General features: G+C 40.1%; 2 protein-coding genes and 1 non-coding gene across 4 annotated transcripts; all 3 read right to left on the reverse strand.

Annotated features, from left to right (window-relative positions):
• Nucleotides 1-10,019: 10,019 nt before the first annotated feature.
• trnaf-gaa (transfer RNA phenylalanine (anticodon GAA)) lies at nt 10,020-10,092 on the reverse strand. Its single transcript has one exon. It is a non-coding gene; the product is annotated as a tRNA-Phe (tRNA).
• Nucleotides 10,093-12,729: 2,637 nt separating this feature from the next.
• LOC115779734 (G-protein coupled receptor 22) lies at nt 12,730-30,497 on the reverse strand. Of its 2 annotated transcripts, none has more exons than XM_030728509.1 (2): nt 30,054-30,497; nt 12,730-16,583 (listed from the first exon to the last, which is right to left on the reverse strand). In XM_030728509.1, exon 2 carries the CDS (start codon nt 16,467-16,469, stop codon nt 14,781-14,783), a length of 1,689 nt encoding a protein of 562 aa, XP_030584369.1. In that variant the 5' UTR covers nt 16,470-16,583; nt 30,054-30,497; the 3' UTR covers nt 12,730-14,780. The 2 variants fall into 2 exon arrangements, 1 of the variants encoding a protein (XP_030584369.1); XR_004019931.1 differs by lacking the exon at nt 12,730-16,583 and adding an exon at nt 29,536-29,597.
• A 13,055-nt stretch (nt 30,498-43,552) lies between these two features.
• On the reverse strand, nt 43,553-104,383 carry col7a1 (collagen, type VII, alpha 1). The gene is made up of 119 exons (XM_030729181.1): nt 104,095-104,383; nt 97,438-97,510; nt 97,133-97,313; nt 96,877-97,033; nt 96,676-96,769; nt 96,407-96,565; nt 96,151-96,308; nt 94,721-94,850; nt 94,508-94,627; nt 93,435-93,590; nt 93,122-93,241; nt 92,858-93,007; nt 90,877-90,993; nt 90,342-90,488; nt 90,071-90,196; nt 89,798-89,944; nt 89,429-89,551; nt 88,978-89,244; nt 88,723-88,866; nt 88,460-88,597; nt 88,173-88,319; nt 87,777-87,908; nt 87,509-87,658; nt 87,275-87,411; nt 87,071-87,197; nt 86,832-86,975; nt 86,114-86,280; nt 85,800-85,832; nt 85,568-85,594; nt 85,438-85,482; nt 84,938-85,057; nt 84,787-84,858; nt 84,641-84,676; nt 84,505-84,558; nt 84,327-84,404; nt 83,827-83,940; nt 82,449-82,475; nt 82,305-82,358; nt 82,132-82,203; nt 81,995-82,054; nt 81,605-81,640; nt 81,476-81,520; nt 80,845-80,880; nt 80,697-80,741; nt 80,543-80,578; nt 80,366-80,401; nt 80,202-80,234; nt 80,037-80,108; nt 79,879-79,938; nt 79,676-79,711; nt 79,508-79,588; nt 78,770-78,805; nt 78,543-78,587; nt 78,360-78,431; nt 78,178-78,222; nt 78,057-78,092; nt 77,878-77,919; nt 77,602-77,682; nt 77,422-77,457; nt 77,272-77,307; nt 76,879-76,959; nt 76,744-76,779; nt 75,826-75,897; nt 75,610-75,654; nt 75,320-75,355; nt 75,022-75,057; nt 74,410-74,514; nt 74,270-74,335; nt 74,050-74,085; nt 73,610-73,645; nt 73,455-73,502; nt 73,321-73,356; nt 72,661-72,786; nt 72,292-72,501; nt 72,170-72,205; nt 72,030-72,074; nt 71,820-71,936; nt 71,655-71,726; nt 71,065-71,109; nt 69,939-69,974; nt 67,778-67,813; nt 67,646-67,690; nt 67,497-67,529; nt 67,307-67,369; nt 67,108-67,143; nt 66,506-66,586; nt 66,352-66,420; nt 62,744-62,779; nt 62,561-62,620; nt 62,400-62,444; nt 62,277-62,312; nt 61,011-61,046; nt 60,867-60,926; nt 60,633-60,758; nt 60,470-60,541; nt 60,215-60,250; nt 60,057-60,116; nt 59,897-59,941; nt 59,448-59,483; nt 59,292-59,327; nt 58,914-58,970; nt 58,726-58,797; nt 57,592-57,663; nt 57,443-57,478; nt 57,255-57,335; nt 54,924-54,977; nt 54,581-54,634; nt 54,412-54,474; nt 52,852-52,914; nt 52,606-52,722; nt 51,826-51,903; nt 51,047-51,100; nt 50,853-50,901; nt 50,619-50,627; nt 47,863-47,943; nt 47,420-47,548; nt 45,640-45,807; nt 45,131-45,313; nt 43,553-45,052 (listed from the first exon to the last, which is right to left on the reverse strand). Exons 2-119 carry the CDS (start codon nt 97,499-97,501, stop codon nt 45,024-45,026), a joined length of 9,255 nt encoding a protein of 3,084 aa, XP_030585041.1. The 5' UTR covers nt 97,502-97,510; nt 104,095-104,383; the 3' UTR covers nt 43,553-45,023.
• Nucleotides 104,384-144,179: the final 39,796 nt, after the last annotated feature.

Genomic DNA, 144,179 nt, shown 5'->3' on the forward strand with positions numbered 1-144,179 from the left:
ATATACACAGTATTTGCCATCATCATCATCTCTAAGCTTTTACCATAAAAAAAGTGCATTCTTTTCTCTAACCAGCTCTACAGCAATGTTATCTTAAACCCTGGCCTATGTACTGTCCCTTCAGCCTGTCTGACTCAATTTGTCCCATGTAATAATCGCAGGGTTGCATAACACTAACCCGCAAGCTCATCATCACAACTACCAGCGGTAAATCCCAGAGATCAAGAAAGGGTCCAGACAAAAGGAGGACAAAAAGAACAATGAAGAGATGGGATGAAACAGAAGAAGTCATGGATGTAAAGCTGTTTGACTGGCAGGCCACAAAGGGCATTTGGCTCTATTCTCTGAGCGCACAGACAGCTGAGAACATTGCGCTCAGACGAAGGGCACTGCCAGAAAAGATAGTGGCTTACACTGTGAAAACGAATGTCAACACAGACGCCCAATGAACAGCGTGCCCATTTACCATTTGCTGTCAGGAACACTAAAGTGACGAGGCTTAAGGAAACAAGTCAAGTGGTAATTATGCCGACAGGTAAAGCACTGCTGGGATAATGGAATGAGCCGCTTGAGGAGTCAAGAGATTTTTCTAAGCTAATCCGTATTTCCCACCTATTTTCCCTGATTGGGTTCATAGTCTTCATAAGAAACTCTGCCAAAAAAAGCGCTGGGAACTGGGACAGGCCTCCCTAGGTGTAAGGAAAAGTATGTGAGAAAAGTTAGAAATAGGGTGGGAAGTTTTATTAAGGCCTGACATGGAGCAGGGGGGACTGTAGAAGCAACCTTCAAAGATGACACTGAAAGCAGAGTGGCATGTTAGCAGGAATGAAAGACTGGTAAATTAGTGACTGTGCAAGAGAACATTTTCTCTTAATGAGAACAGCTTAAATATAGCTGCAGAGGAAGGGAAGTTGAGACAGAATTCCCAAGAGTTTCCATTTGGTATATTTTTCATCTGTGGTCCTGAATATGAACTTAACATATACACCCACAGCATGCTGTGTTAGAGACACTTGGAGCAGGACATAGATATCTTGGAGTGACTCACGCTAAAATGATCCTCGTTGAATAATATTCAGCAGACCACAGCATGTCCACAAGGGTATTGTGCCTCTATTCGCTAAAGAAATGAAGGAAGTTGCAGATTTTTGGCACAAATAAAGATTTAAAACTGTCAAGATCATTCTATTGACAAAGATGCCATTATATTACAATATAAGTGCTTTTTAGATAACTAAATAATGTCTAAAGCCCTTGCAAACCACACCTTCCTGATGTGAGAAAGCAATCATTTCTACAGCTTTGCTCTGCACGCAGAGATTTATCATGTGTGGAGGTGAGAAAGTGAGCTGGCTTTGGCTTTATATCGACATCTTCATTCTCTCCATGCCACTCCTTCCTCCCATAGAGCACACTCAGACCCACATAAGCCTAGTGAACGCTGCCCAGACCTCTTACATTAAAAAAAAAAAGTAAGATGTCAGGTTTTCTGTTACCAACCCTACTCAGCACCCAGCTTTGTCTAGCTTCAGTCATGACAGGAACCTAAAGCCAAGCTTGTTTCATTTATTTATTTTATCCAAATAGATGTCTTTTTAGTGTTGATGTCTTTTTCCGTGTGTGCGTGATTAACCTGTCTCAGCAGAGCTTAGGTGACGAGGAACTCTTGGAAGTATCACCACAAGGAACAAACGTAAGCACAATCTAAGGGTCAGGGATACTGCTAACATGCACTGCACAGAGATCTGTTTGCCTTACATAACATTCAGTGAATGTTAGAGCTGCACAGTCCCTGACAGACGCACCGAGAAAGATCATTGATTTCTTTTTTTTTTTTCTTCTTCACAGCCTTGGCTCAACAAAGGAGAATGGAAAAAGCGCTCTGGCAGTGGCTCAGTAATTTTCTGTTCTTTCTATAATGGAGCAATGGAGGATGAGAGATTGTGTGAATAGGATAATTATGTGTGAGACATGTAAGACTGTCTAATTCTGAAATACCTGAAGATGATTCTTAAACTGAACTGGGCTTAGCTCTAATGGTAACCATACTGTAAAATGCATGCGAAGACAAAAGCATGTTACAGTAATAGTCCATCACATTACATACCTGATGTTTAATCCAGACTGGGAGCTATTTCACGTGTCAGCTCCTCTCTCATTGTTCTTAAATAAAGGTCGTTGTTCTGGGAGATGCTCTCAAAAGAGGACTTTTTTTTTTCTTTTCTCTGTTATCTCCTGCATAATGTTAGCTTGCCTGCAAACACAGATGATGAGTTGTGATAGCATAAGACTGAGGATACTGATTTTGGATGCATGGGCCTACACAAATCAGGCTTTGGGATGCACCCTTCATATGTCTCTTTGGAACTGAAAAGTGGTGAGGACAGCCAGAAAGCATGAGCTCACTTGAAAATTGCAAAACAAATTGAAATGTGTTGAGGAGAGCGTGTGTTCGCAATCAGTGACCCCAACAGTCTAAGTGTGTGGTGAGTTTATTAATCCAGATCTGCACTTTGAGAAAATGTTTTGTACAGTCTTCCATCTAAGACACTCTTTTTTTTTTTTTGCACTTTTGGAACTGCAGCTATGTTTCTCTTGTGTACTATGTGTATGGATGTGATTACATACTGATTCATGATGGGATTTAAAGTTGATTGTTTATGCTTGAATTTGCTGTTTAGCCTGTAAATGTGGCTCAGTGTATAGGTTATAATCTTGTAGCAATGTTGGTTGCTGCACATTTTTTTCTTATAAATGTATAAATCATCTGTAGTGGTACAGATGTTATGTGATATTGTATGTCATTTTATGCCAGGACTCCTCAGGGCATATGTGTTTCATTTACTCATCCTGACCCCCTCATCTTGTGTCCTGAGATCTTGGGATGTGGAAATGCAACACCACGGAACCTGTGTGTAGATCCAGCTAGCTGCTTAACACGTTAGAGCACTTTACACAATTAATGAGCCTGTGTAGCACAATGTGCGTGAAAGACAAAATGAGTTCAGAGAGATAATTATACCAACCCAACGGGCTCTTTTGATGCTCTCAAGAGAAACTGTAAGAATAGAGTAAAATGATTTCATCACAAATTTGACCTCAGCCGTGTCCCATCACATGCGAAAGATGAGAGGCCCTCTAGGGTGTTACAATTGTCCCACTAATTGGGGCGCCTGTGCTGTCAAGTAGTGATCTTAGCAGCAATCTAGTTTCAAAGCAACCGGATCAACATGTAGTCCACAGCCATTATACAGTGTAAATATAATGAAAGATGAATTTCACTGGCTAGAAATAATATTCTCTTAATGATATTCTCTTAACTTAAAATAGAAGCACAAAATCTTATAATATTTACTGACGATAAAAGTAGAAATGAAACATTCGGACTTGTAAAGTTTTTTTTGTTTTTTTGTTTTGCATTTCTTGAGCCAAACTTAGCCAACTCCCAGCCAACTGTCTGCTCCTTTCCCTTCCTCTAGAAAATGTCTGATCTGTGTAAACAGCGGGAAGGGCAGGATTACACCTGACATTAGGTCTACATAAATGAATGTAGAGAGTGGGATGATTGGTAGGCTTGTGAAGATGCGGTTGCTTCACCTGGTGTTTAGAAAAGCTTGTTACTGCTGAGCTGACAGTCCTGCCACACTGTGACCCAGCAAAGACAATGCCAAATGATGGCACTGACTCCCTGATGTCCAGAGGTTTTAAAGAGATGACACCCCTGTCACTGTAAATACTGCAAACATCTCAGTTGGACCATCATTGGGGTGCGATTATACCAGATTCCCTATCATCAGAGGACTTATAGGAATAATCACCTGTTTGCTGTCGAGTGATATGTGAGGGTTTTGAATATAATTTTCTTTTTTGCTGGAGTCAGGGCTGAGTAAGGCTCGCTCTCTGACTGTCTGACAAAGACGTGCACATGTGCCAACGCCCTCAATGTGTTTCCTCCTGATCTGAGCAACAGGACACAGGTAGAAAAGAACACGTCGATCACGACAGCAGTCACCTCTGAAACATTGCAGCACGGATGGTGGCAGCACTCCTTTAATGTTCGTTCTCATGCTATAAATAAAGATTTTCCAATGCACTGGTCAATGGGAATTCTTACCCTGATATAGAAGAGTCACTACCACTGTGTGGTATGTGTCTCACAGGATTGCATTACACTGCGGTCCATCAACAGCTAAAAGAAAGATGAGAAAACGGGACTACCTGTTAATACTACTATCAAAGGACACCTCTGTACAGTTAAAACAAACAATCAATTACTTCCCATATTTGCTCTGTAAACATGCAAGATGTGCTTTTGGCCAAATCCTCTGCAGCTTTGCAGTTTTAGCTCATAGTTTGTACATTGCCTCCCTAAATAGGACGTAAGACAGAGCTCCTTCTTCTTTTTAATCTGATGGTTATTCTCTGTATTTTATTTTAAGAAGAGCACAGGCTACAGCTATACATCAAACATACCTATAGCTTTCACTTCACTGATCTTTGCTGGCAGAAGACATTCAGATTTGTCTGTTATGTAAATAGTGAATGATCTTTCTGTTTTTTTTCCACTTCAGTGATATGCTAAGAAATTTTGGGCATGCTTTCAAATCCACAGGTCTTCTGCTGATACAACAAAAACTATGGCAGTAAATTATCCTACTTTTTTATTGTCTTTTTTTATTGAGAAGGTATGGGTGAATTGAATGAATGTTACTTTCTAACACTGCTTCTTAGGAAAGGAAAAGGAAAGCAAAATGAAAGGGGAGGTTTACTACGTGCGTCCATGGTGTAGTTTTGTTTTTACTTTTCCCTTGTGTCTCCAGGTGTTTCCCTTTTCTCCATTCCTTCTCCGCCTTTCCGTCTCCCTGTGTTTGTGTGTGTGAAACACCCTTGATCAGGTAGCTTGGCCTGCATTTTCCCTCCTGTAAGTTTTATTAAAGTTTCTTTTGAAAACTGGTGTCTTTTAACAATGGAGGAAAAAAGCCATAGTGGGGGTTCAGGAGTGCAGAAAGTAGGCATTCCCAACTCTTTTGGGCTGACTTAGGACCACTGTGAGGCTTCAAGAAGACTCAATAGGAATTCCAGAAACCTGGAACCAGTTACTTACAAACTATTTCCAACAATACCACATAAAAATCTACATTACTATTACACTGAAAACACATGATATGGGCCACAGTGACTATTTAATACCATCAACAATTTTAAAGACAAGAAACCCAACCCTAGCTGATTTTAATATTTACTTGGCTTGTTTGTCACAATACGGAGGAAAAGTGGGGCGATCCAGAGGGGTGTTCCAGCCTCTACAGAGAATGAGCAATTAAATCTGTTAGGTTAATGCATATTACTGTGTGCTGCACTCTGGCTTTGCTTGCTCAGTAATAAGAAAAGTAATGACGTCCCATTTAATTTAATCTTACTGTGCTAATTCCTTTTAAAGTTTTCAAAGCAGATATCGGATCTATACATGATGTGACAAAGTTATGTTTTGGTGAAACGTCTTGCAAAATAAGTAGCCTATAGAAATTTGTAAGCGGTTTGGGACAGTTTAGTTTACAGTGTTTTACAATGCTGGACTGATGTTCATGGTCAAAATTAGGTTACATGGAGGGTAGCAGCCATCAGCTTGTATTTAAATCAGCCATACAGCTTGTGAAACATCTGCTTATATCTTGAAATCAGTTGGCTAACAAAGCACAGGTCAGCTGATCACAGCCTCACAAAACAAGTTATGTGACTTATTTTCTAAGTGATTCTTTTCCCCATGCTGCAACGTGACACCTTCCAAATCCCACTTTAACCCCAACAGTGCCACTCAACCGTGTTTAAGTGTTAGATAGTTAGGACACTGTGGGCCTAATGAAGGTTAGCTTTCAAGATTCAATACAAAAGAAACAGGCAAACATAAAAAAGGCAGAGAGTGATATGCAATAGCATATAGAGTGTCAGGCTGGATAGAAAACCCCATCAGCCAGCCTTTCACTTTTGCTTTTGTTGTGATATTGACAATTTTGCATTTGTGGTAATATGAAACAGCTGCTGACTGTCTGGGGTAGGTGAGCCCTGAACACGTAGAGACAGGAAGTCAGACTGGCCTTTGTGTATTTGGCTCCTGGTCTGTAACTATTAAACAGGCCACTGTCTGTGCTCAATTATAGTGTGTTGAAAGCAACAATATCAGTGTCGGGCTCTCTCTCAGTGCCCGTTTTTCACTTTCTCTGAGGGCAGTCTCTCGGTTACTGTGGGTTAGAAGTCTGCTTTCTTAGCCGGTGGTTTCGTGTCTTCTTTTTTTTTTCTCAGAGGGTCTGAGATCTGAAAAGAGGAAGCGCACTGTGGGAGTGTACTGGGTAAATACAGGAAGTTAGCCTATTCTAAGTATCTGCACAGTTAAAACAAAGCACTCATCCTGTCCTCTGCCTGCAGTTCTGACATTCAAATTCAACACAACTGCTGAGTATTCTCATCTCTTAATTACATTACTGGAAAAGCATTTAGACTTTCTGTAACAGATGGAAAAGCACGAGTGCAGCGAATAACTTGAATTACCAGCTGCTTTTGTACGAGCCACCCATGAGGCCAGGCTTTTTAAAAACTTGAACAATCTCCATGACTTCAAATGACAGTTTTAACTTTTCCACACAAGACAGTGGAAGCTATTAAATTCCAATTTAGCTGTTTAAGGTGTTGCAGTGGTTTAAGCTTGCCTGTCACTTCTTACTGGGTGAAAAAAAAACTGGCTCATAGTCCATGTAAAGAATTACCCTGCTGTGACATGTTCTTCTGTGGAAAGGAATAAAGCTGAGTCGGAAACTTCTACATAATACATTACATATAAAGAGTTTATGTTGTTGTTAATATATAATGACTAATCTGACGCACACGTGTATACGCACACACACATAAACTTCTTCTACCTGACTGTGCGGGGTGGAAAGGGGGGTGTGCTGCACAATTTCTGAGTCAGCAGTTCTTCCAGTTTGTTATTAAACTCACAAAGGATTTGCATCCTTGGTCAATACAACAGTGAACTAAATATAGGTTAGTATACCACTAAACATATTTATGTTTTTCCCCAGGGTTTTGTATAAATACCATATGTTTTTCCTGAGCATTGCCTTGTTATATAATGCTCCATTATGTAACAACATCAGAGTTCAACTTTAACATGTAAATAAACCTCTTCTTTGAACTATTTCCTTTTCAGTCTACATATCAGCAAAGCATTAAACATATACATTTCCATACTACATGAAGATTTTAATAACTGAAGTTCAGTTAACTTTTGGGGTTTTTTTTAATGAAAAACAAGCCTCTAAGTTGTGTTAAACTCATTACAAGACATTTTCTGCGAATCAGAGTCAAGCACAAACATGCTGTCTCCTTTGATTTCCTTATGAACACACCGACATGCACATTAAAAAAAGAAAAAAAAAATCATGTGTCATGTTTATAGAGCACTGGGTTCAATCTTTGTGGGAAAGGTGTGTCTAAATAAACTAGCAAGAGGTGTCACTGCTGTTGGACTGTCCTAAACAAATAAATAAGAGTGGCCAAAACTGAAAGGTATGTGAATGAGTTTAGACTTTGACAGGGCCATTTTTACTGTGTACAAAGGTCAAAACATGTGGTAGATGGAGAGGAGGCAGTGAGAGCAAAACTTTTAAATGTATCGGAAAATGAACTCTTCTTTGGGAAAATAAACAGAGTGGGGGGAGAGAGAGAGAGAGAGAGAGTGAGAGAGAGAGAGCGCGATACTAATTGTAGAGGGAGGGAAGGAGTAAAGTGTTCTGGGTGTAGGATTGCATGATAGTAAATATGAGAACATGTAAAGTGAGAGCTATAATGTTGGAGTGTGAGGGCTCGTCTTTTGCATCGCCTTAAATAATGCATACAGTTACACCAACATACCTTCATGCACACAGGTTAAAACCTTTTCATTTATATCCCTTTTGAAAACCCAGAATCAGACACTGTGCAAATGATAAATAATAGTCATGCAGAGCTGTATTCCTGTGTTGTAACATAGTAACAAAACATGCTCGAACAAATCTGAGGGGCCCAAGTGAACACACGTGGGTGGCGGGGACTTTCTAGCATTTAATGTTTAAAGTGATGTCATACATGATCCACTGAGGTCAGAAGGCAGTCATGTGAGTGGTTGTATTTGCATACAGCTGCTGATAACAGGGCACCTTTATACTATCAACAAGATAACGGGGCCACAGTGTAGGGAGCTGGGCTGGCATGGTCCAAGACCACACAGAACTTAGCTATTGATGAGGAAAGACTGAACACCTTTAAAAGATTGTTTTTTTTTTTTACAAAAGAAGTAGCAAGCAGATGTATACATTCGTGTGATGCAAAAAGAAAAAGGGGGAAATTTGGGTTCATGCACAAAATATAGATTAAATTTGTAATAATTTTGTTTGTTTGTTTACAAACTGCCTGCCATGCCAGTTAGTCTGTACAGTTTGTTTTTTGATACTTTTACACTGAGTTGTGCAGCAGAAAATGACCCACCACCACTAGTTACTTATGGCACAAATGATTCCCACCCCCTGTTCTTCAAAGGAATTATTCTCCATGCACTGAATGAGGTAAATAGGCATAAGTATAGACTAATAGATGCTCAAAACACAGTACCGTACCAAGTTTTGTGCTTTGCTGTTGAAGGGTTGCATACATAAATACTGCCTGACTGAGAAAACAATAAGCTGCATGTGTAAAATAAGAGATGCCAAACAGAGGTGCACTGTTTTCGTATGTGTATCTATTTGTGTACTGTGGCATGGATAATATGAACCAATAAAAGGGGGTATAAGTAGCCTATCAAAACTAAGTACACTTAAAGTTTAGCTATAAAAACTTGCTACAACTCTTATTTACTCCTTTTTTTGTCCTTGAAACTTGAAACTCGTCCTTGAAGCTAGTCTAACATGATTAATTTGAGTTTTTCAAATAAGCGCTCCTGTTCAGTGATTTGATGGCCAAGCTCGCCCCCTGGTGTAAATGTCTGGGAACTGCTGTGTAGCTGATTTGCATCAATTCTTAAATTCTAGACTTCATTGGTCCGTAGAACACAGGAAGCAGTAAACCGAATGAGGAAAGTGCTGAGGTACTTTTAGGTGAGTACTTTGCGGTATTTTTAAAAGCTTCTTTCATTACGTATTATTGGAAAGTCTTCGTTATTGTATTAGTCATGATTTGTAAGTATAAGGAAATGTTGTGTACTAATTATGAAACTTCAGAATACAGTTTAAGGCAAAATCCAACCATATGTGGGAATGAGTAAAACAAACAAAGAAACACAACAAACGGACATGATTTAATAAAGCAGTGTCGGAGTGAATATGGTACATTGTTGACATTATTTCCACAGCTGAAGTTAATCGAGGGCTTAGAGCCATAGAGGCGTAAGTGACATTTCACCAACGTTACAGGAAAGCCAAAACAAGAAATGACCATAGTTTGCTCTTAGTTTGTATACTCATTTTGTTTTTGTTTTTTTGTTTTTTTAAGCATTTCCTTTTTATAAATTTATGACACAATGCTTAAAGAAAAATAGTCTCGTCTTTGTCGTAAATGCACTTACGCCCTTTTGGCACCAACTTCTTGTGTGCATTTAGAGTTAAGTCTTTTTTTTTTTTTTTTTTGTTAAATAACTTTATTAATAATTTACTTCTGTAATTTTGACAGTAGATAGAGCACATCAAGAGCTTTCATTTTATATATATATATATATATATATATATATATATATATATATATATATATATATATATATATATATATATATATATATAAATTTTGACCAAGATGTGAGTTACGCCGCTATGGCTCCAAATCCGTTCTTCTTAGCAGTATCGATAGATTATATGATGTCTTATGTTACGAAAACATTTCGTGATCCCGTTACGTCGGCTGCTCTCTTTGCTTGCTTTCATCTTTCAAAACTGTGTATCGGTTTAAATTTTCACACTATACTATCTTGAGCTGCCACCAAAACGAACCCTTTCCTTTGCCGAAACCCGGGATCGAACCAGGGACCTTTAGATCTTCAGTCTAACGCTCTCCCAACTGAGCTATTTCGGCGATATAGCATAGTCCATATATTTTCCTGCCATATCGTTCAGAGGTATATGGAAGTGTCAAATGTGGATTGCGTGTGTATTTTATCCCGACAGCTGATAGATGAGACAGGCATGTGAAACTGTATACTATCTACTCTGGTAACGCTACAAGTCACCTGGGAACGAATGAGGAAACCGACCGATGCTTCCGAGCCATACGGAGCCATAGAGCAGCACGAAAAATAAAAAGCTCTATCAAAGGTTTAACAGAAACACAGTGAAAAGTTCACTAAAGAAAAAAATGACTAAAAAGTTTCAGCTAACGTTGCATTTCAACCATGTTCGATGGTCCAACGATTGGACACAAGATGGCGCCATTGTCGACCACAACATGCTGTTCACGTTAACAGGGTTTTTTTGTTGTTGTTTTGGGGTATATATTGGGTATGTATATATATATTTGTATTATTATTATAACTGCTGTGCTGTGGCTGTTCACTGTTGACGTCTGACCTGGAAAAAAGGGTCTCATAATGAGCTCTTCCCGCTCATTTTGTTGGTCTCATCACCATCGTTTGATGCAGCATCAATCTAGGCCTCTACTTCAATCAGTCCAAAGAGGTTTCTATTTACCTCACTTTGTTCAGCTGGGATGTGGTGGAATATGATATGAACTGAAGGCAAAAAAAAAAAAAAATGATGATGATGTTAAATTGCTACTTGTTGGTGTTAGCAGTTTTTACAGATGTGAAAAACACGCATGTTGATGAACTTTATGACTTTGAGTGCAGTGTATTTTAGAATATAATCCTGCCAGCATGCAGTTCAATAGCTGACATAGTACTGAATAACTTTCCTGTAATTTATGCTTCACAGACTTCTTTTCCCCATCGCTTCCAATGCTCCTTATACACATCTCAACAGCTGTTAATTACATTAACTCTTATTCACATTAAGGAAGACCTTTCAAAAAAACAATGTGATGCTTTGTCATAAAATTGTAGTCCAAAGCAATATTATAGGACCCCTTATGGCCAAAAGTGGTAGAAAACCATAAAACCTGCTAATCTTATCATTCTGCACTTCTCTTTTTTTCTAATGGTTTCTGCAGTGATGCAGTGCTGTCCCTTTATTAGTCATACAATGTCCCGATGCCAGTTTCTCTGCCTCCCGTCTCTTCTCTGTTTTCCCCCTAATCTCCCCTCAATTCTGCCTCTCATTCCCTCTCTCTCTCTCTCTCTAGATCTCTCTCTCCCATTTTTGTTCCTCTGTCATCCCTCAAGGTGACTTTCCTTCCTTCACAGACACTGCAGCTGTTCCTCGCTTTTGTTCTGGAAGGCCTGAGTGTGGATAAGAGATGAGAGAGATGCAGACCGGCGGAATAAAGGGAAGGAGAACCAAAGGAGAAAATGGGAGTGTGAAAGAGGAGGGGGGACTGATGAGATTATCAAGCAGGATGGAGGAATCTACAGTTTTGATTCACTGCTCAAATCAGTAAGGCAACAAGCACTGGCATACATGCAATGTGCGCGGACAAATTTGTTCTGGTAAAATGAAAAATGAAGTGTCAACATCAAGGGATTGAGCTGCCTTGACAGATGCTTACCTGAATAACAAGTTTCATCTTCATTAGCACTGGTGATTAGCACAGTTGTCACATCACAGTGATACATAGTGAGGGATCACTACAGTCAGCACTAAATGCTGCAAGTATCTGGGACGGAGTTTCTAAATTTAGGAATCAGAGAAACAGGGAGCGGAAACAGGAGCTGTCGAAAGGGAGGGACAACTGGAAAAAAAGAGAGATTTGTACAGTAGGGTCCAGAGAAAAAGGGATGGAGGAATTCCCAAGTTGTCCCGATGAATCCAAACAGTTCTCTGTTAAAACTGCAGATAATGGGCTGCAATTATGATAAAACCCGCTCACATTTTTCAACTTTTTTTTCTTTCATTTTTTTTTTAAAAAAAAGCTTTTGCTCATAATTAAAGTGATGGAATTGTCATATTTTAATCTTCCATTTACAGATCACATTCTTGTCAAATGTTAAATAGTCTTGGTATTTGAGGGAGATCACTTGAAATGAAGACCGTTTGACCTTCTCTGTAATAATTCTCAGTGATGATCAAGTCTGTTTGTAGTGAAAGTCTTCTTGGTTGCTCAGTTTGAAATCTGGTTAATTTCTGTGTGTTCTGTACTGCTTTGTGTTTACATTTTCTTCTATCCAGGTAGAAGGATTCCCTTTATCAAATATTATAAATGGACTATTACTTGGATGGTGCTTTTCTAAAATTTCTGAGCACTCAAAGCACTTTAGACTAAAAGCCGCATTTGCCCATTCTCACACATTCATTAAGCACTTTTTACCTATCATACTCACTCGTTGATGGAGGCATTAGGGACAGTTTAGGGTCATGCAAACTGCAGGAGAACCACTGACCTTCCGATTGGTAGACAACCTGCCCTACTTACTGAGCTATAACCCCTTTTAAAATGACTCCACACAGACATGTAGGAAATATCAATGTTATGGTTTTTCCTGTGTAACCAAATCGGCTGATTAGAAGAGTTCAGTATTTGAGTGCTGACAAAAATGAACACAGTGGACAGTGCGTATTGATTGACACAAATGGACTTAGATCACCTTTTTAATACAGATTCTCTTCTGCTCTATACAATAACACATATTATAAATCTTATACAATACTAATATTTCTCTATACACATCGTCATAAATGTACAGTACAGTGTACACACATACAGTATTAACACAAATTCACTTACATGTATCTTCTCTTTACAGTAACCTTCCTGCTCACCAAGAGTTTATCACAATGGCTGACTTTCTGTCCGGCAGATGATTGTGGCCAAAGTAAAAGATTTATTTATTTTGACTAAAACCTAACTCAGACTCTTTAGTATTTACATCCCTGAAAAATATACATGAATACACAAGAATTACCGCCTTCTGTCTGGCTCACAAATAGTGTAAAAGGGGTGAGAATGAAAGAGGAGATAGCCCAAAGCCCTCCGAAGGAGCACTCTAAGTCTTGAGTCCATACAAAGTTAAAAGTGTGGTCTATATACTTAGTAGACAGAAATTTTACCTACTGCAACACCCATAATACAACAGTTGATTGAGGGCTGGTTTATTGTTTTTCATTGTTTTTTTTATTTGTTTTTTTTTGTCCAGCAAGTCTGGGAATTCGACACGAAGCCCTGAGGAGAAAAAGAGACACCGATATTGTGTAACAAGTCCGGGACTCAATCCAGAGGCTGCCTGTCTCTGTGGTCATTCAAACTTTAGACCAAAAGCAGTGATTCTGCCATACAGAGCAACAAACAGCTAACACAAGGAGATGTCTCATGTCTGTGGTTGTTTCACCATTGTTTCACAGCAGGTTAACGAGCATGATGAACTTGAGAAACTACATTCATCATGCTCGTTAACCTGCTGTGACTTGAGAGCCTTTTAAATATTGAAGTTTTCACTAAAAATTGCCCTTTAATTACCACTTTAAAAGTGAAATGATCCTTTTTCAGCAGTATCTTCAGCAGTGGCCTACCATTTACACTTAGTGACAAATTCTCTGTATCATTTGCATTTATGTCCAGCAGCTTTTTTTTCTGTTAATCAGAGGATTAAATCCTTTTCTTTTCACATTTCCATTAAATATACATAGAAGGCCAAAAGGTCTATGTTCAAACTCTCTTTGTTCACATCCTGCGGGTCATTGCTTTGCTCATTTATTGCACATAATCACTGACACATGCACACATTTGTTCATTTACGCAACCACACATCTTTTGCAGTCACACGTGCATACTCGCAAACACTTATCATACAAATATTCTCCATAACCATGATCATTAAAGTTTATTTAAAATAAAAAAAAAACTCATGCCTTTTAATTTTTACTTGCACACATTATTCTAAAATAGGGTGCTTATTGAAAATCATATCTTTTTTTGCAGTTTCCTGGTTTAGTATGAGCCTGTAAACTTTGAATAATGCTTGCATTTATCTGCCTCTGATTCTCTATATGCAAACACTTTCACTCTAAGTTGAAACATTGTTGTAAACATACAGCAGGACAATCAGCACCATAAGAATACTAATAACTCAATTAAGGCATGAAAAAATAAAGGAAAGAAAGGGAAACAGAGACTTCCATTAATATTTTTTGTCACTGAGAATATCTGTGCAGGTAGATATTGGTGTGCTTTCACAGATAATGATTAAATATAGATAAGTGTGCAGGAAGTGTATGAGTGTGCGTGTATCTATCTGTGCATATGTACATGCACATGCAAGTTGAAAGTGCACGCAGGAGCAACATTGTACTGTATGTATTTGTGTTTATCTATCCTTTACCCTACATGTGGGGTGGACGCGAGTATTCATGGCTATGATGTCATAAAAATTTTTGACTAGTATTGCCACAGAGATACATTGGGCTAACGACGGCCTTTGAAAGGTGAGAAGAGAGCAGACTCTAATTAGAGCTCATGTGTCTCCTCATCTGCATGGACCAAGAGGCCGTGGAATTTCTCCTGACCTTTATAAGCTCGCTGGTTGTCAGTTTTCCTCATACCCCATGGATCATTACACTCCATCTATACAATCCATCTTGGTAAGATACATATAGTTCTTCAAATTCACACACTTACTCACACATCCACACTCTGAAGACCAGCCCTGAAGACCAGCCTCATTCCCGCACTGCCTCTGTGAGGCATCGATCAGTGCCATCACTGGCCTCCACGCGTGACTTGCGATTCTTTCTCTGGCCTCCTCCCTCCACCCAAGAGTTATGAATAACTGTCCCCCCACTTGGAGCCGGGTCCACTTGCAGAAGTGAAACGACCCTTTTCTTAACGCGTGTTTTGAGTGCACGGCGCAGTTTCTGCCTGGTGAAAGCGTAAAGCAGAGGATGAAAGATGGTGGTTCCATAAGCCATCGCCAAGAAGCACAGACGGAGCCGCACCAGGCTGTCGCTTGGACCCATACACAGGATTAAAACATTGACTGCAGACAGAGGAGCCCAGCAGCCAAGGAATGTGGATATGATGATTAGGGACATTTTTAGGACGCGACGTTGACGTTCCCGACGGTCCCTGTGCCTCCGCACTGCTCGCCGCAAAGCGATAATGGCAGAAACTGAGGCCTGTACACCCATGGAGGACGCAGGCAGAGGTGTGTTGGCGTGGGTCTGAGCTGAGGCTGAAGGTGGAGTTGGAGAAACAGGGGTAGCAGGTGTGGTTGCGATGGGGGTGGTCGCAGCAGTGCTGACAGTAGTGACTGTTGCTCCACTGTCAGACATTCCTTGGGGCATGGAGGAGAGTGGCGGGGGTGATGTCGGTGTAGGGGTGGGTGAGGGAACGAGGGAAGGATGGCTGAGGTTCTGGTTCTGGTTGGAGGACACTACCTCTGTAGGCAGGCTCAAGTCCTTCTTCCTCTGTCTCCTGCAGCGTATCCTGCAGGTGGAGTCCTTAGCACGTGTACTCCTCATCATGTGAGAGCCAATGCGGATATTGAGGGCCTGTAGGATCCGGGAGTATGTGAACAACATCACTGCCACTGCGATAAAGAAGCAGGGCACTTGGAGGAGCAAATGGTAATACATAGCCAAGCCTGTGTAATACCCCTGCCCTCCAACACAAAGCAATGTCCTGTTCTGCCATACTGGAGGCAGGTGTTGTGAAGGGGATGGTGGTGTAGTTGGGGGTAATAAGGAAGGTGACAGGGAGGAAAAAATGGTGGTCTGTCCAGTGACGAGCTGAGAGTCATTGCTCTGCCTATCCAGCTCCTCGTGTTCACCATCCTCAGCCCTTGATGAGAAGAAGTCCCCCTCAAGAAAAGGCAGGAAGAAAACAGCCAGCGACACAGCCCACACTGTTGCCAGGAGCAGCGCGGCACGTCTGGGGGTCAGCAGACGGCTGGCTGGACGCACTGAGATGTCGTATCGGTCCAAACTGATTACTAACACGTTGACTGCCGTAGCCACACTGGTGAACGTCACACAGGCCTCATGAAAGCAGCAAAGTGTGGCCAGGCTGCTAACTCCATTTTCATTCGGTGGTAGCAGGATCACAGCCACAGTGAGTGGCACACACAGCACGCAGACCAGTATGTCGAGCACATGGAGGTTGACTGTGACCAGGTTGCTGACTGAATCCACCAGATTGGACTGAGCACAGTAGAGCACAAGTACGGTCAGGTTGCTGCTAAAGCCTAACACAAGCTCCAGCATCAGCACAGTGGTCAGAGACACCTGGAATCCCAGAGGGTAGGGTGTGCTCCAGCCCTCCTCCACACCCACTTCACCCCCTCCATCCAGCAGGCCTACCCCCTGGCCATCACTGGTCTCCAGGAGGTCACGATAGCCTTCGGTCTCCATTGACGCCACAGCAGTCCTTTACACATAGCAACAGATGCCGCCGTACCTGATCATGTTCTGTTCCCTTTTCCTCTGGCTCAAATTGAGACAGCGATGGAGGAGCTGTGGTTGTATCTATGAAAAATAAGAGCAGAGACATGTAAGAGAAAAGAAAGAGAAAGAGAGACAGGGGACAGAGAATGATCAAGCAGTTCAGCAGTCAGTTTACTCAAAAATAACGCTGCACAACAAGTACAAGTCAAACTTGTCAAATTTCACAAGTCAAGGGAAGCTACACGCTGAAGCTATGAGGGAGGTGAAAGTGATCTTGGCAGTTGAGTGGAGTCATGGGGTGCAGTTCAAGCTGCTGCTGATGACCCGTGATGTCTCGCTGGCCTCAACAGTGAAACAACAACATGCAGACAGTGGTAACAGTTCAGAGAGGATGTGAGCAGGATGTGTCTTGGGGTATATGTGATGGTCTGAATGAGACAAAGTATCCCTGAACTATATAGATTTTAACAGACTAGTGTGGACGTGTTTTTTATGGTACGCCTATAATCCACATACTATGCAGAATTCAAAGGAAAAACCATTCCTTCATAAACATGAGTGGGTGGATGTTTGATTCATTCTTATGCAACATACATTATGTGGGTCAGAAATGAAAGCTTGTGGGATAAAGAATGTGGAGATAAACAGGAATAAACCAGCACACCTGTACTGTCAAGGTGTTAGAGACACTACATGTTGTGTGTAGCAGCTAGCTCTACAAGTACCTGTTCCAAAGTGACTCACAACCCACCTTGTGAAGTCACTACATACCTTTACAAATGCAATAAATACCAAGCTTCGTTGTTAAATCATCTTTCAATTTTTTTGTCTTTTTTTTTTTAACACAAGCTATATAAAATTGTCAGCTTTTGCTTTCAAGAGGAGAGGTGGCAGGAGCATTGGTAGCGAGCACTCTGCAGTGCATGTCAACATAGCAGGCAGCCAACTGAGGGTGGCAGCAGTTAATAGTTCTCACAGGGAAACATAACGAAGACGAATAGATCAATGATCCACAGACAGTGGCGCACAAACAATGCTATCAGAGAAAGACCAGCTCCCCTGGCATCCTCTCTCCACACCCCCTCTTTCTCCTTCTCCTTCCTACATCTTTCCCTTCCCTTTCTACTCTGTTGCTTTTCAGTTTCCTGGTTGACTGCTTTGCATGTACAGCATGTTATTCATGGCTGGTTGGATGCTCTTCTATGCATGAGAGGGAATCATACAATGTGATTAGGTCAAGAGAAGATGCCTTTGTGATTTGCTTTAAGGAATTAAAGTATTCCCTCAAGTTTCTGAATAAAGAAAAGCTACACGAGTCCTCAGTGGCAGTGCTGACCCCAGCTTTTGCTGTCTGTCTTTTCTTTGCCACAGGTTTTGTTCTCGCCCTCTTGTTTGCCCTTTTCCCTTTGTTTTATTTCTCATCCCCCCCTCCCATTTGTCATGTGGAAAGCACCTGCAGGCAGAACAGGACTCAATGTGGAACAGTGGTCTATCTTAATTCACTAATGGGTTTCATGGGGTTTGCGGTGGTGCCGGAACATTGATTTAAAGCATCATCGATCTGCCAATTTAACAAGCCTGAGGCGAGAGGCACATGAACACACTTCCTGTCACACCCTCCCAGCGGTACCTGTGGTCTCATTTTGATTTTGAGTGCCACATAAAACAGTTGTGAGTGAATGTGCTCAATTCCCATATTTTATAATTACTTTGACACAACGCAAAGTCTCATACATGGCTTAAGTAAGCAAAAGTAGTATTTCCCCTGCCTCAAAATAAAGAGTATAGAACTAGGAGTGGAAATTTGACTTTCACAGACATGTTTCAAACTCATCAAATGTCAATCATTTCACAGACATGATCAGAGTAATGAAAACTATTAAGTGGGCTCAAACCTTCTAATGTTATCAATATGTGTTTGTCTTTGATCAATACAGTGAACAACACACTGCTACAGAATGTCGTGGAGCTAACAAAGGAACATTTTGTGTTTGGCAGTCAATCGCGTACACCAATCACAGCAGCATCATGGTCAATATTGGGTTTCCCAGCATGTGAGTGTTGTTTAAGCACTATGGCAGGTCTTAAATCAATAAATTGTTCCCAAAAATGGTATACGTTAGAATGGTATAACACAACAGTCACCTGTCACCTAAACTGTATTATTCACAGACAATGTGACGATTAAAAAAAGAGAGTAGAATTACCCATGTTAATTTTCTAGTCACTGAGTCAGTCTCTCTCATCAAAAGTCAGACACAGTCATCATCTGTGTCTGTTAACTGTCCTGCCAGTAATTACAAGAGGATGATTGTGTAGTGGACCGACAACGAGCAGACGGGATAGATTTCAACAAGCGCAATTTATCCTTTTCTATGAGTAAGAAACAATGAACCACGACAAGTCCTGCGATAGAGGACACTTGGTACCAAGTGGTAAGAGTTCAAAAGGGACAGAGGCATTAGAGTAGAAAACATCAAAGTTAGCATGTGTTTGCTCCCAGCAAGACAAAATGTCAGACTTTATATGAGCAGCTGCGACTTTGACCTGCAGGCAGCAAAACTGACAATAACCTAGTTTTTACACGTTTGAGGGAAGAATAAAATGAAAGAAGACAGAGTAATGAACTTGGGAGGCAGTTTTTGTACTAGTCACAGGTGTTTCTGTCCTTTAGTGAGAACTGAAAACACACAGTTTCATTTAAGGCTGCTGATCCATCTTATACAAGTTGTGAGGAATCATCATCAGTTTATTTTATTTTATTTTTTTCTGTTTTGACATTTGTTTTGTTGTTCTAACGAGTGTCTAACAAGCGCAATCAGTCATAGTGTTTGGATGTAAAAAAAAAGCAGGTTGCTGGGTTGAGTGAGTTGTGGCAACAGAAAATGGCTGTAAACAAAGATGAAATTTTGCCAGCTTAAATTACATCACTACTGTGATTGCCAATTTAGACACAGAGAGAGAAAAGACAGGAAAAACAGGTAAAAAATGTAAGATTGCTGAACAGTTTAGAAAACTTAAAATTAAAAAAATAATAATAATATTTAAAAAAAGAGAAATAGATAAAAGAAATTGATTTTTTTTTCAGGTTAATGAGATTTTTTAATCCACTCCTAAACATTAACCTCTATCTTGTTATGTTTAAGATGTCTGTGTTGCATAGAAATCCCCTGAAGTTAGCATGCTAACCGCCAGAACAACAGACAGACATAGTTAGCAGGATGTCATCCGCTGGTTTCTGAAGCCGCGAGATGAACGTTTCTGCTGTCACCATAAATGCTACTTTCAGCTGCTCCCTACTCACGAGGGGTCGCCACAGAGAATAGCTGCGCAAATTTGATTTGGCAGAGATTTATGCTGGATGCCCTTCCTGGCGCAACCACAAAGGGATTTGTGTCTCCAGCTGGACTTAAGCCAGCAACCTTTTGATTGCCAAGTGAAAGCGTAAACCACTACACTATGGAGCCATCATGCCTGAGCCCATAAAGTCAGCAGGAAAGTGTTTACAGAGGTCAAGACAGAAACCCATTTTCCCGTCATAGGACTATAAGTGTTTTTGCAACCACAGCTGAGGATATCTGGGGGCCTTCAGAGAGAGCAGGCTGCAGTGCAGGTTTAAGGCACTTCTCCATTGGCTTCTTTTTTCTGCTCCGGAAGCTGTGTCCATACTTCATAGAGTTTATGGCCAGAGCATACCCGTGCACAATGCCACTTTGTACTTAAATATGGGACAATAAGTCAAGGTTGTGTCCACACTTTCCACAGTCCAGTGCGAGAGGAAGGAGAAGCAGTGCTGTCCAGATATTGTATTTTTCACATTTTTTCCACAGTCTATGATTCTAACCTTTTGGGCCATCACGTTGGAGGGCAGGCAGCAGATGAATGAACTAGTAAACGCAACAATGTTTGAAACACTTGGCAGGCGACTGTTTGAGAACAGAGTTAAAGAGAGAGGGCTGGCTGTCTCTGGTCTGTTTTTCCCCTAGCACCACTTGTCGCACTTATGCCTCCTCACACACCACTCACCATGTCCCCTCTCCCTGCCGTTGCGGTCAGGCGATCTGATCATGCTGTAGCATTGTCTGGCAACACAAACACCAGCTGTCCCAGTATTCATGTGCCATAGAAAGTAAAGTTTGGCTAAGAAACAAAAATAGCATTGCTTAGGTCCTGAAACTGACACCTTTAAGGCACGTACAAAATTTTACATCGCAAAAGAGTTTTGTCCTTAGTGTTGAATCAGGCAAATAAATGTGAAAAACAATTTTAAAGTTTAATGCAGCAACACTGTTGAGTTCTGCTGAATGCTAAATTGGTTTGGCCCCGTGGGTCCTCGCTTGTCAATCACCAGCAGAATTGACAATCATTTACTTAAAGCAAAATAAAGTGACTTGTTGGTTCAGCGTGGAACCACGGCTTTACAGATGTTTTCATCATATCTGGCACCTCATTTACTGTAGCTTATATGACTTCCTCCAAAACAATAAACTGTGTCCTACATTTCACAGCTTCCTGGGTCCTGCTGTCAGGGTTATTATAGGTGTTGGGCAGGAGATGACAAGCTGTCAAGCCTGTTTTCACATTATCACAGCATTACTAAAGCAGATCCTGTTAGTGGCAAAAGTTCAGTTTCCTCCTTTCTTTTCTAACTTTCCTCCTGCCTTGCGATTTTGCATTCACTCTGCACACACCTACAAACAAGCTATCCATGTATTTAATTTGTACTCCTGACAACAAGTTTGCTGCCAGAGGCTTAATTATTTCTTCCCAGCACAAAGACAAACAGTAGGCATGCTTGCGTCCCAGGCATCATCTAAAACAACATGGTGTGAGGTATTTCTTGCCATATTTCTTAGATACAGCACAACATTACTACGAGAAAGAGAGAGAGGAAAACAGAGCAGTGGCAAAGCAGATGAAAAAAAGTTTGTATATAAATAATTATAGCAACAGTACAATACGCTGTTCTGATTGAAGCCACTGGGGAGCTGACGAAAAGCACTTTGCAGAAGTTCGGAGTGCAGCAGTAACTCAATAGAAATTGAGATCAAATTCAGGTTCCAAGTTAATGGCACAACTCTTTGTCCCCTGTGTTTAGTCAACCACTGTTTTTATATTTTTACTGCTTTCTTTTCATTGAACATGACCACAAGACCCAACTTTGTAAAAAAAAAAAAGCAACAAAAAAGCTATAATGTCATTTCCATTATCCTACCTCAATTGGTAAAAGTCACTTGGCAGGGCACTTCAAAGCCAGTGCAACTCCCTGAAGATGAACAACACAACACACTCAAACAGATTTCCCATGCATGTCTGAAATGAAAAACAGTTTATTGTGTCATGGCCTCAGTCCATCGTGCTGCTGCGTGGCAGGGTATCTGCAGTACCTGCTGCTCATGAAAGTGCTGATCTGTGCCCAAGAACATGTTCCAATTTTCACCTCAGTCCCAGGCAATCTAGAAGTGACAGTGGTCAGTACATATGAGATTTGGGATAATGGGCTAGTTATGTAAAAAGCAGAAAGCTGTTTGTGCTCAAATTGCATATATCTGAGGGAGTAAGAAATACCTACAAGTGTTAGAAGGTAGAATCTAGTTTGTTGTTTTTGGATGATTTTTGAATCTAGGTACTGCTGTAAGTCGGAAAAATAAGACAAAAGTATAAAAAGTTAAATATGAAGAGGAAGGTTTACAGATCTGCAGCTCTTTCTGTGCAGTACTTTGATACTGTATTTATCCAAAAAGTCCTGTCGACTGGAGCACCCTGTCTTCTGGATTGTGTTATACAGTCGATTGATTTAAGTTAATCTACTTAGTCTGTCATGTTGCAAGAAGTTCTTTAGTACTCATGGTAGATTTTAGTATCTCTTGTTATTTTTTATTTTAATTTGTTTAAAACTCTTTAACTGTGAGTCTCTGCTTAAGGATGGAGATGGTCAGATTGTCAGTGTTCTTAAGTAAATGTCAATGTTCTTACCAAAAGCAATCAGAGAAAGGAAATGCTATAATATTAAGCCGTACCAAGAGAGCACTGTCTCTGAGTATAAAGATGGAAGTTGCATTGTACTGTGGCTTATTTAAGTTACTATCTACCATATGGAAAAATTGTTATCTTCTTCTTCTTTGATGGATTTTTCCTTGTAAAATGTCAGTACAAAATGGCGAGAAGAGAACAAAGGCTTTGTTCTTTGATTCTATGGGACTATCACCAAAAGTTGACATTTAGGGAAGAAAGGGAATCAGAAGGGAGAGTTATAGGACTTAAAGAGATAAAGAGGGGGAAAAAGAGGAAGCAAACAGGATGATGGTGGATGCAGCATGCTGACTCATGGTGTCTTAGGTATTCCTGATATCCACAGTGAGACAATCGATCAAAGGCTTAATTTTCCCATGTAATTCATCTAGCAGCGCTAAGGGCAAGCAGCCACCAGCTGGGCAGCAGCATCCCTGGCAGGCTCCCAGTAAAGCAGCCTGGACAGGCCAGCAGCACATCCAATTCAGTGAGAGCACCAACCTACCTAATGTGTTTCTGACCAGGACAGCTTTTGGAACTTCAGGAGAAATGCACACAACAACATAAATAGTGTATGCTTGTTACAGGTGGAAACACTCACCTGTAACTCAGCAAGTGTTAAAACCAACACTCCTTCTCCTTAAGTGAGGCCAAACAGCCATAAAAATTTCTAAATGGGTTATCATAAATCCTGTTAAGCTCACCAAAGACATACAAGCACACGATGCAGTCCGCAATGTATTACTAACTGCCACCCACTGCCAGCCCACGTCTCTGCTCACACTCCCTGCCCGTATGCACTCCACAGATACAGCGGAAGATGGATTGCTATCTGAGGTGAATGACATGTTGTGTGCTTAAGAAACTGCTGAATCCCAACCACACAAGTTGAGGAGAAAGGTATGGGGGTAGCAGGAGGTAAGATAAAAGCGGGAGGTAGGTGCAGTGAGGGAGTGATGGATAGGAGGGAGGCTTAGGGGTGTGCAGATGGATGCTGAGTTGTGTGCTTGCTGGAGGGGAAAGTCTGCTCCCCGCTCGCTACCACAATCCATTTCTCTTTTGAATAGTTGCACCATCACCCCCCTTCACCATCTATCTTACAACCAGCACATGGTTCTTTGCTTTTATACTCTACAATATCTTTGCGTAATCTCCTAAGACCTTCAGGACAGACTATTCTGTGATTTTTTAATATCAAACTAGCTTTATAATGCAAGAGTGCAAGTAGCCTCTCACGGATTGCACAAATTACATCAGAGACTGAAATAAAATAAAACTAGAATATCCAGACATTTTATATATGCTACATTATTTCTGATAGGCTGCTACCCGGACGTTAATAAAGAAGCTGTCCTAGGCAGGTCTGTGATCTATTAGTTCAGCTCTGTATAGAAATAAGACCCTGGTCCCTAAACAGCTCTGGTCCACAGGGTGTGACACATCGTTACCACCTGACAGCATGTTTGGTGGATTTAATTTGGCTCCACCGTTCATTAAAGACACTCCTCCATATCATCTATCCAGCTCTAAACCGCCAAGCCCATAATTTTGCTATTACACACACCACCCATCAATAAGCACTAATCAAGGCTGCTATGCAATCACAGCTCTTTAAAAGAAGAAAAGATTAAAATCAAGTGTGAGAGCTGGTCAAGGCATAAATAAAATATAATAACTATAACAATAACAATGATGAGAAGAAGGCTGTTCACTGCTACATGGTGACAGAATGGAAATGATTACCAATAATATAAGACAATGAAACAGGATAGATAAATACTCTACTATCTACTTCATTTCTTGTGTGCTCTAAAGTGATTGGGATTAGCAGTGTGTCCTTCCATGTTTCCATTTCAGCAACATTTTCTACCAGGAATAATGGGTTGTCTGAATGGAGTCATCACGCTGAAGTGCTGTGCCCAGCTCTCATGATTTATATTGTACTGGAGTGGAGTGAATAAATAGTCAAGTCACAGTGTGAGTTCTGCGGCCACTTTAATGACAGTCTCATAATGCCAATCCAGCACCTGTGTGATGACAGGCTTAGCGCTCCACTTATTTAGCAAGACGTAGCTTCAATCCATGTTATTTGTACATATCTATGTTGCCACACTAAACATATCAATTCATAAAGTCTCGGACAAACGTGAGCTTTGTATCCCAGGATGGTGGAATTGATTTACAGCTTCGTCCTTTATCTTAAAATAAAAGGTTGTTATGCTGACTTTAAAAACTGCATTACATTTGCTTGTCACATGAATTACTACATAAAGTGTGACAACGGTTATATCATGTCTGCTAACTCAGGAAGAAACCTCATGAAATTTTAAAAAAGTGTGATTAGATCATCAGGCTTTATGCTGACTGAGCGGTCATGCCACCCTGATCTCATCTGATCTTGGAAGCTAAGCAGGTTCAGGCCCAGCTAGTATTTGGATGGGAGACTGCCTGGGAATACCAGGTGCTGCAAGCTTAGAGGTGGCTGTAGCTCAGGAGGTAGAGCAGGTCACCCACTGATCAGAAGGTTGGTGGTTTGATCCTGTCTGCATGCCAAAGTATCCTCGGGCAAGATACCGAGTAGAAAGGTGCTTTATAATCACCAGTCCATTTAAATAGGAAAAAACTTGCTTTTGTGGTTTTATATCAGTGGTTCAAAAAAGGCACTTTGGGTCTAATTAAAGAGTCTGCTGAGTTGTCTTATGCTCTTTCATCAGCACTTGGATTTCCCAAACATTTGGAAGTTCAATACTGAATCTCTATTATTTTCTCTGGTAAAACATCCAATATTGTTTCAACGGAGTAAATCTTGACAAACGCATTTATTTAGTTTGCCCACTTAAGTTTTTCACACATTTCCTCCATCTGGAAAGATATCTCAAACAATCTTGCTAAATGACGCAGAATAAACAATGGCGTACATGTAAAGGAAAGCATCCCCAAACATCCAGTGAAGGCTTATCGTGAAAGATTTCAATCAACGATGCAATGATGGTGTGATTTTTGTAAACGTAAAGACAGCGAGTTGGATGGCGGCTCCTTTATTTTCTTTTCATTTGCCATATGGAGAGATAAAACCAATTTCACTGTGTTCTGTGTAGTTGTCTGCTAAACAAGCATATTTCTTCTTTTTAAATTTAATGTTCCTTAATGCTAAATCCTGACTGGGCTCAATTCATTGTACGTTAACACTGAATTTGTTTGGTTCTTTTAGGCTTAACAAATATGTTCTGAATGTTTCCCGGCAATTGCTGGCTCATTAGAATTGTATTGGTAGAAAACCATGAAACCATTTGTAGGAGCATGTATGGCTTTGCTCTCTGATCTGTGCATGAGTAGCTCTGTACAAACAAAACAGCAACCAAAGCATAACAACACTGCTCCACCGAACTACCAATAGTCAAAAACTCCAAAAAGGGTGTAAAAAAAGTGACCCAGTGAAACTGCGTGGCAGCAGCAGAGCTGTTATTTTATTTCATTTCATTAGGACAATTTTGCACCAATGTCGTGCACACAGTCAGCTTAAACTAAAGCTGACCTTGCTTTCAATCAGTTGGTACAGAGAGAGAAATCTCTCTATGTACTTTCTCTCTCTGCTCTTTGAAGCAGACTCACAGTCAGTGTCCACTCAGTGACTGAGCTTAGGAGAACTGAGGAGCAGTTCAAGAGGTCCAAAAGCTAAAAATGAAGTAGATATACATTTGAAAGCATTTCAGAGCAACCGGGTAAATCTAAATGACGATGAAGCTGTGTGCACCAGGTTAAAATGATTAAACTATCTCACTCTAGAAGGCAATTAAATCTCAATTAATGCCATTCATCTCCTGCAGACAGGACATCATTGGCCAAGACAGGAATGATTCACTGCAGGCATCTATACTGATGATAGGCAGAAGTCTAACCTGAGGAAGGGAACACAAACACACATACTCAAACACGTGCATTTGCAAGACCAAAGGAAAAAAAATCAGAGATTAATCATTTTCTACCACATGAAGGTTTCATAATATGAGGAGCAAGATACAGGCATACTAGTAAATACTTGTGATGTACATAACACATAATTTCTATATACACCTTCTGTCTAAATTGCTGTCAGCTTACAGCCAATATTATAGAGGTGTGACTAAAATAAAAATGCACATGACAATCATATGTATATATATCATGTAAACAAAACAAAACAAAAAAAACCCTGCAGTATTAGTATACAGATGGGTGGAATAATTCCATGTTGCCTCTGTCTCTCTCTTCTTGATAGTCTATTTACACATGCTCACTCCACTCTGCTTGTCTAATGATGTATTGTTCCATCCTCTCTCTATATTTGCTCTTCGTGTGTTGGGCTTCTACTATCATCCCCCTCATCTGCTTCACCTATCTGTTTCTCCGCACTCACACACATCAAGGAACACTGTTAGTGGGAAATTAGGTTTAGTGTGATTTTAATTTCACAATGTGACCACTGGTGCTCTGGAAAGAAGGAAGAGCAACCTCAGCCTTCAGTTATCACTCCATCTGCAGACAAGGAAGATAATGGCATTTATTAAGTTTTGAGTTTTCTTTGTTATACTATTCCCCAGGCTGCTTTTTAAAAATTTGTAAGTTGTAATCATTTTATGCATGAATGTGTGCATATTTATACTTAATGATCAAAAATAGCACAAAGTTTTGACAGCTTTTATCAATTACTCAGGTTAACCAAAAAAAGGATGTGGTCCATGCAGTGAAAATATTGCTCTAATTAGGAAGATACAAATATAGACACTGTTTGATTCCCTTAACTACAGATGTCCTTAATTACAGCTGCTTTGAAACCTTGCTGGAAGCTTGTACGGCGGTAAATGGGACTTTGAGTGACTGCATAGTGATTTTGCACGCATCCTTCAAAACATGTTAACTGCAAAAAAAAAAAAAAGGAAAAAAAAAAACATAACACTCTGTTTACATTTTCATTGAAAATTAAACTTTTGCAACACTTTTGTTGCAACACATTTGTTAAAAGACATTTACATTCCTTCAAAAGGCCCCCAAATCAGAGATCTTGTGCTGTTCTTTAATTATACTGTAAGTCTAACACAGTCCTTACATAACAAGTAAAATTATATAATAATACAATCAATTATGTTTAAAAAAGTTCCTGGAAATAGAGAAACTAGGAACTTATTATAGCAATGGAGCAGCTCTTACATAAATCTTGTGTACTCTTCTCACACTGATGTTGTCCTGCAGTACCCTCAACAAGGCTTTTAATCATCTCCACTTCAGTGTTGATATATAAATCAGCATGTCAGATTATAAGTACAGTACTCCATTTCTTGTTGCGCTAAAACAAATTATGACAGCTTTTCACCGTGCTGTGACATCTAGCTAGAGAGTGACACGCGTGGTGGCAAATTTCCCCCACCAGCAGCATCAAAGCTCCTCTATAAATACATACATAATCGCAAACACACAATGACCCATATGCAAAACAAACATACAAGCTGCTACTATATAAGAGTGAATGGAAGTGAAAAAAACACTGAAACAATTGCCCCTTTGGGACTCACAGTAGGGATTCTACATGGGAATGTGACAGAAACAAGCCTCTTAAATATGCACACATGCACAATAACAAGAAGGTTTTTCACTCGCAGTTTTCTGCATGTTTGTATTCACAAAACTCCTAACACATACTACTCAGCATGAAGCTATCTATATTATGCAACATATAGTTTAACAACGGAGAGAGTTATCCTTTAGAGTGTTACTGAAGGATATTACAAGACTTTTTTTTTTAAACTTTTGTGCCCTTTTTTCAAAGTGTTTTATTGTTATGTTGCAAATCAAGTTACCATATATGCATCTTTGTCCAAAAAAGGGTTAAATGTTGCCATGACTGATATGATTGTGTTACCATGGAGTACTCTTCTATCTCTTTTTAGCTGCATTCTCAACAATGCGTTGAGTTTATCTAAGTAAAACACCTTTTTATCTGTTTCTTTCCTGGTCAGACTTACCGAGAAAAAACAATGCCTTGGTATTTTAGGCTGAGCTGAGAGGAAATTTTAATTAGCTCACACCCTATTGTAGTATATGTTGGACTAGGTGTTACAAGTGATTACAATGAATATGAGATGTCAAAAGGTGTGTGAAAGTGGAATTCAATGCAATAATGCAGGAGAATAAGTGTGGAACGTTTGTCAATATGTGGGATCACAAAAGTATGTAAACAAAAAAGTTAATATTAACTCTTTATTCATATTAACATGTAAATATTACAGATTTTATTGAAGAAAAAGCTTTCTGCTGTGCACAAATACGATGCTGTGACGCAAACTATTTTGCTGGACTCTAGTGTTTCTTCATTTAAATCATAAAGATTTTTTTAATGCAAACAGGCAACAGCAGCACTGTGACTACTGGAAAATATGTTGCTTTGCAGGTGCAAAGTTGTTTAGCAGGGAGAAGCCTATAACAGAAGACCAGCGTACCAATGCGCTCCTATTTTATTTTATCTAATCATGGAGAGAGTGGTGGTTTAAACCGTCCTGCTCCTCACTCAAAGAGACAGACTGCGCGAAACTATCAAAAATAATAATGTAGGCCTTAAAACCATTGCTGTTTCCTCCGGGAAATTTAAGGTAGAACGGACACACGCCTAAGTCACACGCCATCACATTTAATTTTTTATTTTTTTGTATAAAAGCAAAACTATACTGCATAAACCATCCTGTAATTAATATCAATATTTTTCGTTGGCTTTGCTGAAGGGCAGCAGCATGGCCAAAAATATTATGCTATTAAGTGTATATGCATAAATGCAATATATGTAAATAAATGCAGGAAAGCCCTTTGAAATCATGGTATCAGTGGGATATAACAGTTCAAGACCAACTAAAAATGTTCACTGTGAAATAATTTTATCTACAACATTAAACGTCAAAACGTTAGTTTATGCACCGAGTCCTTGCTCTTAAAACGATCAAACGGTGCACCTTCACGTCAAGCGTGGCGCATGCATGTGGCTGAAGCATAACAATCACTGTGGGTCTCCGAAAGATGGGGGTCTTGGAGAATCAAAATTACCATCGGTCCCATAATCTTAAAAAGAAAAAAGAAAGATCAGCGCAGTGCTCCCCCCGCCCAAAATATGTTCAGATTTATTTTTACTCTTATACAAGTAACTTATGGTCCGTTACTGAACAGAATGATAAAGCCACCCAAAACCGTCACAAACTGCTGAATGATTGCTGCTCTAGTGATCAGTCACTTCATATCTGAAAATGAAAACAAGGGATTAAAAGGATCCCCTAATGTGCTGGTTTGACACTGGGGTGACTTGTTATTGTTGCCTTTAAGCTGCAATAATAAAACTGTCTTATCCCGCCATTGGAGACCCACCGTTTGTTTTAATTTGCAGAAGATACAGTATCCACTGGGCAGCCAAAATCAGTTCTAGCCAAATGAGACTTGGGATTTTTGCCTAAAATACTAGCAATTTAAAAGAAAAAATCAAGTCTAATTAGAAAAAGTGCCTTAGACAGATGTTAAACTTACCAGCTTGGTTAATGGGAATTCCCTTTACATCCTACTGCAGGTGTCGGTGCGCTGCGCTTTCTCGAGCACTGGACCCCCGATTCACTCCAGCGCTCTCCAGGACAGCCGGCTGTCAGCCAAAAACGTGACCAGAATAATTTGCCTCCGTTTTGTCATAAATATTACAGCGGGAGGGGGGGAAACCCTTCACGGCTGCAGATACTGGACGCAGCCAGTGGCTGCTGTGCGCTCACGAATAAGGTAAGATGACAGTGTCTTGGCGTTTTTCTTAGAATCTCCAATTCAACAAGGCGCGCTACACCTGTCCACTTTTATTCCACTGACTTGTACAGCATCCCACGCAAGGACCGGCCAAACGCATGATCATGCGCTAACCGCTCGCTGGAACGCAGTCGCCGCTCCATCCCAGCGACCAATACGGTGATCTGCAAAGCGGAGGGTGGAGGGAGGATGGAGAGGGGTTTTCGTTGGAAGGGGTGGAGACAGGGATGCAGGAGGAGCAGTGGGGGGCTGGGGTGTGCGTGTGTGTGATGGTAGCCTTTCACAAGGACGACCTGAAATTCCTCAAGGGTGAACGCTCTTCTGTAGTAATTCAGTGAGATTTCCCAGTCTCCTACCCTCCCTCTCCCAAACATTAGGCACACTTCACATGTCTCCCTCAGAGGAAAATGACTGGATATTTTCTTGACATGATAATATCACTGCCCCCCCCCCATCCTCTTCACCATTGTGAAGGAGGCTATTTGAGGGTCTGTCTGTCTTCGCTGCACTGGGGGGCTGTACAGTGAATGTCTGCCCAGCTCATGTCAGATTCAAATTTTTCACATGCATGCTGCTGGTGCTGCTGGTGGATGAGCTGGTTAAAGAACAGATTCATGAAGTTTGACACCATATATCACATGAGATTATCATCCATCGCAAGGTGCATCCTTCTATCTAGTGTACTCTAAACACTGTCATTAGCTCTGTGCAGGGATCAAGGTCACCGACTGTTAAATTTGTGACCTTGAGAACACAATAAATATAAGGTCCCTTGTCACTGCATTTCTTACGCAGGCGTTTGTTTCTGCAAGGGCTTAAATTACAATGCAAGTATTGTCAGATAATGTGTAAAGGTGGATTTAGATAAAAAGGTATGTGCACTTGGAGTCTCTGAGGGCAACCAGGGCAGCTGATGTCAGCTGTTCATTGTTCATGAACTCCCACAGGGGGATGTGTGCGCAAATCCCCAAAAATAAACCATTAAAGCATTTTTTCATGTTTGTATGCACTAGAAAACCAAACTGATTACGAAACACATTTTGAATAGTTTTGAACATTTTACACCTGCATCTGAAATTTCTGCGTTTGACTCGCATATGCTGGAGGAATACAGATGTAACAGCTGGTGGAATCATTTCTGTGTATCTAACCTTGAATGAGAAACCTTTAAAAAAACAAACAGAATCAGTGTACACAATTGCACCACCCATTTTATTTAATGCTTAGGTTTAGTCTAGTTTTTATTAGTTTGAGTGTTAGTTTTGATCTTTTTTAATTATTATTATATGGAGGGCCTTTGCCAGAGGCAAGACTTCAGAAATCAGTATGGCAGTCAGTTGCCATATTCAAAGGATGAAAAGGCATGATGAAAAAACAGCAATAAGACAGAATTGGTCTGCTATTGGTGTCTGATTGAATGGGGTTAAATTAGCATTTACATGCATCTGTTTGTGCTAACTAGGTGATTAACTGTCATAAATCAACAAATCTGCTGTCCTCTTTTGCAAATCTATTGGTGTTTACATGCACAGAAATTCAGATTAACTGCTTACATTCAGAGTCCAGCAAGAACCTCATAGATCTGAAACAGAAATTCCTCCACAAATAGTGGTATAATTGCTGCAGGAGAGCAATTTAACTACAAAATGACACAGGTGCTCGGCGACTTGCTTTAATGTAAGAATATAACCACAATACAACCAGCTGACGAGTCCCTGAGTGCAAATTGATATGTCTAAGACAAATTGTGCTCATCAGTGCAGACTGACTTAGTTTGACTGAAACATGTTGGGAATCTGTCTGCGTTAAATTAGATGGCATTTTCTTTTTCACCAATCTGTCTGAGATTGATGGCATTCAGTCCAACTCAGACCCGGATTGTTCTGACACAGGTTGCCTCCCACCAGGCAAGCTGTGCAATCATCTTGTATTCAAAAGTGGTCACTTAGAGGTTGACAGTGTTGTAAGTTCAACCTCTGGGCAACCAGTTGGTTGGTTGGGGTTAGCACAGTGTTGTTTCTTTTGTTTTATTTATTTATTTTTTGCATATTTATCACTCCTTCATCCCACCAAACATATTTAACCTGTGCCACGTGCCACCCCATTTTCTCAATAGCCTAGATTTTTCTTTTCACTACACCTCAAATTCTACAGGACACCAAGGGCACCCTGTGAGCTCACAGCTGCATCTCTTTTTTTTTTTTTTTTTTTTAAAAAAAAAAAAAAAAAAAAACAACAGTAAATTGCCCTTGGTAGCAATCTGAATCTCTTGTGAAAACACGCGAATGCAATGCTAGGCAGTCATTACAAGCATCTGCCAAACACCCACATACCATATGCCTGTGTCACTTAGCCAAGGAAAAACAGACACCACACCTAAATATGCACACACAACTCTAGAAAGCAAAATAAATATAACTATAAGTACCAAACCATAATTTGCATGTGTCTGTTTCTGAGCTGAGATGGCACAGGCACGTACACACACTCACTAACAGTGTGGCTCAGACACTTAAGCCCATACAGCTGTATGACACTGCGAGAGAACTGTGGTGCCCAGATTCAAGCACCAATCACAACAAGAACCGGTGCACACAGAAATTCGGCATCATTGCACTTTATCGTGCATTTGTAATTCCCACAGCAACCCAGCAGTTATGATGAACTCTGTATATTTACTATTTTGATATATCAAACATCTGCTGTGTGTACTCCATTAGCTCATCCATTTTACTGATTTCCTATATTTCCAACAATGCCTTTTCAGAGCACAGAGGAACGGGCCGTGATCTTGCTCCACACAGCTGAGGGTTAAGAAGAAACTTCAACAAAAGCAGTGCATCACGTTGCTTCCAGTTGAGAAACTCAAAACATGACCTATGATTTAGTCTATAGAGGATTGCACATATCTCCTTCCTCTACAGAGTTCTTTCCATTTGTTTTTAAATGTCATTTCAAAATGATAAGACTAAAAATAAACCATTTCTCTTTGATTTTAAGGGTTGATATCCAAATATGACATTTTTCTCTGATGTGTTAGAAAAAGTTTCCTGTCAGGCTTTTACTTAAGCTGCCTTGGAAACATCTCAGGTTGTCTACCTTTGACTAATTATCCCCTGGAACAAAAAAAATAAAAAAAATAAAATGCACCCCAGAACACAAAGACTGCATCTATAGGATCTAAGGATATTTCCAGTAATGTACAGCTATTTACTGATTTCATTGCCAGAAAATTATTTTCCCTACAGTCACCAAATCATTTTAAAGTGTGGTGAATATAACATCTACATCATGTTGACATACAACTTTTATGGGTGCAATCATATGCATTAGTTTGTGCATTTACAGTAGTTTCATGTTGTGGATTTCTGAGTACATCCGCGTCCTCTCTGACAGCAGGTGGAGCAGTGAGGTGGTCCATCTCTCCGTCTGTCTAGTGTAGTTTCAAGGACACTGGCATGAGTTCTGGTAAATCTGGAAAAAAGTCAAGACCTGGGGTCTAGCCTAGCTTCAGCCTTGATGACTAGTCAACGGAGAAAGTGGGTGGGCCTGGTCCCATTAAGACCACAACTCATATGCATGCTAGATCCTGCAGAGAGAGTACAACTGGCTTTTTATAGTTCAACTTTTTTCAATGACAAATTAATAGTATTGTAAGTCTCAGTTTATGGAATTGTTTTAGTGAAGTTGGTTTTACACTGACAAAGTTATTGACCGAAAAGTGGTGAAAAAAGAAAGCTCAAAGGAATAAAGTATTCATAATTCATAAGAGTGATAAGAATGTCTGCCAAATGTTACCACAATCCATCCAGTAGTTGATGAGATATTTTGGCTAAAAACAAAAAAGGTCAGCATCATGATGGTGCTTGAGGAAAGGTCAGGGGATCAGATGACTCTGTGGAATAAAAAAAAAAAAACATGTCTGGGCTAGCATGTATCAGCCTGCAGCTATTAATTCATTAAGGTTTTGAGCTATTCATTAGGACTAATAAACATTTAAGGACTGAATGAATATGTGTACAAAACTTTGTGGACCTCTCTTGAGTAGTAAGCTATTTCATTTTTAACCATAAATGTCAAAATGATGGTGTTCCCAGAGGAAATGTCAGAGATTGCAAAAGTTAGAATCATTTATCCTCTGGGGGAAAAAGTTGGTTAAAAAAAAAAAGGGTTCATATTAGTCTGGTTCATGGTTTCAGATACATTCACCTGCCATTAGGTAGTCATTAGGTACTTATTGTCAGTAGTGGGTTCGACCCCCTTTTGCCTTCAGAACTGCTTTAATTATTCATAGCATAGATTCAACAAGGTGCTGGAAACATTCCTCGGAGATTTCAGTCCATGTTGACATGATAGCGTCACACGGTTGCTGCAGATTTGTTGGCCGTTTCACCACATCCCAAAGGTGCTCTACTGGATTGAGATCTGATGACTGTGGAGGTCATTTGAGTACTGTCAACTCAGTGTCATGTTCAAGAAACCAGTTTGAGGTGATTTGAGCTTTGTGACATGAGAAGATGCACTGCAGTTATAAAGGGATGGCTATGGTCAGCAATAATACTCAGGTAGGCTTTGGCATTTAAGCGATGCTCAGCTGGTACTAAGGGGCTCAAAGTGTGCCAAGAAAATATCTGCCTCACCATTACACCACCAACAGTAGCCTGAACTGTTGGTACAAGGCAGCATGGATCAATGCTTTCATGTTCCTACACTAAATGAGATTTGTTAAAAAAAAAACAAACACTTGTCAGTCCGGTTGACGGTAAATGAAATTGTATGTATTAATTTGCACTTTCTCCCTTGTGTTAACATAATCCTTCAATAAACACAATAAACCGCTATGAAATATTAGCAGGCTCTCAGGATAGTAGCAAGCATTTTCCAAGATGCAAATACTGACTTTTAAGCACACAGAACAGCGGTTAATAAATCAAGAATGTATTTTAGACATGCTCAGGCACTAATTTGAATTCAGGCTCAGTTGGGTATGCCCTTAAAAATGATAAAAAGCCCTTATAGCTGATCTTATTAAAGTCATGTACAGAAACAGCTGGAGTGTCCTATAAATGAAAATGCTGCAATGTCTCACAGTGTCACGAAAGCACCACTTCCGGCTCAAATGAGAAATAGCATAAGAGGCAAGACTGATAAGAAAGATCCCAGAGGACAAAAATAAATAAAACCAATTTGAAAAAGGAATCTGCTATGATGGAATTCCAAATAAAAGATCAGAGAGCAGCTAAGTTTGACGCAGACAAGCACATAAAAAATAGGAAAGTAGATAAAATTAACTCTCAAAATGCGTAACCTGGTAACTGTATGCATGAGGCAGAATATAGAGGCAAAGGAGACACATAAAGGAAAGATGCATTGTTTTAAAAAAAAAAAAAAAAATGAAGCCACTGTGGCTTGACAAAATGACCTTGAGCTGAGGTTTGACTGAGGCAAAAGCTAAAGCCAAGACGCAGGGCAGACAGAAAGGATTATGGGTGAGGTGGCATGAGAAAAACTATGAAGAGAAGTGAAGAGTGGGAGAGAGAGAGAAAGAAAGAAAGAAAGAAAGAAAGAAAGAAAGAAAGAAAGAAAGAAAGAAAGAAAGAAAGAAAGAAAGAAAGAAAGAAAGAAAGAAAGAAAGAAAGAAAGAAAGAAAGAAAGACCCCAGAGAATCTGTTGTAGCTATTTGATTAGAATCCAGCTAATTACAGTCCTGTATTATGAATACAGAGAAGCAAATTTACCTTTTGCCAGCATAAAGAAGGGGAAACAGGGCACAGGGAGACATCTCACAAAATGCCACCTAAAAGGAGTATTTGTCTAAGCTCATGGAGTTTTGCCTACGGAGGGGGTAGACCGACAGCTTGGTTCACCCTCTCATTAGCGTATCCAGGAAGTAGCCCTGGACCTGCACCATGGGTCTAATGACTGTGCCACCATGACTGTGTGACCTGCCAGAGCTGGGATTTGGTGGCCCTGTAAACTATAATTTTCTTGATGTTGTATTCCCACTGTGAGTCTACTGGCTGCTTCTTTTCAAGTAAGTCTAATGGGCTGTGAAATTAATTTTATCTCTGCTCACAATATGGCTACAGAACAATTCTGGACTATCGCGTCTCCCTAAAGGCTGGGTTTGGAAAATGTATTTTCACTCTAAATTACAGTGCAGCCATTACAAAATACTCAGTTCCTAAGATGACATGAGCATAGTGAAGAACGTGAGTAGGTTTCAGCAAGAGAAGCAAGTCTTCTCATTTGATTGGATGATATTTTTGTGTGGCATACACAAGTGGGCACAGGTGTCTGCATGACTACACATTCACCTGTGCTCCTGCAGTCAAATTCAGTCAAGACATTCGTGGTTTGATTGAACCACAAAGGGACCGTGTGATGGATGGAAGATGAGACGCGCAATGACCTGTCACTTCAATCCCCCCTGCTTCTACACTCAGACCCTTTCTTTCCTGACCCCCCGCCTGTGCAGTCTGTTCTCCCTGCGCGGCATCTGACATCCACAGTCCTGTCTTCATTCCAGCCTCCTGTTCCTCATCCACACATATGGCCTGTCACTTCCCTCCACAATCCTAACTTAGCTAACTTTCCAAGCACCAACAGCAGGCCTTCCTCTATCCCACCTGCATTTATGCATGCACAATCCTGATAACTACTTCCTGTCTACAGCTCAAACATTTTGTACAGTTTGCTAATACTACAAACTGGTATATTTTTTTGAACACTTTTTTCTTTTTGCACCTTAGGGTGCTATTTGTTTCAGCGTGAAAATATTACTTGAAGCCTGCCACATATAATGTTCTGAATACGAGAGAAGAAACCCCAGAGCTTAGTTATCCAAACCGATACATCCTCTCAGACAACTCACATACATCCATCTACACAGACGAGAGAGAAATAATCTTCTGTCTCTTCTCATCAGTCTTCCATCCTGATTAAACGACAGTTTCTCTGCTTCAGTGTCATCGCTTTCTCTGCCTTTGATTGTTGAGCTGTTGCAAGGTCAGGCAATGGGAGCTTTACTTTTACAAATTTCAATGAATCAATGCGCAATTAATTAGGGATGCTGTAGTGGTTGCATGAGAAAGGAAGTTACTGAAGTAATGATCCCATGGGCCCAGAGCTACAGTACAGTTTGAGTGACTAAGGGAATGCATATTTTATCTGATGATTGTTTTGTGTTAAACTTGTTACCAAAATGGATTGGTAGAACAATAAACTAAGAATAAACTTGTCATGGTCCTGTGTCATGCACCCAGGAGTTTTGAGTTTGAATTTGAATTCTTGACAGTTATTTGATTTTGATTCAATTTTCAAGTTCCTAGTTCTTTGTTTCAGCTCCTGTTTATTGGCATTGGTACTGTATGTGCCTTGCCTTAGGATTACCATCATCCTGATTAGTTTCAGCTGTCTCTTGTTAACCAGATGTTTTCAGTCCCCCTGACTGCCCTCTGTGTCATGTCTGTGTATTGAAAGCTTCAGTTTCCCCTTGTCCTTTGTTGTGGTGTCTGTGTTGTCTCCCCATTGTGCTCTCTGCTAGTATTTGGATTTTGTTATACTCTGCTTGTGGACTTTGTTTTTGTGGACCTATCATCAACCTAATTAAATGTTCACATTTTATAACTCTTGCCTGTTGTGGAGTCTTCTGCAAAACATCACAAAACTATTCAAAATTAAAACTGAAATATGACCTAAAGTTTTTTTTTTTGTTTTGTTTTTTGTAATATTACTGTAAGAGGCATTTTTCATGCTGGGTTTTAGATTTGTTCCTAAAAGGTGCAACTAAACTGTAATGTATAACCACTCAATTTATCATGTGAATATTGCTTTAAGACAGTCTTTGGAAATTTCTTTTGTCATATTTAACTATTAGTAATCGCTAATATTATTAATAATTATTCCTAATGCCACACCTGTCCTAAGTAAGATAACTCAAATGTACTGGACTCACATGAACAGGTGCATCCAGGTTTGGTTAAAAGTTAAACACTATAATGCTCATGGTGTAACCTCAAGCTGCAACTACATTTGCCAAAGACATTGTACCTTCAGGTTGTTTACTATCTGCTGTGATAAGCCCTATTATAAAAGCAAAGCTTGAATTCAGCTCTGAAAACAATTAAACATGTTGAATAGACTCGTTTATTTTGGCCCGAGAGTGAACAAGCAAAGAAGCTGAACATGCTCAGAGATTTTTATTCAAACTGTTGGCTGGAAAACCGAAGAATGTCAATAATCTCTATATTGCCTACCACAAAAAATAATAATTAAAAAAAGCATTCTGTTTGAGCACAAAACTTTGGAAAAACAGAGCAAGCTGTGTATTTTTGCTGTTTATTTGCAAGCAGCCGTTTCTGTTAATTCTACAGATGTGGCAGATGAGTATTTGATTTAGCAACTTTAATATTAGTACATAACGTCTAAGGACACTTAGACTAAGCTGTAGGAAGGAAGACTGTTGTAGAGTTAGGCCTTAAAGCAGAGTAATAATGTTTGAGTATTTTGATGCACTTTATTTTGTAGCATAAAGGTGTCTAGAAAAAAGGAAAACCAAAACAAAAGGGAGAGCTGCATGAGTACCAATGTCTATTTTCAAAGTCCCCACCACCTAAAAAATATTAGCATAGAGACAAAACTACAAAAAAATGTGTCTTTGTCCCAAACATTATGGAAGGTACTGTATTCAGAGCTTTCTGAAACTGAAACTGCATAATTTTACTGCACAGTAAAGGCTTAATTTTTTTTTTCAAATTTGTGTCTGTGACTAAAATAAGCTATATAAAAAGTTATCATCAGGTGGCTCACGCTGTAAGCTGGAGTCCATCTTGCCCCACTTCTACATGACACTATAGGTCTAGGTGTTACACCAGCACCAGTGAGCAGGAAGTGCCTTACAGGATCCTATCTTATTGCCATCTCCCCAACTGTTCCAATAACTAACAATTTTCACCACTTTGCTTCCTAGTCAGCTGCAAAATTATAGATTGCAGATTTGTGAAGAGTGAAGAGAGGGAAGTGGATCACTGGAGGGGAGAAAGATTGAAGGAAGGAGGTGAAAGATGGGAGAGACAGTAATGGTTAGGGAGAGCTCAGAAACTGAAAACATCTCAGGCCATCAGTAGTTTGAGCATAAATTGAAATAGAGTACGGCCTTCAGAATGACAGCAGGGAAAGATGAGAAATGGCATATGCTAAATGAGGCTTAAATGCCTCAGGTATCCCCTGAGAGGGTTTTAATAATGCTCAGACATTGTGACACTCAGATGGCCCATGCACATCCTTTCCATAATGAAGAGAATATGCTAATAGCTGACTCATCTGCTGGAAGAAAAATTAAAGAAAGTAAACAACACCTTTGGTGCTCTCTGTTTATCGAGAAGATGGACAAGCGAGGAGACAAAGTGAGAAAGTAGTGAGGCAGCTTGGAGGGAAGTAGCTCTGCAGAAAATTAACAGTTGTTCCATTCAAAACAATGCCAAAATTATCTGTGTAGTTTAGCTTCATTGCGCATTTTAACTTTTTAAAATTTGACATTTTTTGAAACACTCTGAAGCAAAATCTATCGCGCATACAATTCTGGATTTAAAGCCAACAAAATATGAGATGAACAGTGATAGGATTGTGTTTCTAATTGAAACTGCTCTGTGTGAAAGTTTTCAGCACAGCCAGGAGGGCACAGAAGTTAACCTAAATGCTCAGATCAATAGACTAAATAATAAATGCTTACACAGGCACAACTGCGAGAGCTCAAGTGAAAGACTTACAGGACAGAAAGAAGGTCTGATGCCAAGTCCACACTCAAACTCCAGGAGATAAAATAGATAAAACAAGGGGTCAAAGCATTGAGAGAACCTGCTGGGAACAGCACACATAAGCTTTGCAGTAATCCCACGGCACATGTATTTTTCATTTTCCTCCTGACACTTCAGCATGTGCATAGAGATGAACAATCTGCACCTAAATAGGAGGACCCACACACACGAATGGATCCCGGGTTTTGCCTGATGAGCAATGTGTGCATGTACGTAGGATAGAAGTAAAGATAGAATTGATATGGATCATATGCTAATATGGCTGAGAGGCTAAAAGTGAGATTGAGCACATTTCTAGCATGTTTCATTGCTATAGCAACAGCCTTTGTACTTGTGGAGGGAAGTGGGTGGCAGAAAAAAGAGCAAGAGTGAGAGTGAGAGGAGTGACAGAGAGAGAGAGAGAGAGACTTTGGCTTGCCTCTCCTTCTTGGCGAGGTTCTACCAATCCAGCTCTCTGCCAACCCAAGACCCTGGGGCTTTAGGCAGTCAAGGTCACTGAAGAGGAAAAGTGAACAACTCCTGAGCGTGTTTCTGCATACTTCTAATCCAAGAGAGGCAAGAAAGGGCAGTTCTGGCTCACACAGGCAGAGGGAGCCACTATTGTATTCACTACATGTGCATGATCATGCGCTGCAAGACCCCACTGCACATGAGTAGAAGGATCATATTGTTTTAAAAAATACCCTTGAAGGGTCACGATCGAAAGCGCAAAAAACAAAACAGACATTTAATCCTCATTGTCTTCGTATGGAGGGCATTCTTGAAAGAGTCCAAGCTTTAGAGAGTGAACAATAAACCAGCTACCCCATCTTTAAATTTTTTACATCATCTTTACATCATAGTCTCAAGGATATTGAGACTATTTTGCCAGCAGTACTGCTTTTGTGGTGGAAATTACAATAGCATATATACAGCTTTGCACATAAATGCAGCACAGTGCAATCTTAGTTCATATTAAGTTACAGTTCACTTATATTTAACATTCAAACTCAAATCTGTGAAGGATGACCTTGAATCGCAAAAAATCGGAGTGCGTATGTCTGTTTTGGCGTTCAGGGAGAGAGCCCTTAAGACCCCCAGGGGTAGGAGAGCGAATATGAAATTAGCTATGTTTATTAAAGGCCCCCTTGTTCCACAGAGCCACAATTTAGCAGTCAGTCTTCTACATAAGCTCACCCCCCTGCGACTCTCTTCACATGTCCTTCCAAAGACTTGTGAGACGGCTCTAAAGGCTTTGGTGCCTTGTGTAAAGCTGACTGTTACGGCTGCTGAAATCAGCGATGGCTGCTATTTTTGGGAGATGTGAAATCTATCTGTAGCACTCCAATCATGAAAAAATACACATGCGTGTGCGCTGTTCATCCACACTCACACACGCGCAAAGATAAGCATGCACAAAACAGATAAGAGGAGTTGAGCCGATTGAGAGATAACAAGATAAATAAATGAGTTAACTCACACATCATTGCTACACGAGGTGTTGAATTTCTATGTTTTGTGTGATTTGTGTTTGAGTAAAAGAAAGCATTTTCAAGAATCTGAAAGTAGGTCAGTCAAAAAAAAAAAAAAAAAAAAGAGTTGTGTGGATGATGAAACTTCAATGCTCCTGGCCTAGTGCAGGTAACTAACTGACAGCGGGAAGGCTCAAAGGGTGCTGGTGTGTTATGATATGTAAAAGTATTTAAGAACATTTATATTTAATACCAAAAATAGTTACCAATTTGCGCACAGTAGGCTTCTATATATGCAATTTTAAAAGGAGCCTTTAAAATTTTTTAAAGCAATCTTATCAAATTTTGTTGCTAATTTATTGTTGCAAAAAACTGTGGACTGTACATTTATACTTGCTCTTTGTGTTGTTTCTGAACGTATATAATAGACACATGAACTCAAATGCTACATGCATTTTAATGTAAATATTTCTGTAGTGTAACTCATACAGCAACAGCTCCATGTTTAAGCATGACAACGATCCCAAACACACTGCCAATGCAGTAAAAGCAAACCTGGACAGAAAAACGTACAATGAAACACTATCAGTCATGGATCAGCCTCCCCAGAGCCCGGACCTCAACATTACTGAAGCAATGTGGGATCATCTTGACAGAGAACAGAACAAAAGGCAGCCAACATCCAAAGAAGAGCTTTGAATGTCCTTCAAGATGCCTGGAGAACTATTCCTGAAGACCTTTAAGCACATTAGAATTGTACAAACTCTGTTTTTGCCTCATATATTTCTTTCTATGTATGCAAATGTCTTAAATTGCTGAACCTATGTCACATTTTCCAAGCAAAATAAAATGAAATGAGGGGTGGCTCAAGACTTTTGCAGAGCAGTGTAAAACTGTTAATGGGGTTGTTTTGCTCGGTTATATTGCTAATAAGTCCTCTGCGCTTGTTCTTAAAATGTTGATTGTGAGGCCTTTAATTGTAATAGAGTATTTTTGTATACTTAGAATCATGGGATAGTGTGCATCAACCATTTGGAGAAGGCCGTTTCCTATTACAACATGATAATGAATCTCTGTACAGTCCAGACAGCAACTCCAAGGTCTAAAAACTTTTGTACTTCTTTAATTGAAAAGACTATAGTTACTGTGTCTCTGGCACATATGGTAATTCCACCGAATGTTAAAAACATGAATATCAAACAATTTCAGCCTTCAGTTAAAATGCCGACATTACTCTTAGATGTCTAGATGGCGGCATTTTAGTGTGACGTTGCAACACAGTGCACCGTGGCACTCTGTGCCCTTTTCCTAAGCAAATGACAACCTTTTCCACATATTCATTTTTATATCCACAGTCACTGTCAACATGTCACAGCCACGTCCTTGTCAGAATGTGCAGAACTTGTTACAGCAGCCGCACAGCCCCTGATAAACACACACAAGCCTAAAGCACGATACGGGGCTAAGATAATGTTGGAATTTAAGTAAGAGGAAGAGATGATGAAGCTATGTGAGGCCAGCTGGAGTGTGATGAAACTGATATGGAATCAGGGAGTCTCGAACCAGGGGAAATCAAGCGAGGGCAGGAAGCATGGAGAAACCAAGGGAGGAGGAGCCGTGGCCAACAAGTAGAAAATCCTCTCATTAATAAAATCCACTGATGAAATTGAAACATGTAATCAGTCACACACACCTACACACGCGCGCTTAATTTCTTATCTCGTCTCCGCTGACAAAATTATGTAGTGAATTTCTTTGATTAGAAATCTTCTATTTATGTGCAGACACAGATCATATGAAGAAAGTGAATATCATCATTACTTAACACTCACTTTTAAATTTAAGTTGTGGAAAGGTCATTACTTCTGAGTGCAGTATAGAGTATGCTAACCTGTTTTCAGACGCTTTAGGTTTAAAGCTAAAAGTGACTCATTGCTAAATGAAAACATACAACAGCTTTGTTTTTACTCAGACATTTGGTTTAATAGAAATGCTTATTAAAATGTTCCACAAACAAAAAATTTTGTACCACACAGAAAACACACGCTTATACGCTCAACACACTATAAAAATACATTTAAAAATAGCACCTTTTCTCTGGTAGGTAAACAAGCAGGCATTAACAGTAACACAACTCCCCACAAATAATCATAAAACACAGTATGTACAAAATATTGGCAGAATATTGTGCTTGATTCTTCATATTAAACAGATATGATAAAACTATATTCAAAATAATAACCCAATATATTTGTGCTTGCATAGTTATGACTGTGTAGAGAAGTGTGAGGAGTGTTTTGGGGAATCTGCTGGCTAGAGTTTCATTTAACTTTAACACAGACGCCATTGGAACAGGTACGCTCAGCTCTTAAAGGTGCAGTGCAGTAAGAAAACAGGAAATCGCTGTTTCTGAACGTCTGGTGTTCAGGCTGAGGCTAGCTGTATACATTTCAAGCTTTTTCTTTGTTCAGGGCACGTACAGTACTGGTACTGTATGTGTATGAAGTGTATGAAGTTATCTAAACCTAAATACTCTCTGCATTTAACACGTGATGTCATTGTTCTTTAAAGGCAGTTTTTATTAAGGGGGTGGAAGAGTTTACCTGTTAATGGTTTTAGCATTTTAAATCAATTCATATAAGTCACAATTTCTTCTAGGTTTTTTCTTGTTTTTAATTTCATTGAAATAATGACACTAATTTCTGTTAATTTTCTCGAAGTTTTTATTGCCTTGTGCTTTTTTAGCTTTATCTTTAAGAGAGACACTCTATGCACTACTGTTTACTATACTTTATTTTTGGTCTACTTTTGGTCTATTATTATAGTGCTGTTTACTAAACTCTATTTTTGGTCAATTATTTTTGGATTTGTATTTCTATGAACAGAGCTTGTAAAGGGTTGCATTTTTTTTTTTCTGGTGTTAAATTTCAAAATAAAAGCACAAAAAAATTAACTGACTGTGAAATGTTTAGCAATTTCTTTCAGGTAATAAGTGAGATCACAGGCATCGTGTAAATGATCAATAATGATTTCAAACTGCAAACAACAGTCTTCATCAACCACCTCCAAGTTACTGAACCATACTGAGCTTCACCAAACTGGTAATACTGCTGTACGGTGAGTTTGGTAGTTTGTCATCAACACCAGTGTGCTATATGAACTGCACCCAATACTGTGGCAAAGTTAAACTGAGATCGTGAAGTCAGGTAAACAAGCCAAGACACTGGATTTCAGTGTGCAAATGTATTTTTTTTTTTTAAACAAAGTATTTTAACCTAATAAACACTATGAGGCACTGCGGTCTCCCTTTTTTAGCAGGGTAAAGTTTGGTTGGGTTAAAAAAAAAAAAACAATAAATAAACAAAAACAAAACCACTGACATTTGACATAATGATCTACAAAAGCCTAACATTCTGTGGTGGAGGACGAGTGGGCCACAATCATCGTGCTGTCTTTAAGGGAGGAGGACCTGCACAAATGATCATTTGTTAGCTTGCATACATTGAATACTTGACTTAAACTAGTGTGTCTGTGTTTCTATTTGTACCTTCAGCCTCCCCAAGACAGGTCTCTTCGCACTCCTCCAGGTGAAGGAAACGGTTGTCGTTTCCTTCACAGCCACTGTAGATGAAGGGCCTGCAGGCTTGAACCTGACTGTTAAAGTACCAGCGCAGAGTGTATTTTCCACAGCTTCCCTCATCCATGGGCAGCAGGCACAGGTCTGCTGGAGCTGCAGAACACATGCACACGTGTGAAACTTGTGCATTTACAGACGCAAAGAAAATGAGAACAAGGCAGGCCAGGCAGACAGGATCAGCGGGAATAAGAAGCAGCAGAAAACAAGGTCTTGAAATCATCAATCTTCCTTGTTTTTGTCTTATTTTGTTGGACGCATGCTTGCCTTTAATAATAATGTATGACACCCTTAAAAAAAAAAAAGGACAACAGCAAAACAGCCAATGCACCCTGAGACATACACAGAGAGCCAGAGACCAGATGGACAGACGTAAGGCTGAATAAATCCCCAAACAGGATGACGCGAATGAGCTGGTTTACCTTCCCCTTTGACTCTCCTCTTGGACCTGACTGTTCTGGACTTGACTGCTTTCAGTTGTGTAACTTTGACTGCTTTCTGATCATCAGCTGTTGCCTGATCGTCAGCACTTGCTGATTTGTTAGGTTCAACTCTGACTGTTTTCTCAGATTTCTTTCTGTCAACCTCACCTGTCGACACACACACACACACACAGAAACACAGAACATCCACACACAAATGCACAGACACACCAAAGAAACACAGCAAACAGCACAGATACAATCAATAGAAAATTTCTAAACAAAATGGCAATGTTAACAGGGGATAAAGACTGACAATCCATGCTGTCAACATGAAAGGTCACAGGCTCTGGATGGTGTGGGCTTGTAGGAGGCTGTGTGATAAACACTCAAGGGCAATACAGTCTCATTATGATGAAATGAATACAAATTGAAAAGCAGGCACATAAGATAAGCTGCTTCACCAGCACAGACTAGACTGGGGTTTCTGAGCACAAATTTGGCACGCCATTTTGGGTTTAACACATGAAATAGAAAACTTTGTAGCACATTTAATAAACCTGGCAAATGTTAGGGTCATAGTTAAGTGACTAAAAACTGAATAAAATAATTGAACTTCAAGTTCTTAATCTCATGCTGTGGCTCTTTCATAACAACAGTTTAGTGCGGACCACTACAGTCAAAACAAGATTATTAATTCCATCTGCAGTGGTTTTTATGTTGGGAGCGCAGTATCAGGGTTCCCTGATAGAGTCAATAAATATGCGAACATGACTCAGCTCTGTAAAGTGTTTTACAGCATCATGGACTGCAAGTTCAAAATTATGATGCAGTGACTGATAGTCAGGTTAGAGTTGATCTTTTTACATGGGAGCATGTCTGGTCCTCTGTATCGGCCCAACACGACAGCTGCACCACCACTTGCAAAGCCCGCAAACCGTGCATGTAACATTTCTTCAGAGATGCCCTTCATAGCAAGGGTTTCTAACTGCAGGATATCACAGGCAGGAGCCACAATGCTTAACCGCAATTCAGCAAGCTGGAATAAGAAGCTGCACATCTCACCTTTGTAGAGAATTCTGATGTAAATGATATTTACGTCTGTGTTTGACGCCCGGTAGTAATATTTCTAAGACTTTTTTTTGTGCGTCTCCTATAAAATCTGATGCTCTGAATTCTTTTAATTTCTCTTTTATTTAGTTAGTTTTCACTCTGAAACAGCAGCATTATAATGGTGGCATAATCAGTTGGAACGGAACAAGATCCAATGAGACACCGGATCATCTCCCATATGTAAACAACAGCAAAAGTATTTAATGCAATCACTCAACAACCACTGATTTTTCCTAGTTGCAAGGAAACTGCTAATCTATTTTTACTCTACTGTGTCTGACACTTGACAGAATAAATGATGGCAGCAGATATGACACTGATTCACTCAGACATAGCATGAGTTGATGAGCAGGCACGGACCTGGGTTGCAAAGTGGCTTTCAGCTGCAAAGCAGCTGTAGGCAGACTAGAAGCAGCTTAAACAGCTATATGAAATTTGCCAAGTGAATACACAGAAGGCCATCAACTGAGCCTTATTTTACTCCATTATAATGTGGGCATATTCAGTCATGACGGACAAAAATATGAATTTACTGCTGAAGCTGATGTAGTTTCTTAATAAGTTTAAAGATACTGTTCTCACTTCACCAACTTTCATGATACTATGTCATGCTGCTTTACTAGCTCACTGTAAGAAAACATTGAAAATAATATGAAAGAGAAACTACCATCACTCTGGTTGGCTGAGGGAGATGTGAAGTAGAGCATCTCCTCCAAGGGGTCATCATAGGCCTCAACGGAGTAGATGTGCTCATAGTCTGGGTCATTGGTATTTACCACCACATGCAGTTCACGGCCTGAAAGAAGAACAACATCATGCAGGATCACCAGAGGTCCTTCCCTTCAATCTGACAACCTCCAAGTTTTGGATTGAAAAAGGCCTGACAAATAACTGACCTCAGTAATGCAGAGCCTATACTCTGTTTCACTGAGGCGTTTGTCTTAATGTGATTAGACATACATATTATTTTGTCAGTGGAACACAAATGGCATTCTCTGTTTTCTTGATGAGAAAACCACCCAAATGCTCGGAGTTCTCCAAACACAGCATGACCGGTTAAATGTGTTTGTTAGGACAGACACACAAGACAGACTGAAAGGAAACACTCACCCTCCTCACCCTTCAGCACCAATTGTTGCTTTGGCGTAGGCAGAGCCCTGAGTGGTGGGTACCGAATGTTTGGGCCCGATCCTGGGAGAGCCAGATAGGACAGGGAGCAAAGAGGGACACCAAGACGAGCACAGGCAGAATTCAGAAAGCAAGAGGGACAGGGTAAATGTTACACAAGGGAGAAAAGTGGGGTTGGAAAAGCAAAATGGTGGGAAAAAAAGAAAGGACAGAACATTCTGGTAGTAAAACGTTTAGACACATGAGCCAGTGACAACCCCAGAGTACCACAAAAGTAATTCCACCATTCCAACACACACCAGCTTAAAGGATTCACCAATTTTTGCAAAATTTGTCAACGCGGGACAATCTCACAGAAACTGGCTATAATCCTTTAAGGACTCGAGCCACTGACTTGTGTTATAAAGACTTGTGTTAAATTTTGTTTTGGCCTCAAACTTGCATACTGTATTTATTAACAGCCTGCCTTGCCAACACTTCTCTCATGCTGGTGCTGCTTCACAACACTGATGTGGTCTTGCATTGATTAACAGCTCAAGCAACAAACACATTAGTGCAAACTTTGGTAAAGTTTATCATTGGAGTTTCACATAAATTTTCATTTGATTAATTTACTTTAACACATTCCATGTTATTTACTTTTACCAAAATTTAATAAATCTGGGCCTAAAACTCCCCAAAGAGGACAAAAATGCAAAAGCTGCAAGAAGCTGAACAAATTTACATTATGAGGTTCTCTGCATCAATTCCTGGAAACCATTTTCATTAATTATACCCTCAGCTGTTACATGAACTTCAGTAAACATCCTGTTGCTCTGTGTGAGAGCCGGGCCAAAACAGTGAAATACAGACATACACAAGATTGTTTTTCACCCTACACAACATCCAGTCAAGTGAAGAACATTCTCCTAGAAGTAGGCATGGCATCATCCACCATAAAGGGAAGTCTTCACAAGAAAAAATACAGATTCACCACAAGCTGCAAACCATTTGTAAGACTCAGCAATAGAAAGGCAAGTTGATGCATGAGCATGCAAAGGTTCCAAGGACACTGAGCCATTATTTATTGATGATATGACAGAAGACAGAAGCAGGTGGATGAATTCTAAAGTAGACACGAAAAATATCAAAAAGAAAGTTTTCAAATGCAGTCCTATGAAGAACTAAGAGCAACCTTGCTGCTTCCATAGGCATTAAGATGGTAAGTAGCAGTCAGATGCTGATAATCAAATCTACTGGAGTAACTGATCAACAGCAAGTGTGACCACTTCTATAGAAGCATAAATTTTGGCAGTTTGTTGGTCCGCAGCATTCAGGTGTTAACACAGTGCCACAATCTTCCCAGGAGTGGCCATCCCAGCAAATTCACCCCAAGGTCAAACTGTGCAATTCTCAGAGAAAGTGCAAAAAAAAAAAAAAAAACCCTAAGAGCTCCATCTCAGACTCTACAGGCCTCAGTTAGCATGTTAAATTTTAAAGTTCATGACAGTACACTTTGAAAAAGACTGAACTAGTGTGGCTTCTTTGGAAGGGTTGCCAGGGGGAAAAAAGTCTTCTCTCTAAAAAGAACATGGAAGCACACCTTTGGTTTGCAAAGTTGTATCTGAACAAACCACAAGACTTCTGGAACAAAACGACACCACAGTGGAGTTGTTGGGCTACAACATAATGGCTGAAAAAGAAAAGAATCAAGTTATTGCAATGGCCCATTTAAAGTCCAGACCTCAGCCTGACTGAAATGCTGGCAGGGCCTTAGCTGTGCATAAACAAATGCCCCAAACTGCAATGAGGAGAAGCAATGCTGTAAATAAGAGCGGGCAAAAATTCCTCCACAACCAGGCTGGAGACTGATAAAGTCATACAGAAAACAATAACTTCCCTTTATTGCTGATAAAGTTGGTTCTACAAACTGGTGAATCATGGAGTGTACTTAGTTTTTCACATGACTGCATATAGGAACACACTATTTGCTCAGATTCAGCCAAATGCAGCAAAGCTGGCTGGATGGATCTTCACACAACAGATGGGCAATGACTCAAAACATACTTTGAAAGAAATCCAGGAGTTTTTGAAGGTAAAATTGGAATACTCTGCGGTGGCTGAGTCAGCAATTGATGTCAACCTAATTAAGTCTTCCTTTTAGCACTAAACACTAAGTCTGCACTCTAAGCCTACATCCATCATACAACTTGAATGTTTTAGTATACAGCTAAAGTTATTAAAAGAATGTGCTAATATCCAAAAATGTTGCAACTATGTTGCAGCGCCTGAGAACACACTATTTATAGTGTTTATCTGAGTATTAGTATGATGACAACATTGTATCATGACAGCATTGTTACATCCAGGTCAGCATCCAGTCGATCTGTATGTAACAAAGCTACAAATCCCAGATAGTTTCTATGTATGCAAGTGACAGCTTGCGGTTTAACCTTAACCTTGCCAATGTCACCAGCAAAATACTAGTGTTGTTCAACTTTGGCATTGTAGGGAGTGGAAGAAAGGAAAAGAGGTTATCCACTCTGAAACAAGATGCACCTAAATCATCATGCAGCTCACTCATTTCAAATGAATACAAACAAGGTGCTAAACAATACAAAATGCACTTTTTCTGATACATGTCACCATCTACCTATACTGTAACATATGTGTTATAGTAGATTTGCTGTGACTCATCCGAAATCATAGCCCTTCTGTTCGCCTTTTTCTGTTGAGTTGCAGTTGAATGGCTCACTCACCTCCACACGCTGAGCATCAGACAGATGGACAGGAAGGAAGCATAAAGAGAGGGGGATAATAAAGGTCAGTTTAAAGAGTCATGACATCGCTGCAGTTTTCTACTGCTTTGATGGAATTATATTTCCTCAAAGTTTAGCTGTGGCTGTGACTCATGTGCTGTGATTAACATCTGAAGTTCAACTTGAGGACAGCGCTGATATAAATTAGCAAAGCGAGCTGCATGTAAGACTCACCACAGTGCTGACTCATCTCTGTGCGAACATACTCTCTGATCTCTTCCTCCTGAACCCAAAATAAAGAAAGGAACAGGGCAAAACACACTTAACTAAAACAACCCCAATATCCACTCCAAGTAAAACTGTGTGTGCGCATGTGTGTCGTTTGATGTCTTCGGATTACGCCCCTGTGGTAAGGATCAAGCACTGACCGTCATGCCTGACTCTCCTCTGTCTCCCTTAGTTCCATCTGGGCCCATCTCTCCCTGCAACATGGACAGGTATTAGGACTCGTACGACCCACAGAGAGGCTTGCAGCGCATTAATTCATTAAACTGAGACCAGGTGCTGCACATGAAAGAACTTCACAGTCAAAGCGGAAGGTTAAATCACCAATAGTGTCTGAAGCTCTTATTGTGTAGGACTAGTATTTCTTAGGAGCCTCTAGTAATTTGTAATAACTAGTACATGCCCATACTACAGCATGGTCTGGCCATCACACTGAGAAAAGTGAAGGAAAAAAAAAACAGGGATAGCTGAAGTTGTTTATATGGGTCATTGTAGCATGTTGTTAGGAGGCTGCTAGGCATGCATAATTCAACTTTTGTAGCTATAATTGAAATTTTATTGTCATGAACTTCAAATGGTGGAATACTTTCATGAAGTGCTTTAGATGCATAAAAGCTAAAAAAAAATTGTTAGGTGGTTGCCAAGCATCATATTATGCATGCAACTTTTGTGGATATAAATTACGTGTTATTGCTGTGAAACAAAACTGATATGAAACCTATATAAGGTATTACAGGTCTATAGAAACTAACTCACCTTAACCATCACGTTGCTAGGTGATCACCATGCAACGTGATGGCATTGTATTATGTGATACAGATAAAAATCCAACATACTGAAATCTCAAAGAATGATTTGATGGATGACATTTTTGGAGGTCAAGAACACAATCAAGAAACAGAGAGACAGGCGTGACACTGACCGGCTCTCCTCGCTCCCCTGGGATCCCTGGTATACCACGTGGACCAACCGTGGCAGGGCCAATTGGACCTCTCTCTCCCTGACATTCAGGCGAAACAGCGTTGACACAAAGCACATGTACAGTGGAAAGCATTCACCTAAGTACATTGTCCCAGTGCTTGAGTTGTAGACAAATGTTATTTGCTTGTATAGTTTGTATAGTTTTTGTCAGTAAAAGGTGCTGTTAATATTCACTCTGTACTGTTTCTCCACATAAGAGGCAATGCATGAAAATAATGCTACAGGCTAATTCAAGAGTGTCTCAGTTTGAAAAAAAAAGCACCTTGATCAGTGACATTTGTGCTCTTGTCACCAGCTTTTTTATTTACTTGATAATAAAGCAGACAAGCCAGTCAAGTACAGGGCTCATCAATCTGTCAATCACCATGAAGCAATACACAGCAATAAAAAAAATGAGTCAAGTAAAGAAGAAAAACGTAGGAAAAAAACTGACTGCAATAAAAGAGAAAATGTTCTTTTTATATAAGGCTTGCATCATATTTTTTTTTATGTCAAACTGTCAGAAATTTTATCTTTGTTGCCACCACATAACTTCGAGATACCTGGCTGCTGCTATTTTTTACGAACAGTGACATAAGTGATTCTTCTGTCTATTCTTTCTTCCATTATACTGATTTTTTCCCAGATCACTGTAAAATCTGTGCATAGTCATAGGGACTGTTGAAATATCACAATCCTACATCTTTACATCCAAACATAAAACGAAAGAAAGAATAGTCACCTTTTGTCCCTGAAGCCCCTCAGGGCCCTTAGCACCAGGTGGTCCTTGTGGGCCGGTCAAGCCAGGGGCTCCATCCGTTCCTCTGGGACCTGGAGGGCCAGGTACACCAGGTGGACCCTGCGTGAAACACAGAGAATGCTAATTTTATGTTTCTGTAGTTGTGAGAAGGATTAGTTTAGGTACACCTATGCGGTCTAGTGGTAGTTTTCTAATTTTAGATATGCATGTATAAAGTGAGAAACTCACCCTTTCACCTTTCTCTCCCTGAGCTCCTTTGGGTCCTGCAACCCCATCAAAACCACGGTCACCCTACATCCACAAAGAAAAATTATTACAGTGTGAATCTGGACTTGGATTTATAGACATTAGAAAACACATCACATCTCAATGAAAAAAAAAAAATCATGCTGAATATCTATACTGATGAGGAACGAAAGGATGCCACATCGTTTGATGGAGATGAAAATGATCAACCTACAGAGGGATGAATTCAAAGACACTCTGAAAATCAAAGTGAAAAAAATGATGAGGCAGGCTAGTCTATTTTGCCTAAATTTGTCAAAATGGTACTCGGTAGTTTGTAAAGCTCCTAGATGCTTGTATGCATGCCTGACAACATCAGAGCATGCTCCTTATGAGACGATGGCTGGTGTCATGTGGGTTTCTTCCCAAATCTTGACCAGGGAATCACTGAGCTCCTGGACAGTCTGTGGTGCAACCTGGCGGTGTCAGATAGACCAAAACAGAATATGCCAGAGGCATTTTTTAGGTTATTATTTTTAGGTCATTATTTTTAGGTCAGGCGAGCGTGGGGGCCAGTCAATGTTATCAATTCCTTTATCCTCCAGGAACAGCCTGCATACTCTTGCCACATGAGGCCGGGCATTGTCATGCACCAGGAAGAACCCAGCACCCACTGCACGTAGGGTCTGACAATGGGTCCAAGGATTTCAGTATCTAATGGCAGTCAGGGCACCATTGCCTAGCCTGTAGAGGTCTGTGTGTCCCTCCATGGATATGCCTCCCCAGACCATCGCTGACCAAGTGGATCATGTTGAACGATATTACAGGCAGCATGACTTTCTCCACAGCTTCTCCAGATGCTTTCACATATGTCACATGGGCTCAGGGTGAACGTGCTCTCATCTGTGAAAAGCACATTGTGTCAGTGTTGGACCTGCCAGTTCTGGTATTCTATGGCAAATGCTAATTGGGTTCCACAGTGCTGTGCAGTGAGCACAAGGCCCACTAGATGTCAGACCCTCAGGCCACCCTCATGAAGACTGTTTCTGATTGTTTGGCCAGAAACACTCACACCAGTGGCCTGCTGGAGGTCATTTTGTAGGGCTCTGGCAGTGCTCATTCTGTTCCTCCTTGCACAAAGGAGTAGATACCAGTCCTGCTGATGGGTTAAAGGCCTTCTACGGCCCTGTCCAGCTCTCCTAGAGTAACTGCCTATTTCCTGGACTCTCCTCCATGTTCTTGAGACTGTGCTGGGAGAAACAGCAATCCTTCTGGCAATGGCACAGTGGTCCAACTCCTCCAGGATGGCACCATCCTGGAGGAGTTGGACTACCTGTTGATTGATTCATTCGTCAACCAAACTTAAATTAATATTTATCATGTTAAATATTTAAATGTGATTAAAATGCGATTAATTTTGATTAATTAATTACAAAGCTCCTAATTAATTAGATTAATTTATTTAATCGAGTCCCACCCCTAATATATATATATATATATATATATATATATATATATATGTGTGTGTGTGTGTGTGTGTGTGTGTGTCTACAGAGTACAAACCTTGGGACCAATTAGTCCCTCTTTTCCAGGAATCCCAGGGGCCCCAGGAGGTCCGATGTCCCCCTTGAAAACACAGAGAGTACACCTGATAATGACCAGTAATAACAAAGTGCACAAAGAAATCCAACACACCACATGATGACTGTTTTTCTGCAGGTATTAGGCATACCTGTTCACCTTTTCTCCCTGGTAGGCCTGATCTTCCATTAATACCAGCATTTCCCTGAAAAACATACAGCCATTATGCACCACACCACACATATAAAGTGCAACCTAGCCTATAGAAATGTAATATGTAATCACATCATAGCAATAGAGTAATCACTAAGCAGCCTTAAAAAGTAGCTTTTAAACTAATATTAACATCCTTCACTTTGGTTACTCATTATATGAAAAGAACCCCCCCCAACCCAGGTTCAGAATTAAATTATCACAATACAACTTTTCCATTCATGTTCATTTGTATTTCTCTTCTTCCTACCATTTTCCATTTCTCTGTCTCACAATCTCACCTTTTCTCCCTTGGGTCCATCGGCTCCACAAATTCCCTTGGGTCCTCGGTCACCCTGGAAACACAAAAGTTTTCAATAAGAGACATAAAGATCCTTTGTGAGTCAAAAACGCACAAAGCAGCAAGACAGAGAGCCTATCCATTCACACTGTTTGTTTACCTGCCACTCACTGTGCACACAAACAAGTACTTTGTGCAGCAGATTTCCAACAAAAACAGTTATGACGCAGACCCTAATGCTATTTTTTTCTTAGAAATGGGTATTCATACAACAACGACCTACACAGACTGTATATAAAAGATTTAACACAGCCGCTGTTGTTGTTGTTGTAAGCATCGAGCTTAGCATTTTCAGCATCACCATCTTAGTCTTTTAAACCACATGTCACAAAAGAGGGGGGATGTGACAGAGAAACCACTGCACGATCACAGGCTTGTGACTTGCCAGTCACACTGTTAATACCCAGATTTATTGTCCTTCAGAACAATGATAAGGATAATAATTTATATTACTGAGATCACAGAATAAAAAAGTCTAATATACTTAGATCTGTAAGTCTTTTCACAAGCCTGTAAGTTTAAGTTACTTCCATAATAGTCTTCCAGCAATATTGTGTTTGTATTTCAAACCTTGTCTCAGTTTAAAAATATTCATGAAATCATGAACTACAAAAGGGTAAAAATTAATCTGAAATGAAAAATCTGTTGCAACAGTGCTTTTGGCCAAGATAGCAGTGACCTAGCATGTTTTTGAGTGTGGGAGAACCCGGCGCTCCAGAAGAAAATCTTACAAAGCACAGGGAGAATCCACATAGAAGGGCCCTGCAAGTTAAAACTCAGGACCCTCTTTCTGAGGAATATTTGGCCATTTTGAAATAAACAGATAGCTTCACTAAGCATGAAGAATGGAAATTGAGAAACAATAGTAATAGTAAAATAATAGTAAAAATGCTTGTAGGTCTAATTTCTAACTATTCTGAAAAAAATACAGCATTGTGCAAAAGTCTTGAGCCACCCCTCATTTCTCCAGAATTTCGTAGGAAAATGGAAAAATTCAAGATTTTTTTAAACATGTGCAAATATACATGGAAATACAATATACATAAGGAAAAAACAGAGTTTGCATATGACATGATAGAGCCAGCACCGTGTTTTACAGATGGCTATAAGCACTCAATCTATACATAATGATGATGATTTAAATATAAAATTCCAATTTTGGATTCATCACTCCATAACACCTGTTGCCACTCATTTTCAGTCCAGTTCGTGGCATACACTGCATACCACACAGAGACATGCCACATATTCGGCTAATAGCTCTTTGAGAATCACATTTTTGGTGCAAATTTAACTATTTTATTCCTGTCAAACTGTATCATATTTAGCATTTATCATAGATTCAACTAAAGAAATGGGGACAAATGATGTGTTTTTGTGACGAGCTGCTAGTAACAAAGTGCCTAAAGATACAATTTAAAATTGGTAAGTTGTCAGCTAAATTGTCTGTTACAACACTGGTTCATCCCTTGAGTTAAACAAACAAACAAAAAAACAAACAAAAACATTCTTGATGAGTACAATGAGTGAAAAAGCAGCCAATGTCCAAAGAACAACTTTGAAAGACTTTCAGAAAGCCCGGAGAACCATTGCTCAAGACGAAAAATTACAAGAAAGTCTGGTTCCTTGGAAATAAAGTATAAAAAAAAAAAGGGGTGGGGGGGTGGCTCAAGACTTTTGCACAGTACTGTGTAATTTAAATATTTTTTTATCATCATTCTTGTACAGATTCAAAAATATTTTTAATCCAGGTACGTCACAGTTGGTGGTGTTTGCTGTCTATGTATTTCTCCTGCTGTATTCAGGACTCTCTTGGAGCTGATTCAATAAAGGTTATAATAATAAAAAAGCATAACCTGTGTTAACATCCCTGCATCACCTCCTACTTTGAGCTTTGATTCAAATAGAATTTTAATCCACAAAGTAAGTAAAGGAAATGGTAATTCAGTCCAACAGGCTGAGTAAAATATCAATTTTCTGATATCAATCATCATAATACTAGGTTGAAAGCAAATGTATATGTGTGACACAATTTGCACTAATCCTCTGCAATTGCATCAATTTTATGCTATTATTCAGTTATGACTATCACCACCCTCCCCTGGAAAAACACAGAAGGGATAAAACCACACAGAATGAACAAACACCATCTCAAGCACACATTCACACACACACACACACACACACACACACACACACACACACACACACACACACACACACACACACACACACACACACACAGGCATGTACAAGCACACATTGAAAATACCTTGACTCCTCTTATTCCCACGTTACCAATCTCTCCCTTCTCTCCCACACGCCCTGGCAGTCCATCTTTTCCTGGTAAGCCCTAAAAGAAATCAAAAACAGAAATCATCTCTCTTCTTTTTCACTAATGAGAAAAATCTACACACTGATAATAAAGAAGCTGTGTTATGATGGAAGCAAAACACAGACCAGTTCACCAGGTACTCCAGGTTGGCCTGCGTCTCCCTGCAGAGACAAAACAGCAATTACAGCAGTGAAATTACTACCTGGGCTGACTGCTGCTATTAATTGTGATTCTAACTTAATCACAATCATCATCCATGAAAAATGTTGCTTGCCTTCTGCCCACCAGGGCCCCTGGCACCCGGGAAACCAGTAGATCCACGTTCTCCAGGTTCTCCTCTCAAACCCTAATGTTAAGTACACACACATACACACAAATATGAGATTGATCACCTGTAATATCAATACAGGTGATCCTGCAATATCATAATATTTAAATCATCTTCAGGTCGGAATTGATCCCAAGCTAAATCCCAAATCAGTGTCTTACCCTGTATAGCCAACATGGCCAACACATACAGTTCACATACAGTTTAATGATTTTGCATTATGTCTTTAAAGTAAACAAAGTAAAAATGCACAAAAAGTTCACTAGTGCTGAAAAACAGCCAATTTTAAAAAAAAGTCATTATCAAACAAAAATGGCAAATATTTGCTGAATGTAGCCATGCAGTTACCTCTGGGGCTGAAAAATATAACTAAGACAGCATATTGTCAGACTTGTCCAACACTGCAGTAACCCAAATGGCCACTTAAGACTGCCTCTAAAAGCAGGTCAATTCCAAACAGCTTAAACTGTCCAATTTTTTTAAAAGACAGAAAAAGCACTTTTGGTCTGCACAGCTCCATCACCGTACATCACTCTGTACCCCTCCATCACAAATGAAATGTGGGGTGGCATAATGTGTTCATTACTAGGGCCTGGTCAGAAGATGCCAGTGGATGCTGTCACTGGCAGCTGTCTGTCAGGTGTCGCTTTAGTTCATTCAAAAGCGACCTCTTAGCCGTGTTTGTGGTTTTGGTGAATTTTGCAGCATTTTTGATGCAAAGATTTGGCCAATATTATGAACTGCAGTGCAGTTATTTCTACATGCCACCCAAGAGAAGTCAGTGCTGTGAAGTTCTAGTATTTTATTTAAGCTACTTTCATCTGCCCCCTTATTCACAAGAAGTTGCCACAGTGGGTAGCTCCACGTGTTTGATTTGGCAGATTTTTTACAACAGATGCCCTTCCTGAGGCAATCCCACAGGGATTTGTGCCTCCTCCCAGGATCAAACCAGGAATCTTTCCCTTGTGTAAACCACTACACTATGAAGTTCTAGGGTTTTATTTGCATGTTATTAATACTGTAGCAGGTATTTCTGTGAGTGAGATGGATGCAGAGTTCATCTGTAATTAACAAAATTACCAGTTCTCCTGGTGGACCTTCTTGACCTTTGACCCCCTTTTCTCCTTGTATACCTTTGGGTCCTCGGTCTCCCTAAAAGAAACAACAGTAAAATCCAGAACACAAAAAAAAAACAAATATTAAACTGTCACACCTAAAATGAATACTTAACTCCAATAAACAGTGTGATGCATTTGGTGTTCACTGACTGTTTCTCCTTTGTTGCCCTTGTCTCCAGGAGGTCCTCCCACCAGCACAGTGTCCCCCTGTAAGTGATACTACATCTGTAAGAATCAGCTTTCAGCCCCGAGCCAAACGCGCAATGCTTTATCCTGTTATCTTTTCGTTCACCGTGCATCTTGTAATATCACAGCTCATTAGCATTGTGGGTATTTATGTATTCCTCCCGCTCTCAGGAACCAAATTCTGTTGTAAGAGCTCTTTTTAGAAAAAGCCACGACTGACACAACATGACTTATTTTTCCATTCACTGTCTCTGTCGCCTTTATAAATATACACAAATACACAAGCAATAGAGAGAAAGAGTGAGCAGTAGTGCAGCTTATTAGATATTAAAATGTACACACCTTTTCTCCTTTGTCACCTTGCGGCCCGCTGTCTCCCTGAAAAAGCATTGCATTCAAGCGTGTCAATTTAATTCACTACTTTGCATGAGCAGAAAGCTCTGGGGAGGTAGCTAGCATGATGACAAAAAAATGGGAAAAAGGACCGGTGGTATTTACCTTCTCTCCCCGAGCACCACGACTCCCTGGAGGACCCTAATGAACATGCAAAACACACAAACACATTATAAATAGCTTATAATAAAAAAAATGGCTGTGCATGCTTCTGCTCCATCAAATTGCATTAATGATGTAATGTCATGACTCAGTAGGGTGTACAGTTTAATTAAACAGTGAGCATCGGTGGAATAGGTTCCTGGAGATCGTGCTTTTTAACTGCAACACGCTAAAAAGTGAAAGGCCTACTGACTGAATCACTTACAGTCCAGGAAATACACTGTGACCTTGTGAAGGACAGCTCTTCTATAATAACAATAAGACTTTGTTTGTGTTCTTTCCTTCACAGCTCAAAGCAGATTGTCTTTTGGTTTGAAAAAAGTGATGAGATCTTTGGTGAGCAGGCTCTGTTTTCTTCTGAGCAGTGAATAAAAGAAAAACTGGATATTTACAGATGGTCCTCTCTCCCCATCCAAGCCAGGTCGACCTTCCTCGCCCTAAGACACAACAGACAGACGATGTGGAAAAATACACAAATCTTAATTTCTGTCTTCCAGAGGAAAATTCAACATATCAACTTAAATGTTAACAGTAGTGCAGCCAGTGTCTTACTCTGAGTCCCGGATCTCCTCTTTCTCCTCTTGGACCAGGGATGCCAACACCAGTTTCCCCCTGGCAACAGAAAATACATCAATACCCTTCAAAAAAAATCCATGAACATTCATGCATCTGGGGGAAAAAATACTGCATGTGTCAGCTTAGAGAATCACCTTGTCTCCTTTGACCCCGTTAGTACCAGGAGATCCCTAGAAAACAGATTATTGATCATATAAATCAATATTCAATTTCATTTCATCTGTTATTGCCATCTCCCTCCATCTCAATCAGATCTATTTTTGATTTTAAGAACTCAGTTTAACCCACTAAAAAGGCGATCCCACTAAAACGAGCAAAGCACAATTAACAGTCAAGCCTAAACTGGAAGTTCTCAGGAAAACACGCTTGGCAGATAAAAACGAACTCACTGCTTGTCCAGGAGGTCCAGGAGGACCAGGAGAACCGACATTTCCTGCACGGCCTGCAAAGCCTTGGAGACCCTGACAGAGATAACATTACTTGAAAATCTTGCTAGGGAGATAAGGTTTAAAAAGAAAATTGCAGTTTTTTTCCATTTGTGGATGAACTGACCCTCTCTCCCGGAGGTCCAGGAGGTCCTGGTTGTCCATTTTCTCCTCTCACACCAGGTGGACCACTGTCTCCCGATTTCCCCAGGGGACCCGGAGGACCAGCTGGACCAGGCAGCCCTGGATCCCCCTAAAATGTGACATATTTCACTGTGTGGCACGCCCGATAAACACCACTATCTGATTGGAAAGATAAAAATATAGATCATCTTTTGCTGCAACACATGCCATTACTCACTTTTAAACCTGGAGGCCCGACCCGACCAGGAGGACCTGCGAGTCCTATTCCCTTCTCCCCCTGCAACACACATTTTATCATTACAGTCGCTGCCAACTTGGTTAGATTCCAGGCAAATCAATGAAACAAATGACAAAAGCTCACCTTATCGCCTTTTGGCCCAGGAGATCCTTGTGCCCCCTTAATTAAGTTATGAAAAAAGAAGAATTATGAGTTGTGTTTTTTGTTTTTTAATATTTGTATGAATAAGAAATTACTGAAAAGAAAACAGAAAAATCTTAATGACTGAATTTCAATTTTTTTTGCTGTATTTTTCACATAGATTTTGAGCTTTTCCATAAATGCTGCAGTTCAGGTTGTCACAGCAGTTAATGTGCTTTTTTTATGTTTTACCTCAAGCACCACAAAATCATCAAAATCTCGAGCACCAGACAAGATTGAGTTCAATTACACTTTTTGTTTTTATGGCTCAATCACACTACAGCAAAAATAGGACAGCCACAGCCTTGCAAGTAGGAAAAAAAGTTTTGTTTTTGCATTTGGTGACAGACTTAAAGTAGTTTTGGCAACACACTCAACCTCTGGGTGATGACAATCGATCGCAAGGTGTTGCTTCAATTACTCTCAGACAGACTGGTGAAGGTTTTCTGTCTAATTTATAAATGCAGACACTTGCAATCGATCCAAGTCAGTTTGCATTGATGAACATGAATGAACATGTGACGTGCCTCTCTGCAGTATGGTTTGGTTGTATTCTGGTTATATTTCTTTATAAAAGCCATTTTGCACTTAAACTGCCATCCAGCAGCAACTACGTCACTATTTGCAGAGGAATTTCTGAATTTCGGTTTCTGTGAGGTTCTGGTTAGTAGTTAATGTGAATTCCTGTGTATGTAGATGGCAAACAGATGGCAACAGATTTGAGATCTCCACCACTTTATCACAGTTAATCACCGTATTTTCACAAACAGATTGTGTGTAATTCCAACTTGACCCTACTGAATCACAAATGAATAGAAGACTCTAGAAAAACAGCTGATTTGGGCAAGATGAAATAACTTGACTGACTTTGGAGTAAGGCATCTATCAAACTGTTAAAATGGATGAGGTAGGAGAGGACTGAATACATGTTCTCCTCTTATTACATCCATGTATGCATATAGTATACATTCTATTATTTTGCACTAATATCTAACAAAGACATAAAAAACTTTGATGAATTTTCTTTGAAAGTAAAAATATTAGATATTTCATACCATTAAGTACAATTCATCACTGGGTTTGGTTATGTTACATTACACAAAATTACACACTGCTATTTTTATGGAAATCTTCCATTAAAACCATAGACACTATGACAGTACATCACTGTCCTAAATCCAGGGTGGGCAGAGGAAACTGATTACTCACGTCTTCTCCAGGCTCTCCTGGCTCACCAGATTCTCCCTTGTATAACAGACAGCACATTGTGAATATACTGTTATGTTAGTATATGTAAGCACGTGTCTTACTTTGCTCCCCTATCATACTCACTCTTTCTCCTTTGATGCCAGCAACACCTTTGTCTCCCCTGTTACCCTGAATGACAGCAGTTGTGCATTCAGATATACAATTTTAATGAAAAAGCACTTTAATACTTTCAGTCTGTCTTCTGTCACTCACCAAGAGGGAACTTACAGTTTGGTCAGACTCACCTTTTCACCAGGCAGGCCTCTCTCTCCAGCTGTGCCTGGCAGTGTTAGACCAGGAGGACCCTGCATCAATCAGAACCAGGAAAGTACTGTCAGCTGCATTCGTAAATGCTGCTCTATTGCGTCACAGCAGATATGCTTTATGCAGCAGCTACTTCCACATTAATGCCAATAGGAATGACTCACCCTCTCTCCTTTAAGTCCAGGCGGTCCAGCCACAGCCTGTAAGAGTACAGAAAATGGAGAAAATAATAGTAATTTCCTGCACAGCACAGTGTGGGTTGTTGTTCATGAAAAGATGCAAACCTGTACCTAAAACCCTTTGTATTAAATATCATATCAGCCTAATCGTTGTCTCTTCAAGCTCTCAAATATTCATTTTGATGATTTACTGGAAGGATAGCACACTCACTGATTAAGAACAGTGGAAAGTGGAAGCCCACATCTTGGACTGTGACAGAGCAACAACAAAAATGGTATAATTCAGAGCAGAGATCGCTTCCTGTTAAAAGGGAGTTCTTCCTCCCTATCATCATTTGCTCTTTGGGGATTGGCAGATCACTGGAGTTTTCTCTCTAATGTCACAGCAACTTTACATTACAATATAAAGTGGCTAGTGATGACGGCTGTTGTGAGCTGGAGTTAGTCACAGAAAACTGAACTGAATTTAAAAACTGAAGAGGTTAGGTTAGGATTACTGCAGGGACTAGCATATGCTAGCATAAAAGGCACACTTTTAGTTAGTGTTTACAATGCGATTTGTGTTGGAAATTCATTCATTCATTTAATTTAATTTAATTTTGTCATTTTTACCCTGGCTTATACTTTATTGACCAGTAAAATAATAGTGAGGTGGCATTTCCTGGCATCAGCTGTATTTTTCAAAGCTGGTAAAGTTTAAGGCTGGAAGAGAGTTGAAACTAAAGAAGAATGATCTCTTGGTTTGTAATATTGTATCATATATAATATTCTGCATTGTATAATATGAACTGTACATGATGAAATGTACAGTTGAGCATTCTTTCCCTGTACTTGTGGTCTGAGTCTACAGGAAATTAATACAAGTCAAGCGAGTGTGTGAAGACGGAGCATGTATACATGTGTGTGACTGCAAATGTTGGAGAGAGATCCTGAGCAGATGAACAAGATGTCCATAGCAGCAGAGCTACTCAAGAAACTCATCTCGATTAACATCAGCACTGCAAGCAAGCACAACCTTTCTTTTTCTCCAGACAAATGTTACCAGAGAATAAAAACTACAACACCGACAACTAGAACTATAAAATCTGCTATAACTGCATCCAGGAAAGAATGAAAGAAAATCCATTCTTATAAGTTGTTTTATTTTTCATTTCTTGCTCTAAATTCATGCTCTTCACTGCACTCAGCGCAGCAGAAATTAATCAATTCATGGCAACATGGACAACACTGGTGCGTCTGAATGTTCTCTATACATCGAAGATACCACTTTGCAATAATACTACCTATTTTCAAAAGCATACCATAAAGTTTTATGTTAAAGAAACTGCAAGAGTAAAATGCAAGTTAATGGGCATGAAAAGCAGGAGGTATTGTAATGGTTTACACAAAGTTTTCATGTCACGATTAAATGAATGGAACCAAATTATGTTTTAAACTATAGGAAACTCAGATTTGACGTGTGGCAGGAAATCATTAATCAAATTAATTAATCAAAATGAATAGCCTGTAGTTCGAACAAGTTACATCTGTGGAGTCTGCGTTGGAGGAAAAATTCAATTCATTACAAAAAGTAGCAGCTTAATAAAAGCTTATGTCACAATTAAAAGTATTTATGCAAGTATTAGTATTACAAATAAAAACAAAAGCATCAAGCTATCTCTAATATAAAGTCAAGCAGAGCTGATTAAAGTATGGATACTGTTTGCGACAATGTGATAATGTGATAAGCAATTAATGGGGAATATTATGTAAATGACCTTGTCTGTCATTTTCAGTTTTACTCTGCAGATATTTGGCTTAATTTTGAGCCTTACTGACAGAAGCAACACAGGGAAGCCAAGCCAAGCAAATCCATCTCAACAGATGTCTGCAATCATTCGCAAACAGTATAACAACATTCATCCAGGCCACTCTGCTTTTTTAAATTCCTATCAGACACTTTTGTGCATGATCACTGAATATTAGATGATTAGCGGTTAAAGTTGGATAAACTATAAGGTACAGCAACGGCCTAACCCATCAAGAATGCACTCCAAGTGCATGTGCATGTCTCCTTGTCAGCAATAGTAAGACTTCATGGTCAATACAAGATGAAACTCGTGTGTTCGAAATTCAAAAAAAAAAAAAAATCACACGGGGTTTGCAAAACAATAAAGCCGTGGAACAAAAATCTATGGATCAATAAAAAACAAATCAACCTCAGATTGACAGACATATAGAAAAGCAAAGGCACAGCATATGATCCAAAGCATGCGAACCCGTCTGTCAACCAGGGTGGTTGTATTAAAGCCTGGCCTTCAGCACAGAGAGCTGCCAATAGAAGTGGCACACCGGAATTTATTGAGGGTTTTAATGCTGACAAAAGCAAAAGAATGAATGCAGAGATAAAGATTCTGTGTCAGCCATTCAGCTGGACGACGACAGCCAAACGTGTCTGGACTGATACGACACAGACATGTGACAGCTCAATTTGAGGGTTACCTTGCTAAATGTTAGTAACAGTCATGTAACAGAGTAACACAGTTGAGACACTTTGCACAGGAAGCTTGAATTCTTGTATTAAAAATTCACAAAGTCACAACATATATAGAGTTTATGGAAGGAATGCACAAACTGGATACACTGCATACTATAATGTTTGTCTGTAATGTAATGGTCTTAGATTGAAATTAAGATTAAATTATCAAAATGGACTTTTTAACACCCCAGATAGCCGATGTACTGCAGCATGTTTCACCTGCCCAAGCAAAAATTAGAGACCGCTAACCAGCTCCAAATTCCCAAGGTTAGAAGTGAATCGTTGGCCTGATTGTTTAAATATACAGAGGCAGAAATGTGCCTGGACAGAAATGAGAGCAGGTCCACATTCATCTGGCATAACTCCACCGCACAATTGCATAATTGTGTTTGACCTTATTAATTACAGTTCCCAGTTTGACAGACCCAAAAATTCCTCAGTTGCCCTGACAATATACTGACTGGATGAAGCTTGGATCTACAAACTAAAAGTTTCTTTTCAGTTTGTAGTTCTTGCCATTTTACTTCTGAAATCAACCTCATGTCTCACACTGCTGCAGCCAATGAGGTGCTAGCATCGTTAAAACATCTCAGCATCATAGTTCTCAGCTGCAGCTAGCTGCAACAAACGGAAGTACTCCAAATCAATTTTAAGAAGAGTAGAGATACATGGGCAAATATCTGGAAATACTAAGATACTGAACTCCGAGTTCACTCCATCAGAGTGTGAGAGTGTGTGTGAATGTTAGAAAAGTACTTAAGCATAGAAAAAAAGGAGCTGTGTCATTGGGTGAATGAAACATGTAGAAGTGCTCAACCGAGTAGAAAGACACTATACAAGTACCAGTCCATTTACCATTTACTGCTCCTAAAGTAGGAATCAGAATAGGACCACATGGTGTCAGACAAAAACTCTTGAATCCAGTAATAAAACTATATATTTTTTTTAAATTATTACTTCATACAGAAAACCATTCTGTAGCTCATATTCCATCAGATAAAAACAACCACAAAACTGAATCCATTAACGGTCCCTCTTAGACAGAGGCTGCTCAGTGAATACAACATCTGCTCACATTCCCTGGAGGCCCGCTGTCTCCCTGCTCCCCCTTCAAGCCAGGCTGCCCTGGAGGTCCTGCAATGCCCTGATGAACAAATTACACAATGTTAACACTGAGAAAGACTTGATAATGCTGACACAGGTAAGCATTATATGACATAAACTCAGACCTGCTTCCCTGATAATCCAGGTATTCCGTCTTTGCCAGGCACCCCATCTCTTCCAGGAACGCCAGGTTTGCCTGCTTCACCCTGAGAAGCAGCAAATGCTTCAGCACATGTGACATGCATTCATCTCTCTTTTTTCCCCTTGTGGTTTTTTCTGCATCTATTTTGATAGATCTTCTTGTTAAATCGTACACCAGCAGTTAATTTCAGCTTATAAGAACTCATATCGAGCTTTTCGCTTCACATTCCAATTTCTAATATATTTAATCTACAATAGCAAGGTCGTATCACACAAAGCTAGCAGTTAGCCACATGGATGAGTGAGAAAACAACAAAAAAAATGGTATAAATGTTGGTTTATCCTCAGAAAAAGTAAATATGGTCTGATATGGTAACATATGCTACCAAAAAAAACCCAATGTAGCTGAAGCTGTCATTTATCAGCAAAAGCTCAGTACAGATGTTTTGGCATTTTCAGTTAATCACCTCCCTATTTTCAGTTACAACAAAAATGCCTGAGGGTTAAAACTTTTTTTTTTTCAATTTTACATTTCCTCGCTGTGTGACACATTGCAGCCACAGCAGGATTAAGATGGCATACTCACCACCTGCCCTGGCAGTCCTGGAGGCCCCTGTGGACCCTGCAGGGAGGAAAAAAATACACTGTATGAAGGAACACATTTTGATACACACCATGAGATTTTAAATGAATTTCCTGAAAAAAAAACAAAACAAAAAAAAAAAAAAAACATGACAGCATTTTTTTTCTCCTGCAGAGAAGTTGTGATTTAGGGGAACATATACCACAGCTCCTGGCGGACCTGGTGGTCCTGGCAGACCCGTGCTCCCCTGTGCACCAGGAGGACCCTGCAGAGACAAGAAATAAACTCAGAGGGTGCTTATGTGTTATACATCACCACTGTGTGCACTGTTATATTATTGGAACCTAGAGAAATATAATGCCTTTTATATAAGATGTAAAAATGTTTTATACCTGCACACCAACACCTGCTTCTCCTTGATTACCCTGTGAAAACAAAAGTTTTGAGTTTGATAACCAGGCAACAACAACAACATCAACAACGAAAATCTACATGAAGTAACTTTTTGCACACTGAAGTTTTGAAAATCTAGTGAACTCACCTTTACACCTGGAGGACCGGGCAGCCCAGTGGGACCCATGGGACCCTGTTAAAAACATATGTCGTCAAAATTGTTAACTGTTAATAAGAGTCTCTGAATGTGTGTGCACACTTTGGCATGTTTCATACTCACAGTTGGCCCCCTGATGCCTGGCTCTCCTGGGTTTCCCTATAAGAAAAGTCATAAACAAAGTCATATATAACCAAAAATAATAATAATAATAATAATAATAATAATAATAATAATAATAATAACTAAATCTGCACGCAGGCCACATACTAAAGGAACACTTTTACATTTTGAAAAGCTTAATGGCTTTGCTGCTGAGAGTTAGGTAAGACTATCAATAGTGTCTGTCACTAATTACAACTTTTTGTAATTAATTTTCTATTCAGAGCAATCACACTGCCATGACAAAACTCTAGAAGATCACTGAGACTAGATAACAAACAATTCTGCATATGACGTCTCCAAAAAAGGTTTTCTGTTTCTAGTCTTTGACTCTAGGCTAAATGACTAATGGCAATAGCTTGATATGTAACAAAGTGATGTTTTCATCTAACTTCAAGTGGCAAAATCCAGAGCTGAAAAATGCAGCTAAAGATTACTTTTCTGTAATAGATATTTAAGACGGGTTCCAAAACTGAGTACATCCACATTTGTATATTTATTTGTATATTAACACTAATTAGCAGATATCTATCTATTGAACTCACCAGACCACTCCTCAGGTCTAAATATGATCACTCATGGCTCCAAAAAAAAACAACAACAACAAACAAACAAAATAAACCCCAAAACTGAAGCTTCAGAATGAGAGCTCACTTCATATGTTTTATACACAGTCCATGGTTAATACCTATACATCCCCATGTTAAATTGTTAAAATATACAACTTACATAAAAATAAACAAATTTACAGTACTTTTTGTACCCATGCAGTCTAAAGGTCCACCTTACTAACCAAGCGAGCTAACATTAGCTGCTAACTTCACCCTCTCACCCAAATGTGTTTTTGCTCACCCCCCCACTCCCCAATCATTTGACCAATGTTTTTATACATAGTCAACTCCCAGGAGGAACAGGATAAGCAGAAGAAAGCAAATAACTTTCATTTTCAAAATGTGGAACTGTTCCTTTAAGCAACATATTTATGCATAAATATGTTTAGAAAAAACCGAGTACTTAAAAAGGTATACATTTTTTATGTACTCAGTAATCAACAACACGAAATTATAAATATTATCATACACAAATGTCTGGATAGGAGACATAAGATACAAGTGCTCCGCTGACGGACAACAGGTAGGACAATACAAACAAAGGATCAACGATGTCAACAAAGAGACACTTGCATGCTAAGCTCTGAAAAATCACCGCTGTGCAAGGGATAAGCAAACAACAGACACCAGGCACAGCTGCATGCACGATAAGCAGATTCAAGCCAATCGACAACCGTACTTTCTGGAGTGCACCCAGTTTAGTATTCCCCCCACTACTGTACATGAGAGCTGCAGCTGAGGATGTCAGCCGACTTGCTTTCATCTCTTCCAACAAATTTATGGTGTTTTATATATTTAAAATTTGACTTCAAAATTCAGTCCTTGAGTTTGACACAGATCCTTTGGGGACATTTCATGAGGAACTGATCAAGGTCTGACTCTTATCCCAGACCTCAGCTCCCAGAAGCATGTTTCCAATAAGAATGAATTAAGATTAAAGTGTTGAAATTTGCCTGGGAGGTACATGACAGTGTGTGCATCCTGATGATAGGTATTAATTCCAGCTCCATTTTTCACCCTACTTGCTGTTTAAGCTATAGCCCAGTGGCATCTTATCAGTTTCGGTTGAATCCTAATTATATCTGATGCTACAGGGACAGATTCTCCAAACCCTTCACACCTCCTTCCCCAAAGCTCAAGCATGCCAGCCATCAGCAGAGAACCTACCGGTCTGCCTAGAACTCCTGGGAACCCAGGCAAGCCCTGGAGAAGATGACAGGCAAGGGAAAGTGGATGACAGGAGGGTGGGGGGACAGGTGGGTGGAGAATAGTGATGGAACAGGGGAAACAAACAACACATAAAAGGAAATGGACATAGATAAGACACACAGGCAGAGAGAGAAAGTTAGAGATTGAAGAGTTAGTCGCACAGCTGGTTATTGCCTAAGGATCTATGAAGCCTCGGCCCAAGGAGGGAAACAGCTCCGTTGGCTTTGAACTTGCAGCCAACCTGCAGCTTTAACTCTGCAGATCAAGCCAAAAAGAAGCAGACTGGGTTACTGGTTACTCACTGGTTGGCCTTGAGGACCAGCAGGCCCTGTTGAACCCTGCTCAGACATTCAGGGAAGGAAAACAAAAAATGTGAGGTATATTTTTCTTCTTCTTTCCCTACTTTTACTTACGCCCACGCAGGGAACCATGACTTACAGTATTTCCCAAAAGCATGTTTGGGCATTTAGTGATTGCTGTGATTGATCAGAGAAAAGATGAAACTTTAATATGTTCTTTGCAGAAATCTGTTCGCTGCTTGCTGCATACACTATACTTCCAAAAGTATTCACTCGTCTGCCTTCACACACATATGAAATTGAGTGGCATCCCATTCTTAATCTATAGGGTTTAATATGATGTTGGCCCACCCTTTGCGGTTATAACAACCCCCCCAAATCAAACTTTACACTTGGCACAATGCAGTCAGACTTGCCATCAGAATGCCAGACAGAGAAGTGTGATTCAGCACGCTTCCACTGCTCCAGATGCTCTACCACTGCATCTGACACTTTGCATTGCGCTTGGTGATGTAAGGCTTGGATGCAGCTGCTTGGCCATGGAAACCCATTTCATGAAGCTCTCTGTGGACTGTTCTTGAGCTAATCTGAAGGCCACATGAAGTTTGGAGGTCTGTAGCAACTGACTCTGCAGAAAATTGGTGACCTCTGTGCACTATTGCAATATTCAGTAGGAGGAAATTTCACGACTGGACTTGTTGCACAGGTGGCATCCCTATCATGGTACCATGCTGGAATTCACTGAGCTCCTGAGAGTGACCCATTCTTTCACAAATGTTTGTAGAAGCAGTCTGCATGCTTAGGTGCTTGGTTTTATACACATGTGGCCATGGAAGTGACTGGAACACCTGAATTCGATGATTTGTATGGATGAGTGAATACTTTTGGCAATATAGACCACTTTCAAAACAATAAATAAGCACAGGATGTTTGTGGAGGATCAATGATATATATATATTAAAAAAACATGCATACTTACCAAGTTTGCTGAAATTAATGTTTAGAATACATTTTACAAAATCAGTACTATATAATTTTCTTTATGGCAATTTGAAAGTACAGTAATGTTAAAATCAAGTTAACTTCCAGAAACTTCCAGCACATATTCCACATTGAGCACTCCATTTACCGGTTTCCCATCCTGTCCTGGTTTTCCTGGTTCTCCTGTTGTTCCCTGCAATTACAAATCACATATTTATCAGCTGACAAAACTCATAATAAAAATTATCATAGTAGTTTCTTATTAGGCTAAATAAAAATAACTTTAAAGGAATACCTGTACATCTTGGGAAATATGCTAACTCATTTTCTTGATGAAATTTAGCTGAAAACTTCAGCAAATATGACCACAACAGGTCATTTTTACACTTAGGTTTTGCAGAATAAACAAGAAACAATGTTTTAATTAGTGGGATTTTGAGGAGATGGAAGATACATTTTAATAGCTTTAGACAGAGCGTGACTAACTACTTCCCCATGTTTACAAATTTTATGCTAAACTAAGCTGATCTTCAGCTGTCAATATTGTTATATTTAGCTGACAGATGTGAGAGTCATCTTTTCGTTACTTATGGAAAGAAATTAAATAAATGTATTTTCCAAAAAAAAAAAAAAAAAGAAAAAGCAAAAGTAAAAAGGTGGCAGACATAATAGTTAAAACACACTTTGAGTTCATGATTGCAATATTCTAATCCAGGTGACATCTGAGAGGCTGCTCACCTGTGAGCCATCGCGCCCTTTTTCACCAGGCTGTCCTCTGTCACCTTTATCACCTCGAGGTCCCACAAAACCCTGTAAGTTGCATTCAAATAGTTTAATTATACTGAGAACACATGATGTGGCCTGACATAAGATGTGTGTTTGAGTAATATGCATAAATCTTACCTGGTCTCCTTTAGGCCCTGATGGTCCCGTAGCACCAGGTTCTCCCTTCTCCCCAGCAACTCCTGGAGGGCCTCTACCCCCAGGGGGACCAACCAGCACTGAGTCAGCAGATGCTCCCTATAATGAATATACATATTATTTTTTCTAAACTCTATTCTTAACCTACATTTACTAAATATTGTATGACAACAAGAACTAAATGGAGTTTACCTTTTGACCTGGTGGGCCAGCTGGTCCTGTTAATCCAACCCGACCCTAATAAACAGAAGAAACTATCAGCTGACTGCAAAAAAACATGAAATTCATTCAAACATAAAATGTAACTCCATAAATCAAATATGAACACTTACAGAATCTCCTTTGTCTCCTTTCTCTCCTCTTTCCCCCTGAAAAAAAATATACATATCATCAGGGTGCTGTTAAGTCCATGAAAAGAAAAATCCTCATTTGTTTTCTCAGCTCCCCTTTCCACCTTATCTCCCGGTCTTCCTGCCTCTCCTAGTTCTCCAGCTCTTCCAGGAACACCTGGTATTCCTGGCTTGCCAGGCTCTCCAGCAGGACCTGGGGGTCCCTCTGGCCCTCGTTCGCCAATGGCTCTTCCTGGAGGCCCCGTTGGTCCCACAGGCCCTCGGTCCCCTGGCTCTCCTTTGACACCCCTCTCTCCAGGAAAACCGCGAGAACCCTAGTGCAAACCGGGGAACAGAGTATTTCTCTATCAATGTCACCAGATTAACCTGCACTTTAAAGTAAAAATCAAAATGAGACACTCCATGTTATCTAACTGGAGGTCATTGAATTTGTTGTTTCACTTTCAGCCTCTAAGATGCTTAGTCATACTTACATCTGTTCCAGATGGTCCTCTCTGCCCAGGTTCACCCTTGTCTCCCTTTTCACCTTTCTCTGTCTTCGGCACTATGGGTGTCAAAAGTATGTCCCTCCTGTCCGCAATCACCTTCAGATCAGACACCTGCATGGAGCAGAAATCAGAAATGGAAGCATTTTATAACTTTCAGCAGCAGATGCCCAGCTGCAAAACATTTCAATTCCCAAATAAAAACAACCATTTGGAATTCATCTCAGCAGCTCAAAAATTGCTCATAAACAGTGTCACTTTAACCTGGTGGGCATAAATTCTAAAATATATAAACAGGTGCATGTGCATAATAAATTAGGGACTCAAGCCTACATTTACTGGACTGAATATTTTTTTTCCAGTCTAAATGAGCTGCTGAAAAAAGAGCATCCATAAATGGTATGATGACATTTGCAGGAACAAACTGGCAAATATAACACTTTGCATGCATTTGTAGGAAGTGTTCCATTAGCAAGAGCATTATGCTAAAATACTTATCTATATAGTTATAACAGAAGCAAGAGTAAGAGCTGAGATTAAGACTGTTTCGATAATTGCATTTTTTTCATTATTCCATCCATCCATAAACGTTGAAAGTCAAAAGAAATCGTGTTCAAATCGAGTTAGTCATCTGCGGAGTCCACCTACCTGAATACCAAGGCTTGCCAGAGCTTTTTGTACATCCTGGCAGAAGAAGCACAGAAACATTATGAAACAGAGATGTAGAAATGCAAATACTGATAACTAAGAATTATATGACAAGCACTGTGCTGATGTCTTACCACTGCTGTCCCCGGTTTGCCAGGTGCTCCATCCTCTCCAGGGTCTCCCTAAAGGTAACAAGATATCAAGGGGTCAACAAAAATAATAATAAAAGCAAAACTGTGAAACATCAGTGTCACATTTTTACTATGATGGAGATTAAAATTTAACTTACAGTTTCACCTTTCAGGCCAGTCAGACCCCTCTCTCCCTGGAACAAAGCAAAGAAGGAAGTCAACAAATACCACAGACTGAAAGCAGAGGTGGGATTTGATTATTTTTCCTTAAACTGAGACAATGACTGTCGTCCTCTCACTGATAAATTAAAAAATTGTGGCAAAAAAAATGGCCGAAAAACGCTCAGGAGGAAATCACTGGTATTGATCAGGCCAATCACAAAAGCTGTGAGCTGTGTCGACGCGACATGTAGTTAATTTCTAGGGAGGTGCACGTCAGGTTTGAAAACCTTTGCGGTAACGATGCATCACGATGAAGCTATTCTGAGATACCCGTTACTGCAAGACAATCATCTAGAAAATAACTGAGATACAGGGAAAAAAAGCAGAAGTTATGTTAAAAGCAAACTGAAATCTTGAAACTACAACTTCAACTTACTCTGGCTCCCACAGCTCCAGGAATTCCAGGGACACCCTGAAGGAAAAAACCAGGGACAATAAGACAAAAAAAAAAATCGAGACAACCTGGGAGGGACACGATAACATACAGCAAAATGTGTAGACAGACACACGTGACACATTTTCCCTGTTAATAGGGTAAAGAATCACACACATGTGAAAACACACTCAGTGATTAAAAAATCGTAATGCACACTCACAGGCGTTCCCGGTGGCCCCTGGGGACCTGGGATTGGTGCTGCTTCAACTCCTTTCACATACACAACCTAAGAAGAACATCCTGTTTCAATAAAAATGCCAAATGAACCTTGTTATTTTCAGATGTCTACTTCACTCGCACCTGTCCAGGAGGACCAATGTTGCCTGGTACTCCAGGCAGTCCTGGGGGGCCAGGGGAGCCTACAGGCCCAGAAGGACCACGGTCTCCTTTCTGCCCGTCATAGCCCTGAAAAACACATTCAGTTCACAACTGAAATTCACTCCAGGCAGTTTCTTCCTCCTGCACTATAGTAAAGGCTGAACTATAAAATCAAAGCAGATGGCCGCTGCCACCCCTCCACTGATGTTCTAGAGATAATTAATATGAATTTGCACATGAAACCAGCACTCTGACATTTGGCACCCCTCTGGATTCCTCTCAGAAGTGGCTCCCCTTAAAGGCTAAGCTAGATCATTAGAGGTGAATTTATATAGCTGCTTCAGAGGAGCCCATTGATTCGGCAGTGAGTGAGAGGCTGATGTCAATTTTAGAACAAACTGTGGTTGACAAATATACAGCTGAAGGGGGAAGTGATCAGGAGAAAAGAGGGAGGAAAGCTGATATGCATTAAAGTCAAAACAGGAAGGATGGGGTCACATAGGGCAGGTCGAGACAGGATAAGATATAAAAACAAACTGACAAAAAATATATTTTTGAAAAGTAATGATATGAAAGAGGTTTGGGAAAACTGACATCTCTTCCAGCTGATCCAGCTTCTCCTTTGTCACCCTGTAGATTAGAAAGAGACATATTAAAAATAACTCTGCCAAACTAAAATGTTTCTTGGTGTAGTCCACTCTTTGTGTGCAGTTTGACATGCAATTTTTCATGACAATCATCATTAAAGGATATCACATAATATTAACTGATGGTTCATGTGACTCAGTTAGCAAAAATCTTGCTATGGGTCAAGTAAAATGTCTTTATTCAGCAAAAATGTGGAAAAAAAAATACCCTGACTAAATCACACAAACTGAAAAGAGCTACAGACCTTTCTTCCATCTTCACCTGGCACGCCATCCTCACCCTGTGAGTCAAAACAAAATGCATTACAACAAACAGGAACAAAGTGAATAATGGCCATTCTGCCATGGGAGCACTCAGTGCCTCTGCTTTAGAAACTCACTTAAGAGAGCCATTATGCTGCAGAGCCTGAAATAAATGTCTGCACTGCTTTTGATCAGTAAAGATTATTTAGAGAATAAAGGTACAAAAAGGCCATTACCAATTAGACAAGTACATCAGTCTATGTGGATATTATATTTAGGATGTCAGAGTTACCATTTTGCCAGGTGGTCCAGTTTTGCCATTTTCACCTGCTTTACCCTGAAACATAAAAGCAAGGTTAATTAGAAATTAGAAAGGAAAGCTGAGTAAAAACACACCTAAGCCTAATAGAGAGATACACAGATAGAAAATTAAAAATTGTGTGTCTGTGTGTGTGTGTGTGGGGTGGGGGGGGGGTGGGGGGTGGGGGGGGTGGGGGGTGTTACTCACAGGTGGCCCTGGATTGCCTGCAGGCCCAACAGGCCCTGGGGGACCCTGCGCCCCTCTTAGTCCTGGTAATCCCTGGCAGAAAAAAACAACACATAGCAGAGCTTAACTGCAGTTCACTATTAGATTTTGCACTACATTACTAGAAACTGTAATACAGTGCAAAGTGTCTAGGATTTAAATTTCTAGGATTTGTGCATTTTCTGAGATGATCACTGTGCAAAAGATTCAGATTCGGAAATGTCATCTCCAGTTTGATTTTAATGTGCATGAGCAGCTGCAGAGCTGTCATATAACTGCTCTATAAGCCAGGATTTAGATCCTTTAAATAAACCAAAAGTTTAAAAGTTCTGGACTTTTAATAACATTATTATGGTCAATATTACATAATAGTGTCCTTTGAAAAATGGACTGGCCTGCAGACATCTTTCCCTACAGTCGGCTTATGCAACTCAGCGCAGAACTAAAGCCTATATTTTACAATCTCCACAGTGCCCTCTGCAGGATGTGCCCTTCAAGTGCAAGGTCTGAGTTTACAGCTCCATGGCAGACACGTGTTTACTAAAAATGAGAATTATACAAAATAATGACCCCTCAACCCTGAACTGGACAAGCAGAAGAAAATGGATGGAGCTGCTGATGCATGTTAAGATCAAACTGTATGTGACATTTCTGACATGAGAAATCCTTTGCAGAGTGATCATCTCAGAAAATATATCAGTCCAAAACAATACATTTCCAATAATACAATGCAAAATGGTCAGACAGAATAATTAAGAAAATGACTATAACTGTCTTACGTAACTAATAATATAACCAAAAAATACTGTGTTTATCTTGTAATAATTACCAATAACTTCTTCCTGTCAAGGTCAATTGTATTTTTCCACATAATCTTCCTGGAAAAACAACCAAACTTACATCTCTCCCTGGGTCTCCCTGTTTCCCAGGATCACCCTGTAACAAAGGAAAAGCAAATGCAGTGTATCAACTACACAGAGGCCCCACAAACAGCCAGTTTTCTAGTTTGGTAAAAAATGATAAAAACTGAAATACCCTCTGGCCAGGTGGACCAGGAGCCCCTGGTTTACCATCCAGACCAGGACGACCATCTAAGCCCGATGCTCCCCGTTCTCCCTGATAGCATATCAGTTAAGAGTTAGAACATCACATGGTTATTACAGTCTGACAGTGAGCAGTTCACTTAAGCATACTTTGCTATGAAGCGCATTTCCCCCTACAAAAATACAAATGTTTCTGCCAACAGATTCGTACTGAAAATCTGCTGCACGGCTAACAGAACCAGTGGAAAGAAGGACGAGAGCTGCCGCTCACCAAAAAGCATAAAATCCTTCAAGTTTACTTGCAGTAAAGCTAAGAGAATTACACAGGTCAGTAGAGAACAGTAGGTGAGATTGTGTGGCAAAGTTGCACTGCTTGATTCCAAACCTTCTCTCCAGATGGTCCTCTGTCTCCTGTGTCACCCTGTAAATATAACATGCCATAAATATACCTGAAAGTCAATGAAATTCAAATTGTTACAGATATGTATTAACAACAGCTATAAAGTAGAGAAGGAGTGAAAGAAAGTCCACTCACTCTTGTTCCCGGAGGCCCCCGCTGTCCCTCGGGACCCTTTATAGACAGCAGGAAAAGAAAAAGAAGTCACATCACTCTTACATGCTAAAATCTACAGAGAAAAGGGTCAGTGTGCATACACAGGGGCCTATCAGATGCTCATGGAAGCATTTAAAAATTGCGAGAATGAGGAAAACTCACTCGTAGGCCTGGAGCTCCAGGAGTCCCCGCCTCGCCTTTCTGGCCTTTACTGCCATGCTCTCCTGGGTCACCGGCATCGCCCTGAGAATCACAGTGATGTAATCTGCTGTACTTACATACTGCTGTATACTTTTTAGTCCAATAACCTAACATTTTATTTCAGCTATTGAGGTTTATTTAGGATATTTTGACCTGGTGCAACAGCTCAAATGAAAATACTTCACTATGCAAAACATTCTCAGAGCCTACATATACATGCAGAGAAAAAGCACTCACCTTCTCTCCTCTCTCTCCTTTCAGTTGGCCCTGGATCTCAGCCTGTTGACAAACAAATATGGAAAATGACACATGCAGCTCTGCCTCTGCTGCGTTATCAAAAATGGATTGTTAGTCGTTAATTCAGCGTTAAGCTCATTCCTGGAGACCAGTTAACCAGTGCTGTATGACATTTTTACCACTGTTCCTGGTGATCCTGGGGGCCCTCGAAGTCCCTGTTTGAAGAGATTGAAGTGTGTGAATCCACTAATATTAAATATAAAGCTGTTTCCAAAAAAAAAAAAAAAGCAGGCACCATACCTGTTCTCCTTTCTCTCCTCTTGGTCCAGCCGGTCCAGGGCTGCCCTGTGATTGAACACAGATCAAAAAAGGTGCTGAGTGGCTGACCTTTCTCACAGTTCCTTCTCTCAAGGTCTCAAAATAATAGCACAGGAGCATATTGAAAAGCTGTCTGTATGATAATACATAAATGAGTGTCTCACATTTCGTCCACTCTCTCCGGGGTCCCCTATGTCTCCTTTCTCTCCTGCTGGCCCTGGCTGACCAATCTGACCCTGAGTGCAGTATCAATAGAAATGTCTGTTAAGTGAACTTTCACTTAAAGGTTTCAAAGTGTGAATACCAAAATTTAACTATAAAAAATGTTTCAAAGACACTTCTCCTACCCTCAGTCCTCTTTCTCCTGGCTTCCCTGAAAGTCCAGGCTCTCCCTAATGAAAAATTAAAGAAAAAAAAGAAAATGACACAGAGTTACCAGAGAGACAATGGCACTGCACCGACATGATCATCACAAAATGATCCCTTCTTTGTAGATATAGTATATGATGGGAATGATATTCTTGTCAAATAAAAAAAATCCTAAAAGCATTTTGAGAAAAGACATTATACTCACAGGAATGCCTTCATCACCCTTCTCTCCTTTCTCTCCCTAAAAACAGGTTTAATAATTTATTTCAGTGGGAGCTCTGTGGCATTAAATTTCAAAATCTACATTAGCCCAGTAGAGAGTCTGAAGAGAGTACACATACACAAAGGAAATGCAGTGGGCACGTCATAAAAACAGAAAGGGGGCTTGCTTTTACCTCTAAAATGACCATTAGAAAGAGGTGCATGTTGAAAGAAACAGAAGAAGGTTGCTGTTGATTTTGAATTACAGCACTGAGAGAAACATGCAATCACAAGGATGGATATACAGTAATATGAGGTAAAGTGCTACAGTGTATGGACAAAAGTACTGAGCCACTGAGTGTACTTCACTAAGTAAAACCAGTAAAAGAAACAGAGTAAAAAAAATTCAGTAGAAGCTTCACACAGAGGTTGGGCAGTGTGAGTCATATCATAATAAAGATATTATTACGGAATATATATATATATATATATATATATATATATATATATATATAAAGAACTGCTCATATCAGTGAAGCTGAAACCAGAAAATATTTAACATAAATGCCACTAAAACAATCAACTGATTATTACAATTGCTCTATGTATGTCAACAATCTTGTCAAAATATATTTAATAAACAAAAATCATACAATATGATTCAGCTGAATGTCACAGTAAAACCTGCTCATTGTTTGTAACAAACTCCAGGTAGGAACTTCATCTGAAACACCGCTCTGACCTCTTTACCAGGAAGACCTGGCTTTCCTGGGAATCCTGGGCGACCGTTGTCTCCCCTCTCTCCTGGATCACCTGGATCTCCCTAACAAACAGTTAATAAGACCAGATAAACAATCAAACAGACTCTAATAAACAGAAAAGACTGAAGTATACACAGTAGGCCTCTCACCTTGGCACCCGGCCTTCCGCTAATACCAGGGAGCCCCTGAAGAAAGAGCACATGTTTATGTATTTTTGCTCTAAGGGGCTTTGGGCATGACAACAGGTGGTTCATGAATAATGGATGCTATTGTCAGGAATGTATCACAGCAGCTGTAACTACTGTGACTGTGCCCTTTGCAGTTCTGATAAAGAGAAGTTAGGATAACTTACTCGCTCTCCTGGCACTCCCTTAGGTCCTGCAACATCTGACCCTCCTGAACCTGGAGACCCCTTACAGTATAGCAGAAAATTAAATTAGGATGCGTGTCAAATGCTGAGCATAGATGCAATAATTAATAAACATATTTTTTAAATGCATTTTTGCTCACTTTCTCTCCTCTCTGCCCTGGCTCTCCCTTTTCTCCTCTCAGGCCCTCAGGGCCGGGTAGGCCTCGCTCCCCCTGCAGGTGAACACCAAAGGAAATTAAACCCATGAACTCCGAGGGAGCTCCACTATAACTAAAAGTCCTATGATATGAGATTATATACCTTACCTGATCTCCTTTTCTGCCTGTAAGACCTTGAACCTGAATGATTTAAATAATTCAATAAAGGCTTGTCATCATACACAGAGACTGTCATGGCTATTAAGTGCATATCCAAAAAGAGGACAGATAAATTAATATATGTGATGATTTTCTCATGTCTGATTGCTCACAGTTCTCCCAGGCTCCCCTCGTGCACCTTCATTTCCCTGTGAACAGACAGGTTCACTTGTTCTTTCATCTTTGCTTGGAAATTCATTACATCAGATTATGAAACATTCAATGACAAAATCACGTTCCCATTGACCTGCTGCTTCTCATATCATTGCACTCAATTATATCAGTCTCACCTTTTCTCCTGGTGGTCCACTGGGTCCTGGTAAACCCTGTTAACAAACGGAAATGCTATTTTGTGAGACTCCTAATACAGATGATGCAACAGGTATGAAACGAACAGGCACATAGATGTCATTAGCCAATATAACACAGTAGTCTGTCACTTACTCTTACACCTGCTGCTCCTGCAGGGCCTGGCTTCCCTTGGTCTCCCTGAGGAGACAGTTTAATTCAGAAAAGAGCACAAAATCCCTCTAAAAGCACATGATGTCAAACTTTAACGTACTCAAAACAAAATCAGTGCTGCAGTACTCACTCTCTCTCCAGTTTCACCAGCTGGTCCTCTCTCCCCCTACAAAGACAGAAGGGTTCAGAGTGTTCATGTCCCCCGTATTTAAATTACAAAGTCTTACTGCCATACCTGCAATAATTTTTAGAGCAGTAATGAGAAGCATTACAACAAAAAACATTACTTTTATGGGACGTGCTCAGCCAATAGCCAGAAGGCTGTGAGATGACCACCCAGAGCATCACTTACACCAATCTACCGAGCATCAGTGATATCAGTAAGATCTGCTCAGAGGATACTAAAAGATAAAACATGCCCCATTCACAACCTGTTAACTCTGCTGCCATCTGGAAAGTGATAAATTAGCACAATTTATCATCATTCAGAACAGCTTCTTTTCTCAAGCTGTGGGACTATTTTATATCTTATTTTATTTGCGAGTAGCATAAAGGGCCTACAGCTGCAATGTTATATGATTTTTTAATAATTATTGAAAGAAAGAAAGAAAGAAAGAAAGAAAGAAAGAAAGAAAGAAAGAAAGAAAGAAAGAAAGAAAGAAAGAAAGAAAGAAAGAAAGAAAGAAAGAAAGAAAGAAAGAAAGAAAGAAAGAAAGAAAGGCGCATACTTGAATGATTCAGTTTCATATCATGTGACTCACCCTGTCTCCCTGTGATCCAGGCTCACCTGGTTGTCCTCTGTCACCCTATCAGGACAGAGAGAGTAACAGAAATCATTCTTCTTCTGTTTACAGAAGAAAAAGTTATTTGTTTCCTTACCATCGTCTTACCTTGCTGCCAATTTCTCCTGGAGGCCCACGGGGCCCCTGAAAAACAGGAACAAAATGTTCAAACCTAAATTTATCAACTCCACTGAGGAGGTTATGGAATTATATCTGTTTAATTACATGTTTCCTAATTAGCAGGATTTCACCAGACCAGCACATGCCTATTTGGAAAGCATTAAGATGTTTGCTCAGAACTCTTTAATTGTAAAGCACAGAAGAACACTTTTTCCACATGTATTTATCTATCTAGGGCACAGTTTTTATTATATTCATTCATCATCCATTGATTGTGTAGCCTTAGCTTGTGTGTCCCTTCTGTTCTTTCTGATATTTACTGCATAAAATGGAATATGTCATCATTCTGCTGTACCATCAGCTATGTGTCTGACCTACCCTGTCCCCAGGATCCCCCTTTTTGCCTGGAAGTCCAGGTAACCCATCACCACTGTCACCCTGAAAAATAACCACAGGCCTGTGAAATAAACACATTGCATTGCTCAGCCTGTAAAACTGACTCGACTGGCAACTACCTTCTCCCCTTGTCTACCGTCTGGTCCTGTTGTTCCTGGAAGACCCCGAGGTCCTTGAAGTCCTGGAATACCCTGATAACACAAAAAGCAATCAGTAAATCCAAAATATTCCCCGCTTGCATGCAAAAGCCAACCAGCGTGTCAGCACATTGTCTGCGATTGACAGCTCTTACAGGGGAGCCCTTCTCGCCTTTCACAGCCACCCCACTGCCTACTCCTGGAAGTCCCTGTCAGCAAAGAGAGATAAGAGGTGAGAAATCATTATGCTCGTGTAGTCCTTTGCAGTGAAAGGACAAGCTGGTGATGGTGTGACTCACCCTCTCTCCTGGGCTTCCCTTATCTCCCTGTAGAAAAAAAATGTGGAGGAGGAGAGAGAACGATAGATTGAGAAAACAACCAAAAGAACAACGAGAACAAGGATTCAGAACACTTAGTAGGAATAAAAACTCTATAATAAGTTTCCCAAGAGACTGACGTGCGTCATGTGTATCCACACAAACTCACAGGTTGATCTGCAAAAAACAAAACAAGGGCCTTCGCTGGTGTTTCATGTATTCTATTATCTTAAAATCAAGGCAGACTGACAGAAGAAAACAATATGATAATAATACAACATTCTTATAAAATCACTTAAGTTTTGAACACTGTTGTAATTCTAGTTTGCTGAGAAAGAGGATGAAGACTATGATTCTTCTTCCTTATTTCCTAAGGAGTCACCACAGTGGATGGATCTGCAGCTTTGATTTGGCACAGATTTTACACAAGATGTAACCCTCCCATTTATTCTAGCCTGGAAGTGGCACTCGGAATTCACTAGCTTGTGACCCCTGATCCTGGATTTGTATCTCATCCCTGTCTCTAACCGGTAATCTTTTGCATGTAAGGAAAATGGGTTAACTACTACACCATGGAGCCATTAGAATAAATGCGATGATAAACAGTGTAATTCACGTGGGCTTCCAGAGTTCTAGAAATCAAGCAGTATCTGGGTCTCACCTACTGAATATCAAAACTGGATTTTTGATACACTGAACACTGAAAGAGCTGAGTGTTCTTAAATATACAGGGGAAAAAATAAAAATAGAAACCATGAAATTTAGACAAAAACCCAAGATCAAACAAAAACTGCCTATATCCTTTTTACATATACAGCAGATAACAGATGCTTCATCGATTAAATATGTGGGGAGCTCAGTGCTACCACCATGTGTGAGACTCTGACAATAACAGTTTCAGTGTTCAGCAGTGATTATTAGGAATTCATTAAAGTCTCTATAAAATCAAACAATTATTTATCAGTAGGAATGTAAATAATGGAAAGCACAGAGTGAGCAAACAGTGCTCACAAAAGGTAACCACAATACACATCAGCACCAACACCAGCATAGTATTTTTAAATAAATAAAGCATAAATGTACTATTTCAGTATATAATAACCAAGCAAATTTTCACTGTATTTGAAACTGTTGCTGTTCTCTTGCACTTGTAATACAGGTCAGGAAAGCAGGTAGAAGAGCAAAGCTTCTGGACAGAAGACCGTAGTTCAGCTTCAGTGTTTTGATTTCAAGTTTTGAATGTGCTAGGAAAAGATGTGAAGCATGATTAAGTGTATTTTACAAATTTGATGTTAAAAGAATTTATCTATAGAAATATATTTCTTTGCTTAGCAGAAGAGAAACTGTGTTGGATGTGAACCTTGATCGAAAGTCCTGGTGTTCCCGGTATTCCTGGACGACCATCCTGGCCCGGCGTCCCTGGAACTCCATGTGCTCCTTTGGCCCCGTCGCTGCCTGTCCGACCTGGAGTGCCCTTTGACATGCAACAAAAACACAGCTCAGTACATACAAATGAAGGATAACCACACAAACCACTTTAACTACCTCTCTTAACCTCTCTTCAGCAGGAGGCATTTACAGATGGCATCGTGGCCCACTGGAGTCTGAAGAAGGGCACTCCAGCCCGAAACGTCACTGTTTTAAACGTTGATGGATTAAAATTTTTCAAGGAGCTCTTTGGTGTGCGGACCTCCTCTTTTTTTATTCGTGGCCCACTGTCACATTTAGGATTACACTGGCCATTTAAAACAAGTTCAAGAATGCTGTGAATGTCAGTTGTTAGTATTTTCTGTTCCTTGGCACCGTGGCTATCTCACCATTGTGAAAAAACCCTGATTAATTTTCTAGTTTGCTTCTTACCGGTATTCCTGGGATGCCCGGTTCTCCTTTCCTGCCTGGAAGACCCCCCCCTCCAGATGTTACAGAACCTGGTTCACCCTGAAATATAAGCATGAATTATTAATATCCCATTTTTTTCTCTTTTTGAAATGGGCACAAACAAACTTAGTTTGAAAAATGATTAAAGGTTTCAGCTCACCCTTTCACCTTTATCACCTTTTGGCCCTGATGGTCCTGGTGTTCCTGGTTCACCCTAAAACAACAGAAAACAAAGAAAGCAGTTCAAACCCAGACAGCTGCCAACTCTCTGGGACACGGGGACCAGGGATACTTACCGGGTTTACGCTGACACCAGGTAAGCCCTGTGAACCCTGCACAATTAAAAAAAAATTATTTTATTAGTATTAGTATAGTATTTTATTGACAATGCTAAAATAAAAACATGAACAGTGTGTCTGTGGATTCCAGTCTTTCTACTTACTGGAACACCTGCACTTCCAGAGGCACCTGGTCGTCCTGGCAGCCCTGGATTTCCATCAATACCAGGGAAACCCTAAACAGAAAGCAAAGTGCTTGTTAGTTTGGTCCTGTTTGGCAGGTTTTTGTGATTTAGAATGACTTCAGCTACTTACTCTCTCTCCCTTTTCTCCTTTTACCACCACTGAAGGATCAACTGGGACACTTTGGCCTGGTGTTCCTGGACGTCCTTCAGGGCCTCTGGCGCCATCCCTTCCAGGGAAACCATCACGACCCTGAATCATACATACGTGTCAGTCAGTATAGTAAACAGGAGACTGTTAATGTCAGCATGAAAAGGAGGAGCTGGGGTGACAATGGATTGCAAAGTGATTTGCAGATGCATAGCAACTACAGTACAGGGAGGCGAAAGCAACTTAAATAGCATGTCCTGTGCAGGGTTGCAAATTGACACAATCAGCTGTGTCAGCACTGATGTGGGCCGATATTGATTTACTGGATTTGTGGCTGAGCCTGACTTTGTGGCCTTCCTGAACTGATGCTATGCTCATCAACTGGACTCTTATGTTATGTCCATATTCATTTGCAGTAACACTGCATTGATGCATGCGATGCCACACAGAATCATTAAATTCAGCATAATTAAATGACTCACAGGCTCGCCCTTGCGTCCATCTGCACCATCTCTGCCTCTCTCACCCTGTGGAGTTAAACAAAAGAAACGGCACCTTAGCAGCTGAAGAACAAGAACGCTGGTGGAAAAAGTGCAACTTCAGCACTTGTACCTTCTCTCCACGTTCTCCCTTCTCACCCTAAAAGGATTATAAACAAAATAAATAAAACAATATATTTAGAAATTACATATTGGATGGCAACAGAAGAAAGCTCTTGTTTTTAGCAGTTAGAAAATTGACCCTTTTTTCATCAGAGCTGGATATGAGTGTATCCAATGAAGTCAATCTATGATAACAGGTTATAATACTCAAAAATACAGCATGACAGTACAAAATAACTCACCCGAGGGCACTGAATGGTACACTCATCTGTGCCCTAAAAAAACAGAAACACAGGGCCGAGATGATTTTTTTTTCCCTAAACTTTTTCACTTCAGTTGAACATTATCTCCATTAAAATGAATTGCCAATATTCACTGATGTGGGTGTTCCAGTACAAATAACCAAACTCATAATTATGGCATCATATTAACACAATAATGGGAAAATGTTGTTGTTTTGTTTTTCATTTTTTACATTAATGTCAATCCAGATGACACCAAGCTTAATTCTAACCCAAGATTGTAAACAAATAAATAAATTCAGGTTTCTTCTCACCCCTGGTGTCCTGGCAACATCACAGAGTAAGTCTGCCAGACCCGACTGTAGCGTGTACAACTGCGCTGGATAAGCTGTATACAAGAGGTTGGTGTTGCTGTCTGTCACAGCCCGATACAGCTCCGCCGTGTTTGCCTGGTCTGTACCAACAGCTAGCACTTTCACACCTAGCCAACATACAGACACACAAATATCAAGAGCCTTTTTTTTTTTGTGTGACTGCACAAAAGAGGCAACTGTGCAACAAAAGACTACTCTAAGAAAGTCCATGAATGCTCAACAAAGAGAGCTCACGGGGTCTTGAGGAATAAAAGGTGGTCATACCAAATATTGACTTTCAGGTTTATTAGAATTGAATAAACTCTGTTTTTGCCGTATAAACTGTATTTACTTGTCTGTTTGCAGATGTTTAAATTAATCACTTATTTCCCATTTCAAAATATAAAGAAATTATGTGTGGCTCAAGACTTTTGCACAGCAGTGTAATTCATAAATATTAAACTAAATAAACAAAAATATTTTTTATTTACTTGCAGATATTCTTTTTTTTAAGTTTGCACACATTTTTGTGGCTGTTATATCCCAACAAAACTGCTGCAATTCTGTCAAATATGCTGACTTCATAGGGGGCAGGTGGTAACATCCAACCAGGTTAAAGCAAACTCCAGATGTCGTTCTGTTCATAACAGCATTGTGTCAATGCTTCTGTAATAAAAACCTGTAGCTTTGAGGCTGCTGGCTGCAAGGCTCAGGTCATCATTTGAACTTTTGTCAGCAATGATGACAACAACACCAGGGACCCTTGGCCTCCATCCAGCTGATGGGGTCAGAACATACTGTCTGGTGAATGTCACCGCCTCACCTGCAGAGGGAGACAGGCAATGCCACAAATGTCATCACACAAAAGCAGCTGCTCAGATGCACTGACTGCCAGAGAAGAAAGATAAAAATGCTGACCAATGTTGCTCCCTGGGTTTTCGTCAAAGGGTATGGACTGAACCTCTTGAAGAAGGGTGTCAGATCTGGCATGGCGATTGAGCAGGAACCATATTTTGGGTCTTAAACCATATACTACAACACCCATCTGAAACAGACAAGTAGTGGTAATGAAAAGAGATGCTAAAAAAAAAAGACTTGTACATTTAATTTTGACAAATGTACCTGTGTGTTGAGGGGTCCAATAGTCCCGAGTGACTCTGCTACATTTGTGAGGAATTCGCGTAAAGGTCTTGCAAGATTAATCCGATCAGTAGACGCAGGTACCAGAAACACCACATCCAAACGCTCACCTGCGCACACTGTAAACAGACAAGTGTGCAAGGGTTAGAAAAGTCATTTGTGTTCACATACTTACTCTTTTATGTAAGTATATGAAAAAGCATGTGTTTGTCTTACCAGTGTGTCCATCTACAGAGCTTTCTGTTCCCAGTCCACTTGCAAAGGTGGGCTGCAGGGTAAATCTATACTGAAGGCCCAAACGCAGCCCAGACACCTCATAAGAACTAGATGAAGCAGGCAACGTGGCGGACAAGACTCGACCACTTTCTGAGAAATGTGAACAATGAAATTAAAAGAAATGAATAACGTTAACAGAGCAGGTGTGTGGAAGTCCAAAAAAAAAAAAAAAAAAAAAAAAGTGAACGTGTATACCAAAACGCCTTACCTCTGTTCTCTCTCCAGCGAAGAATATATCCCGTGGCACCTTGTAGAGGAGTCCAGCCTAGCCGCACAGAATTCTGGGTAACCTCTGCCACTCGTAAAGTTGTGGTAGGTAAGGAAGGTGTGGTATCACCAGCTGTGTGTATTCAAATGCAGATAAGTTATCCAATTTATCTGTCAGATTTTGTATAGTTTAAAGGGTTTCTGTGATTTTCAAGATTTTACTTAGTGACTGCAGACTGCATTGGTTTTACAGCAAGACTTGACATTAGTCTGCTTATCACGGAAGGACTACAATGGAACATGCAGTATGTTCAGTTTTACTCCATTGAGTATTTGTGAATTACCTCTAAAACACATTCCCTGCAATTATGTCTGAATGCAGGAAGTCAGGACTCACGTGTGGTAATTCTGATGGACACAGGGGCTCCCTCTCTGTTTTGGACTAAAGCCATGACCTGCACCTCATACTGAGCTCCGGGGTCCAGCTGTTCTAAATCCACTGCTGTCACATCTCCACCTACCAGCTGACTCCTCTCTTCACCACCTGCAGCAAAACACGGTAAGAGTGAGTGATGTAAGAGAAATGAGCTTCCATGACACATCATTCACAAGGAAAAACAACTTATTTCTCATTAATGTAAAGGGTTTCAAAAGAGACAGATGATAAAAAAAAAAAAAAAGCACCTTCTGTTCTCCTCCAAGTCACACGATAAGCTGTTGCTCCCTGCACACCAACCCAAGTGACCCGGACAACCTCTCCAAGGGCCTCCTGGACTTGCAGCGATGTCACAGTCCCAACCTCGGACTGACCTGTTTGTTGCTCTGTAAGAACAATAAAATATTAAGCATTGTTTTCTTGTAATATACTCCAAGTAATTCACCAGTTTCTTCAAAAAGATACCCAGAACACCAGCAGAAAAGTGTATTCAACTGATACACTGAGATACCTGTTTTGACATTTAGAACTGAAGAAATCCCTTCTCGAGATCCAGTCAGCGTAGAAACTTGCACAGTGTAAGCTGATTCTGGCTGCAGTCCATCAATAGTGTAGGTAGAGACATTGGCACCCACGTTACGACTTGTTTCGACTCCTGCAGCGACCAGAATCTTGCTTTACGCTTAACTTTTACAGCACAATTTTTTATTCAACATGCATGTGGATGTATGTAAATGTTGAGCATTTTATGCAAGTAATTCCACACCATCATCACGGCGCCAGGTGATCCTATAACCAGTTGCCCTCGAGGAAGGTGACCATGCAATGCGTATTCTCTGAGACGTCACATCAAGGATGCGAAGTCCAGACAATGATCCAGTTTGGGAAATAGTCTGAGCAGACAGTGTGACCTCCTCTCCAACGCGCTGATTGACAACAGGTGCAACGCCAATTACTAGTGCCTCATCTGGCTGCAGGCCTTCTATGGTGAAGGCTGTGGCCTCTGCTCCCAGAAGACGGGATTGTTCTGCACCTGCAAGGAAGAACACAGAGTTTTTAAAAAAAATCTAAATTAATAGAGTTAAAAATAGCAAAAAAAAATTATAATATACAATATTAAAATTTCTTTAAAAGGTTCACGTAAGGTGAGAACTAAATAATAACACAGCATACAAGATAATACACCTTTAAAATGTATTCAAATGCGTAACACTTACTGTTGCCTTGTGTCCAAGTAACCCTGTACCCTGTTGCCTCACTAACACCCGTCCAGGCAATCCGAATTCTCCGACTATTTGCATTTATTACTCTTAGATTAGTCACTCTTCCTGCAACTTGTTCTGCAATGAGGATTAATAATGATTAATAAAATATAATAGTAATGTTTAAATATTTCCAAGACAGTGAGAGTATTAAAGCACTGTGAGAACAAAAACAGGGGGTAAAGTAAAGACATTAAGACATCTACAGACAAGTGAATATGTAGTAATATGCAGTCTGTAAGTGCTGAAACTGGCAGATAAAAGAAAGTCATGGAAAAATCAAACATCAAGCACAGCAGCACACCCTGTCCGTCCTCAACTCACCTGGTTTTATATTGACTGTAACCGGGTCTCCTTCATTTTCTCCCACCAGTGCTGTGACACTGACACCATATGACACCCCCACTATCAGATCTCTGAGGTCAAAGGTCGTCTGGTTTCCAGGAATGAGACGGATTTCTTCTGCTCCCGCTGACATGACATGAATCATTGAGAAATGTTTACCCACAATCATGTTTTTATTCATTATTTTGCCACAGAAATCACTAATAATAATAATAATAATAATAACAATAATAATGACTAAGTTCAGCGTACATTCGGTGTTCAAGATGGTAATTCTGTACATTGTGGCCCCGGCTACGCCCGTCCAGCCAAGTCTGACAGTTCTGCCCAGAGATTCCACTACTCGCAGGTTGGATACCCTTCCCACTGGCTGCTCCTCTGCAAAGTCAGACAACAAAATGATTTGGGCACAACAAAACTCTAAAATACATAAAAACATATTCAGAAATACAGAAAAGCCAACATCAGTATGTTTATGATCCATAAATCCAAAATCGATCTAGGGTTGATTTCACTGGCAGACCTCTGGATGTGGTGGATACGGGTGTAGCTTCCTCACGACCTTCAAACAGGGTGTACAAGGTGATGATGTATTCTGTGTTTGGTTGAAGGCCTGTTAGCACGTAGCTGTTGGTGCTTTTTGGAAAGGTTGAGCTCCGGACTGGACCTCCTGAAGGGCAGATCAGGGATCAGTGGGTTTTCCTCTTACTTTATATATAATATCAATGTATTACATGCTTTCTAGTCCTTTCAACTTAAAAGTGGAGTTGGGATAAAATACAATAAAAAAAATCTGATCATCATGATAAACTTAATTTTACACTTTGTTCTGTTACTGTACTGAACACAAAGGTTGGATTAACAACAACATTAATAACATAAAACAGCCAACCTAATCGAATAACACTTTTAAGACTGATTTTGCTTTTCTAAGCAAATGTTACACATCAAAATACCTTCTTGTGATCATAATCACATCTTTTCCCCCTTAAAGTGTGTTGGTATGCTTTGAGGACAAAAGCGAGCATCTAAGCATTCATGTCATGTGCATATCTAACCTTCCCCTTCCCTCCACTCCAGGCGATACCCTTGAGAGGACTGAATGAGACTCCAGGTGAGGCGGATGGAGGAGGGACTTGTGATAACTGCTCTGAGGACCTGCTGCTCCTGGCGCTCTAAGGGAAAAACACATTATGTAATATGCCATAAGGATACTGAAATGTCTGTATGTACATTGAAAGGTTTATTGGTTTCTTTAAAGGCTTCTTCTGTTCACGATGGCTGCAGACTTTCCATCCTAAACCAATTTCAGTGGAAATGGTGGGTGACAAACCCACTTTCAAGGTACATTTACTATAGTACAAATTCTGTTCTGCTTGGAGAATTAGTACACGGACTCCACTTATAGAAAACTGTTTTTTTTAACCTTGGCACTTTATAAAGTACTTCATCATTTTTGCTTCTCTTTCACCGATTTAACAATTTCAGTGAACATGAAAATTGCCTTCCTCAAAGCTGATATACTCCTGAGGGAAACCAAGGCCCTTATAATTATTATAAGAGTTAAGAGGGTAAGTAGCATCCAGGTGCTGACAATCTTACTTGATTAACTGATCATCAGCAAGTGTGAGCACCGCTATAAAAGAAGTTTCCTTTTCTGAAGCGTTCATGTGTGTTAACACAATGTCACAATCATACTAGAACATCCTAACAAATTCACACCAAGGTCAGAGTGCACTGCTCAGAGAAATAGCCGGAAAAACAAGGGACGCCTCATACAAAGGGACCATTTTAGACTTATTTTGTAAATAAAAGGACCTGGGCACCTTGCAGTCATTGAGTCAACCATGAATACCAAAGTATTCTAGAGTCAAATGTGAGGCAATCTGTCTAACAGTTGAAGCTTGAATGAAATTTGGCCATGCAACAGGACAAAAACATCATCAATTCTTCAAGAGAATGGCTGAAAATGACAATAATCAAGGTGTGGCAATGGCCCAGTCAAAGTCCAGACTTCAACCTGACTCAAATGCTGTGGCGGGACCTTAACGGAGCTGTGCATAAACAAATACCCACAAACCTCAGGGCCAAAATTCCTCTACATAGATGTGAGAGGCTGATATGTGTAGAGAAAATTATGCATGTTCTGTTTGGCACGACTGAATCAGAGTGGCTGCAGAGCAAAAGTGAACATGAGCATGCATGCCACTCTTAAACCCACAATTCATTTGTACAACAGCCAGTTGCAATATTTGAGCTTACACATGTACAATGTACATATTCATGTCAAAGCATATCGTCATTGTTTTGGAATCTTGTAAAACAATATTATTATTTCATGTCAGTTGTTAGTTCATATGGCAATAAAGTAAATATTTTACTCCATATTACAATATTATAACCAAAAATTTAAGTATTTTTTTGTAATGAATAGCAACTGGAAATGCATACACAACAAAGAGTTTTAACTCTTCAAACATTTAGACACACAGTTTAAGTTCCTGTGGTGTGCAGTATGTACAGTATGTATCATAGACATCTCAGCTCCCTGATTGTAGAACTGAGCCACAAAAAACTTTCCAGCCCTCTATTCCCATCAGTTCTCTGCTCAGTGCATTGTTTCCGCAGTGACTCAACCTTCATTCAAATAACACTGGTCCAACTGTAGAGACACCACATGGGAACTGCTCACGAGAGGCAGATGGTGCGTGTGTATAACAAGTGCGTAGGTGTACTAGAAATGTTCCCCAAACCAAAGCTAAGACCTAAACAGTAACATGTACAGACTTTTTTAAAAAAAAGTGATAAACCAAGCCTCTATACTTGGCAGGACACAACAGATGGAAAGAACAATTTCAAAGAGCATTCTTTATGACAATTAGTTGTTAGAGAAACTGGAAAGTATATAATTGTGCCAACTAACTGTGAGTCACTGATTTTAGTGGACATGGTAACAGAGGTTTAGAGGAGATGAGAACAGAGGAAAACTCACAGAGAGGAGAGTTTGGTGTTGTTGTGAACCACTGAAAGCACACCTACCTATCTTGAATCTGGCTGTTGCCGCAGGGCCCTCGGTGTTGCCCTCATACAGTGGGATTATAGTGACAATGTACTCAGTATCTGGCTGCACCCCAGACAAAGTGTAGAAGTCAACATCACCACCGACCTCCACAGTCTCTACATCACGACCTAAGTGAACAAAAAACAAAAAAACGCAGACAATAATACGATGACATATGAAAAAAGAAAAAAAAAAAAAAATCAGGGAAGAAAAAAGACATGTTGCTTGATGTGTCCTGTCACCTGTAAATGGTCCCCAGACCAGACGGTAGACCCTGGCACCGCTGACGCTTCTCCATTGCACACGAACACTGCCCTCCGACTCTGTCTCCACTGATAGCTGCTGCACTCCCTCAAGGCTCACTGACACAAAAACATAAACAGATGCACATGAAGACAATGTTAATATATGGAAAGTCACCACAAGGGGACAGTATCACTATATATGCATTTTATCAAGTACTATAATCACCTGTATTATATTGTACCTACTGAATATGGTGACATTATACAACAGTAGAAAAGGTGTTAATAACAGGCTAGAGGATGAACTCACATGTGCGGGCATTGAGGATGGACGGGGATGCGGTGTTTCGTGGCAACAAGGGGTAGAGGCTGATGACGTACTCTGTGTTGGGCTGAAGTGAATCCAAGGTGACAGAAGTGGAGTCTGCAGACAGTGACCGCTCCAACAGCTGAGCTGCTGGCTGACCTACTCTTACAGCCAAACAACAGATAGGACAAACAGATACACAGAAGTCCAATTAATGAACTAATACCCTAAGAGCAATCACAAATTAAACTGCACAGTATGTTCAAGCATTCGGTCACAGTGTTTTTGCCTTTACGGCCTCGCCTGTGCTTCATAAGTCTTGAGCGTGTTGGGAGAGGCTGTGTGCAATTTGTGTACCTGCACAAAATGTAGGTGTCTACATATGGCTGGTTTCATGGAATTATAAATGTCAATAGGTGCACACTGAACAGGTAGGAACACCGCACCTCACATTGCAGAGCACGCTCACTAAAATACACTCATTCACGTGGCAGTGCAACTAATCAGATGAGGAGCTTAGTATGAGATTCCTCTAGTGAAGAACCGATACTGGCGCAGCGCGCGGTTAGAGAAACTGCTTCTATGAGCCCTCAGGGGCCACTTTTCTCTATTGAATCACAGCCTGAGCACCCACCCAGACCTCTTGACACACCCTGGCACTATAAATGTGAGGACAAAATGACTCACAATCCATGACAGAAGTACACGTTTCTCAGTCTGCCTAGTTTCATGAACTGTGATGATAAAATGTATTTGATATTTTAGGTAATGATTAGGTTATAAACATCCTAACTGACAGCCAGTGCCTTGGGGAAATTACTTGTTAGAAGCTAATGTTTATCACACTGATCCATACTGTTACACATTCTTGGCGCGGTTCCAGAGTGCCACGAAGAGTTAACTGTTATTGACAAGTGTTAACCGCTTTTCCTTCTTTTTCATATTTCTGCTAAGGTTAACATTATGGCAAGGCAACTCTGACATAATAAGATAACAAAACTTTAGTTTATACTCCAGAAGTCAAGTAAATGTTACCAAAACAGACAGAAAACAGAAAAAATCCGTGTGTGCCTGACCTCGTGGTCCGTAGGTGATTCTGTAGCCCTGGACAGGAAATGAAGGTTGACTCCAGCCCAGAGTGAGAGAAAAGAAGCCTGCCTGGATCAAGCGTAGACTGGAGACACCTGGCAATGACCCTGTGTAAGGAGTCATGGTGTACAGGTATGCATGAGAGGGACTGCATTAGTGTTTTTTTAGTCTCTTTGTTGAGTCTTTCACTTTTTACTCACTGGTCCGTTGCTTGGCAGAAACAGAGTCTCCCACACTGTTGGGGTACTGGGAGATGACAGTCACCAAGTAGTCTGTTCCCGACCTTAAGTCTCGTGCAGTGTAGGTCCTCTGATTGGCAGAAACACTCTCCTGCACAGAGAGACAGGGGTCATCTTTGTATACTACTATTTCTAAAACAAGTTTTTGAAACTTTTGCATTGCAAAAAAAAGAAATGGCTGTGCTTTGGCATTCTTCTATCATCACTATCATGCCAGAGTACACAGAAGGGAATTTCATGCCACACTTTAATCTTTACAGTGTCTATTTGAAGAAGATCCACCCATTAGACAAGTTTATACTCAGCCTGAATGCACATGCTTCCTGAGCAAAGCAGGGCTGACTCTGGTTCATAAAACTGCAATTAACTGTTTCAGTGTAGGTCATATAAATGTGCTGCTGCTCAGTCTCCATGTCTCAACACAAAATCTTTCAACATCTGAGGTGTACCAAAGATCACTTTACCTCAAAGGAAAGCGTCATGAGGTGAAAGAAAAGTGTGAAGGAGGATTTATAAAGACTTAGGAAAAGAGAAGACTCCTTAATGACATAACGGTGGGTGACAGTTACATTAAAACTACAAAGTTCAAAGATGGACCACAAAATGTTCATCTTAGTTCACCCCATGCAGATCGTGAATAGTAACACTTTATTTTTTTAAAAAAGGAACATGCTATATCTTATAAAATGACATATTCTCTTATTTTTTTCCTGATAGAGACATGATCCAATACAACTCTTTTCTTCAATTTCAATAAAGCTTTTTGTAACCAGAGTAAAATTCCATCCATCCATCTATTACTTATCCAATTCAGTTCCAGAGGTGGGGGGCTGAAGCTTATCCCAGCTAACCTGAACTAAAAATTTATGATATTCCAAAAGGCCGCCAATACAACACTGGATATACAGTAACTAATGCAAACTGATTTATAGCGAATCTTAAACACACTTTGAATATAGTTAATATACCTTATAATCTTGATTTAGAGAGGCAACACCTCAATAAGAAGCAGATTTTAATACAGCAGTTCATACTTAAGCTGTGGCTTTAACAGCCTGTTTTAGAAATTTTAAAACACATCAGCAGGTTATGGCATTAAAAGGAAAATACACTTCACATGCAAGATTTACAAGATCTGCTCTACTTGTCAATTATGTTGATCATTTTTTGTGAATGGTCGAATAGTGCGTCACTATGAATTTGTAAATGATGATACAGTGTATCCTATGCTAAAGAAGATAATAAAGGGAGCACTGAAGCAGCTTTTCTTACTTTTTGTAGCATTCACCTAGCTCTTATTATAGCTGCCACGCATATACTTCTGGGTCACTTCACTCAGTTAGGAACCTTCCTGAGGAAATTTAAATATTTGGCCACTCCCATGGACTCACCTGTCGTAGTTCTGCTATGACTGGTTGACCCAAGCCAGTGAGTGGCACATACTGGATCACATAGCCACTCACAGGGCCCCCTGCAGGACTCCAGCGGAACCTGAGAGAGTCAGACGTCTGGCTTATGAACTGAAGGTTGGATGGACTAGCAAACGCTTCTGTGAAGAGAGGAGATGCAGATCAAAATCACATATAGTTTTTACAATAATTGTGACTGTAATTTTTTTAACTCTAAGGTTAAGTCGCGGTAGCATACCATCACTAGCATAAACTCCTCCTGCTTTTGAACAAACTCGAGAGTTTACAAGAGGAAGCAGCGTGTTCAGCAGCTTGAATTCCCCAACAAAGGAGGTAAAATCACTGCTGGGCTGGGAGGAGATCTGAGCCAGTTCATTCCTGTCTGCACTCTTTATGCCTAACAAAGACAAAAAGTTTTCAAAGAAAATAAAGTATTTCACATGTAGGCCGAATATAATTCCTAATTATTCAAAGTAAGTTAGGAGAGACTGCAGATAAAATACACACCAACTGCAAAAACATGCACTCCTTGACTGCGCAGCTTCTGTGCTGGCTCCTGCACGTTGTCCTGCGACTTCCCATCTGTGATCAGGATAGTGATCTGAAAGTTAAGGGGGATCCATAGATAGAATTAGCAACACGGGAAGCGGCATGCTAAATATGGAATTATACATCAATGAAACATAGTGGAATAGCTACTCCTCAGACCTTTGGGACATCTCGACTTGATGCAGAGTTGAAGAAGTTATCAGAGACAAACTTCAGACCGGCACCAGTGCGCGTGTTTCCACCTTTATAGTTTAGATCCTGCACAGCATTCACAAGCTCAGTGCCATTCAGGTAGGTAGTGAAAGTGAACTCAACCCTGATGATGGAAAAATGTGCATTAATGTACAATTCTGCGCCTGCTGTGTATTATTACACGATGGTGTTTTTTTTTTTTTTTTTAACAACTGTCAGTCACCTTGAGGTGTCACTGTACTGTACGGCCCCAAACCGAATCCCCGACTTGCTGACAGAGCTGGCGAATGGCTTTATAATTCCAGCCATAAAGCCCTTCACCTGTAGGAAGTTTGGTCGGCCAATACTGGAGGATCCATCAACCAGGAAAACAATATCTGCAGCTTGTACATTATCACACCTGCCTGAAGGACACAAAGAACAAGAAATATAAACAGAAACACAAAACATCATGTCTGCCAGGGTGGATGCGATAGTGGTGGGATAGCGAAGCTAATTCAAAAAAAAAAAAAAAAAAAGGGAATTTACCCTGAGCTTCAGCCTGTGTCAGGGAGCACAGCAGGACAGTTACAGTGAAAACCCAGTTCCACATCTTCACAGCCTGGACACACAAAGGACAGACAAACCTAGCATTGTTATCTCCAGAAGCTTACAGCAAAACAGTTTGAACAAAGTACAAATTTTATATAGATATTTTAATATCCTATTTATTTCTGTCGTTCAGTATCTAGTAATAGCAGTCATCCACAATTAAAAATCCTGCTGCTGCTGATTGCCATTTCCTTGTTCAGCTGCATTTCATTAGTCATTTGTTCCTCAGCATAGTTTGTGGGTAGTTCAAACCAGTAATTTGTCTGTGTTTTCTTAGGATTCTAGTCATTGTTCTTGCCTATACCTGTTCTGACCCACATAACGTGTTTTATATCTTGCCAGCCTCATTACTTTGAACATGTTTTCCTGTAAGACAGCCACGTCAGGTCTCTTATTATACCAGTCTGTCCCCAGTCCAGGTTTTTCACTGCACCAAAAAGCTTTCACCCTGTTACTCAGTTTAATATACTGCTGAAAACAAGGACCACACAGGCAGCATGGTGGTGCAGTGGCTAGCACTGTTGCCACAGCAAGAAGGTCCTGGGTTCAAATCCACCATCTGGCTGGGGCATTTATGTGTGGAGTTTGTATGTTCTCTCCGGGTACTCCGACTCCTTCCCACAATCCAAAGATGAGGGGTTAGGTTAAATGGTGATTCTAAATTGGCCATAGGTGTGGATGAGAGCATGAATGGTTGCCTGTCTCTCTGTGTTAGCCCTGTGACAGACTGGTGCTGTATGGCAGCGGGGATGCCCCTGTTGGTATTGGCAGATACTCAAAGCCATGGTATCAGTATTGCGTTCCTACCAGAGACATCCCCTATGTAGTCAAAACAGTCAAAGCAAGACAAATATTAAGTTGGCTGAAAGATAAATGGCTACCTGTCCAGAGCCTGTACATAAAAGATAAATGTAGACATGGCAAATTCACCCAATTTGTTTGGAGAGTACCATGCTGAAGCCAGATGTCATGAGTCAAGGGTGGATCTGACTGAGATACTGAAGAGACTGTATAATCATACAGTATTCAATCACAGGGCAACCACATCACGCATCTTACTCATCATACTGCATCACATAAAACTTGGAGCTTGTGATTGAAACCAAAAACTCATCAGGAAAGTGTCTGAGTTCATGAATCAAGTGAAAATTTGAATCATTTTGTCATACACAATCAGACATATTTTGCAACCAAATAAGTTGCACCCTGCTGGCCTTTAGAAAGAATGCAGGTTTAAGGTACTTGACTTCACTTTTTAAACACTGAGGCTAGGGCTGCACCATGTCACATCATCTGCAGTAATGCTGGTACAAATTTTGACATAATATAAAATGTGTTTACTAGTGTGCACAACAACAAGAAAAGCACAGGCATGTCTGACAGCAAGAGCCATGTGTCAGCTTCTGATGATGATGATGATGATGATGATGATGAAGTAAAACAGGAGCTACTTCAACAATCTCCATTAAAGCACAGTACTTTAGAAAATATGCAAGAAAACTGTTCCCACTAAAGGTGGAAACAATAATCTTGTTTCACCACTAGACAAAAACACACTGTTGAGTACAACCAGGCTATGAAGGCATACGAGGAGGACATATTAGCAGCTAGTGAGATGCAACTGAAGTGTAAAGAAATGACTCAACTGAGCATCACTCGAGCACTTAGACTCCATATGACAGGAAAAGCAAATGGCAAAGGAGGGATTTAAACAGCTGGTTAAAAAATTCGACCCAAGATACAACTTCCCCGGGAAAATATTTCTCAGTTTTATTACATGACATTACTGCGCAGCTCCTGAAGAGATACAAAGTTAAGTTACTTCAGTTATTTAGTTATTAGGCAGTTATTTTATACTTTTACTAAAGATTTCCTGGGAAAACACTACCTAGGCTACTTCTGTGCTTCCTTATGACTCATGCTGTGTTACAACTATTGCACTATAATGCTACAGCTGCTGCTGCTGCTACATTGTTTCAGTAGATTCACATTTTGAATTAGGTAGTCTGTCATCAATGAAAGTAGCTCATTGGAAAAGAAGGATGTAAAATGCTCTTCATTTTGTTTGCACTATAAATAAATGCTGCTGCCTGTAATCTCCAATCACTGTTAACATGTTATTTGGTATTTTTTTGTTTTGTATATATTATCATTATTGCAAATTTCCTTAAAATATCATGATCTCCTTTTGAGATCCTTACAGACAATCCAACAGACCTTTGATTTTTTTTTTTTTTTTTGCAGGCCATCTTTGAACCCTGTTGTCTACACTGTGTCTCACTGTCACTATGTTTTGCTCACAAGCAAACATGGTGAAGAAATTCACTCTGGATGTGGAGTATTTCTTTTCATCAAAACCTTTGATTCATCTGCGATGCAGTAAGGCCCGGCATAGAAGTTACTGAAAATAGCTGACAGATGTGGAGCCAAAGATAGAAGCGTCAGATCTACTCTGTAGGGCTATGGTAGCTAAAGTAAACATAAAATATAATGAAGAAATCAAACCAAATGTATATGTTGGGGACAGGAGCAACAACAGAGTGAAGAGATTTTCTGAGTCTGTAAATGAATGTAAATAACATTAACATCATCTGGCATTTGGATACTTTCATCGCTTGGCATTTTGTTGCAACACTGACCAAAACCAGATTAACTATCAGAGAGCTTCTGTCGGAGCGAACCCACATGAAAGACACATGCTGACAGACTTGATAACATTCACAATAGACAGAAAATTGCATTAAAGGCCTTTAACTGTTGCAATACTTTCAGTATCAGAGTTACATATTTATTTTTAACCCATATCATACCAGAATCTGTTGCCTTTTAAAGGGAATAACTTTTTAAAGAATACATTCATTAGCATTCTAGCTGGGGTTAGATGATAAATTATGAACTACAACTAGCTTCTAATAGTTGAAAGTTTAGCTAAGTCTTAACCTTGATCTGTCTGAAGCAAGCTGTAACCTTCAAAAGTGAAAAATACCAAAAACAACAGTTCCTCTACTGGCTCCAAAAGCCACTAAATCAACAGAGACAGTTGTGTTAAAAAGCCCAAATAAACTGCATTACAAGCCATGTTGATAACCTAGTACAACAGAGGTCTATGCATAATTTTCCCCTTAATGAGTGGCTTAAAATTAGGGGTGTGGCTGCTTTGACCGATACATTGTTCATCCAAATATAGTCACTTCTGGCTGTTAAAAAAATGAACAGGGCGGCAGCCAAATCACTAAATTTGAGGCTTTAATTTTTGCTTTGCTTTTCAGTTTTTAAATCATGTTGTTTTGTAATATTAATAGGTCCACCTTTCTTGCAAAGCCCTTTGGGTAAACCCCTGTTTTAAATGTGCTATATAACTTCAAACTGGAGAGTCCAAAACCAATAGGTGACACCATGGTGGCTACGTCCACCTTTAATACACACTGCACTCTGAGGGTTGCTTTTGCACGTTGATTGACAAATGAATGTGAACTAGTCTGACAGTTGTTTAAGCAACATAAATATATTATATTATATATTTATGTAGCCCTACCTGAGATAAGTTGTTACATTAAGTCAGCTGGTATAATTCCAATATTTCCTCACTGATGCATAGAACAATACACTACAGGAAGACTTTTATTATCATCAGATGGCCACTTTATGCAAAGTCTGAAAATGAGTGCATCAACTTTAAGGCTATTCTTTAACATCTATAACCCATTTCTGATTTCAGTGTAGGCTTTTGCAGGTTATGTAGAAAATTTTGCATTTCACTATTGCAGACGTGAACATACACATGGTTACCCATGACAACTCTGAAACCACAAATCCCAACTTAGCCCCTGCTGACACAACTCTGATGTAATTATCTACCATAAAGACATCAGGATGTGTTTTTCAAAAATAATGCTCGACTACTTTCAAACATCCTATACTAATCTGGTTTCATAGAAGTGCAGCAAAATCAGTACTAAGAAAAAAAAAAGAATTTAAACTTCAATGTAACCATAAAGGGACACCAGATTTTGTTGCCATTATTGCCTTTCTAATGTTCAGACACATCCTGAGGCCAGAAGCTCATAATTACTGATAAATTTTTGTTCCTTAAGAAAGAGTTTAAGGGTTTTTGTCCCAAACACACCACACACCACAAACATAAAACTTAATATGTTCCAAATGAAATCCCCCTTTCCCTTTTCAAAATTCAAAGCAACTATTTTGAGATTTTTACACCTACAAATTTAAATTATGTACCAATAACTCCTGAAAAACCAACTTTGCCTACCTTTCATATTATTTTTTTTTCCCTGTAGTTAACCTATATTAGTCCTATTTATTGCCCGTTATTTGAGCCAGGTGTTGAGACCACAGTCTGTATCTCCACCCTTTTCTGGAGTATTGTGACTCACTTACCACATTATAACTCCAAGGAATTAGTGATTTAAGATGTCAATAAATACACCAGTTTATGACTAAAAGTTGCACTAAATGTTAGAACAATTATAAACAATGCCTGATTCTGTTTTCAGGAACAAATCTGTTTACATGAAATCCTGGTGGAAATACTTCCAAGTAATTACTGCTAGTTTACAAGTCAGTTGTGGGGTAACCTACTCCTGAATGTTTTTTTTTTTTTTTAATTACTTGATAGATGTTCATCAAGTCTAACCTGACTTCCACACCTGGAATGTTTAAATTATGAAGTGGCTCATGGGCATGACCACACCTATAACTAGCCACTTGGTAATTAAAACAATCAAGAGGGTTAAAAGGTCAAAGACTTAGCCACAAACTGCTTCTTCTTCCAAAAGTTGGTTTTTAATAGGAAAAAAACTGTGTGCACAAAAGCACTGACAGAAGAGGGAAAAGTTGAGGGATGAAAAGTGTTCGGTACTCGTCCTAAAGCTTCTGGTGGCAGTTTGTACAGGGACAGGACTATGCTTTCTAAAAGCTATGCCCAGACAGGGTGACAGATTTGTGATTTAGTAGAGATGCCATTCTCCCAGGGGGGGCGGCGGGCCACAGGCCACTGCACTGTGACAGAGTGCTGGATTGTGTAAGAGCCAGCATAACATAAGTCCAGGGGACAGAGAGTAGCACAAGTGGACAAGGGGAGGGAAGGATCAAACGAGGTGGAAATGTCACAGTAAATCACTTAAAGTCTCCAGCAAAAATGCTCACACATCAGGATCTTGCGTACTTGTGTACCCAAAAGCTGCCCTTGGCAAAAAAAAGAGCCGCTCTGAGGTCAGAGCAAAGTAAGAGGGAGAGCTAATCCAGATACTTTTGACCTCTAAAGTCACATATAACATCTCCCACTTCCAACAATAATGGTTTCTTTACCCAAACTAAACAAAAGCATTGCTGCAGCAACGTTTGAATATCATCCATGACCCCTTGTTGTAACAAGTTTCAAAAATAAGCTCCAGTCTTATCCTCGTATTTAAGTATTTCACAGGCTTTGTATTGCTATTATCAAAAGTCCGACTGACTGCATCTGGGAAATGACAACATTCAACAAAGGGTTATCCTTCTCATTCAAGTGCATAAATGAAATGGGACGAGTCAAATTCTTGTGGCTTATGGTTGGTTTAGTCCAACATAAACACTTAAGCGCAAGTAATAATCCAAAATGGGCCATTGTTCATAAAATAGTTTAAAGCATCGCTCTTAAAGTAACTTTCCTAAAACCTCAATAGAAAATGTTAGACAATGAATGCATTAAACACACACACAGTAACCAGCAGCAGCAGGCCTCCATGGATGACACACTTGGGATCAGTCCAGAGACATCCACTACCACAGTGGCACGCCAAAAAGTTAACCAAGCATGGCTGCGGCAATGCAGCAAATTAAACGGAGAGAGAGGGAGAAAGTGGGAGGGTGTAGATGAGGCAGTGAAGAAGACTCTAATCAATCCTGCTGAATATTTTCAGTTTTTTCTTCTTCTTCTTCTTTTTTAAATCTAGATACAGGATTGTTTTTTTTTTCTTTTGCTGTTGTCTGAGCCAAACCACAGCAAAGACATGGATGTCCTCAGAAGTAGAACAGACAATTGGAACCAATCAATGCACAAAGGCTGAGGAGGAAGCGTAGGAGTGAGATTCTTTTGCAGCATCATGGTGTAATAATACTCTCTCACTAAACAAAGTTCAGCTGAGGTCAACATGTTTTGAACGTCTGGTTCAACTAACGGAGGTAGTTTGTGCAACAGCAAGGTGACAGGCTCTTTCCTTGCTTACGATGTATTGTCCAAAAGACTCTTCTGCCAGATTCTGATCGTCACAGCATACAGGAACGCAGAGCACTTCAATACAAATGTAACTAAGAAAAGGTGAAAATGAGGTGATGGATGTTCTGGACGTTCCTGTGCCAAGCGGAGTCTTTTTCTGATGGGAAAGCAATGGAGGAGCGGTGTACTGGCTACAGTTATTTGTACAGCTGCCGCTTACCAGACTACAAGCTATGGAGAATAGGTTAATACAATGCACACATGCATAACATTAAAATATAGACTGCGATTCAGTGTATAAATGCAGCATGCAAACTGTGCATGAGCTGCACCTAGACACAGGGGCTCCCACAGAACCCATTTTTCACTTATCTTACCTGTGGATCTCTGCTCCTCGCGCCCGACTGCAGCCTGCCGCTCCCCACCTTTCCACCTGTGGCATATCCACCAGCCCTAGTTCTCTGTACAGTGTTTGGCCACGCAGAGGAGATTCACAATGCCGGCGTGCAGCGTCGCAGCTTCAAAAGGTACAAGGCAATCCAGTGTATCTCAAAAACCGAACTCCTGTTGCTGCATCCCCCCAGGGGACTGTCAGATGTGAACGCTATTTCTGGCTCCCGAGGCTGCGCTGTTTAGCGTGGGCTGAACGAAAGCAGGAGCAGAACAGTCCAGACTTGCTCGGGTGCCTGAAGGGGAGTCCTAAGCTCTCCCTTTCTGCTGCCTTTTTTTTTAACCTCATTCTCTTTGCCTCTCGTCCCTCCCTGCTGCTGACTGAAAATCAGCCCATGTAATCGTGTTTACTTTTGTCCGGTAATCTCGTTACTTCTACCTGGAAAACTTTTGGGGTCACATGATTTTACTTCTAGTATTCTGCAGGAGATTGACATTAAATAAATAATGTGCACTGTAACATCACAAAAAGTAAAAATAAATAAATTATAATAAATATACTAACTCATATTATTATTATTATTATTATTATTATTATTTGACTTTTGTTTTACTGAAAAATGTTTGTGATGACAGACTTCACATTGAAAGTACTCATTATAAAGGCGTGTCAGCTGTAGTAATAAATACATAAATAAATAACCTTTCTATACCTGGACTGATTTTGGTACTAATGATGCTCATTTGTAAGGAGGCTTTTCACCCAGGCAGTTGTAACTTTATTGCAAGAATTTTATGTCTGCAATGAATTATGAAAACAAAAGACTTAAAATGAAATGCTGAATAGTCTCTCAGAAGGCTCCAAAAATACACCTAAACATTTACTTGTGGTAGTGGTCATTTGGATAGGGAAACCCTCACCTAACTTGTTCACATACACTGATCAAGAACAACATTATGATCACCTGCCTAATATTGTGTTGGTCCCCCTTTTGCTGCCAAAACAACCTTGACCCATCGAGGCGTGGACTCCACTAGACCACTGAAGGGGTGCTGTGATATCTGACGCCAAGATGTTAGCAACAGAGCCTTTAAATCCTGTAAGTTGCGAGGTGGGGTACATGGATCAGACTTGTTTGTCCAGCACAGATGCTCGGTTCGACTGAGATCTGGGGAATTTGGGGGCCAAGTCAACACCTCAAACTCGTTGCTGTGCTCCTCAAATCATTCCTGAACCATTTTTGCTTTGTGGCAGGATGGATTATCCTGCTGAAAGAGGCCACAGCCATCAGGAAATAATGTTTCCATGAAAGGGTGTTATGTGTAAAAGTAACATCCACATGGATGTCAGGACCCAAGGTTTCCCAGCAGAACATTGCCCAAAGCATCACACTGCCTCTGCCTGCTTGCCTTGTTCCCATAGTGCATCCTGGTGCCAGGTGGCACACACACACACACACACACACACACACACACGCACACACACACACACACACACACACACACCCGACCATCCACACCACTAATATATCCCTCCCCCTAACAAGTGCCGTAATGAAGAGTAGAATGTTCCATGAAGATAGCAGTAATCAGTGACGTGCGGTGAGGGTCGTGACTGGTGAGGCACTGACGTCATCACATCAGATTTACAAACATATAGCTTATTCACCATTTGATTGGCAACAGTTGTTTTGTTTAACATTAACATAGTCTGAAGCAAACCTTTTAGCTCCGGTGTTGGTCTTCCTTTAATTATTATCTTCTGCTTCGATTGAAAGTCCAGTTTAGAAAATTCTTTCAGTTGAGTTATGTAATCTTCAATGTTGAACATAAGGCCAAGCAACAGGAAAAACTAACTGGCCTTGCTAACTGTTTATGGTAGCTTGCCGCCGAGGAGTCGTAGAGTCCCTGGGATCACCAGCGCACCCTACCATGAGGCACGAGAACTGCGTGCCTCACCTAGTGTCTCTTCGCAGCAGTTTCATGATCGCTCAACACAAGAATGCATTACACACACATACAGTTGTTAATGAAAAAAACAAAAAAAAAAACTGTGCATTATATACACCAGCTAAAATATAGAAATTTAGTTCATATAGTAAAAGTGTTAGAACATTTTAATAGCCACAAGCAAAGGGAAAGTAATCCGGTCTCACTGCATAGCATGCCAGCACAGTTAGTAGTCATTGGCAATGACTATACTGAGCCGCACCACGGATTGCGCAATCCGTGGTGCGGCTCGCCGGGCTGGTGCCTCACCGTTCGTCTCTTAGTATTTGACCGGCAAATGCGAAAATTCAGCGATTTTGAAAAAACTAATCTAAAAATGGTGTAGTTAAATGGAAAAGAACTTTAAAATACAAATCACTGAATGAATATAACCATTTAATTTATTTTTTAATTTTATATTTCCACGATGACAGGTGAGGCCGTGCCTCACCTGCCTCCCCTGACTGCACGTCACTGGTAGAAATTGTTAAAAGCAAACTAGTTTCTAAATTTGAGCAAAACAGGATTTGGGCTTTAATGTGACCTTCTTAATACACAACTCTGCCTCCATTTAGGCCCTCTCCTGCAGCTGGATGGAGGATAGTATGTTAGTACTAATTATGATCAGTATAAGGAGGTAAAACCCTCTGTTTTGACAGGATTCTACCTTTGTCATTTGCATTTGACTCCATAATACAAGCAAAAAGTATGAGTTGGAATTGTAGAGTGTTTGCTCATCAGTATGCACTGAGACATTGGATCAACATTCCTATTTAGCCTCAGTGCAGATGCAGACCACAAGAGGCCTAATTATCATTTGAGCTTTTAAAAGCGTACTTATCCAGCTGCTGTTTTTAGCATTATTTGTCAATAATGTATTATTTTGAATGTGTTTTCATGGGCAGTTACAGATTAGGTGTAAGCATCTTTGGTAGCAGCTGAAGCTTTGCACTGCTTTTTCAAATACATATCCATAGTTTCTGTTGTAATGGTAATTCACACTGTAGTTAAAGCCATTTTAAACAATTTAAAATGGAAGCAAGAACCTACCAATTTGATCAAAGAAATAGATTTATGGTAATGAAGGAGTTTTCTTCATAATATATGTACTGTTGCTCTTCTACAGTGCGCTGACAGACACTCCCTGGTTCTGTTACTTCTTGCCAAAAGTCATCGCCCCACCAACCACACTGAGTGTCTGTAATTCACATCAACACCAAATTAGACTGCTTGACATTCTTTGCAGGGCAGCTTCCCATTGTTAATGTTTCCTAGTGTGCTGTTTGTTGTTGCCATACCAACAACTGCACATCTGAGCCGCACCAATCCTTACAGGATCATTCTAACTATATGCACTGTTTTCAGGTAAATTACACTGCTACTCTTAAAGTGAAGTGTTGTATGCCATATATTATCTTACATTAAATAATTTCTATTCATTACTGTGCTATTTGCATTGTAATTTTGATTAATGCTCCAGATTAGATTTTTATGCACTCTTCCTTCTGTTCAAAGGGGACGTTTTCCACTGAATTAAAGCTCAGTTTCTTTTGAACTTCAAGAGAGAGCCAAAGACAGACTCTGTTGTAAACATTCAGGCAGGAAGGCAGACAGAAATCTGTGCTAGGCAGATGTGTTGTGCAGCTCTGGATCTTTTGACCCAGCCAGCAAAACTGAAACCATAACCATGCTGCACTAATAAAAACACATTCCAGCACAGAATGTATGTTCTCCTGACACTGCTTTTTTAACCTCTACTGGTTAGGGACAATAGAGACAAGATGACTTGTGGTTCAAATTGCCTAAGTTTGTACTTTACACATCACCCCGCTCATTTAGTCTCATGTGTATCCTTCCATTTTAATCATAAGCAAGCTACAACAGTAAACAGCTCATATGGCTTGAATTCCCAAAACGTGCTGAATTCCTCTGGCCAAGGCAGAAGTGAGCAAGGGCGTTACCCTGTCCCCAGCTTTTTGGATCATTCTGTCCTGTAGCCAGGAACGGTGGACAGTCATTGATCCTTTCAAAGATATTTACTACAACTGCAAAAATTTATTTGCGGATATGTGACACTGGATTTTGCTGGGAAACATCTGACATGCTTAGTAAAACCTCAAAATAGTTCAAGAAAAACATCTACTCAGTGTTATTTAATAGATGTGCTTCCAGGGGAACATGTCAGTGAAAGGATGTCATAAGAGCTTTGCCATACAAACAGTTAGAAATCATTTCTCACGGCAGTGTTCAGCCTGGAGATGTAATAGGACATAATGAGCCACATATGATTAAAACTAGATCAAGGGGGCAGGGATTAAAGCTTAAAAAATGAACCTCTTCTAGCAACCTGCTATCAGCAAGTGTGAACATGGTTTGTGGAGGAATGGGCTGCCACTGGGTTCTTTAATAAAGGACCCTCTCGGTAGCTGTCATATTCTGAGTCAGTTACCCCATACAGTGCAATATTTTAGACCTTTTTAGGGTTCTTGTTGTTTTAAAGATTAATAGAGGTATGCATAAGGACAGGTGAAGTGGAAAACACTGATTATCTCTTCATCATGGCACCTGTTAGTGGGTGGGATATACAGTATAAGGGAACAAGTGAACATTTTGTCCTCAAAGTTGATGTGTTAGAAACAGGAAAAATGGGCAAGCGGAAGCGGAAGGTGAGTTTGACACGAGCCAGATTGTGATGATTAGATGACTGGGTCAGAGCATCTCCAAAACTGCAGTTCTTGTGGTCCAAGGAAGGAACAGTTGTGAACCAGCGACAGGGTCATGGGCTGCCAAGGCTCATTCACGCCCATGGGGAGCAAAGGCTGGTCCATGTGGTTCAATCCAATGCTACTTTAGCTCAAATTGGCAAAAAGGTTAATGCTGGTTCTGATAGAAAGGTGTCAGAATACACAGTGCATCACAGTTTGTTGTGTATGGGGCTGCATAGCTGCAGAACAGTCAGGGTGCCTATCCTGACCCCTGTCACTCATCAAAAATGCCAACAATGGGCATGTGAGCATTAGAACTGGACCACGGAGCAATAGAAGAAGGTGGCCTGGTCTGATGAATCACTTTTTCTTTTACATCATGGATGGCCAGATGTGTGCATGTCACTTACCTGGGGAACACCTGGCACCAGGATGCACTATGGGAATAAGGCAAGCTAACACAGGCAGTGTGATGTTTTGGGTAATGTTCTGCTGGGAATCTTTGGGTCTTGACATCCATGTGGATGTTACTTTAACACGTACCACCTAACTAAGCATTGTTGCAGACCATGCACACCCGTTCATGGAAACAGTATTCCCTGATGGCTGTGGCCTCTTTTAGCAGGATAATGTGCCCTGACACAAAGCAAAACTGGTTCAGGAATGGTTTGAGGAGCACAACAACAGGTTTGAGGTATTTAATTGGCCTCCAAATTCCCCAGATCTCAATCCAATTAAACATCTGTGGGATGTGCTGAACAATCTATGGAGGCCCCACCTCGCAGCTTCCAGGACTTAAAGGATCTGTTGCTAACGTCTTGGTGCCAGATATCACAGCACACCTTCAGTGGTCTAGTGGAGTTCATGCCTCGATGGGTCGTAGCTGTTTTGGCAGCAAAGGGGGACCAACACAATATCAGGCAGAAGTGCTGAGAGATTTGTTTCCTTTACTACAAACTTTACCATGTAGAAAAACTGAGACTTACTGTTTAGATTGCACTTGTTCTTATGTTAAGATATTGCAGGGATTAAATGGACAGTTAAACTTATTTAAAGTGGCAGAGAGGGGAGTTTCATTAGTCCAGCCCATTTAGGATCAAAGCGGGCTGGATGTGGCCCACAATGTAGAATGAGTTTGACATCCTCGGTTTAAAATTATCTATAAAAACTGTTTTTTTTCTTGTATTTGGTTGTGCCACAGGACATGTAGGTTTAGGGAAGAATTCACAGGCTACTCATCTTGTTTTAGAAAGGAAGGAGGTGGCTGAACTCTTTTTAATACCTTAATTGCCTGCAGCTTTCTTCTCAAATACCACCCGTCCAGGTGACAAATAGCACAGTGAAATGCTCTCATAACTAGATTACAGAAGAAGGAGAGGGGAGAAGTACAGTGTAATTAAAAAAGGAAAATTGTCAGATCGGTATATAGCTGTGTTCGAGGTTTGGTGGTTAGTGGTGGTGGTGGTGGTGTATGGTTAGCAGCTCAAAGTCAAGATTTAGATTTTTATAACAGTTCAGAAGTGCTTTTTTTTTTCTCTTTTTAATTTTGAAAGGTTGGCATGATCATGGTGCAGGAGACAAAACTATGAAGACTATAAAACTGCCATTTCCCAAATAATCAGCCAATAATAAGTCACAGTAAAATGCTACATAAAAGCTACTTGAGTTTCTGTTCATACTTAATATGTAAAAAAAAAAAAAAAAAAAGTGCCTGTAGATATTGAATGAGAGGAACTGCTGTAGCACAGTTGAGATGTGGATAAAATTAAAAGTTGATGAACACCTTTTGATCATCTGTTTCCGAACCAACACAGTGCGACTTCAAGCATTTCACTTGCTCTTAGTTGTGTCATTGTTGCCTCAAAACAAGCATTGTGTGTTAGGAAACATGCTGTCTCTGTCGACCACTCTGACTGACTGTTTGAACAACTTCTCTTCTTCAGGTCTGTGCTCCGGGTGAGTTGCCGCTGACTTGCAGTCAGAATGCAAGCGTGCAGCTGACGTTAATGCTGAGGTTTTTATTAACACTGCGGTAACATGTCTGACCACACAGATGTAAACAATAGCAGAGTCTTTGATGATTCACCAGTCTGGGCTGGAGGTTTACTTCCTCTGTAATAATGCCAGTGGGTATCATCATTCTTGGCTGGAAGATCCAACATGTTTTAAAAGATTTAAAGGCAAAGCCTCAGGATTAAACGTCTGTCATATCCTTAATAAAAGAAAAAAAAGATGACACATAATTGGACAAAGAGCAATTATATTTCTTTTTAACCTCTCTATACCTCAGTCTCCAGTCTCTAAGCTATAGATTGCAGATAAAACTCAACGAAACATAATTTAATTTTAAATCAGAATTTGCGTGTGGTCCTGTTTTAGCTTTTTAAAACACCACTTTACCTTCCAGCTGTCCCATTACTTGATAACAACAGGGTTCAAGGGACTTAAAAAGAGAGTGCAGTTTTTCAAATACCACTGTAATTCACTTTCAGTGCTCTGCTGCTCTTCCTGCGAGGGTTGTGTGTGTGTGGTGTAGGTATACATTAACCCCCCTTTCTTATGTCTTTAGATGAAATACAACTGATTCACTGTTCACCAGAAAGATTTTTGTCCTTTAGGTTTGGCAGCAGTACATTAGGACCTACATTTGAGGGTTCTCTGATAAAACTTCAGTGTATTTTGCGATGTAACACTGAGAAGCATTGAGGTTGACCTTTTCTGCATACCTCCTGCCTGCTGCCACTGTGAAACCTTTGCCATTAAAGCTCCATATTTATGGAAATAACCAGCATTTGTGATTTCATGCTCTGGATGCTTTTCAGAACAAGTGCATATGCTCATTAACCTGTATCCTTTTTACGTAAATGTGACTTGTTTTTTCTTTTGTTATTGTGATGATGAGTTGGAAATATTGAGGTGTAGCTTAAGGGTGGGTACTTGCAGAATTACTCCTGACTCGACTTCCAGACAGCTGACTAAGACTGTTCTCACACTGTATTGTCTCAAACAAGCATTTCTGAGTGATATAACAAACAAATCTGGCTCATTTTAATGTACACAGATAAACACAGCAACAGTCCCACGGTGTTTCAGGATGGAGGCACAAACTATTTTTATTTACAGAATACATCTGCTATTTTCACATAGCAAATCAATACCATATGTGTAGCTTGCAAAGATTCAATGTTTTACAAAGGCTGCATGTGCACTTGCAGTAAAATGTGCAGCTGAGATTCTAGTTTAATGCTTTCAAACAGAAAGTAGAGTAGTTTGTGCGTGCATGTGTTTTGAGGTATAATATGTTATCTGGAGGCTGCTTGCATGATCTTAAAAACTGCAGAAGATTGCACAACACAGTAAATAAATTTGTACTTTTTTTTATATCATGATTATTATAAGTTCATATGAGCAAAGTAGGACAGTGTCACAGTAAAGCAGCAGGATACAAGAGGATGGGACATGTTCAGTCTGGCTGCTTTTACAGTTTTTCTTGATCGCTTTGGTGTAATTCTCGCAACAGAAAAATAATTCTTGCTAGTCTTAATGGACTCTTAATTCCCAAATCAGTCACACATTTCTCCACCCACATTAGCCTTTCTCGACATGATAGTATCACACAGTTGCTGCAAACTTGTCAGCTCCTCATCCAAATTTCCCATTCAACCACATCCCAAGGATGCTCTACTAGACTGAGATCTGGTGACTGTGGAGGCGAAATGTAGCCTCATTAGTTGAACTGGTGTAGCTAATAAAGTGGCTGATGAACAGGTGTAGCATGACTTTACAGGATTACACTACAGTAGTTGGTGCTATGTTCTCAGGTTGTATATATTTTCTTTTATAAATCATTCACATTTCATTTTTGTGTCTGAACACTTTTTACTCTGGATTAGGCCCACATTGATGCAGAACTCTTTCCAAAGTCAGTAAGGCTTTGATAAAAGTAAAAAAGAAAAACAATTTGATGTGTAAGTCCTAACATATTCTTTTATCACAGAGTTGAAGTGACTGAGTTCTCATGTTTTGACATTGTTGTAGTGTCTTTTACACATGCGAGTCTGTGTTATGAGAAATGCTTTAACTGTTCTGAGAACTGCATTAATAGTGGTGAGAATGACGTTCCTGCTGTGAGAGCGATGCCAAAGCGATTGAGAAAGACTGTGTTTGGCATGTTGTGAATGTATTGCACCACCAGTAGAGGGAGCCACAAGACAAAGACTGTTTCCAGCTGAAGTCATAAGTCTGTAGTTTAAGAGCGAGGTCACACTGTGCTGTTTTTTAATGACTGTCATTATAACAGTCAAATGAACCAAAGCAAATTCACTAAAATTATATGGCAGCAAGAGAAAATTCCTAAACCTTTGGAATATATTAATATTCTGCTATAACTGGTCATAATGATGTTTTAGCAAACATCAAGAGAGCTGGGTTTTTTGTTTGTTTGTTTGTTTTTGGAGAGCAGTGTCTTCATCAGTGTTATCCTTCTAATTGACACCAAACTCCATTTGCCATGATTTCCATCCATCCATCCATCCATCCATCCATCCATCCATCTATCCATCCATCCACTGACGAAAAGACAGGAGGCCGGGCTGGAGGTCCAGAGTTGAAGATGTCAAGATTTTCATTGGCTTGGACAAAATTACTCTGGATGGCATTACCTTGGCCTCCAGTAACACTGTGAGAAACCTTGGAGTCATTTTTGACCAGGATATGTCCTTCAATGCACATATTAAACAAATATGTAGGACCGCTTTTTTGCATTTGCGCAATATTTCTAAAATTAGAAACATCCTTTCTCAGACTGATGCTGAAAAGCTAATTCATGCATTTATTACTTCTAGGCTGGACTATTGTAATTCATTATTATCAGGCTGTCCTAAAAGCTCCCTGAAAAGCAGCTTGAGTACTGACAGGGACTAGAAAGAGAGAGCAGATTTCTCCCATATTGGCTTCTCTTCATTGGCTCCCTGTTAAATCTAGAATAGAATTTAAAATCCTTCTCTTCACCTACAAGGTCTCGAATAATCAGGCTCCATCTTATCTCAAAGACCTCATAGTCTCATATCACCCAAATAGAGAACTTTGTTCTCAGACTGCTGGCTTACTTGTGGTTCCTAGGATACTTAAGAGTAGAATGGGAGGCAGAGCCTTCAGCTTTCAGGCCCCTCTTCTGTGGAACCAGCTCCCAGCTTGGATTCGGGAGACAGACACCCTCTCCGTTTTTAAGATTAGGCTTAAAACTTTCCTTTTTGATTAAGCTTATAGTTAGGGCTGGATCAGGCGACCCTGAACCCCCCCTTAGTCATGCTGCTATAGGCCTAGGCTGCTGGGGGGTTCCCATAATGCACTGTTTCTTTTCATTCACCTTATTTACTTTGTTTATACTCCACACTGCATTTAATCATTAATTGTTATTAGTTGTTATTAATTGTTATTAATCTCTGGCACTCTTCCACAGATGACTGCCCCTCCCTGAGCCTGGTTCTGCTGGAGGTTTCTTCCTGTTAAAAGGGAGTTTTTCCTTCTCATTGTCACCAAGTGCTGCTCATAGGGGGTCGTTTTGACTGTTGGGTTTTCTCTGTATTATTGTAGGGTCTTTACCCATAATACAAAGCTGTTTGTTGCTGTTTGTTGTGATTTGGCACTATATAAATTAAATTAAATTAAATTGAATTAGAAATTAACACATCAGCAGGACAGCTCTCTGCACAACGACAGTGAGTTGAATATGCAGAGGTCTTTAAAAGACTACACCAAACCAACTTTTGCTGATGAGGAAGACATTGTAGTATGTTCTTTAAAACATGCCATAAAGCTACATTGTCACTAGAGAGCAGCAGAGATTCAGCACAAGACTGAATATTTGGATTAACTCATAATTCTATTATCATAACCTTGTGTTGAATAAATATCAGATTTGTTACCAATAAAAAATGGTTACATATTTCACACAATGTAAACAAAAATGTGTATGTGGAGAGGGTGGGTGGGCATACAGGCTAAAAGCAACACTGTTAATGTCAGAGTTCAGTTTACTCACTGAGGATTTAGCTGAAGGTCAAGCTTTTGTTTGGGAACAGAGCAGTGATAAGACTCAGTCTCTTTGACCTTTTGTTTAAACCAATAGGAAAATGTCTGATCAGCTGAGGATGAGCTGCTGTTTTCTCATCATGATGCCTTTTGATGACATTTTGATGCTTGACACGGAATCAAAGTTAAACCATTGTAACAATTTTGAATATAGTCACATGTGGTTGAAATTTCCCTCTGTTGAACCCTCTGTTGAACCACCCATATTTTTTTATTTGCTATGTTCATGCTCAGACCTGTCAGTTTTGTGACACTTCAAAAAGTGGAGCAATAGTAGAGCAAGGTGTGGAGAGTTCGTGTCCCTGCCCATCCTAATGTTTTTGAGAGATTTAGTCTGGGTCTTAATGAGTTATTTGTGCATCATTATGCTGCATGTTTACAGTATTTAGACATACACAGCTGGTAACTAAGCCACTGCTGTGCTTTTATCAGTCATACATGTTGTGAAAGCAGAGGAATAGATATACCCCCTCTTTTCTTGCACAGAAAACACACCCACTAAGATGAGTTTCTTTTATTTGTGATAAATGGGTTCTGTAGTAAATAGCACACAATGATGCTTGAGCGAAAAAAAAAGGAAAAAGGCTTTTTGGTATTCCTCACAAAGGGTGAGAGGTTCTTTCTTTTCACAAGACCCTACTGAATGGACTGCTGCCTGGTCTTTTTTTTGTACATAATGAAATACAGTAGACTTCCCCCAGAGTCCTTTCAGCCCTGTTGGACACACTCACACACACACACACACACACACACACACACACACACACACATGGTCATTTTTCCATCATGTCAGTGACCATTACATTGACTCATGTTCATCTCCTGGATATGCACGATAACCTGAAGCTCAGCTAGTGCCTCCCTAACTGTATCCATTATTCTAATCTTAAGAAGTTTTTACAATTTTATAAAAAACATTATGATTTTTGTTACAAGGACCCCATAAGGAAAGACATGTCCCCATAAAGTGCATAATGCATAGTCTCCATAAAGGACTATGCGCTCATAACACTCATGCATATACATAATATGCAATATACATTTCAGACAATGGAAACTTTAATCACACCAGTAAACCTATGGGTGGACAAATGTATATAAATTAAAGCTGGCAGATGAAGGTTGTATAATGTTTTGAGGCCTCGATACCTGCTCAGTTTAAATCACCTGTATTAATGTCTTTCAGTGTCCCCTCCATCAATGTCAGCATCTGAAAATTTGAACTAATCTATTCTTGACTCTTAATTTCTATCCTGTGATATAAAAAAAATAATATATTGAATGATGTGGCTTTTCCATGATGCTGTAGATACTGGGAGAGAAAAAATAATTGATTTTGTGCTCAAATGAAATACTTGAAAAATAAATGATTATAAAGATCTACACATAAGAACTAAACACCTGTTGGAGCATATTTTCAGATCTCTTTTCCACCTTCTGCTGCTACATATTGAATCATTCCCTCATTTTCAGTGACCCTGCCTACCCTGCTTCTGTTATTTTACTGTACAGATGAAGAGTGTAAGGCTGTGTTTGCCATATATTTGTAGCCCTGGTGTGCTGACATGTGATGACAGAAGACTGGCAGCCTCTTCCATCTGGCCTCGCTCTTGGAAGCAGTCTGGTTCACCTATCTGTGCATGTCTGATATACTCATATAACCCTGGCTCTTGGCTGACCACCCTACGCCCATAAATCACCATGTTCGTGATCGTATGCTTCCAGTGTGCTTGTTTCAAAATAGTTGCGTTTGTGTTTCTGGCTTAAAATTTATCCCCAGGTGTTGCTGAGGAATTTCACAATAATAAGTCAGACAGTTGTGGATGCGCATGCACAGATCATCCTCACCACAAACTTATATATTCAAAGCAGAAAATTCCAGGAAGAGTCATTTAGTGCGTCACAGTTTCAGTGTGTGTGTCTGTGCTTGTCTGAGGGGAGTTAACAACTCCAGTCATGTCTTTCCCTCGCTCTCTCTCTCTCTCTCTGGTTTCTTTATCCTCTCTTTTACCTCCTGCCTGTCCTCCCATCTGCTCAGGATCCTTGTTTGTGGTGGTTGTGTGTTTAAGGCTATTGTTACTGGGCAAACATACTCCATTTTCTTGAGTGAGGTTTTGTCACTTTGTCAGAGCTCCTGACGCTCACACACATTCGAGCACATGTCCAAACAAACACTTCAAACATACTCAAATGCACCATTTACTCAGCTAAGTTAAGCAACTGAATTCAATATTTTATACTAACAGCAGCTTAAAACAGCTACTTCCCTGGGAAAGGGGTCACTTGTAGTGACAAATTATCACTTGACTCTGCCGTTTCCCTCAGCTCTAAAGCTTTTAAGCCATTTTCAGCGAGTTCTTTTGGTTTCTGTTCGCATGACTATCATTGCCAATATCAAACAGAAGATAATGTGGAGGGATATTTAATCAAGTCATGCCATTTTATCTATATAGCACTTATAAAAACAGTACTGTCTAGAGGTGGGAAGTAACAAAGAACAAATACTTTGTTATTGTGCTTAAGTAGTATTTTCAGGTATCTGTGATTGAGTGTTTATTTTTCTGACAACTTTTTATTTTTACTTCCTACATTTTAACACAAATATCTGTACTTTTTAGTTCTTACATTTTCAAAACAGGCTCATTAGTTAGGGTTTAAGATGTTTGAGGGAAGTTTTTATTTAACGTCACTGTGTGCCTTCAAACATCAAACCAATCTGAGTCTAAATGGAGGGAACAATAACATAAAAGAATCCTATTGGTGTATCCATCACCAGGCTTTTTACATAAAAAGAGATGAAAAAGGTGAAACCATATAATTTATGCATCATTTAGAGTGCTATACCAGGGGTTAAAGTGGGTCGGAACGATCCAGAGAGGCATTTTTGGTGCAGGTGTCTTAAGTTTTGAACCAAAGGTTTTAAATTTGGATTCATCACTCTATGAAACCTGTTGCCACTGATTTTCAGTCCAGGTCTTGTGTAATTTGGCATACCTCAGCTCATCCTTCCTAAAGAATGGCTTCTTGACAGCCACCCTTCAACTGAGACCATTTCTGTTGAGGCGTCAGTGAACAAATGGATCAACTGAAGGACCAGATGCGTCCCTCAGGTCCTGTGTCAGGACTTTGCTGGATTTTTCTTATTTCTTAAGGACATGCCTTTCAGATACTGTTCATCTGCTGTAGATAGTTTTGTTTTGTTTTGTTTGTTTGTTTTTAAGGCCTCCCACTTCTTTTGTCCTCCACATGCCAGTTTTCCTCAAATTTTTGAAGGGCACCTGCACACTATGCTGAGATATGAGATAATTTTTTTCTTAAGTTTTTTCTTCTCTTCAAGAATCACCCTGTTGGTGCAAAAATACTATTTTATGCCTGTCAAACTGTGTTGTCCTCCTTTTTTTCAGAGATTCAGCAAGAGAAATGGTCCCAAACAAATAATAAAACTTTCAGAGATGAAGCAGGTGGAGACTTTGAGAGCCTCATGCAAATCTCCACTTGCCTCATCTCTGTCACCACCAGTGTCCAGACTCTGGGGGTCCTATCCTACTTCCTCTGCTGTGTAGCTTCATCAAAGTCTGTAAATGATCTCTCCTTATTGAAATAAACTTTATTAGCCAATAACTATAACTGGATTGATCTTTTTTTTACTTGCAGTAAGAAAATGTAAAATATACAGAAAATTTTTAAAACAAAACAAACTTTATTCATTCACTCTTTAGTGTGTCATGATCCCTTATAGTATAGAGTTATGTAATGTGAGACACCCTCCAGGCAGAGATCCTGGGATCTCTGCTTATTAGAGGTACCAGTACAGATAAACAGAAATAGACAGGATAAGAGACATATCTCTCCCTCATGAACTATATTTTTAAACTTTGCACCACTGTGAGGTTGTATATACAAAAGCATGCAGCGGCTGCCTGGTCTGCCACTGACATTGGTGGGTTCTTATGGCGTGCTGTCTTTGTTTTGGGGTCCTGGGCCTGGCACCCATCACACACAGGAAACAGGCTCTGGCCCTGAGCTGAACATTAAACACACAGGAAATACACACAGGAAACTATGTCTCAATTCTTGGTGCAAGTCTCGTGCACTCCTCCATCCTGCACTCCTCTCCTCCAGATCCCAGAGAAAGGCTGGCCGCCAGAGCCCTGCTGCACACTCAGCTGACAGCCTGTCTAATTTCTCTGCAGTGTGTGCAGTCTCCTGCAACCCAATCACCCCACATCCTCCACATCCCCCGCAACTGACTTAGATCTATCATGACCCTTCGAACCAAATCTGTTTTTTGGAAAGAACTCTTTTGTTCTCTCAGTTTCAGAATGTTTGGGCATTAAAAGCTTCTTTTTTAGAGACATATTTCTTTTTGGTGTAGTAATATTTCAGTCTATGCCACTTGAATATGACTGTCTCTCTGTAAAGTTGATCTGTATATGCATCAGAATAGTGCTTGATGATGAATTCCTCCACTAGTATTTATGGAGTTGCCACAGTGGTCCTTGGCCTTTAATGCCAGTAACATTGACCATATTTAATACACAATAATTCCAGCTCCAGGCTAAATAGAAAGAGCCAAGAAAGAGTCAGTCATGCAGATACCCTGAGAATAAATCTTTCTTGTCTAGCCTCCCACGCCAGCTAAGCTCAAACTATCATTAAGTCCTTAGAGACTAGATAATAAAGACTCCATGTTTTTCATGTTGATTAATCAATGTCATGTTTGGCTCTGCTGCTTTGGTGCGAGCTCACCTGTTTGTAATATCTGTTTCACTCTCATGGCAAAAACTCAAGAGACTCTTCATCAAACTGGGATAAATGTATTTGCGAATTAATCTTAGCAATGCAGCTTTTCCCTCTTGTGTTTCTTCAAGGGTTATCAGTAATATTTATAAGAAAAACAAACTATTTTTAAATAATCACTGTATTTTTTTTTTCTATCAGTCACTGTAGTCATCTTGCATTAACACAATCCAAATTCCACAATAAATACTCTGAATGTTTTTTATTAAATGTTTGTTTCATAGCAACAAATAACTCTATTTGCAAAAAGATGTTTCTTAACAGTTTGGACTATTTTCTATATCTGTGTATGTACACACACTGGACACTTTATTAGGTACACCTAGGCAGTACCAGGTTAAACCCTCTTTTTCTTTCAGAATTCTTCATAGCACAGATTCAGCAAGGTGCTGGAAAAGGTTTTGGTCCATAATAGCATGACAGCATCACACAGTTGCTGTAGATTTGTTGACTGTTCATCCATGATGAGAATCTCTCATTCCACCACATCCCTAAGGTCCAGTGGACACACTGTCATCTTCAAGAAACCAGGCTGAGATATTTTGAGCTTTGCAATATGATGCATTAACCTGCTGGAAGAAGTGTGACACCAACAAGTTTGCCACATTCAAAATAACCTTTCTTCCTCATTCTGATGCTCAGTTTCAGCTTCAGCAGGTCATCTTATCTACCATGTCTACATGCCTAAATTCATTGGATTACTGCCATATGATTGGTTGATTAGATACCTGCAATACCTAACAAAGTAGCCAGTGAGTTTATGTGGCCCAAAATGATAGCAGATTTCACACAAGTCATAAAGGTAAATGAAGGGAACCCCAACAAACAAGCCCACAAAAATATTAGACTGTCAGGCAAGCTGGGGAAATTCAAGATCACCAATTCCCTCCTCATGAGTGGTCAACCAGCAATGATCACTCCAAGAGCAAGTATGTAAATGGAGCCCAAAGTAACTTGTAAGAAGCAAAAGGCCTCACTCACTTTGACTAATGTTCATGTTCATGAGACCACCATCAGGAGAACATTGAACAACAGTGCGTATGGCAGGGCTGCAAAGAGAACGCCCTGCTCTCCAAAATGAAAACTGCTGGCCATCTGCATTTTGTTAAAGATCACAGAGACAAGCCACAAGGCTGCCTGAACAATGTTTTGTGGAAGAATGAGCCTAAAATAGAGCTTTTGTTTTAAGTAAAAAGCGTTCTGTTTGGAGAAAGGAAAACACTGCATTCCAGCGTGAGAATCGTATCCAAACGACGAAACATGTGATGGGAGCATCATGTTTTGGGACTGTTTTGCTGCATTTGGCCTATCATCATTAATGGAGCAATAACATTTGAACTATATTAGAAAATATTAAGGGGAATTTTCAGGACATCTGTCCTTGATCTAAATTCCAAGATAAGTGTGTCATGCAGCAAAAAACAACCCTCAGCAAACAAGTCCTTCTACCAAAGAACTTTCAAAGAAGAATAATAGTAATGGTTTGTAATTCCTGACCTTAATCCAGTACAAATGCTGTGGAAAGCTTTCCAACATACTGAAGTTTAACATGTTTCAAGAATTGAAATGGGAAAATATTTCTCTAAGATGATATCCAGGATGACAGTTAGTGGAAACCTTTGGTTACAGGTGTTGATACACAAAGTGGTCACATCACAAAGGTCCAGAGACTTTTGCCACTTCCATATATCAAAATCGGATGATTGTCATAAATAAATATTTAAATGCAATATTTTCACCTAATTTGTTTAAGTCACTTCTCCTATTCAACTATTCAAAGCAGATAATGTATTAGTCCATACTCATGCAAAAATATATAGAAAATTCAAAGTTTAACAAATTCTTACTGAAACTGTACTTTACTATCACTGTACTACTTAGAAGGTAAGAAGCGGTGAGTGAAATGGGACTGGTTAGCCTTGTGACCGGTGAATGACCGCTGTTATGAAACAAAGTCACAATATGCACATCAGATTCTATTCTTACTATCTGATGGCCATAAGATTTCTTCAAACTGGTTGACACAAAAATCTGCCCAACGTGTTTGCAAAGAAATACAAATATCCCTCTGGATGATTATATAGCATGCAGCGAATGCTTTTCTAATGCCCACAATTATTATTGTTAAAAATCCTAGCTGCCCAAGGCCCTATAGGTGATACATTTACAGACCTACTGAGGAGGAGAAACTTTTATGTAGATGTGAACTTCACCGTTAACATTATTCATCAAACTGGAGTCCTGTTTTGGAGCGTGTCCACCATCTGGTTTACATGTCTGGGCTTCCAATGAGGAGCCATCCATCAGTGAGATGGAGGTCTCCTGTATATGTTCTTTCTCCTTCCTATATTCAAGATTTCTCTGTTAGCGTTTCTGTCTTCAACTCCATCTCTTAAGGTTTCTCTCAATGCTCTTTCTCTGTCACTCATGCACACAGATTTAAAACAGTATGAGCACACATAGCCCAGGCACTGCGGGAAAGAAAACACTTTCTGGATATAGCTGGATAGAAAATCCAGAATAAATGCAATAATGTTCAGGTTGCATTCCTGCCATAATGCATACTTGCCAACAATACAGGTAAACCATCTGATGACAGCCGATGACTCTGCTGATACCTCTCTTTCATTGTACTGGCAACTGTCCTATAGGCAGTGGCTTCAGTTGCTTTACCTTTGGTTGCTGTGGCCTCTGGAAGTCACTTTGCATGTGCTTAACTTAATCAGTTGTCACTGTCATTTCTGCACATTGTCATGCTGCTGCTCTCTCTGTCTTATTCAGTTCAGTTCAGTTTTTAATCTGTTGTTCATTTAAAGACTGAACCATGAAATAATTGAGTGTTTATTGAACCTTGAGACAAAGAAAAAATCAATTAAATATTCATTTGCACATGGCATTAAATCGGTCATAACACATTCTGCACAAAAGCCTGGTCACAGTGGCACATTTTAAGTTGTGTTTTTATGCTACTATCTAATTGCTCAGAGAATAAAAACTATGAATATACCACAAAAGCTTTCTTCCTGTACTTTGAAACAACTAGATGATAGATACCACAAGACCTAAGAGATACAGTAGAATCCATTCCGTGTAGAAAATTACAAGAAATGGATCTTTAAATGGATGTGATGTCTTCTCTCCTTCTGGCGCTCAGGTTAGTCAGACCTAGTCAGCTTTTTATAGGTTACCCAGACTGCAGAGCTCAACTATAGTCCAGTCCGGTCTATGTAAAATATAATAGAGAAATGGCCACAGTAATGAAATATGAAGATAATTCAAAGATCAGGCTGCATACTGTGAGCACACATGTCGTAGAGCAGAGGACAAATGAGAAATGAGCAATGATGCAAGAGTCATGATCGTGTTTGTGTGATTCCTTTGAGTTCCCTTAATTTTAAGAGAAATATTAGGTTGTCCATATGTAACACTTTGAGCCGTGACTTAATTGAAAACCAACTCCCAGAGTTTCAGGCTTTTCTGCCCCCCTCGTCAGCCCCTTGGGGTAGAGTGACCTCTTCCTCTTCAACCTCTGGTGACCTTGTGCCAGGATTTGAGTGAGTGACTGATGCTCACCTGCTTTTCATTACAGATCAGTTGCAACATATGTCACAAGAGCATGCATCATTATATCTTATGCAAAGCTGAGCAGGCATAGAGTTGGTTAGGTTTAATGCTTTAAAGTTCTGACATAAATCGGAAATGTCAAGAAGCTACGGGGTGTGTGTAACTTGATACATGTGACCGTCTGTATAAGCCTCTGTGTGTGTGTGTGTGTGTGTGTGTGTGTGTGTGTGTGTGTGTGTGTGTGTGTGTGTGTGTACATGACCCCACAGTTTCATGCCTGGAGAATCAGATAAATGGCAGGTTAGCTCCATGTTAAAGCTCATCATCTGTGCCTGTATTCTGTTACCCAGCACTGACTTACCTGACATGTGCTCAGAGAGCAGGATGCAGATGGAGCCATGACACGTTTCAGTAGAAATGGCCTTGAGGATCATCATTACATACACATACGCAACCACTGCACACACACACATACGCACTCATAGTGCACAAGTACACATCTGTAGCAAGCCTCTCTGCTCCAAGGTTTAGTGAAAGGTCTCAGTGACCTGAATTTTTCCATGTAGGAAAGTGTTTCTTCATTCCCTCCATTTGCAGTTTGTTACACAGGAATAAGGTTGCAGGGGACATCAACACAATGTAAATCAGGTCCAATATTGACTGAGGGAGAATGTCCAGAGGCACACTTCCACATGCTTTTCTTTGGAAAGTTATTCCACGCAGCATCTCAGCACAAAGTTATTGCTCCCCCTGTCAAGCTCGAGCATGGTGTCTATGAGGTTAATGAGAAGGAAAGCAACAGTGTTCACAGGGCCATTGCACTCTTAACAATACTGTCAGTTTATACCTAAGCACTATAAGACTGAGGGCAACAGACCAGCCATGAATGACAATGAGTGGTAGTAGTGTCTTAGTGCATGCATATTTTTCTTATAAAATAGATGATATTGCAGCTAAACCAGCCATGTGTTGTATATAATGTAAATATCTGAAGGCAGACCTGCAGCAGTAAAAACACTGTTGATACTGGATGCTGTACCCATTCTCACACGGGCATTCACAGGGTATCTCACAGGGTAGATGAAGTTGAATAATAAATCTACAGCTGTAAAATAACATCATTTGAATATTCATTCAAAGCAGAGTATTTTAGAAAGTATCTTAAAACATTTCTGGAGCAGATCTCAGTGGTAGGTTTCTGATGAGACATGTCCAACTCCGGTGACCAATAGAGTGGCAAAGTGATGTGCACAAACAGTGGCAGAACACACATTGAATGTAAATGAATATACGCAGATGGAGCACGGCCGCACTGGGCCCTTGAGAAAACTGACCTCAGGGTTAACTACTCTGCTAAGTGCTTGAAGTCATAAAGCTAAAGGTGCGAGAAAAGGATCATAAATTGGACTTGCTTTTAAGAAAGGCCTGGTGCGATAACGGTGATCGTATGTGTCTCAACCAAAGATGTTTAATTCCCTGTGGCATTACATCATATTGGAACCAGGGATTACTCTGCTGAGTGCTGTAAGATCTGGCTGTGCAGCATAATTGGCTGCAAACACAGCTCACTTGTGATGTGATGGATGCTGTCAAAAGCATATACAGTACTAATTTAGATATTTTTTGATGCTGTTGTCAAAAAAAATCAAACTTTCACATGACTCATCCATTTTGAAGGGCATTATGAAAAGCAGCACAGCTCATGAGGAAATCCTATATCATCTGTAAAAACAGTCAAGTCATCCATGCTTGACTTCTGGGGGTAAAACCTGACTAGGACTGCAGATTTGAGGGTCAAACATGTGAGCATTGGTTCTGCTGATTTAAATAACAGGAAAAGCCTCTTTGATTCCCGTCACATCCTGTGGGCCAACTGTAGATTCTTGAAGCCTGTTGTGGTAGATGGTAGGAGCAATGATAGTTTGTCCCCTAGGAAAAATTTCCTTACACTGCTGGTTTTTAGATCAGAAATAGGTTTCAGGATGCTATGGCAAATTTATTTGGGAATAGTGGAACAATATTGTACTAACCCATGCATTTCCTTCCTTTTAGAAGTGCTTGTAGACCAAAATCAGAAAAAATGTTTATTTTGCACAAAACAGGCATTTGAAGACTTATTAAACATTTCTCTCCACAAACATGATTAATTAATGACCTATTTCAGTGCAAATGTGCATGATCGCATGTTCTTCACTAAGAATTCACATTTTTTTCAGAACATGACTGAAAGCCTAACTTTCCAGTAGCCTAGTCTATTTAAAGGCTGGTGTCACTAAAAGGGTTTGAGTGGTGCAGCAGGTTCTGGGGCAGGAATGGAGGGACAGGAGTTGCAGTAGCTCCATGGTGACTCCACACAAGCTTGCTTTGTGTGGAGAGCAGTTTCCTGCATTCACAGGAAACTCTCATATTGGAAACAGATTTTCTCAGATGGTTGATCTGAGCCAAAGCGCAGCTGAAAGCACTCTCAGATGCTGCAGAGTGCACACAGAAAAGGAAGACGGAACCGGGGGGGGGGGGGGGGGGGGCTTTGAAACTCATCCCCCTCATCTTACAGGGTGTGGGGCATTTCCTTCATTATTTTCTCATTTTTTATGACCACATATTTTCTCTCTCTCTCTCCCTCTCCCTCTTGCTCTTTCTTTCACTGTCCTCACCAAATGGCCTCCCTTTTCCTGCACATGCGGGTCTCATGTTTCATTGCTGACTGGTGTTTGGTTTTTCAAATGTCAACACACAGGAGTCTGCCTGGGTGGAGGAGTTACCCAAGCCTCAGTGGTGGACTGAGGACCATGAGGACCTGTGGTCAGATGGAACTTTCAGGGTCCAAACATAAATACAGCATGCAACACACCATCACAGCATGCTTTTAAACCCTCAAATAGAGGAAGTTAACATATAAGGATCACAGCGCAAGCCAGTAGTCATCTATTGGGTGTATAAAACTGTCAAGAGAAATCCAGCTGACCCTGGACTCAACCCAAACAATCTCTCTGCTACATGTGGACACACACACGTCTGGGTTTTGCACATGCAAGAATGTGGCTATATTCTAAGGAGTTGAGTTTCTTGGCCTGCAGTACATGGATTATGCTGGAGAGGAAGGGTAATTGCAAAACTCAAATAAAAACAAACAGATAATACAGAATGTCTCATTTTTATTGAATTGGTGCTGCTACAAAGAATTTGTTCCTGCTGTTGCACGTTACTCACATATTAGCTTAGGTAGATATCACAGTCAGGTAGGAATTATGTCATCTGAACAGGTGACATTATTAAGTCACCATTAGGACATCATCTTTGAAGTCACAAAAAAGATATTGAGACAGAGCCCAATGCCTGGGACTAAGCAAACTGGACATGAAAACATTAAACTTAACTCAGAGCTGACGCCCTTTAAAGTGGCTAAGAATAAATCTTGTCCCATGGCTGCTGGGACAGCCTCCACCCTTAGCACCCTGGCTTCAATTCTGGCTAGGGAGCTTTTGTGTGGAGTTTGCACATTTGCCCCTGTGTCTGCATGAGTTCTCTCCAGGAGCTCGCAGTCCAAAGACATGCACGATAGGTTAATTAGTGATTCTAAATTGGCCATAGATGTGAATGTGAAGGTGAATGGTTGTCTATCTCTCTGTGTTTGACCTGTCCTAGACTTGACTGCAGGGTGCAGCCCGCCTCTCGCCCCACGACAGCTGCCTTTGACTAGTACTGCATATGAAAATTACAATTTGTCAGAAGGTTCAATAAACACTCCATTTTCAAAAAAATTTGAATTTTTTTGGCAATTATGTCATGGTTCAGGCTTTAAAGGGTTCAGGTGTCCCAATGAGAGCAGCATTTGTGATCATATCATTCTTATTGCCCCAAGTGATTGGGGCCACCACACCCGGTAGCCTCCATCATGCTCCAAGAGCGTTATAGCCAGGAATCCCATGGTGATAACCCTGAGGTCAAGGAAAGTGTGCCAGTGAGTGGGACCCCCCACAATGCAGGCAGGATCTCCAGAGGCCAGACTCTTACATCTCTGGACATTATTGTTTATCTCATGTCGCTGTAACGTGACTAAAGAGGCCAAGCAGAAAAAAAAAAAAAAACATAAACAAGAATTTCTGTAAGAATTTCATCTGTCACACGCACAACGTTTTGGAAAAGAAACAAGATCACGCTTACAGTGTCGTTCTGATTAGATGAACATGATAAAAATATCTGACTGCAATTCCTTGTTTAATACGAGCTTTCTCTGAACATGTTTTGTATTGTTTTGTTTGTTTGTTTTTTAGTTTATAGTGATTATTTATTTTAATTAGAATGAATAGTGTAAAAAGTGCTGTGCTGTAGAACAGATCTGGGGTATCTGGTTATACAAATAGCTCCATCTTGACCAGCTACAGAGTGTAAATCTCACAAAAACAATAGCATTCATAATGACTGTGGACCATAAACCCTGATACTTTAATTGCATTTGCTTTAATAAAAAACCCAATTACTTTCACTGAAGTGATATTCTCATTGCAGGATTTGTTGGTGTTTTTATAATGCAGTATTGCTGTCTTTAAAAGGCTCTAAGTGTAAATCTCTACCACCTTTGCCATGAGACAAAAGCTTGCCTTGGCTTTTGTCTGTGCATTTTCAGACTAGTACAGTGACCGAAGAAAAGAATAATAAACAGTAAAACATCTGTACTGATCTGGCTTGATCCAGCCTGGATGCAATTTTGCAATGTTTTAAATGAAGTTTGTAATGTTGCTGCAGCAGTCAGTTCTCTGAGGATTTTCCGTCCTTTCGTCTTGGTGTTGTTTTTCTCACTAACCCTCATCTCTGTAAGGAAGGATCTCTTTTATTTTACTTCAGTCTTCTGCTTTCCTGTGTGCTGCTCTTGGCTGACTGCGTATCTTTTGTCCTGCCATGTTGGTGGGCCAGACCTCATCTTACCTTCCAGGTGTTCTAAATGAGCCGGAGGAATCTTGGCAACTTGGCAGTAAGCTGCATCTTGGGGCGCCAAGGCAGATGTGGGTACACTGTACACTTTACACTTAAATCACTGAAAACAGTTGTCCCACTAGATCCATTTATTACCACAATACCGCAGCTGCAGCCATGCTTTAATTCTAAAACAATCCTGACATCAACCAAATGCATCAGTGCACACGCACATGCACTGTGTCTCACTTGGCACATAAATAAACTGCATGAGAGAGAACATATGTGCTCTAGGTTATGACAAAGAAAGGCTTCTTCAGCTTTCCTTGCGGGAGAGTGTGAGTGTTCACAAACCCCTACACATCTAAACAGGGGTTAGTGAAAGAAAGGCTTCCCTTCGATCATATTTTATTTGCAGGACTGCCACGCTGCCAAATATGTTGCTTTTAGGACAAGACTTCAGGGTGTGTGCTGCAACCTTCTGCTGGGAAAAATGTGCTCTCTTTGTCATTTTCTGCCTCTTCTCTTGTCTATATTTGAACATGAGAATCTCCACTGTGGCATACCAGATGCTTTGCTCTGGGTTCAGACTGGGAGTTTTTCCTTGGCGTGGTTTTGTGATTAAATACTGGGGCAGAGGAGAGCAGCTGAGGAGATTGGACCTCTAGCCACAAACTGGGATCCTTATAGTGCATAAACTGCTCTATGGTCAAAGGGATATGAGAGCTGTTATCTTGCCAACCGCTGTACGAAAATGTATTTTCTGTTATAACTTTCCTGCAGAAGCTGTTCTGTCATAATAAACAATGAAAAGCCGTGCTTTTTTTTATCTCTTATCGAGCACAGTCTATAAACACTAATGAATTTGTTTAAGATAAAAAAAAAAGATTTCAGTAAATATCACACATCTGTTTAAAATAGCAATGCAAATGAAAGCAAATCAGCAAAGTTCAGCAAAGTGATTTTAAGCAAAAGCAAATGAGCTACCGGAGTATATGCATCCACAGTGTTTATACTCTATCTCCTATTTTCATTCCGCAAATTGTTTATCTTGTTTTTACATCTTACCATCATCCTTATCTTGTTGAGGCTAGTCATCCTCGTGCAAACGTCACAGCACATATGCATGGTTCAAACAAAAACAAAAAAGCAGAGCCCTGCAGCTATAATAAGGTGTTCATCTGCTGAATTTAGGTTAGCACTTGGACATGAAAGGATATAGCCTTCACATACACTCACCGACCACTTTATTAGTTACTCCTTACTAGTACTGGGTTGGACTAATTTTGCTTTCAAAGCTGCTTTACTACTTCATGGCACAGATTCAACAAGGTGCTGAAAATATTTTGGTCCACACTGACGTGATAACATCACACAGTTGCTGCAGATTTGTCCATCATTCATCAAATCCAAAAGGTGCTCTGTTTATTTAAGAGCTGATAACGGTGGAGGCCATTTGAGTGCAGTGAACTCACTGTCATGTTAAAGGAACCAGTTTAAGATTATTTGAGCTTTGTGATATAATGTGTTATCCTGCTGGAAGCAGCCATTAGAAGATGGATACATGAAGGGATGGACATGGTCAGCAGCAATATTCAGGTAGGCTGTCGCATTTAAACAATGCTCAGTTGGTACTAAGGGGCCCAAAGTGTGGCGAGAAAATATCCCCCACACTATGACACCACCAACAACAGCATGAACCAGTAACACAAGGTAGGATGGATCCATCTGACCCTACCATCAGAATGTCACAGTGGAAATTGAGAGTCATCAGACAGGTGATGTTTTCCCAATCTTCTGTTGTCCAATTTTGTTGAGCCTGTGTGAATTATAGCCTCAATTTCCTGTTCTTAGCTTACAGGAGTGGCACCTGGTGTGGTCTTCTGCTGCTGTAGCCCATCTGCTTGAAAGTCAGATGTGTTGTGCATTCAGAAATGCTCTTCTGCATACGTTGGTTATAATGAGTGGTCTTTTGAATTACTGTTACCTTCCTATAAGCTCAGTGCAGTCTGGCCATTCTCTCTGACCTCTGGCATCAAGAAGCCATTTTCACCCAGAGAGCTGCTGCTCACTGGATATTTTCTCTTTTTCAGCCCTTTCTCTGTAAACCCTGGAGATGGCTGTGGGAAAATCCCCGTAGATCAGCAGTTTCTGAAATAGTCAGACCAGCCCGCCTGGTACAGACAACCATGCCACGTTCAAAGCCTTAAATCATCATTTTTTCCACATTCTGATACTCAGTTTGAACTTCAGCAAGTCGTCTTGACAATGTCTTCATGCCTAAATGCACTGCGTTGTGATTGGCTAATTAAATAATTAGAAATTTGGAACAAGCCGTTGAACAGGTGTACCTAACAAAGTGGCCAATGAGTGTATATTCTAGTTATAGCTTTGATCAGTGACTAAAAAATCAAACTAACTACAGGGAAATATGGTAATTCACCTTCTTTCCCAGTTTTAGACACAATGATTTATGCTCATATGTTAAGTCACATCTGAGGAAAAGAGAAACGAGCTCAGGGCTATTAATGTAGCACAACCTAAAGTGTACTGAAAAAGACAAGCAAACATGTGGCCTTTTTCTATCAAAGGTACCAAAGGTAATCAAATTTGTGCAAAAACATCATGCTTAGTAAAATACTGGAATTATTTATCTATTTATTTATTTTTTGCAGAGTTACTTCTTGGTGCCATGTCATAATCCACAAGATGCTGCTGGGAAATCCCCATTTTTTCCCCTGTATCTTTGACCTATTTGAGGTAGAGTAAACGTTTGATTCCCTTCTTTTCATTTTTTGTTTGTTTTTCATGTCTCATTCAAGTATAACAGTGGGAGTTACAAATCATCTGTTTAAAAGGTTCATAGTTTCTGCCTATTTAGTTCACCCATTTTTTTCTTAAGCTAAGAAATCACCAGTATCAGTATTTATGTCAATAAGAGAACACAGCTCTGTCTAAAATTAGTTAAGCCTCCTATTATTTCATGCATCAAGTTATGACTGAGTGGATCGGTTAATGTGCTTTAAATGTTAAGAAATGCACAATGATTCACTTCTCTGAGTCACCACTGACTCCAGAGATTTAGTTAGTGACAGTGGTGGTTCTGTACAGTCAATAATCTTCACTAAATATTTGTGAGTTCATCTCTGCTCAGCAAAAAGCAGGCATGTACAAGCCCTACATCCAAAAATATCTTTTCCTTCAGGGTTTTTTTTTTTTTTTTTTTACATATTTGCTGGGTGCATGATATCAAACACTGTGCAGCATGTAGCAGCATGCTGCACAGTGTTTGATGTGTGCATGCTGCTGGTGTTTAAAAATAAATGCATGCATTTAATGTGAATGAATGCTAACATATGAGTAGCATTCATTGGTCAGTTAAAGGTCACTCCTTTCTTATATATGACCAAGGCTGTCTTTTAACAGCCAGCAGTGACTACAGAAAAAATATGCAACCATCACTTGTGATCAACTGTTAAGCGGATAGCATAATATTGGTCTATGGGATGCCAGTACATTATCTAGACCTGACTATTCACTCAATCCATAGGAGTGCAAAGAAACAACAACAAAAAAAACCTCAACTCTTTCTTTGTGGTTTGCAGTCTGGTGCCAATTAACCTGATTGAACCAGGGTGTGCTGTGTGTCCCAGCACAAAAGCCACACACCATCAGGTGTGGGACCACATGAAAACCCTGCAATAAGAGATGGAAGCGGGGGGGGGGACTGACCACTGGTGTATTCCAGCTGTGATTCACTCAACAAAATTAGACTTTAGTTTTAGTCCCTTGTCAGCCAAACTAACTGAAATCGGATTCCTTCACAAAATGGTGCATCCTTTTAAAAACTGGGAAAGCTGCTTACTCTCATTTCCCTGATGCTCATATTAAAGATTTCCAGGGAGGCTTGAAGTAGAAACAACCATGTGGGATGTGTCACTGCATTGGAAGGGCAGGCAGTGGACAAGAAGAAAATTAAGTTGAGACCAGACTTCATTTTGGGCCGGTGCAAGTGGTTACACAGGCAACAGAAATAACTGCTCAGTAATATCTGAGAATGTGAATTACTTCATACTGCAGCTCAAGACCAATGCTGATTAATTTGATGCTGCCGTGCCTGCTTTTTTGAAAGTCTGATCTTCTCATAAGTTTCAAATCATATCTGTAGTGCGTCAAAACTCCTGAGATGTTGCATGTGGCCAGAAACAGTCTGATAACCCCCACCTGTCACTTTCATCCAAATATGGTGTTGGATACATAAAGTATAAGCCTTCGTCTCCACATCCGCCTCACTTGCTATTGTTTAGACAAGTTGCTGTAAACGTCTGCCCATAGGGAGGACTAGCAGAAGGTAACTGCGCTGTTTAAACTCAGCAGCTTTCAGTGCTTTTTTTAGTATCTCCTTATATAGGCCTGGATCATCAGTTTGTTGGGCTGCAGCATTTCATGTCCTCCAGAGCAGCAGACAGTGAACCCCTGTGTAAGAGCAGCCTTCGGAGTCCAGGAGGTCACTGTGGGCAGCACTGTGCGGGCGTCTTAGCGGACTCTTGTGCCTTTGTGTTCCTCTGCTCTTGTTCTCATTTTGCCACACTTTTTTTCATATTGTTGACAGTCCCAGAGGTCTGCAGAAGTCTCTTTTGTAAAATTGCAGGCCACACTTGGGACTAGTCTGTCACAATTGACCTTATTGATCTTTTTCAGCAAACATGACATCTGCTTGGCACTAATTGAGAGAGGTTTCACGTGTAAAACTGTCAGCCACTGTAGCAAAGTGCCAGACTGCTGTAAAACCTAACTGTCTCATTGGTTTTAACAAGTAAGTGTTGTTTACTGAAAGGCACCGACCAAGGACTGAAGCTGAGCTTAAGACGAATGCTCAGTTAAGTGTGTTTTTCTTTTCCACGTGCAAAGTAAATATGAAAACTTGCCATGATGACTGGGCCACATCTTTTTCTTTTTTTTCCCTTGATCACTAAATTCAACAGCCAGGTTTTAAGAAGTAATTAAATCATGGGGGAAATGAATAATCTGCTTTTCCTGGAATAAAATGATCAATTATCTTATCAAGAGCATGAAAAAAAATTTAAAACACTGTCATTTGTGAACATAGCAGCAAGTTGGCTTAGTTTGACAAAAAGGCAGAATGGGAGTAGCTTGGCCCTGTCCAAGGTTAAAATGATCATCTACCAGCACCCCTAATGCTCACACTTTATGCCCACCTGTTATCTTACTTTGTGATTAATTGGTTCAAAAGGCAAAATGAAAAAAGTTAATTTGCTATTTTGCTGTGGAGTTTGAGTGGCAGTATTTCTTGGCTGATAATGAAACCTCCTTGGAGTCTTGCTGTCACTGTGATGCTTCCCACAACTTTTTGTTTTTGTGCAGACTAAACAATGAAGATAAAACATGTTTATAAAAGATTTTTGAAAGAGCTGGTAAGATCTGGTGTGCTATAAACCAAGCAAAACAGGCTGTTTCAGCCTACTTCAAGCTAAGATCAGATCTTCACCTTGAATGGATGGATAGGAAGGCTCTACTGACACTCTCAGTTCAAGTGACAAAATGACAGTTGATGAAGAATGTCTCAGAATCTGTATTCTCTCATTTAAAAAAAAAAAAAATTACAATGGGGTATGTGTTGTGTAGACTGAAGGGCACACATCACCTCAGGGTCCAGGGGGTCAAAGGAGCCATACTTCCTGTAGCCTGCACCATGGAACCCCTGCTGACGGACTGACTTTACTGGCTCCCTCATTGTTCAGATTTATCATCTCTGCCACTGATGTGGCTTCTCACAGAGACCATTAAAGACCAAAGACCATCACCCCAAACCAGATGTTCCACCTAACAAAGTCTTCAGTGCAGTTTTTCACTGAAGCATACAAAGTGCATGAAAGATGGGCTTGAAAGGAATCTGTAGAAAGTCACAACATAAAACACTTTCCAGGTATAAGACATTCCTGCTTTGGATTAGAACAACTGCATCCTCTAATGGAGGAATTCACTGTCTAGTATTTTGTAACTGATACATTATGTGTATCGTACTACTATCATGCCTGATGAGGCCTTATAGACTTTACCATTATTTGGTTATTTTAAATGACACTATAATAATGTTCACCAAATTACAAGCAATCAATAAGAGAGCAGTACTGGAACAAACTACAAAAAAAAATCAAATTATTGCTATTTTTCTGCAGGGGGATAAACAGTGTTTCAGCAGCGTAACTATTACCATAACTGTTATAAAAAATATAAAAATGAGACTTGGGTTTGCTTTATGCTTCCCATTTTACAGTGCTGTGGAAAAAGTATTTGCCTCTTTTCTGATTTACTTGCTATTTTACATATTTATTATATTTACACATTTCAGATCATCAAACAGATTTTAATATTAGTCAAAGATAACTCAAGTTAATGCAAAATGCCCTTTTTAAATGATGATTTCATTTATTAAGGGAAAAAAGCTGTCCAAACCTACCTGCCCTGTGTGAAAAAGTAACTGCCCCCTAAACCTAATAATTGGTTGTGCCACCATTAGCAGCAAGAACTGCAATCAAACATTTGTGATAACTGGTGATGAGTTTTTCACATCACTGTTGAGGAATTTTGGCCCACTCTTCTTTGTAGAATTGGTTTAATTCGGCCACATTGGAGGGGTTTTGAGCATGAACAGCCTGTTTAAGGTCACACCAAAGCATTTCAATCTGATTTGAGTCCAGACTTTGACTGAGCCACTCCAAAACCTTCACTCTGTTTTTTTTTTTTTTTTTTAAGCTGTTCACAGGTGGAGTTGCTGGTGTGTTTTGGATCCTTTTCCTGCTGCATAACTCAAGTGCTCTTGGGCTTCAAGGCACGAACCGATGGGCAGACATTCTCCTTCAGGATTTTCTGGTAGAGAGCAGAATTCATGGTTCCATCAGTTACAGCAAGTCGTCCTGAAGCAGCAAAGCAGCCCCAGACCATCACACTACCACCACCATGTTTGACTGTTGCTATGATGTTCTTTTTTATGAAATGCTGTGTTAGTTTTATACCAGATGTAATGGGAATCAAACCTTCCAAAAAATTCAGCTTTTGTCTCATCGGTCCACAGAAGATTTTCCCAAAAATCTCAGCAATCATCAAGATGATTTTTGGCAAATGTGAGACGAGTCTTTGTGTTCTTTTTGCTCAGCAGTGGTTTTCTCCACGGAACTCTTCCACAGATGCCATTTTTGTGCAGTCTCTTTCTTATTATTGAATCATGAACTCTGACCTTAACGGAGCCAAGTGAGGCCTGCAGTTCTTTAGATGTTGTTCTGGGTTCTTTTGTGACCTCTTGGATGACTTGTCGTTGGGCTCTTGGAGTAATTTTGGTAGGCCGGCCACTCCTGGGAAGGTTCACCACTGTTCCAAGTTTTCTCCATTTGTGGATAATGACTCACACTGTGGTTGCTGGAGTCTTAAAGCCTTAGAAATGGCTTTGTAACCCTTTCTAGACCGATAGATATCAGTGACTTTGTTTCTCAGCTGTTTCTTTAGATTGAGGTATGATGTGTTGCTTTTTGAGTTCTTTTAGCCTGCTTCACTTTGTCAGACAGGTTCTATTTAAGTGATAAATTAGAAATCAGGAAGAGAAGCAAACACTTTTTCACAGCACTGTAAATAGAAAAAGTCAGTAAGATTGTGACCTGCTTGGCCCAGTTCTAATTACTGACTTGTGTAGAAAAAAAAATGCAGGAAAAATGCATGCAAGCCCTCTGAGCAAAGACCTCAGAATTTTCTTTCTTTTTTTTTTGACGTAAATTGACCATCAACTTAGTGAAAGTGATGCTCCCTCCACCAGCAGTAAGAACAAGGATTGCATAGAACATACATTTCACACATAATTTAGCTGTCAGGAACCTGTATGGAGAGCTTATTATGAGACGTTCTGTGGCGTAGCTCTGTGTCTGATCTGGAGGAGGGAGAGTGCTCTGAGGTTAGAGAAAAGAGAAAGGAAAAGATGAAAAAGAAGAAGCGAAGATTAGAAAAAGAGTTTGGTGTGGTCTGATGATGTGATATGAAAGCTCTCTGTTATTCCTAGTGGCATCTGAAATCAGTGCTGTAGGATCACCACCCCACTGCTGCCTGCTGTGCTACCGGGGGTGTGTGATGATGATCACATCAACCCTATTAGGAGAGTGCATGTGCAGAAGCCAGCTGTACACAAAGGGGCACAGTATTCACCTCTTTTCAGCTGATGGAGGAGGGTTTCACATGCCAGGATGATAACAGCATTAGCATCTAATCAATGGCAGCACTTCAGACTGCTCCCATTGCAGATGATATACATTTGTACTTGTGATGATCATGTGGTTTCTTATTTGTCAAATACTGAGAGTGAGGCACCGCAGTAAACAAACAGCTCTTTGATTGCCTTTATGTAAAACAGATTTTGGCAGTTTTCTTTTTGAGATCAACTTTTCAGATGAAGGAACATTTTGCTGACCTACTATTTAAACCAGTTCCCTTTCTGAAAGCCTGTTAATGATAATTCTCAATTATCACCTTTTGGCTTCACAGCTGTGATCTGGTGTGGTGTGACTGACTGAGCAAACAAGAAGTCACGTGTCATGTGACAGTTGAAATGACTCAAATTAAGGCACTGGCTCATCACGGTGCATACATGCAATCTCTGAGTCTCCAATTTAAAATTTTCACACATGTATTTTAAAAAGACTAGACTAAAAGAATGATCCAAATGTTGATTTGTTTTGTTTTGCTTTCATGTTTAAAATGTTACCAGTTTATTTAATTTAACTTTTATTTAACCAGGGAATCCCTTTAGAATCTATTTTCTGAAGGTGACCTGACCAAGAAGGTACACCATTTACAAGGTTACAAAAATTACTCACATATAACATGTACAGACATAGAGCAAATAAAGCAAATTAAAACAAATAAGTAGTATAATACAAAATACAATGTGAACAAGCCCACTATGGGGCACCCACAGAATTTTGGAGACCCAAAAGGGCAAAATTACTAGGGGGTCCACATCAGCTAGCCTGCATTAAGACCACCACACCATCCCCCACCCCACATGAAATTTCAGATGCACAGAAAACACATATAGGGGCCTCAAGAGGCAAAACTGCTGTGGGATAAGTGCGGGTTTGTCCTGCCCACACAGCCCCACAGCATGGGCATGTTTGCTGGGCATCTGTATTGTTGACTGTAGATTGGGGTGGCAGGAGGTAGGTTAAAATATATATACTTTTCAATATAGTTTATTTTGAAGGTAAAACTGCAACACTGTGGGACAGAGCCACGTAACACCACCACCACTCTAAATATGCAGCTACAGCCAAAAGCCAGTTAGTTTAGTTTAGCATAAAAAACTAGAAACAAAGGCGACAGCTAGCCATTACTGCAAAGAGAAGAAAGTCCAGCTGTCTTCAGTTTCTCCAGTAATTTCATGTAGGTATAAGGTTTTTGGTTTTTTTTCATTGCCAAATTTAACATCCCATTCCAAAAATTCCGAAGGTGACAGTCGACTTGCTTAACTCAAGGCTTTTAAATCAATGGTCCACAAACTGAGCGATGTCATAGTGGAAATGTTAATTTTTTTCTACAGTGTAAGAAAAAAAAAGGCTGCAGGCTGGAGTTTCAACACTTAGAATACAGACATGAAAGTAGTATCGATCTTCTCATTTAAACAAGGGGATTTCCCAAAATGTTGAACTATTTCACTAAATAAACACAGGGATAATTATTGTACACCCATGATTTAGCAGCATAACTGCAAAATATCCATGGAACCAGGAAAGCCCATTTGTGTCCTGATTCCACCTAATTTGCAGTAAAAACACAGCATACTTGCAAGTTTACCAGGAAAACTGATGTTGCCCAGATGTGTTTCATCTGTGCCGAGAGAAATGCAGCGCTACTCAGCCCTGCAGAGCAGCTTAAAGCCAGCTAAGAGCACCGCCTGATTTCACTGTGTAAATACAGGCATTAGCTGAGGTTTATTTGTACTAGTGTTGCTGATGTAAGTTTGTATTCAAATACAGGCGGTCAAATGGCAGAACAAAAAACAAAAATGGAAGAGAAATTATCTCCTGATGAGATTGCTGAGTGTTTATGTGACTAAGATGATACAGAGATGAATGAGTTCTCGTATTTGAACTGATAAGCAGAATCTTATGAGTGATGATGAAATGTAAGTGTGGGTGTGTGTGTGTATATATATAGTATTTCAGATAGCCAGAGAGTTTTTTTATTCATGCAGTGTCGCTAATTTCTTTTTATCTTGGCAAGTCAAAAATGATCACGTGTGAAATCACATGCAGTGTTTGGGGGAGGGGTGATGTCTGTGAGTAGGGTGGGTTGTCACAAGTCACCAGGGGCCACAGAGGTGACAGAGCTCAATGCCACAGTAATTAGCAACACAGTAGTCAGCCTGTGTCAGATGTTAAAGTGGCTGTAGTGGTCCGCCCTGCAGCTACACAGACGCTGTGGTGCCTCGGGTCACCACAAACTCTGTGGTCATAAAGTGGTCAGCATCACCGAGCTTATTGGATCTGTGTGCCCCTGTACAACTAATTTTATGAGGGCCATATTGAGCTTTGCACCATCTTAGTGAGCACATTTTAGGAAAGTGAGGACATTGGGCCACCTCTCACTCCATCACATCTATTCAAAGGCAGGTTGTGGGGTTTTATGGTTAGATTAGTAATAATAATAATAATAATGATAATAATAATAATACATTAAACTTATATAGCACTTTTCAAGGTACTCAAAGACGCTTTACAATTTCATGCACTATTCATTCACACCTCAATCATACTTGGTTAGTTCAAGTTTAGGCTTTGGTTTGGGTTAGAGTTGCTGGTAGGTGGGATTTACAGTCCTACGTTGGTGTCTCTGGTTGTGGACAGGCTAGAGAGACAGACTCTGTCCTCCAAAAGACCAACAGCTTTTTTGACAACAGTGTTGCTATCCATCCACAGAACCTTTGGTTTCACTTTATCACAAAACTGTTCTGTCATCCATGGTTGTTTTAGATACACTATATTGCCAAAAGTATTGGCTCGTCTGCCTTCACACGCGTATGAACTTGAGTGACATCCCATTCTTAATCCATAGGGTTTAATATGATGTTGGATGGGTGGGCGAATACTATAACACAATACGCTTGTGTTTTGTGATTAGATACTATTTGGAGGTATTTTGCAATCAAGGTTGTCAGATATAGTAAAAGCCCCTTACCACCCATCTCCCAGCCTGTTCTCCTTGCTGCCACCTGGGAGAAGGTTCAGGAGCATCAGCTGTAGATCCAGCAGACGTTTCAACAGCTTCTTCCCACAGGCTGTGAGAGCACTAAACAAACGGTGACCATGGAATTTCTTTGAACATTTGCACAATTCTTGTTTTGCACAATCTTAATTGCACTTCAACTGCAGTTTTTATATCTTAGTATATTTATATGTTTTTAGTTAAATTGTTTTTAACTTTATTTGCACTGCCTCATTCCAGCTGAAATACCTTTTCATTTCTGTTGTACCTTACAACTGCAGAAATGACAATAAAGAACCTTGAATATTGAATATGGTGTATTTTTGACAGTGTCTGCAGCTGAATGCAAGGCTACAATATGTAGATTTGGGTCTCCAAAGATCTTAAAACACCCTTGGACTACGAATGCTAGGACCTTGAGATGCTTAGCAGTGCTAGTTAAGGTTTGGGAAAGACATTTAAAGTAATTATGCATGAATAGAATTGCCTGTTTGTTATGAAAGTTGACTAAATACTCAATGTGTTGGGTTTTTTTTTTTTTTTGTAATTATATAACCATGAAAACATTGCATCAAATGAGGGGAAATTGAAAGTATAAAGCAAAATTTCATGGTGAGCCACTTGAGGTGTTACTGAGAAATTTCACACAGAAAGGGGATCAACAATATTGGCAGGTGAACACGGATGTTCCCTTCCTGCAATGCATCAACCTTTTGACGCGACAAATACCAGTAAGTTTTTCCCAAGTTCCATCCAGCTTGTTTTTTCCTCTCACTACAAGGCTGGTTTAGCCGGTCTAAGGAGATCTCAAGAGTTCCCATATTGCTCTGCCTTGCGTGTAACAGTGATCCATCCCATTTCCTGAGTCATCATCCAAATCAAATCTTCTGTTATCCTGCCATTCACATCCTTTCTAAGGGGCAGAAGGTGTGGCAACAGGTACAGGAGGGACAGAAAGTTATTTTAAGCCTGATCAGCAGTGGCGGTTTGGTTGAGAGGCCTTTAGGCCATTGAATATCCTGAATATTTCTCATTTTACAGCCAACGCCTGTTTTATTCCCGCTAATAACTGAATGGTGGCTGAATATTACAACTGAACTGCCTACTGCTGAGCAATGACCTCCTTTGGAGCCATGTTATAATTGGCAAATTTGTCAACAAACATTTCTGGATAAACTCAATAAAGCACATATTATATTCTCATCAAAGTGTCTTGGACTATACTGCAAGTGGTTATCATATGATAGTCTTTCCAGGCAGGGTTAACATCTCTATTAAATTAGCCTGCAAAAGTCATCCCATGACTACATGCTGCTGTCTTTCACAAAAATGTGACTCTCATTAAAGTATCTGGTTTGATATAATTGATCACTCTTTGCAGTCCATTTACAAACCAAAGCTGGCTAAAAATGAAAGTGATCATTCTCTTAGAGTAACTGCACATAAACTAAACAGTTGAAGTTCTTTGTCACCTACATGTCACCCAACCTGTCTCATTTTTTGTGCGCCGTTGACTCAGCTAACCGATCATGTCTAAATTCTAAGGCAAAGGCAGCTACAGCTTGAAATTCTGGTTATTAAACTGTGAGACTGGTTGTTGTTGACAAACGCACAGTACTGTGCAATCATCTTCAGCCACCCCTTATTTCCTTGTGTTTTGCTGGGAAAATGGGAAATACCACAACAATTCATTGAAACATGTGCCAACAAACATGGAAATACAATATATAAAACAAAAAACAGGGTTTGTGCAATTCTAACGAGCTTGAAAGTCAAGTTGCTTAGTTGTCTGTGTGTAGACACCACACTGGTTCGTCCCTTAAGTTAGGTTTCTTTTTTATGCATTAATGAGTCAAAGGTCAGCGTTGAGTGACTTAACAAACAAGATAAACAACTCCTCAGAAAAAAAGTAGGTGCAGGGACTGGACTGGCAATGAGTAAAATGCAGCCAGTGTGCAAAGAAAACATTTGAAAGACCTTCTGAAAGCCTGGACAGCTGTTGCACAAGACCTCTAAAAATTTACAGGAAAGTCTGGCTTCTTGGAAGCAAAATAAAAAGAAATAAGGGGTGGCTTAAGACTTTTGCATAGTATTGCCTAAGACACTGTTTGTGGGTGTGCTTTTACCCTTTTCAAATTTCACTTATGCTGTTTGAACACAGCAATGCAGCGTTTATCACTGTCCTCTCAGAGTTCTGGGTTCTAAGTGATTCTAGGTTCAAACTACACAGTTTGCATCAAGGTGCTCCCCCTTTCCTCCCATAACCCAAAGACATCCTCAGTAACTGGTGATTTGCTTTATTGCTTCTAAATTGAATTTAATCTAAATTCTAAATTGACCACAGATGTGTGAATGGCCTTCTGCCTCTCTGTGTTAGCCCTGTGATAGACCTGCAGCCCATCCAGTGTGAGCTCTGCTTCTCATTCTATGAGAGCTGGGATGGGCTCCAGCCCCATATGATCCAAAGTTGGAAAGGATGGTTAAACGCACTTAAAATATTACTCGCAATAACTTTAAAATAACTTGCAGAGCATTGCCTATAAATTAAAGATTACTAAAAAGACTAGGCAGATTCTCATAAAAAGGACAAGCAAACTAAATAGTTGATGGGCATTTAAAATTTTTTGTGAAATTTTGTAAATTTTTGTAATCCTTTGACTAAACAGTCACAAGTTCCATGTACAGTACCAGCTTTTTTCCTTAGCTGAAATTGCACCTCAAATCCTGAGACAAGAATGAACCTTTATGATAAACTTCTCAGACAAAATAAATGAAGGGATGGCTAAATGAAAAAAATTAAAAACCTGAGTAGACCTAATACAAATTAAATGGTAATAACGATCATCCACTGAAGTTTGAGGACAAAGGAAAATGAAAAGTAGATTTACAGCAATGAAAATAAATTTAATAAATTTAGTTGGAACAGCACAGTGTATGCAGTGTTTTTCTGAGTGGGAGTAAGAGGGGGTAACGACTCTGAGTTTAATATTTGACTCCATCAGTCGTACTGAAGCGTTCACCCAGTCATGCGGTCTGCATTAAGACTGACAGCTTTGTTTAAAATCAACAGTAGTCCAGGTGCTGCAGGCAGCCATCTGGTGCAGTAGCCCACCTCCTCTGGGCTGTGTTGACACAGGGGCCATGAGGAGAACGTGCCTCTCTGCCAGACAGGGGATTTTACTTTTCAAATATCACGTATGACAATTTATTAAAAATTTATACACCAGGTAACCACCTCGTTTTCTGAATGTAAAGCTGCCTAAAATACAGAATCTGCAAATGTAGAATAGGGTTAGAGAGCTTTATAGGTTCTACCATACTTTATAAAAGTCTGGTATACCAGAAATGTTAGGAAATATACTAACTCTTGATTGATAGCATGTTTTTATAATTATTTGATTTAAATAAATATAAACCTCCTGTAGGCAGCCATCAGTTATGCCCATCACCACAGTGTGACATGTTTACACTTCTGTTTCTCTAGAATAGTGATGTAATGTTTTAAAATGTCATCTTTACAGGTGCTGATTGGCTTTTCTTGTTATTTTTGGACTTTTAGCGTTAGAACATACTAGAAAATACTGCTGTGCAAAATTTAGTAAGAGACTCTACCTGGACATGCAAAAAAATAACTTGCCAAAAACTGCAGTTCCTGGAGTGGGCACATGAGAATGGTTGCAAAAGTGACTGAGTTCTCATACACTTCCATTGTAAGTGGCTACATGGGTCAGAACAGTGAAGTTAGCGACAGTGCTGTTCATCAGGAAAGAGAGAAACATGAAAAAAATCAAAGATTAAAAAAAAAAATGCAGCATGTAAAGGACAGACAGTGGCTGCAATAGACAGTTTTCCTTGTTTTTAACACTCTGCTTCACTTCAGGTCTTTGTATGTTACAGCTACACTCCTCTCCACAGCTGGCTGGCGGACCAACAACAGTGCAAGCAAGGGTAGCAAACGCTCTCTGCAGGTAGACAGGCTGTCCGTAGCTCCCTGCGGTCTGCCAGCGCACTGCTGATCGAGAACCATGTTCAGCCCATGCAAGTAAAGGAGGCAGGACACATGATCCCTGCTCATACTGTGAGCTGCACAGTTATCACCACTGTTCTCACATGGGACCAATCACGCATCCCATGGACTTTGGGAGCAGGCTGGTTAACGACCATTTAATGTTCAACAATGTGGGACATTTGTGTTCTTCCATGCAGCTCCATGGGGTAATGTGAAAGCTGCTGTCAGTCAGCGTTATCTGACTCCTGGCGGTAGATTTATCTGTAGTGGACAGACAGAAAAGTGGTATCAATCATCATGGCAAAGAAGCGGGAGGGGGGAAACATGTGTACGTGTGCATGTGCGAGTGTGTGTGTGTGTGTGTGTGTGTGTGTGTGTGTGTGTGTGTGTGTGTGTGTGTGTGTGTGTGTGTGTGTGTGTGTGTGTGTGTGTGTGTGTCTAACATAAATAGAGATTTTCAAGGCATGTTGAACCAAAAGGAAAGAGGCCATGCAAAAAAATTATCTTTGTTTCCATGAAACATGCAAGAACTTTGAACAGCGTTGTTTCTTATTACTGCATCCAAAAGGCAGGCATCTAGCCTCTCACATGATCAGATTACTTTAGCCTCTGACGTTCATTTTAACCACATGATGATGCACCCTTTTACCCACGTTCAATCCAGCTGATCTTCTATGACACATGATTTGAGTTCGGGTTATGTAAAGCTGCTATCTGAGTAGACTTTTTCAAC

This window comes from Archocentrus centrarchus, chromosome 5, assembly GCF_007364275.1.
Source record: "Archocentrus centrarchus isolate MPI-CPG fArcCen1 chromosome 5, fArcCen1, whole genome shotgun sequence".
Lineage (NCBI taxonomy): Eukaryota > Metazoa > Chordata > Actinopteri > Cichliformes > Cichlidae > Archocentrus > Archocentrus centrarchus.

Bases quoted from the DNA above. Each gene is read 5' to 3' on its own strand.
- LOC115779734 (XM_030728509.1), bottom strand. From the start codon at position 16,469: ATGGAGACCGAAGGCTATCGTGACCTCCTGGAGACCAGTGATGGCCAG.
- col7a1 (XM_030729181.1), bottom strand. From the start codon at position 97,501: ATGTGGAACTGGGTTTTCACTGTAACTGTCCTGCTGTGCTCCCTGACA. The intron at 71,110-71,654 runs GTGAGCAGCCTC...TTGTAATTGCAG, and splicing joins AAGGGCGCGATGGCTCACAG to GGAACAACAGGAGAACCAGG. The intron at 60,251-60,469 runs GTGAGTTCGTTT...TCTGTTTTCTAG, and splicing joins CTGGACCTCCTGGACAAGCA to GGATCTCCTGGTACTAACGG.